Raw genomic sequence first — 144,179 nt, forward strand, 5'->3', positions numbered from 1 at the left:
TGCTTTAAGTACAAGCATGCCCAATCGAATTCCACACACTTTTGCGTCACCGTATGCACGCAGATTTCCTCCTGAAAACGCTTGTCGAAATGCGGAATAAAAAGTGAAGACACGATGCCACTTTTGCGTCTTCTGTTCAGACTGTCATCATATAAATATACCCTAAGGATCCTGGCTTGATGCTATGATTCAGACCGTTAATTCTGTTGAATATTAAGAAGTAAGAATTAAACATATTTATTATCTGTTTTTCATAGTTAACTGAGAAAAAGGCAAGCACTTTCAGATAAGAACAACACAATACCAATAGGGTGCTTTAATTGTACCCTGAAAAGTCTGTTTGGGTGTAAACAAAACAAAAACTGAATTAGCTGCAGGCTAGTGCGGCCGGTCACAGCTGGACAGTCTGGACCTTATGATGTCTAACAATTATAGTGTAATTAAACATATGGCATAATGGACCAGTGGTAAATAATAGATTAAAGTGTGTGGCAGGGGCGTGGCATATTGTGCCAGGCCCTTGTTGACTTTGGCCCCAGTCCATGAATTATGCAGGCCACATTATAACAAAGGTATCTGTTGTTCATTGAATAGGCCTTTATGATATATTTCACTCAGAAACCACAACAAAAGTCATGATGGGAATGAGGCTTGTGAGATTTATAACAATCAAATGGAAATCACAATTTGAATGGTTGCAATTAGCAGATCACAAACACTGCAGTTGTTTATGTGACATAATTTCCTCTACAAACAAATACATATTGTGTTTTGTTCTGCATAAATCTGCTAATTTTGTAGTTTAGTTTTCTATGTTCTGAAATGGATTGGATTCTTGTATTAGTTGAGTACTTCCTGTATCTTCTCTCGATTCCTAATGTGAACTGAATCTTAAATATAACAAAAATCACCGAAGAGCTGCAATTTGATACTAGAATTGTCCAGACCTAGGTAAAGGTAAAACACCGTAGCTAAACAGAAGACCTAATATATCCTAACCTCATAAGACCAAATATTGTATTATTGTCCACTTCACAATCGCATTTATTTTACTTTTCACAGTAGTTACTGTTTTTTGCTAAGTTTCTGTTTTCAGTTTATTCAGGATTAATACTATACTTTTACTTATGACCACTTCTACATTTAAATATATCTCAGGATTTTCACTTCCACATTTCAGTCCAGCAGAATTTTAAGATTTCATTTCTCCTCTAACTTCCCAACCCTGACTAGTTCTTTGCTTCTTAGCTTTCCTGTTTCTTTACAAGCTAAAGCTAATGCTCACTCATTAGACAGACAACATTTCTGTGGTTGCCTCTAAGATATTACTAACTGTTTACTATATGTCAGAGTCGCTTATGCCAAGGTCAACAAAACAATGTGACTCTTATCTGAAACACTGCCTGTTTTTAATGTGTATGGTTAAAGCAGTGACCCCTCTACTGTTAAATGAATTAGGTCAGCATGCACTAACCACATCTCACAGTGTGATTTTGTGGGTCAATAATCACGCTAATGCACAGCCAGCGAGTTGTTTCTGCACAGTTTTGTACTAAAGAATATTTGCTTGCTTTTGTCATATTTTTCCATCTTGCAAAGAAAACTGGGTTATATAGAGTTTTTTTATTATTATTATTTAACACCCACTGCTCCTTTATCTTTCTCTATAAAATTTGGAATATTTTTTTATCATAGCTAAACCTGCATGTGTCTTTTCAAATAATATCTACTGGCACATAAGTTGTCAAATTCTCCTTGTGTGTCAAGATACTGACAGTGAAGTCTGCTAGCGGACGCATTAATGATATCATGGCTAACTTAATGAAGTAGTGATTTTGAAGACTGAATGTTATGACGCTGAAAGAAACTACATAGGAGGCAATCATCATTAACTCCATTATTCCAAAGGTTAAAATTACACTATCATGAGTGATGGCTACAAAGTGTCTCAGTCTCATCCCATCGCTGTAATTTAAAGCAGACGTATTATGTAATATAGACTTTTCAGAGTTTTTAACCTCTGGCATACACCGGTTATACTTAAAAGAGGACTATTGTGATATTTACATGTTTGAATTGTGTCAAATTTAAAACAAGACCAGGACAAGTGAATGGTGCAATAATAAAGAATGTATTAATAAAAGTGATTAGTGATGATCATGATGATGATGATCAGTGATGATGATGCACACAGCTGCAATCTTCCAGAAGACTCTGGGAATCCTCTAGAAACAGAGTACAGCACTTCTCGAGTGTTGTGCAGGTCCTCTACACGGACGGTGACTGCTTTTTCTGCCACCCTGACAAGGGTCAAGAGTTCAGAGCTGCTCGGATAATAAACTGGCTCAAGCTCATTCCAGCTGCTAGGGGGCGCTGTAGGCTCAATCCAACAAGTGGAACATGAAGGCCCTGAAAGGGACAAGCATGTACAACATGAAGGTCCTGAAAGAGAGGAGGGTGTACAGTCTGAAGGCCCTGAAAGGGATGAGCATGTAGAACTTGAAGGTCCTGAAAAGGACCAGATGCCAGAACCTTGATCATCAGATGATTCTGGAGTGTTTTCTGGGGGACATGAAAATGAGTCCACCCCAGGACAGGTCAGCATCAACTCCTCTGAGGTGGTAAAACTGAAAAAACACACACACAGTAGCCACACATTATTTGAGTTTTTACATTATTATATGATTGAGAGGTGTAGACTTACATTACTATGCTGGAGAGCCTGGCTGGGAGTCACTCTCTGCTTCTTAGTCATGGACAGCATTCCTTTAAGAAGATCGATGAAGTCCTTCATGTTCTCATCCTCGGTCGAGTTATTAGTGGCTGGTCCTGCAGGTTGGTGAACATCACATTATCAGGTCTGATGTTGCTATGCAGGATGCTGAGCCTTTCAGTGCATCTAAAGCCACCAACAACTGCAGAGACAGAAGAGGGAAGTTAGCATCATTTGGGTCTTTAAAAACTGAAATTTTGTGAAAATTGGTTAAACTTGAAAGTTGCGAAGGACTGGGATTTAAGGAATGTGTTAAGACGTGAGAAAGTAAGACTTACTGGATCTGTTTGAAAACGATATTCATTTGGTACATTTGCACTGTTGGGATATCTGTAGTAAATCCTTCAAAACCTGGTGGGCAATAGGACAGATCTCCATCAGTTCAAATGGGGTGCTGCCCCTGTTTACTATAAACCTAAACAGGTCTATGCAGAGGATTTCTGGCCAGACAATCAGGCCCATGAACAGGAAGTGCTTCATAAAGTGCACTATGCTAGTGTGGATGGGGTCCAGGACACTGAGCTCCTCCAACATAGACACCTAAGGACACATAGCTGAGAGTTAAAACTGTGAACTTAAAGATGATATTAAATGCATAAAGTAATACAGGACAGAAATCACCACTGGGATTTAACTAACTAAGCAAATAAGTTACTTATTACTGGTCAGGTCTAGGTTCAGCAGAGGTGAGGTATACTTTTACACTTACTTGAATAGTAATTCATAGTGTAACAGTAATAGTCATCTATGCTTTGAAACTCTTTTTGGCCAGCCATCTTAACATGACAGACATGACTTACCTCATGGGCCAGGTCTTCTGCTTCAGGATATTCACAGCCACAGTCTGTGTACTGTCCAGGGCCTGGCACTTGGCTACATGGCCGAAGCTTCCCTCATCAAGACAGATCTGGATTAAGTTAGTATGGGTCAGTCCCTGCAGGGTGTTACTGATGGTGACCTCTGAACTATGCATTGGTGCCAAGACTTCATCAATGTCAAATCATGACATCATATGCCCTGGACTGTTAACAATCAAGTAAAAGCAGAAAAAAAAATACACATTTTAATGTGACAGTGCAATTTCTTCAGTATTTGGGGACAAGTATTGAGCTGCTTTCCACTCTGCACTCCTTCAGGAAACAAGAACATTTTGTTTCTCATAGTGATTTTCATATCAAATTTCCTCTCATTTTGGGTTCAGTTTACTTGTACAGAAGTGGGTGGCTGTTTCTTACATTAACACATTTTTGACAAAACCTGGTGGTTTAAAGTCACTAGTAACTGTTGTTCTTGGTATCTTTCTTCAGTGAGTACTGTGTATGTACCTGTTGCACTAGAGGGCTTATAGATGTCATAGGTTGACATAGTTGCCACTAGAGTAAGTAAAGGTCAAAGCCAGATTTGTACCAAAAAGTGCTTTGAGCTCTTCAAATGTGTGCGTCTCAAACCAGTGTCTCAGTGAGAATGAGCAGAGAAGAGCCCTGTCTACTGCCACTGTTTCCATCAGGCCTCAGAACTCTGCAGAAATCACAATGGCAACTATGAGGGTGAGTCATGAATTGGAATTGGTATACGCCCTAATATGTACATTTATGTTAATAGGTAGAATCTTTGGATACATAATATGTATCCAAACACACAAACACAACACAAAACATGCTACATAGGTCTCCAGAACAGTTGATAGTCAAGGTCAGTTAAATACAATCAATCAATAAACCTGCTCAGGGACTACAGGTGGAAATTAGCACTGATGCTACAACCTGATGTACAATGCATCTCTCCTGTTAAGGGTAATGGTAAAATTGTGCGCTGTCCCTGTCTCAAATGAATATAAAAAAATAAAAGAAAAAATAAAAGAAAATTTAATCACAATACCCACGAGAGAAAGTATTTTGATATCCCAATAGTAACAGTAAGCTTTTGCACCTTTTTACATCCAAATTGTATATTTGGAGAAGTTTTGAGGTTTTGAGATATTTTTTTTAAAGATATACTTATTGTGATATTTAAATTGCAAGTTTCTAGTATTTAAGGTTATTAAAACACAAATTGTCTTATCTTTCATTCATTTTAGACAGTTCATCCATTTCCAGCTTCTCTCTATAACTTGAAGTGCCCATATTATTCTATTTTCTGATACTGTTGTTTCCTTATCAAAAACATACCTGGAGTTGTGCTTTGTTTGAGAAGGTAACAACATTCTAACATGGTCTGGAGCTCACAAGTGTCAATTTTGTGTAATATAGAACCTTTAGAGAACATTCAAACCATTACATTTTAGAGAAATTGCTCAAATAGCTCAAAACAAACTTTCTTTTTTGCCTCTAACTTGTGCTTGTTTCTAACAGAAGAGGTAATTAAGTTTGCATTTCAACAGAAAGCAGTCAACCTGAATAAACCACAGTTAGCATGTTCTGTTATATCTCAAACTTCATTATATACCTGTAAAGTAGAAGGTTGCACAGTATCTAAGTGAAACTTGAGAAATCTATTAACCTGCCTGAGAAGTTGATAAGTCTCTCAAACAAATGTACTTTTCACAAGTGGCTTAGTCAGTGTAATGGATGTGCCAGTCTGCATAAATAAATACTATTACATAATTGTTTAAAACTCTTCAGCATAGGTTGGGTCATGGTGTCTCCTTTATGAGCTCTGCTTCACTGACATTCAACATTTGTATTCAAGCTCATGGAAGTGTTTACTGCAGGTTGCCACAAACTGACAGTTGTCATGGCAAATAAATCAAAGTTTGGTGATGACAAAATTTGGAGAAGTCCCAGATGACGCTCACGCCCTGTGTCACTCAGATTTATGACCCGGAGCTAATGAGGTTGTTTTTAAGTCTGAGGGATGTGTCTCCTCTCTTTTATGGCCGTGGATTATGTCCAAGTCATGATAAAGAAATGGATGTGGATACAATGTTAGATTATCTAGATTCCAGTGCATTCAAAAGGCTAAAAGGTAAACGGGTGTGTAACATGAAGTACTATGTAATTTTCCAAATAATCTGATATGTCTGTGATTTGGTTATGTTCACAATCCATTTCTGATTTTTTGTTGGGAATATTTCTACTTCAACCAAGGGCATTTACAGGCATGTTTTCGCAGTTCTGATAGATATAAAAATAATAACTGAGATAATAATTGTCGCTAGTCGTATATACATCAGTGGTTTTAGTGGGATTTGCAAAGTAAATCCAGGTCCCAACAAAACAAATGTAACAGAACTAAGCTATGTTCAGCCAAAACATAAGGTCCAGGGTATAGTGCAGTTTTGTTGTCAGTATATAAGAGAATACGTAATATAAAAAAAAAAAAATTCAATCAGACTAAACCAAAACCGAGCATGCAGTGTTCTCACTTAGTCAAGGTATGTGGGTGCTTCCCAAATCACGTGTTCCTTCCCTGACTGGACCCTTGAGGGCCATCACAGAAAGCTGCAGTAAAACGTGTTTTCTTTCACTTGTGATGCTCTACACAATTATGCAACAATAGAAATTTCCCCCATAACAACAACAGAATATCATTTGTGGAAGTTTCTTTGCTGGTATGAGACTTTTTGCAGTAAAGCACTCCTCCAATTGAACACAACTTTATACATCGTATCTCTCACTAACTTCCCAGTACGTCAGATTGGATGCGACAGTTCCAAATCTCCACAGTGAACCAGGCCTTGACTCAATCTGTACCACGAGATGTACTTCAAAATGAGTGTATCAAATTTCATCATCTCTTGTGTAAATCAATCACGGGCAGCCTGTTCAGCATTTTTCACTCATTATTTGTTACTCAAACTTTGACCAAGTGCAATAGATTCAATCAGTTATACAAATGATAATGTAAAGAGGACTCCTTTAAAGTCAGGGAGTTAGTCTGTTATACATTTCTTGGAATATTTTACTAAAACTGTTACACTGTAAATGATTATTTCTAGCATCAACTATCAAGTGGAATCCCTGTGACATTAATTACCAGGATAAGTGGCTGTCTGCTTCTGCGTTTTAACACTACATTTGCCTTATTTATTAAATGCATCATGTAAGTATAGCATGGCTGTGCACTTCCCTGCTTACAGCCTGATTGATACTACTTTGCTTGGAGAAACTGCTCACCCTAAATACCAATTGGCCCACTGCTCCTCGTGATGGCAGGTGCTTCTTCATGCAGTTCAGCATACACTGTTTTACTCGTGGTTATACATCATGACCAAAGACAAGGTTTTGACCCCAAGAAGCAAACCTCTACCCTCCCTACACCCCATTTGCCTGCTAATGTGAATGACTGCCATTAAGCATAACATTATGACCACTGAAAAAGAGGAGTGGAACACACCTATTCATCATAATACCTGCTAGTGAAGTGATATATTAGGCAGCAAGAGATGTTTATCACAGAAATGTAAAGCAGGAAAATGCCCTTAAGCCTGGCAAAAGCTACTGGATAAACAGACAAGTCAGAGCATCTCAGAATCCATGGGGTGAATAGACTAGGTAACAAGTAGTAGTGCACAGCTTGTTGTCAACTCTGATAATATAAATTAATTAGGTTTATTTGGGTTACCATGGAGATGTTATTTCTTCACCTGAAATGTTCAAATATGGCATCAATGTCTATCTCATCGGAGACAAGTGACATCTCATTGGAAATGCCACCAAACCAAGTTACAAGACATACAGTAAGAATACATATGTTTTTATTGTTTTATTTATATGCAAAGTTAATATCATACTGTTGAACATTCCAGGCATAGCAATAACCATGGAGAAAAAGAAGGTGGCAGAGCCTTCCTCAGATAAGATACATAGTTCATTTTATAAGAACTGATATTATACAAAACGACTCTTTCGAGCTTTAAGCCATGTTACAATGTTGCTACCTCTTCAAAACATACCTGTTTGAGTAATACTGTATTATTAGTCTGTCTATATCTCCAAAGCTCAAAATGATGTGCTCCACCTTGTGATTGATTACCACATGACATCACACAGTGGAACAGCATATTTCCTGTTTGAGAGAGGAACTTAGTCTAAATGTGCAGGGTTTGTGTGTTAAACATGTGTGAATGAAACACAATACAACTCCTGATTTGTTTATGATGAGGAAACAACATTATAACGGATCAGAAAATAGTGTAATATAGGCTGTTTAAAAACAGTGAATTTCACATCCCAGTGTATGAGGTTTGATTTAAGGGTTACTATGGTTGCCACCAAACATTTGAGAGGTGGTCATAAAGATATGCCTGATCTGGCCAGTGTATATAGCAGGTAAACCTCTTTCCAATTACCCAAATAGCCACTGAAGTAGCGTCCACAAGAGGGAAGTGTTTTCACATTGATCCTAACACTCATTTACCTCCGAGTCCACAGGCCGGATCTGAGGGCTTGTTTGTAAGAAGAAAAAAGGATGAGGCAAGGACTTACAAGTGAGAAACAAGGAAGAGGGGCTGTCAGGAAGGAAAGCCAAAGGAAATGAGCTGAGCTGTGTTAGTTAGCTGTCACAGCAGTGGAGGAGGTAAAAGCACAACCCTTCAGGCGTACACAGACCAACACACACACACAATGAGAAGTGTTCTGCACAAAGGTTTAGAAACTTTTACTGTGTCTTTATACAAAACACTGTCTGTACTGTCACTTCAAGTTGGAATAGTTATTTATGAGTGTCCATTTGTTCATTTAGTAATTTTGTGCTGTGGTCTTGAACTGTCACGAGGGCACTCGCGTGTGAGTGGTGCCAAATGACAGAGGAATAATAGGCATTATTTTTCTTGTAGTAGCTTATTTTTAATTATAGCTGTTATTACCTCATATTAACATTTTAATCGACGGTAAAGCAAATGTCCATTACAAAACACGTGCTTTTGGGCGTTTTGCCGCCCTTGCTGTGGGTCATCACGTTGTTTTAAGCTGTAATGACTCAAAACCATGTTCTAATGCTTCTTTATTACTCACGCCGCTACAATACGCCTGACAAACCGTTACGTATCCAAAAATGTCTGAAACCTAAAAGAACGCCTAGCTGTCACACACACACAAAATGCATGCTGAAAAGCATTCAGAAGTTTCTGAGTCAGTTCTATGGTCAGGCGTGGGGCTACCGGGCTGCCATAGCGTTCCTCTCCTTTTTGCAGGACAATCCAGGCTCCTCCCCTGCACAACGTCACTCGATCCGATCTCTCCCAAAGCGTCAGCGATAGTCTGCAACACACAGTGGTGGCAGATCTGCGGGGCGGTGCGCGTAGCCGGAGAACGCTGCTCTCCATTTGATCCGAAAACAAGGAGCTATCGGGGCACATCTGTGATCCCCACTCTTCATACAACTTTACTGCTCTTCTGGCCCAGGGGCTGTTTACGGGACGTTTGGACGTGCGTAAAGGTGCAAACCATCTTTTAGCTGCTGTGCGAAGGAGAGAAACGGCGACATTCTCTCGGAGGAACTCTGCAAGTATTGGAAACTTCCCAACCAGCATCGATCGAAGACCTCCCGCCCACTTTACCTCCACAGCAGTGGAAGGAGGCTGGAGACCGGAGTAACAAAGGCTGCATGGTTCAATAGAACTCGTCTTTGCCCCCGTCATTTTGACACACGGACTCTCAAGCTGCTTGGATTTGAATAGAGGGACTCTGAGGCTATAGTAACAGTGCAAACTCTGCACGAGGAATAGCCGCAGATCTCGAATTGATGCTTAATCACAGAAAAGCGCACCGGAGAGCACCCACTTTGGCAAAAGTCTGCTACTTCTGCTCAGCGAGTGAGCTGCACTAGTTATTTGTATTTGTGGGATTTGCACAAGTTGCATGCGCGCTTTCTGTCGCCTGTGAGCCGCTTCCATTCGCTGTCAGGTTATCAGAGACGTTCCGGATAGTTGAGGAGCCATGGCGATGTGTTTTGGCATATGGATACTGGCGTTGGCGCTGCGCCTTCAAGGTATGTTTATTATGCATTTATTTCCGAAATGTTCTTTACTATAAATAAACAAATGAGGAGCAAATGACCGGGGGACATAATGCCCACCAACGGAAGCTAAAATACTTATTTGTTGGCTGGATTGAAGTTTCTCCTGTAGCAGGCAGATGGCGATATGTGCGAACTGTGTGGAGCTGCATTCTCCAAGTTTTCCAATATCTCATTGTAATGGCAACTGTAGCTGCACAGTCGTCTTGAGTAACAATAGGAAAGCGTGCCCTAATGCTTGACCCCTTACCACTTAAATTCACAATCTAAAACGTGAGTGTTTGTATTATGTTGCATTAGGCCTGTTTTACGAGATTCTGAGGTCCAAGCTCCAGCGTGTGATGGAAGTCAAATAGACTATTGTGGACTGTGCCAGTGTGATACTAGATTAGATTTGGGTGGAGATTGATACTAACCACAGACAAACGGATAATTTGACATAGATCACACTGACACTGAGGACTGTCAATGCAGACCTGTTTATTCAGGCCATGTTTTGAAAGAAAGTGTTGGACTTAATTTCTATTGACAGCTCCCTAATTGGGAAAGGAAAAGAGCTACAAGCCATCAGTTTGTCCAGTGTATTCACTTTATCAATGTCTGCGATGTATTATGCAATAGACTTTATTCAGCTACTTTAATTTTTTTGTTTATAATTTCCCACTGGTATTTTATTTTAAGAAAGGAATGGATGAGGGTCAATAGTGGTCAAAACCTCAGCATACTTGGATTCATAAATAGCTAGTTCATTTGTAATAACACTACAGATCGTCTTATGTTGACAAATATTCCACACATGTATAGCATGTGTTTAAGACTGGTAGAATACTTTGATCAAAGGCCTCACTGATTTACACTGAGATCATCCCTCTTCTGGTGGAGAAGATAAGGATTAGTTGAGACCCTTGGGATTTCAATTGGAAAATGTTTGAAGCTGTTCACTGAAGGGAGAAGAAAATAACTTAACTATGCACCTAAAAGTCCCATCTACAATGTAAACTTTTATAAAAAAAACAAAAAAAACAAAAACAAAACAGATTCCAGTATTTAAATATCTAAACCCTAACTTACACCAATATAATGTGTAAGAATGTATCATATCATATTTGTATTTAGTTGATAGCAACACATTTCAAAGATGATAGTGTAGGAAGTAGGGTCATTCACCCTTCACTCTAAAACTGCATTCAGACCCCTATGCTGCCTATGCCTGCTACATGCCTATAATTTATACCTGTGGCACATACAAGGCACCATTGAAAAACATTGGATTTCAGATGGTGTTTGTCTCTACCCTTTTTCAAATGCAAATAAAGAATTTGGTCTTTCACCCTGAGGTCAAAGGGCGTTGCCATAAATGCCCAGGGTCTTTGAAGGCCTAATTGATATACAGCATGCTCCAGACACTATCATTACTGCAGCAACACAAACAAAAAGACCCTCCCTCACAAATGCAAGAAGCTGTAAAAACTCCACCAGCTATCCATCAGGGAAAGCCATTTGTACTTGTTGCAGTAATAAACCATTTGGAGGGCACACAAAGGGTCCACATTTACAGAAATATTGTCGGCGTTCTGCCAAATTGGTGATCAAATAAAGCAGACATTGAGAATAGTGGTTGTGTGGATGATAATAGCAGCTTTGTTTCCTATTCCATCAGAGTGGGTCTCTCCTGTATTCCAGATTGAAACCTAATTGTCTGTGAATTGAGTTAGCAACCAGGTGCCCATTTGTGGCTTGGCTCTTTGCTCGTGTCCTGTTGCTGCAGGAGTCCAAAATGACACTCTGGGAAAATCTGATTTTATAGTTTTAATTTTTCATGTTAGTTGGATTAAATATTTGAGTAAAAATGCAGACTGTTTTGTTGTAAAGGGTATGCAATGGTGTTGTCAAGACGTCAAGATGTCAACATAAACCCTTGCATTTGTGTTAGATTTGTGTGATTTAAGAGCATAAACATGGGCCCTTTATCGCTTATGTATAATGGTGTTTCTTCATCAAAAACATACCTGAAGTTGTGTTTTGTTTCACACATATTTAGGCTGAGTTTTTCTTCTAAACCTGAAAACACTGTGTTCCACCTTAAGATGCCATGTGTTAATACAAGATGTCTTCGGTGACGTACCCTCCACCAGAAAAGTTACACAATGCACCTTTCATGTCTTCAGATTGTATCTCAAAAAGAGCACAGGTGATATTCTTCGGCAAATACCGACCATTATTTTGTTATAAATAAGACAAAAAGTATGAATCTATGCATTATCAAAGCAGTATTAGTCACATCTTACATGAACTTCTCCTTAGTTTCTCTATAATAACTTTGCAGAAGTCAAAGTTGTATCAGATTTGCTGGGAGCCCCCTGCTGTTCCTCTCCGTCAGTCATCTGGTTCAATCTTTCATATGAGTTTGCTTGATTGTGTTTGTTAGTCTTTTATTTCCGATCACAGCATAATCTTAAGTTAGCCTGCTCTGCTCCTGTTTTGATCATCACCTCCCTCGAGACCTTGCTGTCTTTTGAATGACAGTTTGAACTCTTTTATGATTAATTATGAGACACAAATTTGAGGCATGAACTTGTGCCATAAAATACAATTGTCTGTGTGAGAAACGCTAACATGTGGTGCTGCTGCTGACAATGTTGTTCAGCCTTATTAGAAACATGCTGAAGTCTCTGTATGAAATGTCACCACGATTGATTGATGTATTTCTCTTAGAGGAGGTGACAAGACAAACAGTGGCTACATCCTTTTGTACATGCACTGGAATTAATAGCGATTTCATGTTGAGCTATCAAACAGGTTACAATTCCCAGATGGGTCATTGAGCAAAGGCTTCTGTCTGCTGGAAACATGTTAATTAGCATTTCAGCTAATTTTTATCTTTGCTAGAAAATGGTAATTGCTACTGCTTGGCATTTTAACTTGTCTGACACTTTAGATACGGCAAAAATGGAGAATGTCACCATGGGATTGTTGGACCTTGATGGCTTTAAATGCAAATTGCTGTGATCCTCTATTCCTTTGGGAGTGTCTCTTTTGGTCCCTGCTGAGGTGATGGATGGGGAGAGCCATCTTGCGTCCCGGGAGAGGATAGCTTGAGGCGAACTGACAGGAGATTAAGCTTTTAACTTAGCCATAGGAACTAATAGAGGCTGTTGGCCATTCAAACGTCGACTCTTTAAGTATTTGGCTAATTGTGGTCGGTGCTGGCAGCTCTTAACAAAATCCTACTGAGGCAACTGTCTCGATTTTGTGTCTCGAAATGGAGTGGCCCTTTGATTAACTTTCTGAGAAGCGTACTTAAGGATGACATTTCAAAATGATCTTGAGAAAAATATTGGAGTTTAAAGAAGTTAGTTGGCACATTTTGCAGCGTATGCACTAGTCTCTGCTCCCAGAAAAGGGCTGCATGCATATTATAGATGAATAAAACATGATGATAAGCACCAAGGCTAAATAATGAAAAGGTTGAGCTGAGATGGAGTATTATGCAAGGAGAAAGTGGCACGAATGTGTCAAAGGGGTCTCCTATTAAAGTACAGTAAATAATCAGCCATTTGCATCATGATTTGGTACACCAGACACAATACATGCCTTGCATTTCTATAAAAAAGATTTCCAACCCCACTGTACATCTCCTTGATGATGACACAGTTTTCATATATTCCCGCATGTTGATGCTATTTTGAGCAGCAGTTCAGACAGTGGAAATCTCAGGTAATGTTGGTCCTAGACTCTGGCTTCTTCAGTTACCGGATGGTAGCATTTGTCAGAACATGGTGTTCAGTGAAATATGCACCAATATTATTCTGATTGTGCACTTTTGAGGTGATTTTAATCTATAGTTACTCTCGTGTCATCACTTTCACCTCTGGCTTTCTCACAACAGTCACAGCCATAACCAATCAGGATGTAAAAGGCGTTTATCAGCACACTGCAGCTGCAATGTTATGCTTTGAAAATCCCTGAAAATTTCTCTGTTTCAACTCAAATGGCAGCATCAGCAAAGAAAGAAAATCAATGCAGGGGATCAAATCTCGCCCTTAGCATTTTTGAATTGCTTTTCTAAGTCTAGTCTTTCTGCCTCTTTAGCCCCCAGTTGTTCTGAGACTAAATGGTTAACTTTCCACTCGGATCTGCAGAATGACATTGATTGAACAAAGTCTTCCATATTTCGCTTCCCGTTTGTATAAAACCTGTATCAGCCTGGGAGATGGTCTCCTAGCAGTTCGTTCCTGAGTTTGGAGAAAAGTAAACTATTGCACATGGGGGAGGGATTTGGACAGTCTGCTCTGTATTTATGTGACAAAATCTTGCCTTGTTGGGAGCTTGTAAAATGTTTCTTCTTGTATCACCGCCAGTTCCAGCTATAGATATTACTTGCCCAATACAACTGCACTACTCAAATCATCAAACATATAATTATTGCGTATTTCTGGATATTGTTTACAAAGTAAAGAGGCTTTAAAGCAATGTGCTTACTGAATAGACACATGAAATTGTCATATTTTAGCTAGAGCAAATCAATAACAATCATGATGTTATAACAAATAATTATTCATTCCAACACATTCTAAAGTTATCATCACTTTTAATGGAGTCGACAAGTATTTTCTGGAGAAACCATAGGGGAATGCGTTTAATTATTCATTGTGTCTGGGGTTTTCAGCTGGGGCCTAACTCAGGAGCTTATTCGGGATTGAGCGAGTGGATAATTCCTGGTCTTTTCACTAAGACCGTATGCCTTTAAAAGCAGATCTGATCAGCGCCACTCCCGCCCCCATACACGAGCTGAACAAGTCAATTTACACCAGGCAGCTGCTGATGTGCCTTCCATTAAAGAGCTCGAGAGCGCTGATAACCAGTCAGTCTACAACCTGCTGACTCCACCAATAAAATGGATGGATGAGGTGTGAATGCACTGGTTTAACACACGAAAACAGAAGACTTCTTATTAGGCCTGTGCTATAAGAAACTGCCCTGACGTTGATCAATCACAATTTTTCGATTTTATTATCTTAATAGGATCAAATACAAATGGCTTTCAATATTGCTATTCAACATAAACTTTATAGACTTTTATTATTGCCATTTAACACAAAAAATAGTTACATTTATTCCTCTAAAATCTGTTCTCTGCTCAAATCACATACTTTTACTGACAAAAGATTAGACAAGAACATACATTCTTGATCAGTTCCACATCCATTCTGATCGTATCAGACTTGTTCACATATAGATTCTGTCTCAGCATTTGACCGTTTCTTCTGAAAAATTGTCTCCCAAACGGTGAGGGACCATTCCAGAGCATCCAAAAGGTAAACCCACTTCGAGCACTCTCCCCACTCAAGGAATTCAGCCTTGTATGTTTTGGCTGTAAGGAGAGGCAGACCTAAATATTTAATCTTTATGCGGATTGCGTTGTTTCTGTTAAGATCCACATCACAATAGACTTTTAAACAGTTTGATTATTCATTCACAGAAGCTCCCTCCTGCCAGGATTGAATAAAATCTTGCTGCTCTCACAGGTCAAAGGCTTAGCAGTCTTGACTTGGGTCTGGAACTGATAAACCTTGGCCTAAGCAGTCGTTGGGTTCGTCTCACCACAACATCCACCCCATGTGTAAGGTCTTTTGTTTGATAGCCTGACCACCACTGAGGTTAAGTATTTTGCCATAAGCTATTTGTCATTGCTTTTACATTTCACATAGCAGGGGTTGTCAAGCATTCATTCTTAGTATAAACTGGTCTGTGAGTTGTGTCCTTAAAATAACAACTTGTTATGTCCCCTGAAACTAACCCAGAGCACATGACACCCCTGGAAGGCCTCTTCAGGTAAACACATGTAATCAAGAACGCTTCTGCGACTCACCATAAGCTGGGTACATGTTTTTCTTTCTGTATAAACCTGTGCATGACCCGCTGGTATCTCCTCCTCTCTCTGCAGTCTCTCCCTTCCCTGTGCCTTTGAGGCCATCGTGCGCCGTGAGTCGACTTGCTCTCTGCTTTGCACAAAAGGGGGTTTGTTTCATGAAATGTTTCCCTTTTTAATGAGTGATGGTGTTCACTCATTTAATATTCCGCCGTGATATCTCTCCGGGAGCTGACTGTGCTTCAAAGCAACAGCCGTGCTTCTTGTAAAATGGAAGGCGTGCGTGTCGGAAAGGGGGGCATCCACAACATGAGTTTATTTATTCTCTCTGACATATAGTTAAGCTCCCGTGCGCTGCAGAATACCACAATAGATACTTGATGGCGTGGTCCTGTAGACTGTATCATAAGTGATAACCAGCGAGCTCTGTCTCATTCGCACCACCCTGCCATCACTTTTAAAGGTAATTGCCTGTTCCCTAGGATTTTCTCCTGCTTATATCTGAACATTTGAGCTATTTTTCCGCTCCACTTGTAACTGTAGTCGACATGATCGCTTCCCAGCATGTGCCATTACCAAGAGATTGAGGTCAACTTACACAAGGTAGAAAAATACTTACAATTTACCTGTTTCTACAGAGCTGGTGGTTAAACCTCACTACACCAAAAGATTGAAGATAAACACAGAGATGGCCTGCAGTTTTGCATTGATTTTTCTATTTTGTTAGCAGGGGCTATGCCAAACCAAGCTAATGTAGTCGGCTATCGATTCTCTCTATTCAAGCCTGGCTGATTCCCACCGTGATGCTTTGCTGTTTGCAAAAAGTCAGGTGTGACACATGCATTGTTTTATTCTATTTGCATTCGGTCTTTATAAACCAAATATAGCTAAGAATAGGACCCAAAATGGTGTGCCAAAAAGGTACTCATTGTGGAGTGAGTAATCTGTAGCATCAGGGAAAGGTGTTGTGTTTATCCCTTTATCTCGAGCTGTAGCACGCTGAGCCTGCGTCAGCACAGCACCTACTTAAACTATTGACTTGTTTGTATAAAATACTCATAGTGACCACTGTGCACTGGCTAAACTAAAGTTATCTCTGTGAGTAAATCTGCTATTGTCTGTGAAAGGTATCAGAACGAATAACACAAGAAACTGAAACTGAGTTACTCTTCAACAGTATAACACATACCAAGGTCTTCCTGTACATAAGTATCTTGAAGATATCATCATGGTAAATGAGTATTTGTTTTGTATGGTGTTTGCATCATAATTTGCAAAGTAAAACTATGTTTGGTTGTTGTTATGTTGTCATGTGACTGAGCCAACACATTACTCTGACAATAATGTTATGCCTTCATGGTTTTTGTATGTGCTACATACAGGGTGGTTATTCATTTGCAAATCTTGGTTTGTAAGTAAAGTACCTAGCTTTTATTGTGGACTTCAAAGGGTTGTTTTGAAAGCACAAACAGTGTTTAGCTTTGGGTAGGGAAAACAAAAGCATCTTTGTAAAGGTTAAGGAAAGATCGAGGTCAATGTCGACCTAAATCCCACTGCTCCGGGGGGTTGACATTTTGTCTGGGTTACATTTACAATAGTATACCCCCAGAAGGTAATGATTTCATAAATAAACTTGAGTGAGAATATGCCCACGGTGCCCACAATTTCTTCAGTGTGCTATTTGACAAGTCTTCCAACTTGACAACTGTACCAGGCATTTCCACATGGGAGCTCTCATTTTGGCAGCATGCATTTGCTTGGCTTTAGCTGCACCAATAGAATTACCCATCAGGTATCAGTGGAAGTCTTGGACGCTAGCAAAGGGCCCATGTGGGTCCATTTTGTCTTTCCCAGTAAGTGTCAATTGAGCCATAAAAAAGCCAAATGTCAGGCCAATGTAGAGGAGCAGGAGGCTTAGGTCAAGGCTTTATCCTCCTCTCTCACCACTGACATAGATATTTACATGAGGGTTAGTTATGCAGAAATAATCGCCCCCACAATGACCCTGCTCCCACTAACCACAGCCCTTCACACAGCCAGCCAACCCTGTGGCTTTATCATTGTAAACCAGTTTGTTCTCACATTTCAGCTGGTCACTTAATTCAGCTTTTGAACCCAGTCAATATGTAGAGCAGTTGTCTTTATGACTGGATATGTTCTGTGTAAATGTAGATCATTTGGAAACACATAGATACCATATTGTGTGAGGATGTCTATGGGTGGGCTATGTGACGTAAAGGTCATATATTTTTGAGAGCCGAAGGTGACTAAAGATATTTGCTGCTTCTGAGTGTTCATACATCACTACGATTGGTTAGATCCACCTGTCACTCTTCAGAACATGATGGCGGTTGATCAATAACAGGAACGTGTGGGGAAAAGTGTATGTGTTTGAGCCAATTTGATCATGTCATTAAAATGGATTGAAAAGTGCATTTAAAGAGAGTGTATGTGGAGGTGTGAGAAAAACATGTTCAAATCACATACTGCTTTTATTGATAGCAATTTTAATGTGAATTAATTTATTTTTTAATAAAAAAAAAAAAAAAACAAAAAATGTTGGACATGATCACCAGGTTATTGATGTTGTTATTTGGTGTTTTGGTTTTCAAGACGATAATCCAATCATAAATTAGATTCGTGTGTAAATTCTTGAGGTTCTGAACATTCATGTGAGACAAGGCCTATTCATATACTTGTGTCCTCAATATGGAGGTCAAGACTTTGGCAATGCAGACTTAGTTGTAATTGTAACACCATTTTAAACCAGTAATAGCACAGCCTGCATACACTCTTTTTAATACGGTACTTTGTTAGTAATATTGCAACGTGATCTATACTGTCCTTGAAAATGTCTGTGCAGAATGGCATTTTCTTTGGCACAAAACGCATTGCCTGTTGAATGGATATTTACATGGACAAGAATCCACAGGCGCTGGCTTTTGCACTGAGCCATGTTTCTGAATGGACTGCATGTTTCAACAGTGAATTGGCTTAAGTCCATGCTCTGGTGTTCTTGGCTGTGGTGCTTTTTAAGGCCACACTGGATGCTGGTGGTATAAAAAAGCAGTGCAAATAGTGTAGTTCATTCATGATTTTCCAGCTCATTAGTTGTTTTCTCTCAGTGTGGGAGGCCATTCATTCCGCCCCTAAAGATAATTCATTACTTAAACAATGGCTTAATTATATTAAAAAAATATCTATATGAGAGAATTAAAATATACTTTAAAGCTTGTGTTCTAAATCAGGTCATTAGTGAGTAATTCAATCATCTCATTCCTTTTCAAACAGATCCTCTTCCCTAAAGAGTCCAGATGAAATGAAGTGCATTTCAAAGTGCTGTCTAATAATGTAATAGAAGTCGCAAATAGATGAAACTGATTGGATTTGGCCCACATTACTGAGGACGAATTTGGTTCCTGCTGTTTAGACATTTCTGTTCTATGAAATTCCTGCCAGAGCGAGTGGCTTCCCAGTGGCCTGAGCCTGAGTCATTCAAACAACAGGGGGCTGATTCAATATGCCCTTCTATGGGATTTGAAGGGTTAATCCCGATGATTGGAATGGCGGGTTTCTGCTGGAGATTTTTAAATCTTATCTTATCTTGATGTACGTCTTTGTTATAGTCAGTTTGTTAAAGGGACGCTGCACAGTTTATTGCGTTATTATAAGGGTAAAATACTGCATTGCTGTATACCTTTATAGCCCTCCTACTGACATAAATGAGTCATAAAAGTAACTGCATAACCTATTCCATAAACCTATTCCAACAAAATCTAATTCTGTCTTCTTCAGGACTCATTTCAAGTCTAATTTTACTCCCTGTTGATTTTTTTCAGAAAGTTGATAACTTTTCTCATACTTTTAAGATTTTTATTTTTATTTTAATTAGTACAGCTGAAACTTTTAACCTGAATAGTCGCGACTTATCAACTACTAATGTTAATGGTGAGCACTTTATTAATTGTTTCATGTTTGTTTTATTTTTGACATCTGCATTAATAAATCAAACTGAAAAAATAGTAGTAGTAATAATGATAATGATACAATTTTTATCTTTTTAAAAATAACTACATAATCCCCCAGTTGTCTAGTTAGGTTCAATAGCAAAAGAAAATTCTGTTCTGTCAAATGGACCAAACTTTTAGAGTAAACATGTTTTGTCTTCACTCTTTTCCTGTAGTTGCCAAAACATGAAAAATTATTCCCAAACTCTCCTTTTATCAACCACAGTATTGCATATAACATGTTGTCCTTTAGTTGTGCAGCCATAGTTTCTCCATAGTGCCATTTCCCCTTTTGCGTCTCCAGTTTCAGTGCTTCCTTACTGGCGTGGACTGGGCTATTTGTTTTTGTATGGAGAGAGACCCGAGTGAAGTGAGGCGTGAATGAGTGTTGGATGTGCACATGCAGATGTACATGCGCAGGCCGGGGGCAGCTCCGCGTTCCCGGGACTCTGCTCCGACCCCTCCCTGTCCTGATCCTGACCCACTTTCTTTCCCCCCGCTCACTCTTTAATTGCCGCACGGCGCACTGAGGCCATCTGCTCGACCGAGGCCCGTCGCCATGGAGACGCTGGGAGGCTTTTCGGATTTGCCGCGGACTGACCAACAGGGAAAAATGGAGGTCGGGGGGATGGGGGTGAGGTTGGACACCAGGGGGGCACACACAAGTCCAACATGGGACAGTTTGGCTGAGATCCTACACCTGGATGACTCAACAGAATGTTACATTCAGGCAACACTAAAAATAGAGATTTATCCCCAGAAAAGATTACTAAACTTGCCAAGCTTGCCTTTATTGTATGGAAATAGGGAATACAATTTTGCTCAAGAGTGCATTTCTGTTCCAACTCATTTAAAAGTTAAGTTTTTTACATCTTATATACTACTACTTTTCATACAAGTGCGTAAAAAGGCAGAGGAAAATTCTCTAAAAAGTTTTTTATTGGGGCCTCAGGGGCTTTTACTGAGAAACGTAAAGTAGAATGTAATGTGTAAAGACTCAAATGTAGCTAAGAAATAGACCTTAAAAATGTCTGAAATAATGCAGAATAGAGACATTGTAGTTTTGAGTCCTTCAAAACATGGCAAGGCTATTCAAATGTACACAAATATTAAAGTTGCATCATAGCATAGTTTTTTGTTTATGAGCAAAGTGTTCAATCCTTCATCCTCGTTTTTCAAGTTTAAGTTATACGTGTAATCCTTCATAGGGTTCATAGCACAAGATAAAATATAATTCTGTCAACTGGATAAGTTTTTTGTAGCTCATCCAAGCGGCTTCTTCAGTTCCGGACAGATTGCCGGTGGACACAACCTTATATGTGCCTGAAGGGATAGTCGGTGTAGTCAGCTCCTCCCGTCACTCAAAAAGAACTTTTGTCCAGTTGATAGAATTGACATTTTTTCTTTTGCTATTTAAGTTATATTTTTTTGGAGTACTCTTACAGTGTCCAAAAGATGTGACATGTTTTGTGCCTGTAACTAGCCACCCCACCACCGTCTGTAGTTGCTGGGAACTTACTGACAATGATAAATAAATGTTTCAGTGCTATCTTATAACATTTCAGCTATGTCCTTGTACATAGCCTCCACCCTATCAAGGCAAAGTTATCATTCTTTGAAACTGACAGAAAAAGCTAGACATCTATCAGTGAAATGTAGTTACCCCGAACCTGAAATGACCCATACTTGTTACAGGGCTTTAGTAGACAATGGAGCGGTTGTGGATGTTGCCGTTGAGATGTGTCTCATGTTACAGTGTATTTAGTGTCAGTTACATCTGCCTCCTGCCATCACTCCGGCTCTAGTTCGTTAGCCTCTCAGTGTCTTTATATATCTTGATGTCTGTGCTTATTTCCTTTCCCAATAACATGGTTCATGGACGAAGCATTTGCCCCGAATTTCCAATTAACACACAGGCGGATTTCAGAGTACTGGTCTGCACCGCTACGTTTAAGCTTTTACTTTCCATTTTGCTGGATGCACTCAATGTCAAGCCCATTTGTGTGGTTTTTAAATATTTCCATTTTGCAATATGCCTTTAGCACCCATATTACACACCAAAGCTCCTAGATGCATATATCTTACCAGTAAGAATTCATATTACATTTAGCGCTTACACAAGATTCAAACAGAGTGTCAGACTGGCTAAGAAATTACCTTTTTTTATGCTTCCACGATATAAAAGAACTTATTTTCATACTGTGGGAGTACAGTTTATTTTGGGTAAATGCCAAGTGGAAGTTACAAGGAGAATGCCCACACTTGTTTAAGTAACTCTAAAGAAATGGTTGTTTCTATAGTGACCAGTAACTCTTGATGGTTGAACAAATTAAGGTAATTTATTCCAGGGCTTTGTTTTAGTTAAACAGGTTTAATGGACTCTTCCTATTGACCCCTGGCTTGTTCTGCAGTGCATGTGGACACATTTTAGATTAGCTTCTCCTGCAAAGGTCAATATTGGTCTATGTCATTTCTGAAGTGGCATTTATAGGTCAATAGCTCATTAGTAATCTGCTAAAGTTGGGGATACAATGCAGCTGCCGATGTGTAAGTGTCAGTGAGCTGGCAATATCAAGCTCCACTCTTGATTCAATATTCTTTCAGACATTTCTGCTTCTGATCACAATCATAATGTTATATTACAAGGCATTGCACAAGTTACACCCCCACTGTGTCCCTAACTAATAACACTGCAATGACACATCTGTCTTGTTTGTCTGTGTTTGAACTGAACTGGACTGTTGACAGCAGAACACGCTTCAGCATGACTGTCACTCAAACATAAGCCTTCAGACTGTTTAAGCTAAATCTAATGTAACTTAATGTTTCATTCTAGCTCCAGCCAGTGCATAATGCTATTGTTTCCAATCATGCTTATACATAAATGTTATATGTGAGTGGGCCAGTGCTGGCGGTCAGAGGTGCTGATGACGCAGCTTATAATATTAAAGTATTGGACAACTAAGAAACCTGTGTATATGTTTAGAGTAAATTGACATGCAGTGAAATATATGTTTTACTTTATTGAGTTATATATGTCACTATGAAGAATACTTCATTGGCTCTTAAAATAATACACTGCACCCAAAACTCTTCTGATTTAATTAAATTTGTCTTACCACTGTTGCTATTCAAACTTTTTTTTTGTTTCCATTGTGCTGTATTTCATTATTTCTCAAAATGCTATTGCCACACGCCGTTGGCATCTGCAGTAAATCTTTTATTAGCTCGATAATACACTGGTACTAACATTATGCACCATTATGCATGTGCTTCTACTGACGTGTGCCTGTAGTGACGCTCCTGGCAACTTGAGCCTACCTTGTATCTTTGCGACAGGCTAACAATGATGACGGAAGGCGGACGCCACTCTTATTTGCTGAAATCTTTCGACAATGTGGCGTTGTGAGTTACTTGATGGCTCTGCGCCGCTTACTTAACAAGACTGGACCTCCTACGATGGCTGTCACCATGTGCCAACAGTGATGGCGTCAGCATCTGCATAGACAGGCTCTGACAGCTTATTTTGCTCCCCCATCACACAGTAACACGGCAGCCAGTGACAGTGGGAAAGGTAGCCGTGTCAATTTAAACTCCATCGAGCACTTGATCTCTGGGCTGCCTCAAAATGTACAGTCACAGCCAAAGTTAACAAGACAATGTAGCCAGACCTGTAATTGGACTCAGCCTCTTTTCAGCTTGAGAAAGAGTGTCAGTCAGGGAAAAAGCTCTCTTGTCAAGGTCATGGTGCGGAGCTAGACGCGCCCTTGTCCGATGGTGGCTTACCCAGCTGCTGCTGCTGTGAAGTGGGCCCTGAGCCACTGCACACTGTGGGATTCACACTAGATTATGCTCTAAGATTAATCTGGCCACACAATGTGACATTGATGAAAGACTGATCTAGTCAAGTACAATCCGACTACGGCCGTTAAATACTACAGCATTATATAGTTCTGTATACATTAGTTTTGGAAGGTGTTAAAAGGTCACATGTTCACAGGACTAGTCTCAAGTCTCTATAAATATAGAGGGGGAGAATAAGAGAATATAACATTAAAATGAATTCGACCCCGTGAGTAGGTAAAGTATACCCTGGAATGGTATTGGGCTACAATCTATAGCTACAGACAAACATTAACTGTAGGTAATGCACAAAGAATATCATATATCACTAATTATTCAACTCCCAGGAACTTACATAGCCGCAATGCAGAGAATCATGTGAGATTAAGTGTGCAACATTGTGCAATAAAGGAGGTTTGCATAGACCTAGTTAGCTCAAGTGATTTTCAAAGTCCTTGTTGTGCCAAGCTTGTGATCCAATAGAGGCCACGCTGAAGAAGGATGCTAATTATCCCTCTCTCAAGTGCCCTATAGTCGCTCCAAAGTGAATTCTGATTTGTTTAACAAGAGATGCAGCCTTTTCTTTTTCTTTTCTTTGCAACTTTTATCACGCTAATCCTTTCTTGTTGGCGATCTATCTGAAGCCCACTTTCAGTTCTTTTTATGGACAAACAACAGTGGACCAAGAGAAGAGTTTTTCACTATTCAAGAGAAAGCAATCTCTCAGCACTATATATATATCCTGCTGATGCCATTTGGTCCCTAGAGAGGAAAATGCATTAAGCCACTCACTGTATTTACTTGTTGGACGGATGTGGATGCGTCAAGGCTGCCCTGAGGATGGTGATGATGGCAAATTGATCATTGGTGAATGGGTGTCATGGGAATTTTGACTTTGCCTTTCACACATTGAGCTTGGAGAATCCATCAAGCAGAAAGTCAGGGCCATTGGAGAATACAGGCACTTACAACGCATATTAAGACAAGATGTTTGTTCAGGCATCCATACTTCAGCGGTGAGCCTTGTTTGATTTGGAGGGGTAATTGACTGTTTGTTCACTCACAGGGTTGTTGTTATGATTTGCTCCCAGGCCAGGGTAAGTGGGATTATGAAGCTAAGGACTTGTCTCAATATGTATAAAGATAAATAAACCATCATGCTTTTCCTTTTTTATCACAATCAAACCCGTAATGTAAAGCACTGGTTGGAAGACAAATTATATTTAATGTGGACAGACCTGAAAAGTGGCCTTCAACATACTTGCTTATACTCACATTTATTTGCTTTTATCAATGTGTCAATTACGACAGCTGCTAATAATTTGTGAATGTATTTTGTACAGCTGACTGGGAATATGGCCAGCCCCTCTCTGTTTAAGGCAAAATGGACGCTTAGAGGACTTAAAGGAAAAAAAAAAAAGTGGATTATCCGTTTATACATGCAGGCACTTGTGCTATGTGGAAATACAACCATTTGTTTGATAGAGTAAAGGTACACGCCTATTGTGGTAGATCTTACTATGGTAATACATGTAAGGTAATCCCTTGAGCAAAGGTCTAGTTTATTTAACATTTCCACAAAGAGTGTTTTCTGAACTAAGCACAGCTAAGAGTGCACATTCTGCAAATACAGTGTGAATAATGAATGAAACCTTTTTAAAATTCTGTCTGCGATAAACAAAAAGCAGAGAGCGAGCGGCTTATGCGATGTGTGCCTTTGAGGTTTGCATTCCCACACACCTTCACAACACACACTTTTCATCTGACAAATCTGCTGTTTGAAAGGCCCATAGTCATTTATAATGGGAACTGATGGAAGCTACCTCCATGGGCTCTATCTTATAATTTGTTTTTACAAAAGTTCGTAGAAGGGCTGCAGAATCTTCCAGGCATAAAGAGAGCCTTTGTGTTGGTTTGGTTGTGTGAATCTAGACAGTTAGATTATTTTATGCTGTGGATTTGAACAGCATTTATGATAACAAGAGGATTAGAGGCTTTTCTGTTTCATGATAACACAAGATGACTTGATTCTACATAATTGCCTTTTATTCAAACCAAGAATCTAACTTGCCCCTACAGGTTTTGACTCATGAATAGAGCAAATGCCAAGTCATAGCTGAAAGGACTTTTGTAGCGGCACTGATTTGTTGTCATTCAGTAACATAGCATCCAAATCAGATATTTAAATAAATCAAATGAAATTACTGCCATCAAGACTAGAGACTTCTCTAAGTCCAACAATCCAACCATTGTCTTAAACACAAATGTTTACTATTCCATTAATTACCTTGCCTTGCCTTTGTCACCTGTGCTGTGCCAAACACAACAGAAAGTTCTGGAAAAACAACTTTAAGTTTGCAAGTGTTAAACTGTAAAGTTAAGACAACAACAACAGCTGCCTCTTAAATTGCCCCGTATACTTCAGTTTGGGAAAGCAAAGCACCTGTCGTGTACTACGTAGATGATTAATTAAGTTTAGATAATTAATTTTCCCAGCCGCCTTTGTTTTACCACCATAAAGTCCCCTTTAGGGGCATTATTAATATTTATTAGGAACTGTCAGATGGTGTCATGAATCAAGAAGGATTCAGAATTCAAGAGCCCGTTCTTGATGTCCTATAAATCCTACATGAAAGATGACTAAAAAGATCCAATTAGAAAAGTGTAACCATTTTGCGGGGCGACTTATGCTGTGATTTATTAGCACTGTTACTCCTCCTATTTCTATTCTGTGTTTTAATCTTTAGAGGAAATGAACATGTCTGAATGGGCACTAGCTATGTGACCACTGCTATGCAATACAATGGAGAGTGCATGCGCCAGCTCCCCTTTCATGCTTTGCACACAGAGCAGGAAGGTACTATGCTACTATTATCCAATCCAATTCTCCAGAGAGTGCTTGCTTGCATGTGCATAAGTATTTTTAGCCTGAGCTTCACATTGGCCTCTGCTCAGATGTGTCGGAGCAGCATCATGTTAAGGGCTCAGTCAGATGGTCCTTAACGCATTTGCCCACAGTGCTGCAGAAGGGATGTTTGTGTGAGAGAGCTGCAGGCAGAGGGGGGTAGGGTCACGTGCCGACCTCATTGTGAGCACGAGAAAGTGAACTGTGTAGAACTAGTGAGTCTGCTGCTTCTAGTCTAAGAGGAAAACGGGATTGGTTTACTATAGGCACAAACATATTGGGTTTTAGCACTGTTTGATCCAGTGACAGCGTTAAGGGCATTATTACCAATTTTACAGTTCTCAAATATTTATTAAACAGTTGTTACTTATGCAAGTGACATAACCTGAATAAACAAGAGCAAGACTAAAGAATAAATATTTATTCCTTTGACAATTTCTTTGACTCTTTCTGACCTGACTAACTGTTCAAAATGTGAAATATTTTGAATGGTTTTCACAGATCAAAATATGTTTTGTTTCTTGATGTCAAACAAAATCATTATCGAAATTAAACCCACATAATTGCCTTTGCCACAAATTTAAAAATACCATGTTATGATTTTATCTTGGTGTACAGATGCAATCGTACTCCTCTTGTTGATACCTAGGGCTATGAAAATTAATCAGAAAACTAGACTAGTTGAATACTAAAATAATTGTTATCTGTAGCCCTTATGCTACCCTGGCCATTTATCTAGGCTTTGGACTGGCACAAAGCAAGGCAGGCTTTTCAGCTCTTTTCGCATTGTATACTAACAATCCAGCCAACGGTGTGTAAAACGTTAATGGTACATGGAAATGGATCATCATGTCCTGTTTTCTGGGATAATAGTGCGTAATAGACCATAACCAACTGCTGCAGTTATAACAATAGTGCAGAGAATTGTATCTGCCCCAGAGTCCTGTTCAGATTAATTTAACATGTTAGCAACGTGCCAGCCTTAAAGACCCATTCTTTTTGCAGAGATCTGGGAATGCTCTTCAAAATGGGAAAACCACATGGTGTCTCTGTAAACGTATGGGTGAAGGTTTATTTTACAGGCGCATAACCTCCACATTTTAGTTCCTCCATATGTCTGACTTGTCTTTCAGAAGCTGTGATCCAAGAAGACAGATCCATCTTGTACTGTCCTCCTGTGTGTCTCTTCCCCCATTGTTAAGCTTTTAAAGGGTGCAATTGGACCACTTTCTTCCCTGGTACATTAACTCTTGCAGCTTCCTTGCTTCAGTGGAGCAGATACAGGTGAAGAAAACAAACCCAAGTCCACAGGGTTAATCGCAGCCACCTCCAGGTCTGCACGAGATGTATCCAGGTGTGCTATAGACAAAATACACTTGACTTCCTCCTCTCTGTGACCTTTGACCTGTTTGCCTTTCACACTAAGAGCACGGGCATTCAGGAGCAATGGCTTGATGGATCGGTTTCCGGCTAGTAGCGGCAGCAACATAAAGCAGGAAGTTAGCTGAGAATAGTTCTTTTGTCGAAGTAAAAAATTACAGTTGGCTATCCTAACACACTTCTTAGGTACGCTGTTTTGACATGTCTGGGGGGGAAACTGTAACCTTGAATTCATTGCAGGAGATGTTATTATTTTGTGTCCGAAGTTGTTGTTAGTCCTGGTGATTATATTTTCTGTACAGCAACTTTGTGACATTCTATTTCACAGACTGCTCCAGCCGTGGTGTTCTTTCTATCTCCCATAAATTGTTACACGATACACGCAGGAGGCCTACATACATTTGGTACGAAAGAAAAAATAGTTATTTCTTCTCCTTCACTGATCTGTGACGTTCCCATTGTAACTCTTGATAGTATTGCTTGTGACAGATTGTATATTTGAGTAAGGCCAGAGTTGTGCATCAATGTGCCAGTGAGATTTTCTTTGTAATGTACTGCATCTTGGGAGCGTGTTGTTTGCATTTGTTACCGATGTGGAGAATAACTTCTTTTAAGGGAATCCATAACTGTTTTTTGCTATCTTTCCCACAGAATGAGATGGCACCTCCTAGGGAACATCAAGGTTGTTTTGAGTCCTTGTGCTGTAACTAAACACTGAAAGGAATTTTTCAGCTTGTGTTGCCTCCGTCAAAATCTTGTTAAGTCTGTTATATGCCTATCCATTCTTTCCTTTCCCATAATGCATTTCTGTGGTAGAATGCCAGTTTCCTCTTTTGAATCCCTCTCCTAAGACACAGCTGCTTACTAGGATAGCTAATGGCGGCATTTTGTGGCGCAGTTCTGGAGTATGGCGTGATGTTGTGTGTGCCCAGGGCTTGGCTTGTCATTGTGTATGAGGCCAGCCAGTGGGCCTGACTCACACATGACGCCCGTGGGTGCTCCGACTCGCAGACAAGACACTGTAGTTTTGCATCCTACACCCACAAATACATATGTCCGGGAGAGAAAGGAGAAAGCGAGGGAGACACTGAGGTGGTGTTACTGATTCTGTTCACAGTGCAACAGCTGTGACTGAAGCATCGCACATACAGAACAGATCGTTTGGAGATTTTTTTTTTGTCAAGCTGTCACATTTTCCACACTTACAGTTTCTGCTAATCAAGAAACAGTGATGTGTCCATAATTATAACCTGGTTCTTCTGTCTGTATACCGTATGTTTGAATATGTCTGACCATTCTTCTGTGCTGTTTTGGGACCTGTGGGTGACCCATAAGCTTAAAGGTGTATTGTGTAATGTTATTGCTTTGTCTGTAATGTTTTTTCTCTATGGTATTAAACCTTTCTATTATCATCAAGACCAAACCAGGCCACGTTACAGGTCAGATCTGCCAAAAGACAACCCCATTTACAGTTAGAATGCCAGTTTTTCTTAGTAATTTTAAGATAAAAACATCTGTAATTAAATGAATATAAATAAAGAGCTGTGGAACATTCCAGGCAGAGTAGTGACAAATCCATAGAAACTAGAAGATGATGGACACCAAATCAAAAAGTTACATAGTGCACGCACTTTATTGATCCATAAGAAAAAAAAAATTGGACCCAGTAGCTCACACTTTACAATATAAAAAAATAATAATAATAACAAGAAATATGCGATAAAGTTCAAAACAATAAAAGTAGCAAAAATACCCTGTATAAAGATTCTTCTCCTGATCGTGAACCAAGACCTTGGTCACAATTTCATAGTCCAAAATGTACATATGTTTTTGGTTGATTAAAATCGGAGCATCCTAAGGAAATCCACCCAGACACAGAGAACTGTGCACCTCATTGTTACGAGTCAAGAATGCTAACCACTATGCAACAAATTTAGCTTACCCCAATACTTTGCTGTGATGTTCACCTTTAATGGATTCTGTTTAGCATTTCCGAGCTTTGTGGTTATAAATTAATAATCAGACACAACAAAACAAAGATTTACATAACCGAAAATGTCACCCATAATTATTTTGATCAAGGTTACTTAGTTTTAATCATGATTTGTTTTTCTTTTTTTTTGCAGTTTGTAGTCTTTCACACGTTCGACTCCTTCTCATCACTCTATGTTGGAGGCAGCCCCACATCCTCCTCCTGTGCAGTGACAAAGCGGCTGCCTGTTATATCACATATCTATCAGCGCAGACCGTGTGTTGAGAGCCCTGTCCGGGAGAGAGGCGTGCAGTCAGTGTGAGGGGGCTGTAGCCGATGGCCCAGTACAGAGGCTAAATGACAGTGACACATGAGAGGCCTAGCACACAGGTCTGGACAAGCCTGTTTTACTATTTAGAATAAGGCCTGAATTTACATGCCTGGTTTGAAATAGGGTTGGACAGGCGTATTAATTTTATCATGATTCACCTACAGTATTTTTTATTGCCTTTGATCTCCTTGTTCTGAGAGTTCACACTCTGTGATTGGTTAAATCCAGCTGTCACTCACGCAGAGCCATACAGAGATTAATCAATAAGATAAATGGACTGGAATTGACCTCATGTATATAGCTGAGATATGTTTGTATTACTATATTTCTATATTTTATTTTTACTTGTACATATACATTTTTATAATTCTGCTTTATTTGACACCGTCTCTTGCTATTTTTGCTACTTAATTTTAATTTATTATTACCATTCTTATGTTTGCTCTTTGTTATTCTATTATATTGTGATGTGTGAGCTACTTTGTCCAAATAATTTCCCTTGTGGATCAATAAAGTTGGTCTGAGTCTATATAAGTCTAATAAGTGCCCACTGCAATAGAGATTGTATGCCACGATATGACAGAATTACAGAGATGAGATAACAATTTGATTTGTATCAATATATTGCCCAGCCCTAACTGAAAAGGACTCCTCTACAGCAATTCCAGGAAATACTTACAGTAACTATTGTAATTTCAGAGTAATTTGATACTATGAAAGGTTTGTTTTACAGGACTGTAATCAAATTCAAAATGCAGACGAGCCATTATGGGCACAATCAGGTGAAGTGAATAACATCGATTTTCTAGCGCCAGTGGTTATACTTATTACAATATTTACATTTTTTTTTTTGTCCTCGTAGTCAATTTGTTCAAATTTGGTCCATAGAGGTCAAAATAGAAGCAACTATAGATAATTTTATTTTGCTTTTGATAAAGTTGTCAGAATACAGGACATCCAGTTTGTTGGATAACAGCTGCTGTGTATGTTGTCATAATGTTATGGCTGGCTGGTCTTTTACGTGACTGCCATTCGTCTAAACTTTCATGTTGTTTCCCAGTTTGAAGTGTGACCTTTAACTTGATTTCACTGTAGCCTCGGGAACACACAGTATCTGTTGTAATACTTTCTGAAATATCCTTAGAGCCAGAAACTCAACTACTATCTCATTGTATGTCCTTGTGCATCAGAAGTATTTCAAAACTGCCCTCAAGTACAAGTGCAATAATAATATTCATCATGGCGCCTGCGTTTACCTTGTATCCAATCTCGGTGGCGCCCCAGAGCAAAATGCTGGCATGATCCTTTTGTTAAAATGCTGAACATATAGTATAGTGATATCCACAGTCACATGGAGGTACAGGCTCTTGTCAGATTACATGGGTTTTTGCAAAGTTGTCTGTCTTGCTTAGGTGTGTCTAGCCTGGTTTTGAATTTACATCAGGTGCATTAACCGCCACTGTAACTTTTGTAGGCTGTAATCTTGCAGGATTATTGTTATTGTGTATAAGTTGTGTTTAACGTGGGTTCGTGCAACACTTATTCCAGTTGTGTATTGCTAAATTTATCACTATAATGTTTTCGTAGCAACCACGTTCCTGGGAGTTGCAAAGCATAACAAGGTAAATACAGTTTTATTCATGGGTTTCATCTTCCTGGTAGTAGTACGCAACACTTTGAGGACTTGTTCCCATCAAAAAGATAAAATATTTTGTTTTAAATTGTTATTCTCTATGACAACGGTCCTAGATTTAATCATTCTGAAATCCATGGATATAACAAGCAGCCATTATGTCTGCAATGTATTACTTTACTTACAAACAGTTTAACCTATGAAACAAAGGAGATACTCATGTTCCAACTTCTGAGGTGGCACTATTTGCAGGCAAGTGTTCCTAGTTGAACAGATGATAAACATGATAAGAGTGAAATATGCAGAGGGCCTCTGCTAACCTGCCCGCACATGCACACGGCTCACTTAGTTTGTGTTTCTTGTCAAAATGAGAAACCACCGAAGTGAAGGGGCTTGTTTCCATGTGGAGTTTCCATCGAAAGAAAGTCAGAACATTTTTTTCCGAGCTTTTGTGAACTTATTATTTGTTGACAACTCAGTATTTGTGGACCTCTCTTGATTTGTTTCAAAAATGGAAAAGTAAGCAATTGGAAAAATGCATTGATTAAAAAATGCACTAAAGATATAACATGTAATTAAATTAAAAACCATTAGATTAAATAGATTAAGATGACGTAACAGTGAGTTGTAGATGGAATGTATTGCTAATTTATGAATACCACTACTTCTATTACTGTTGTGGCTACTGCTGCTACTAGGGATGCACTAATCTGATACTGGTATTGGATATCACCACTAGGGATGTAACAATAACTGAAACATTGTGATATTGTATCGTCAAAGTTATCACATTAATATCGTGGATCATCACAATATATTGAATTACAAGTATCTTTGCTTAAAATATGAGTTATGATGCAACAATAGCTAAAAAAAAGACAGACGGAACTACATAGACCATGATCCTTTGTTCTGTTTCAGTGCAGACTACAAGAAGAAATAACAGTTTTAGGCACTTTTAAGTCTTAGTTCTTTGGATTAAGTCTTGTCAAGGCATTTTAAGAGGAAAAAGTAGCATATTAAAAGTTTTGTTAGCCTCCACAAAATATCACAATAAATATAATACTGTGAAAATATCGTACCGAGAGATTTGGATATTGTTACATCCATAATCGTGAGCCTCCCCACCGTATCATGAGCTTTCCCACAATATCGCAATACATATCGTACCGTGAGGTTCATACCATGACGATATTATATCGTGACACTTGGATATAGTTACACCCCTAATCGGCACCAATACCGAAAATTTTCCTGGATCAGACATCGGCATCCAAATATCAGTTCATATCCTGGTTGGACATATCGGTGTAATAAGACTATTTACTGGCTGTACTTCAGGTCCATAAAGCCTCATAATGTTTGAACTTTATGTATCAAAAAACTAAATCAGTGCATCTCTAGCTGCTACTTATACTACTACATTTCCAAATGCTACTAATATGATCACAACTATCGCCAACTTCAATATTTTCAACATCTATCGTTTCACACTGCTGTTATCTTAAGGGTTAACCACACACCAAAACAGGAGGAAGGAAAACAATGTCTATCTGCATATCTTGTCAGCGTAGAAGGACCTCTTTGTTACTCTGTGCTTATTATACTGTTGAAAAGTGCATTTCCCGTGGCATTGTGGAAGATTGCAAAACTATTTTATTGTGAAATGAGAATCGCTGACCTCCATGACACCGATCCATATCTGCTCAAAAGTCACACTTATATTTATGGATTTCCTCTGGTGAAGTGAATAGCCTTTTTCATTGTGTCAGCAGTAGTTTTAGAAAATCTTTTGACATTTGCTTCACTTGAGCTTCTTACAAACAGAGCTTTACAGGAATTCACCAGAGGACTACGCTACAGGTCGAAAAATGTGCACAAACTCCGCTCGTGGCCTTTTATTTCCTGCTCACCACGGGGAAGGCTGAGTCATCAAAACGTTGGCTCAACTTTCTCCTTGGGGTACAACTTAACAATTTGGCCCTCTCTTCCATCTTTTATTTATAGTAATAACCTGGGGATACATAGTTGTCCAGTGATTTTGTCAGACAGTCACTCGATCCTCACGGTGAAACAGCATTTTTCTATAGCCTTTACTGCTGCAAGCTAACTTTTTTGTTTTCTCCTGCACTTCTAAAAAACTTAGTTTATTGTATTGGTCACATTTACACAAAAATCTAGGTCTACAGGAATATTTCAAGGGCTAAGAATGTAAATGACAACTTAAAGCTATATTTTTTTTTCTATAAACATTTACGACATGAATAACAAAATCCAATAAATTAACAGAAATTACAATATGGAATATAAAAAAAGTTCTTAATAATTACTTAAAGGGATTATATTGCATAAAATTTGAGTTTTAAGCCATGTTATAATGTTGTTTTCAAGTTAACAGATCCTTTTACCTTTTGTTCAGCAGAGATTGGCAATTCCAAGTCTGAAATCATTCAGTTGATTTTAGTGAAGTTGTATGGATTTTAAAAACACAATGGAGCACGTCCTGTATTACCACATGACATCGCAAGGTGGAAAAGAGTTTTCTGTTTGAGAAAAAATCTAAATATACAGGGTTTTGTGTGTTAAACATGTATGAATGATGTTTGTGATGAGGAAACAGATCAGAAAATTGTGTAATGTGAACCTTTTAATCCTTAAACTTTGAGTGCATGATTTTGAACCACTGTCTTACTAAGGGATTGTTAAGTGTGACATAATTACAGCTTGTTTGGGACCAAATGATTGGGTTCCATTAATGGTCCCTTTGTGGCCTTTACTGCAGAGGTGTGCTTTCCAAGTATATCTGGTGTTCTTTTATTTGAGTAATTAGCATATTACTGTACTGGTATGCCTTTCTTTGTTCATAGCCTTTTGATAAAACCTGCACAAGCCTTCTGTACTTTACCTTATCTATCTCAATTTCCCCTAAAATGTCACTTAGCCCTTTAAATTCTTCTCCTTTCTTTCCTTCCTCCTTTGTGTCATCCGCAACAATAGTGTTTTGTTGAGTCTAATGGCCGGCAGGTGAGTTGCATCTGAAAAGCCATGCTGTCTCTGGCTCTACGCGCCTCCAGTTTCCTATGACAGCTTCATCTGCGAAACCCATATTCTCCCAGGACTCCAAGGCTGCCCCGGGATCACGACAGCGCTTAAGATTACATGTCTACTGGCAGGGAGCAGCAGATAGGTGAAAATAATTGGCTTCGTCACTGTGGTTTTCCCCCTCCCCTTTACACTGAATGACACATGGGCTAAAAGAAGCGCCCACACCTACCTTATTTGCCTTCCTAATCTGCAACAAGATGGCTACCCTAGACTTAGTAGCTTATAATCAAGAGAGGGGGACCCGTGTGCCCCCTACTGATTGGGTGTAAAAGAGGTTGCAGACCTAGTTTCATGCAATTAGTGGAGGAACGCCAGACACTAATGGATCACAGTTGTGTTGGCAAAGCGCTTGATGGAAGTTAGAAAGAGGACATATGCCCAGAGGAGAAACACATTGGTCCATATGAAACAATAAACTGTAGTAAGGGGAAATAATGCGCACGCAGCATGCTAGGGGGTTATACAGAGGGGGATTGTGGGAAACGGCTCCTCAGTGCAACAGGATAAATAATATTGAAGTAATGCAGATGGTTTAGGCTCCAGGGAGCACTCTGGAGGGAAACAATAGTGAATGGGGTTTTCTGTAGTAATTAAGATCTAATTCGAGTTGACGGCAGATACAGTGTAGAATTTTTTTCACTAGACTCTCTGACAAATCTGATTGGTTGCTTGCAAGAGTCCCTCTGTTTTGACTCAATACAGCACAGTGAATGAAAAGCTGGCAAAAAAATAAATAAAAGTTGGAGACTAAAATGCAAATTATGAAACTATAAACTAATCCTGCATGCCAAAACTCACCCACTGCTTTGGTGGTTTACTAATATGTGATGACGTCATACACCCAGATTACATGCAAAAACCAGATTTCCTCAGAGATTACCCACAAATTGAACCAGGTCCTTTCTTTTATGACTTGGCTATGCTTGAACTTGCTGTACTTTGTCAAAAAATGTGTATATGATTTAATATGACTTCTAAATTATGGGTCTGTTGAATGTTACAGTGTCTGCTGAAACCAATGCTGCCATGTCTATGCCCAGATAAATGTAGAGGGTTGCATGAGGAAGGGCATCCAGTGTAACATAAGCAAATTCACATGCAAATCTATACGAATTTGGACACTGCGATTTCCTGTTGTGACACCAGTAGCAAAGTGTATGACTGGCAGTATGTGGGATATGTTGAACATCACAGGGTACATGGCGCTGTGTGATGCAGACAGTGTGTGTAATTTGGGGCTGTCTGACTTCAGGTGGTGTAAAATTAGTGCACAAATCCTCATCTGAAAGTCATTGGGCCTGTTTATGTACTTTAGCTTTAACAAGGCACCCCACTGAGTCTCCTGGGAAGTGATTGTTTTTATGAGGGAGGCCGACTTCAAAGTTGAACTTGAAGGAATAAACAGTAGGCTGCAACTGGCTTTCATCGCCGCCTTGTTGACAACTGCTCCAGTATATGATTAAAACATCCAATATGGTGCTTTAGACATGTAAATAACTATTTACAAAAGGTCTATTTATTTACCCAATGTGGAGTCCATACAGTACTTCAAACTACCTACTATTGTTAGTATAGTATAATTTATAGTCGCATTATTCATTTTGTTGTTAAAGGTGGGCAGTGATCAAGCGGTTAACCCTTATAAAGTATGGGATCCAAATACATGCATGTGATATAGGCCTGTGCAATTAAATTCACAATTGTTTTTTCCTTGTATTGGTCCATCATGGTTTTCTATTCAAGTTAAATTTTCTTACTAAAACACCAAGAAACTTTTAATATATGAACACAGAGAATTGGCTGTTGGGTCTTTTTAATGGAAAAGTCAAATTTCACATTGTTTGATTACAAATGGCTAAATCTTGATCAGGATTTAAACTGAATTAATTGCACAGCCCTAATGTGATGAATGAGATATGAATCAAAATGGCTTCCAATTACTAGATGTAAATGTTTTTTTTCTATGTTGCCTTGTAAGATCTTTTAATTTGTGTGCATCCTCCCATAGTCCCAAATTGCTGGAAAAGGTTCATGATCCTTAATGGCATCTTATTTTCCACAGATAAACCATATGCATTCTGTAGTTTCTGCAGAGCACAACTGTTTCAGAATAACACATCTGACCATGTTATTTGCTTGCATTACCACAGGAAGAGCCTAATGATATCACCCCTATTCCTGCAGCTCTATTATTCAAATAGGATTTTAATGCATGCATCGACTTAAAGCATCTTTGCGTTTGCCCGCACAGCATTTACATGACATTAGATATTGCATGTCGTCCTACTACACGCCTTATCTGCCATGTTTTATTCATGCCGAGGTCTACCAACAAGGAGCCGTTCCGATGAGCAAATGCTGCAGAATAAAAAACCATCATTGTGAACACAAGTGGGGCAGTGCAGGTTCAGCAGGAGCTCCTGTAGGTCACTGGAAAAACAAAAAAAAAACTGTGGCATCCATGATAGCCAGCCAATTAGGCGACACATGCCATCGCCGATCCCATGAAAGAAAATGAATTGGAGCCCAAAGTGCAGCAGATGTTTGGTGCTAAGGGAGAATGCAATATCACAAGATTGTGTTGTATTTTCAGCATGGCCCGGATTCAAGACAAGAGAGAGTGTGTGAGAATAAACTGCATGTGACTAGACGGAGTGATGCTAGGCCAAAATAAGTCCTCCAGCTGAATTTATCTGATCTACAACGTTTTTTTTTTTTTTCTATAAGCAAGTGACTACAGGCATGGAACTTGTTGAACCCCCACTGTAATGGAGACTGAAATTCTGTAATGATATCCCATCTCTGTAAAATCATTAATGCGGAAAGGTTGTTTTCATCAACCTGATTCATCAGCCGGTTTCACTTCATGGAAACCGTCTGACCTTGCAGCATTAGGATTTGTTCGCTCAGCGGTAGGCGGGTACTTTTTTATTTAACCAATTGCTGCTGTTTGGTCGTGACATATGTAATGTGCCAAATCCTGTAGAAAAAAGGGCAATAATGTCTTCTTTTTGTTCCGGTTTTAAATCCTCGATCTCAGGAATCGTTATAAATAAATAAATAAATAAATAAATAAACACAAATAAATCTAATTAAATAGTACCATCTAAAAAGAAGACATAATATATTAAAGGTTCACAATGTACATCTTTTGGTGGGAGAGTGCCATCTGTTAAACATATTGTTTTGCCTAAACTTTTCCACGGAATAGCATAAAACATACAGTATCTATATTGTGTTTGCTCAGTTACAAATGTCCCTTTTACCGCTGTAATTTGGCCTGGTGGTGTCATTTGCTTGTCTCCATGGAGATAAGTTTAATGCTATACTGCTGATCATTGTAGGCATAGCTATTAGCCCACTTGTCCATGGAGACAAGCTGAAAAGTTAGATACACTTTTGAATATAGTCAACATGTCATTTTTTGAGTGTATTATGCCCTAAACAACACGACCTGTCTCCTCTACAGGCCTGTGACATCATGAACACAAGCTATCCTTTACAGTCACTCACTATCCTGTTTTTCCCTGCTTCTCTTTGCCCTTCCCCCTCAAGAATGGTCCCCTGCCAAAGTGTCACTGGAGCTTTTAAATAAATAATAACCATATGCACTTATCAGATGACAGCTCCCTCCCCCCTACCCCACGGATCCTACCAGAAGTTCAGGTTTGTGCTCGCTGACAGGAAGGACAAGTCCCTGCATGCACGGTACATTGCCAAACCAACTGTCTCTATAGCGAAACAATTACTCACAACACCGAGGGGGTCAGGCCACTCAATAGGGCCCTTGTTTGTCTGCTGTCGTGTGAATAAGTGTAGCATGAATCACACTCGTTATTGCTAAACTTGGACATATTCTTTATTAGACCTTGACATTGCACTAGTAGGTGTCAGTTTAGAGATAGTGAGGGTGGGAAGTAAAAATAGCAGCTATAAAGGTGAAAATAATGGAAAAAATACTTCAAATAGTTAAGATAAGGGGTTTCCTCATAATAAACCTGGACTTGTGCGGTACATGTAAGAATGTCCTTGTAGGCTGTCATTGTTATATGTTCAGAGCTGATCCACTTTTGGTCCATATAGAAAGGTTTCTGTGTACAAGTAAGAAATACAATTATTACATATTTCTTTTCTGAAATTTATAATATTTCACCCCTCCCTTGTATAGTAAATTTTTAGGCACAGTTTATATGAGTACCACGACTAATACAACTAATAATAATAATACTAATACGAATACTTTTAGAGCTATAGGTATTATTACCTACGTCAGCAACCTCTAGAATTACTCACTTTATAATGACCACCCTTGTAGGAGCCTTAATAAAACATGCGCAAAGACATTGTAAACCAATTGTTCATTATGGATTAAGAATGTTGCAGGCTTAGTAACTACTTAATCAATACCCTAACTCCTAGCCTATAATTAGGTATTTACTAAGCCTGAATTCTTCTTAATCAACTTCGTTTGTTCACTCTGAGTTAAGTCTTCGGACACACTTCATTAAGACTTATTACGGTATAGTTATTATAAGGTGGTACAGAATAACTTGACTCAATCAAAAATGTAATTAGTAACTTCAACATGCGCTATTTTAAACCATCTTTGACAAAGGTGAAATCTAAAAGCTGTAGGTAACACTGAGTATACTTGGGTCCCCATCTTCTAAAACCCTCTGACCTTGATCAAATCTTTATTCCCTGTGGTAGATGTTGTTGAGTGGCTGCAAACCTAAAAACTAGTTTGCACTTTGCCCAGCCTCTATAAGCATGCTTCTAACCGTGCTCCCAGTCCTGCCTGTGGTCCTTCAAGCCTCTCATATTGGCCATGTTGTGGTTAGTGAAATGTGTAGAAATTATACTGTGCCTTTAGCCTGAGAGTAAGCTGCGGCAGTGAGGGAGGCCACACCCGCTCGCCCACATGCCTGCTCCCAAACCAGGACCAAAAGACCAGGGAACCATGCACCATCAGCTGTGGACAGAGCTGTTAAACCGGTCCTGTAAATGCCGCGTGGAGTGTAATCCAGAAAAGCCGTTAGAGTCAGCCCCGCCACAGAGCTGAGCCTGCTGTGTTTGCCGAAGAGGGAGTGTCCGTGTGCTCTTCCTCCTCCTCATGTTTGACTATGGACCTTTGTATTCACTCTGGGCAATTTGCATGGATGAGTTTAAGGTTTAAGGACTGAATAGGAGCAAAGTGGCTGGGCTTTGAAGGGCATATGGAGGTTGAAAGAGGGAATTAATACGACTGACCAAACCCATTCTTCTGATGTACATGTGTTTCGATATTATATTGACTGTAAAATTTGAAATGCAATTTGAATGCTCACAGTTCGCAAGTCTCAATCACCGGTGTCCTCTGCAGAGAACTACTGTCTTCCTTGTCTTATTCTTTCTCTTTAAAGGGCCTATATTAGGCTATTTTCTGATCTATGTGATAATGTTGTTTTCTCATCAAAATCATACCTCATTCACACATGTTTAACACACAAACCCTGCATATTGTAGGTAATATAGTGGTAATACAGAAAGTGCTCTGTGTTTTTAAACTCTGTACTAGGGTTGGGCGGTATCCCAATTTTGATACTGTTAAACCCTCTCTGGATTTTATCGGGGTATATGATATCGGTACGGTACCAAAATGTTTTAGTACAACTTTGGTAAGATACGAAGCCACACCACTATATGGTCTATGCGTATGACCTGCAGACTTATAATCTCTGAAAAGTTTCACATGAACCATCTCCTACGCAATTCACAGAACAGACTCACCGTCAGCCGCACATCCTCTGTCGCAGAAAGAACACATATAATCCACTGAGTCGTGTCCTTTAGTCCAACAGGATCTGGCCAAAACAGCGCACAAGGAAACTGTCTTGCCATTTTCTCTTGGTCTCCCTTATGAGCTGTCACGTGACAACGGAACGGAACTAATCGAACGTCATCTCACCACGCAGTTAAAAGAAACATTATAGACTATTATCAGTTTTAAATCATGATAGCATTAAATTGAAAATACAACCACACATTCATTTGTGCTGATTATATTAGGTCCTTATGTGCTTCAGATTTTTAAAATGACGGTAATTAAACTGATACCGCTGCTACTTTTTGATACCACGGGATACTGTAATACCGTATTACTGCCCAATCCTACTCTATACACCTTTACTATTCATGTATCATATTTAATTTGAATAATTTCAGCCCTGGAATTGTCAATCTCTACTGAACTAAAGGTAAAAGGTAGCTTTTTACTTGAAAACCACCGCTTCATGACATCACACAGTGGAATAGAGTATTTTGAACTTTTGAATGGAGATGGAGACAGACTAATAATAAATGGTTACTTGATCATGTGTGAATGAAACAAAACACTCCAGGTATGTTTTTATTACATGGCTCAAAGCTCATAAAAGTCAATTCTGTGTAATATAGGACCTTTAAACCCTGCTCTCAGTTTAAGCATGTGTAAATCTCCTAACATGTTCTGAAATGCATGTGATTCTGATTAGTTTAGCAGTTTGTATTTTCAGTTTTGAGTGCTCAATCTTTCTTTTAAAAAATAAGTGGCAAATCTAGTGAAACTGCTTTGTTAGTAAGAGAAATTGAAATCTGATAATTGTTCAATGTTTCTCAGCCGTATTATTGCCCCAAAATCAAATGTTTAATAATGAATGGCTGATTAAAATTCTAACCACTCAAGAGTCGGTCTACCATTCAATACCACAAGCATGTCTCAGATGCTGATTGATCTAAATTATAAAAAAAATGAGAGAGTAAATTTGTATCTAACTAACGAGGAAAGCTCCATGTAAGAATTCCCCTAACCAGTGTTTTCTTTCTTTTTGGACAAAACTGTGAAAAAATTTGCTCATGTTTTGACAATGAATATTTATGCTAGCAAATTGAAAACAATAACTTGGCCATTTCAAAAGCATCAAACTGTCATCTTTGTTCATCTGACAATTTAATGTTTACAAAATGTTTTATCCTTCATCCTCACAGATCACAGATTTGTTTTGATTCTTCTTGTTAAATATTTGGACAATACTTTATCTTTGGTGAGGTTCATCCTGAATCAACCATCAACAGTATGCAAAGACAGACAATAATATAGGTTTCATTTATTTACTATGTGTAATATGCATAGACTGTGTATATAAATGGACATAAATAACCTGCTAGCCCCCACATTCCACATAGGAAGTGTTCATGGGGGCACTGCTGGCTCCATCGTCCAATTGATTTTAAACTGAAAAATGTTCACCCCTCTCTCTTTAACTGTTGCTTTCTTTAACATTTTGGTCTTAAAATGTTTGTATTAACTAGGGATATAACAATATTCAGGTCTCACTGTATGATATTTATTGCAATATTTTGTGGAGGATATTATTGATGTTATATTGACTGTAAAATTTGAATGCTCACAATTTGCAAGTCTCAATCGCCGGTGTCCTCTGCAGAGAACTACTGTCTTCCTTGGGTCTTATACTTTCACTTTAAAGGGCCCATATTAGGCTATTTTCTGATCTATGTTATAATGTTGTTTTCTCATTAAAACAATACCTCATTCACACATGTTTAACACACAAACCCTGCATATTTAGTTATTTTCTCAAACAGAACACACTCTGTTCAGTTGGTAATACCGAAAGTGCTCCACTGCGTTTGTAAACTCCATACTAGGGTTATGAGGTATCCAGATTTTGATATCGTTAAACCCTCTCTGGATTTTACAGGGGTATACGGCATCAGTACGGTACCAACATGTTTTAGTACAACTGCGTAGAACTGCTATTTCTTCATGTAGTTTGCACCAAAGCAGAGCAAAGGATCATGGCCGATGTAGTTCCCCCCATTTTTTTAGCTATTGCTGCACCATAACAATGAATTTCAGCAAATAAACTTGTGATTTGATATATTGTCAAGGCCCACGATATTATAGAGAGACTTTTGATGATATATCATACTTTGGTTATTGTTACTCCCCTAGTATTAACCCGTTTGTAATTCATTCCTATTCCTAATGTGGAACTCGACTCCAAATTCATCATGAGCGTCATTTGACTGGAGCTGAACACTATGGATGACGTCATACTCCTTTAGTCTACTCCTTTATAAACTCTGTGGGCTATATGGGGTAGATTCGTACCCTCAACCTCATTGCTGAGAGTCAGAAATGTCTGCCGTTAAGCGCCCCTTTATTGTATCATGACTGACACAACATTGTTAAGGTGCAAAAGCTCACAATTTCTTCCACTCCAGAGCCTGCATTTGTAAAGCTTCATGTCACTTTGAATGTAGGTGAAATGAACCCGAGCTGTCTGAAAATCTTTTAACCCAAGCCAGCCTATTTTTACCACACAAGTCAGATGTCTCGCTGTCTTTTGACCTGCCAATCACTTCAAAATCGCCTTGTATATTTTAGGCTTTTCTAGGTTATCTCCCTCTCCCCATTCAGATCTGTCATATTACAAGCCTGACTTATGCGGCTTTAATTATACAACAAGAATCACTACACATTTTACAAAACCAGTGACATAAAATTATAATTGTAGTCAGTCTTACAAGCCGTGAGACACCAATAACAGTGAGTGGAGATTGCTTTTTAGACTGAAGCCATGTCGATGAGAAGATACCTGCTGTGAACAAGCATGTCTTAATACTAGAGCTCATTATTTGAGAATGAATGAGTGTATTTTAATGAATTTTTGTATTAGCGCCAGAGGAAACATGGGCTCTTAATTAGGTCCAGTCACTTCACTGATGTTTACCTGCAGCGGAAATTTGGATAATGTGCCAACAACTACAAAGTGCTTAAATCTACTTTTTATTATTGCTTAAACTTGAGTATCGATACGCCATTTTCCCTTTGGTGTTTTTTAATGGCAAATTCAGAATTCATTTGTTGAGAAGGGCATGTCTTTTTGAAGCAAGATTGGTTGTGACACCATTACCTTCCTATTCGGAAATATCGCAATTTCACAGTACAGACCATGAAAACGCCTTATCACACCATGCAGCCCACTCTGTCTGCTGCCGGTAGCTTCTCTTACTCTTACAAGCCTTATTCACAGCTAATGTTGGCTTTTTTAGGTTCATATTTGTGACCTTAGTCCAATTCATTTACATTTTTTGATTTGATATTGCGTTGCTCAGTCCCTGACCAGAAGCTCTATTGCTTTATTGACCCATGTTATCGAGTAAGGAAGAAATGAACATTCAAAGCGTTGTACTTTACTCACATTTATTGATATTAACATGATGAACTATTCTAAACACAGAGTCTAACCTTTCACTTTTACTATCCAAACCTAACAAGAACTCCCTAAAAATATAATTGTATCATATTAATGTTAGGGATGCAACGGTCCAGCTTTTTCATTTCCAATACTGATTCTGATACTATGGCTTTAAGAATCTGCCAATACCTGATATCATCTGATACCAGTGCAGAGATTGAAAAAAAATATATTTCCTTTAAACTAAAGTAAAAGACAAAACTGATCCAAATGTGTTATGGAGCTCTTATTTATCTTGTAACTACAGTTATCTGAGTAACTACAGAACAACTTTGTGTAAATAAAGACGATGACACTTTCAGAGTCAACTATGACCAGTAAATAGTCTTATTACATCATTTTATATGTCCGACCAAGATATCGACTGAACTGATATTTGGAAGCCGGTATTCAAGCCAACAAATTTTTCACTATTGGTGCTGAATCCCTAGCCATTCTGTGTTGGCAACAATTCCTGAGATTTAAAGCTGGAACAAAGAGAATTTCTGGTGAATTTTATCAAGGGGAAAGATGTTATGGCCCTTCTTCCTATGGGATTTGGGAAAAGCTTACTAATACCATTTAGCCCCATTAGCAGCGAATTACAGACATCACGACCAAATTGCAGCCTACCATCGGCGAACGAATCCTAATGCTGCGAGGTCAGACAGTTTCTACAAAGTGAAACTGGCTGATGAATTAGGCCACTGAAACCCAATACCAGTTTTGGATCAGTGCCTCCCTAATTAATGTTGTTTATTGTAATCTAATGTATAGTATGGTTGCCTTAAAGTTGAATGCATACTGAATAGCATTAATATGCGTCTGTATTTAGTATGGTAAGTCCACGTACACTCATATCAGTGGTGATGAGGAATAATAACTGGACATGCCTCCCTTGTTTCCCTCTGATTGGAAAGCCCTAAACCCATAGCTTCCATTTTAATAAGACAGCTTTATGCCCATGAATATTGTGATCCAGTGGGCTGTTTACTCATCTCGCTTTTACACCCACATTACAGGGAGCCATTGGGTTTCAGTGCCACATCTGCCACTTGCATCTGTGCCGTCCGTGCCAAGGCTGAGAATCCAGGTGTGTCTCGGAACATGACCTAACTATTTATTACACCGGGAGCCCTCATCTGTCCGCCACAGCCCACAAACTCCCCCATTGATGAGTACCGCTCGTGGTGCCATCAAAAACACTCGGCTGGTCCTTGTTTTCAAAGCTCACTTGACTGAATATAGTGATTTCATTTAACTGTCGTTGTCAAAGTGCCCATATAACCTAATATTAGTTTAACCTTCTGTTTGTGAACGGGTTTCAGTGCAAGATTGTACAATTACAAGTAGTGCAAGTATTGGCAGTTGAAACTATAGTTTACGTTCACTAAAATGCAGTAGTAATAGTTATGGGGTTGAAAGTAAAAGTTGTAGAGATGGTTGTAGCAGTAATTGTAGAAGTAATAGGAGTTGAAGTTTTAACTGCAGGCTCCTATATGAGGGTTTATGATTGTATTTACCAAACAATTATTTATTATCTTTAAAACATCTTTTAAATCCTCCAATTACTTCCTTTGGGCAAGGTTAAGCGTAAACAAAGAACAGAGGAATTTCCCTTTACCACTGTAACACAAATTGACAAAATGGCTGAGAGCTATTGAATTAAAAAAAAAAAGCTTCACCATGGCTGACATTGTGTTGTGTGCATCATATATTACTTAATACAGTTTTTTTCTTCTATTAGCCGCCGCGCTAATACTGACTAATTTGTTCCTGAACTGAAATCTGTGTGACTCTTGAGTGCTGGGGTGCTGTATGTTCTCGGCTGCTTGTTGACATTGACAACACTTCCAGTTTTGACATGTTGCTCTGTGAGAACATGCACTGAGGCAGGGGCATTCCACTGTGTTATCCCTAAACACTGTGTTTAAACAACAAGACCACTGTGTCTTTAAATAAATTTAAGCAAGTTTTATTTTGAGTTTAGTGTTTAGCAGAGTTTGTATGTTTAACCATTACAGCCATTTCCAAGAAAAAGAAAATCTTGGTCTGAATTGAGGTGAGGAATATGTATTGAAAAGCGGCAATTGCTGTTTTTTGTTGTATATAAAACAAACTGGGTAATCTTTCAAATAAGAGGGTCAAATCTAGGCCTGTCACGATAATTATTATATCGACTTCAATACAAGACAAATGGAATGTCATTATGGGTGGTCAATATTTATCGTGGGTTCTTTTATTTTGTTTGTTTGGTTTTTTTTGTAGATTTGTCAAACTTAGTACTTTTTTGCATTCTACTTTTATTGCAGCTAGGGATGTAACAATAACTGAAATATTTTGATATTGTATCGTCAGAGTTCTCACAATAATATCATGGACCATCACAATATATTGAATTACAAGTGTCTTTGCTTAAATTAAGAGTTATGGTGCAGCAACAGCTAAAAAAGACAGAGGGAACTACATAGACCATGATCCTTTGCTCCATTTCAGTGCAGATTACAAGAAGAAATAACAGTTCTAAGCACTTTGAAGTCTTAGTTCTTTGGGTTAAGTCTTCTCAAGGCATTTCAAGAGGAAAAAGTAGCATATTAACAGTGTTGTTTGCCTCAACAAAATATTACAATAAATATCGTACCGTGAGATTCATACCGTGACGATATCTTATCATGAGACTTGGATATCGTTACACCCCTAATTGCAGCTCATGTTTTTTTTTTTAAATATTGTACATTTAGAAGGAGAATTCTGCTTTATATTTTGATTTCCTATAGATAGAGCTATAGGTCAGACCTATAGATCTGACCTACTAATTCTGAGTTACTGTTGCCAGTGTTTTGCTTTAAATTAAATATAACATCTTTGCTTGTGTGTGTGAATACATTTGAGTCATTGGCGCACTGCTGTCCTTTAATAAGCCTAATGAAATTATTCAGCTCCGTTCTCATCATGCTCTATAAATACTCCACACTGGGAATCTGCTCTTCCTCCAGGATATTTTCTGCTGCTTTGCTTCCATAATGCACTTCTAAGCTCTGCTCTGGTGCTTGGATGAAAATTTGATGCAGTATTCCACGTTGGGCTCTCCCTCATCGCCGTGCTCAGGCAAAACAAGCCCTCTGCCTTCTCCTCGCGCTCCCTATTTGATCTGGCACCCCAGCTGTTCCACTGCACTCTCCCCAAGCCTCCTGCTGGAGCTCTCATCTGCACCTCTCTGCTTCTGTCCTCTTCAAATAAATGTACATGTATAACCCTTATGTGGGCTTATATTACCGGGCTGCAGAGGTGGTACATCTTCATCCACCAAAAAGCCGTCACAAACTCATGAAAAATGCACCCCCGGATGACCCCTTACGTGTCGGGGAAGGGAGAAAGTGCGAAAAATAGAGGTTTTTGGATGCTTTTAAGAAAGTACCAGGGGGAAAGTGGTGCACTAGCTGGAAATGATCCGTGACTTCTTGTGTGTGCTCCCCTGTGAGGCAACAACATATTTGTTTATACGAATCTAGAAAAATAAATGTTCCTCCATAAATATGCATGATTCAGACCAGTGGAATACATACATTATTGTAAATTTGATTTTACCATTAGTGAACACTTGACTTGTTTTGACAATCATTTGAAATGAACAATTATGTCTACTGAGTATGATAATAAATGAATCTGCTTTCTTTTGAATTCTTCCTTTCAGTTCAAGGCAACGCCAAGCAATGCATGAATACAAGCAGCTGTTACCGTGCTTTTAATAGTTTTTTTGCTGTTACTTCTTCACATAGGCTCAGAAACTCATATATTTTCTATCATGCAGTGACTTGCTAATATTATGGCTTTGAATCCTATAAAAGAAGTTATGTTCCTTTACATTTAAATTTCAAACTGTGCAAGGTGCCAATCACATTATTTAAATCAGTACATGTTAGCACGTGCACACTATACAGTTGTTAAAAGTTGTTGAAAGATTTCCAGCAATATTCCTTCAGGCTTCTCAAGTCTGTTTACTAAGTGCAAAATTTACAATACATAGAATGAAAAGATGCCAGACACACCCTTTGTGCTGGTCTATATTGTCCTTTCCCACACAAAACAGCTGCGAGTAAGTCATAATCTTGTTAATTTAAGCTGGTGAATAAATGCAGCCAGCAGTTTCACTGTGCCCATTGTGTGTCTATGATCCCATGAGAATACTGCAGGAGTTGGTAAACCACACATGCTCTCATTGCAAACAACTTGAGTAGTTGGCCCTGCAAGGTTACTCAAGGATGAATCTTACTTAAACACATATACACAGCCATAGATATGTACACTACTAAACAGTCTTTGACAGTGCAGGTGACACAAAGTAATTAGCAAAGATTTGTAACGGCATTTTATAATTATAACACAGTCTAGAATCTGTCACTGCAGGTCAAATGATCGGGCCTTGAATCATATACGGCATGCTAAATATTTGTCTAATTGGCTGACTTAAAAGCAGCGATGTTAAGTGCATTTCAGAGCAGCTCTGCTTCAGGTTGGATTTATACGCTGCTGTTCCAGTTAGAGCCGACTTCAAGGACATCGGTGTTCAATCTATAAAGACAAATTGCAATCGTTTGAAGAAAGAAATAGGCTTGATAATCTATATACCTGCTGTCCACGAGAGGATGAGATGAACTATGGCACAGAGCTAAAGAGTGGTCAAACAATGAACAGAGCAAGAGTCTGAACAGTTTAAAGGTCCTATATTGTGCAGAATTTACTCTTGTGAGCTTTAAGCCATAGTATAATGTTGTTACCTCCTCTAAAACATACCTGGAGTTTTGTTTTGTTTCATTCACATGTTTCAGTAACCTTCTATCTCCAAAGCTCAAAATGCTCTGTTCCACCTTGTGATCTAATTAAGTGGTACTTACCAAGTAAATACCTGCCTTTTACCTTTTAGTTCAAGAGAGATTGACACTTCCTGGTCTGAAGTCATCCAAATAATTCAAGTGAAGGTTTATGGAGTTTAAAAACACAGTGGAGCACTTCTTGTATTACCACATGACATCACAAAGTGGAACAGAATGTTTTCTGTTTGAGAAAAGAATCAGCATAAATATGCAACTCCAGGTATGTTTGTGATGAGGAAACAACATTATAACAGATCAGAAAATCATGTGATAGGGGCCCTTTAAATATTACTTGTCTTGGATATTTAAGTGTGCTATTCTGCCGTTTTTTGGTCATCACAGTAAACGTCTCACTCCTGATCACTCCTGTTCTCATCAAATGCCACACAAATTAATATGTTCTGATTTAAAGGTTCAATATGAAGGCTACCAGTTGGGGGCCTGCTACCATGGAGATGTTATTGTTCAGCTCTTAATGTTCCACAATATGTAAATTGGCCTGGTGATGACAATGTCCATTATGTGTGGTGGCTCCTCTACCAGGAAAGTTACACAGAGTGCGTTTAATAAAATTATCCTAAATTATTATATGCCATGATCAAAAGGGTGGTTAAATCTCCCATAATTATTTATTATAGTATTATTTTCAACCAGTTTTGGCTTCAAACCATTTGAAACTGACAAAGAAAACATTAACTTACTGCTAATGTGCAACATTGATGATTATCTTCACATTTTGAGGATGATATGAGTCATTTGCATATTTGGCTAAACATTTGCTGAGTCAGCTCCATTGGCTGATGTGCTTCCAGCTCAAAAGCAAATAAGTTTCAGCTTTTCAAGTTGGATTAGAGGGGCTGTGTAGACCTGTTATTTGGATTATTTGAACAGGGGTTAAGGCTAACTGAGTCGGATCATGCGCTTAGCTGCTAAAACAGTAATGCTAGATAATTGCACACCTTTCTTTCCCAATTCCCCTGGTTAATTTTAACAAACAGTTCCAATGAGATGGTTTATGGAAAATACAAATTCTTTGTCTTCTAAAATGAATGCTTGTCCCAGGAGTAGGTAGTTTTCAGAGTCGACTTGCCCTAAGCACAAAATGGCAACAGTAAACATGGAGGAGGCACAGGGATGTTTCTGAGACAGCCTGAGTTAACAAAGCAGGGCGTGAACAAGCTCCAGGATATAACTGCTAGGTGTGTTAAAAGTACTTGTATTTGTGAGTGTATGTGTGCCTGTTTGTATGTGTGTGTGTGTGTGTATATATAATATATATATTTACATATATAATGTATGTATTGTATGTGTTCTAATTTAATATAATAACAGTTCAACATTATCATCACTGCAATCAAAACTGTATTCAGCTTAACACAGGATGCTTTGTTGCACTTGAACTAAATTATGAATACACTATATGTGTATGTTTTGTTGTATAGAAAAAGTATGCTGAAACAGTACTGACTGCCAACACTGGGGTGCTTCTAAGTCTTTTATTTCACTTAGAAGCCCCTTGACCTCTTTATGTTTTACATTTGATTTCAGTAAATGTTGCTTAAGAGCTATAACACTTATCACTGCAATTTCAGACATGTTTTGGTACAAAAAGACTTGGAAGAGAATAGATGACGGAAAGGGTTCAGTGTGAATTAAGGTCCATAATAGGCGGAAAATGGTTCTTGAGTGAGTTCAAATAGTTACTCAGCTCAGAAATAACCCTGGGCAGTGGAGGCATAATCATGGTATAATGGCACGAAGAGAATAAAGTTTACATTGAGCCGTGTTTTTCATGCAAGCTTTCTCAAATTATGGTTGATATAACAATGGAAGTACACACAGAACTCGGGAGTAATTTGCAGTCCAGGTTGTGATTTTGTTTAATTTGAGGTTTGGACGAATCATGTTTATATCCTGCTCTGACCTAGAAAAATCCCAGTTAACTTTTCATAATGAATCATGTGTTTTTGCTGTTTGTTTTTGATGGTTCTATGGCAAGTCGATAAACAGGCTTTTTTTAAAAATCAGTCGAAAGTGTTGAAATGTACTCGGAAAGCTAAATATTTTCCGAGGTGTGAACGCTTTCCGAATCACAGTTTTATTAGCAAAACATGAGCTTTGGTTGTGCAGTTGTACTTTGGCAGTCGGGATCCTTCACATGTGCACTAGAGGGTGTCGTGGCTGTCGCAGAGCCGTCTGATACCAAGGTTAAAGTCATCACCAGAGTCTGAACAATCTTTCACACTATTACACCGAAAGACTTGGCCTATACAAAATCCTGCACAAACAACCTTGGAGTTGTGTTCTCTTGTCACAGTTCAGCAGCCAAGCAAAGTCAGGCCAGCTGAGCAGTGGGAAAGAGGGGAGCGTCAGTCACCTCGGCCTGCCCAGGCCTGTGCACCCTGCAGGGGAGTGGCAGCGCATTAAGAACGCTAATGCATGGAGCAGCTACAGGAGCTCTGTCCTTCAGCAAGCCAGTGTCAGGGCAACGCTCAAGTCTGTTTTACTTATTGATTGACTCGAATGATTACATGAATATACACTGTATTTTATTGACATGTACATCGTTTATGATACCAACCTATCCATAGAATTAGCGATTTAGCAGCACAAACATTACCTTTTTGTGTAGGTCAATGTTTTGATGGTTCTGATGTCCCTGATAAATCAACAAATAAACCAAACTAGAAAGACATTGTAAATATAAGGCCATTCTATGTAGAAGTCAGAGCTATATTGACAAAACTGGATAATACCGCACCAAAAAAGAAGAACTTATAATGTAATTTTCCCAAACAATCCTACGAGAGGAATCCCTAAATAAACTCAACCTGGACATTTTCAGACATATTTCTGCATAACTAAGAGGTACTCCCATAATATTGTCTGACTACTGGCAACGTGATAAGAGAAAAAATACATGTCTATGTGCTCAATATCACTCACCTTTATTTATATGCATTTACAAGCTAAGCACAATGAGAGCCATATATGAATGAAGTTTTGTGTAAAGGATTAAACCAGGACTAAACCGGGAATTAGCTGGGTCTAGACCAGGGCTCAACAAGGTCTAAACAATGAAACTACGAAGTGGTCTACACCTCTGCTTTAATCCACAACAGGAGTAAGTCTAAAGCTGGAATAATCCTGTGTAACGCCAGTAGAGATTGACCAAAATTCATTTTTCATGGCTGGTGCCAATACCAACTATTAAGAATCCATAGCAACCGATGACCGATAAACTCACCTTATATGTTTGGGCCTATTTTTGATTATTTCTACCCAGATTATATGATATGATTGAAATGGCAGCAAACCTATCCACAACCTTATTTAACATTTAAAGTTTAATTGTTCAAATAAAAGTAAATGTCTCGTCTTTAGTCAGACGGTCAACCAGAAAACATAGGCATAGGTCTATTTCTAGTACCAGGGTTTGAGAACTACACCATTACAGGCAACTAGTCTCTATTCTTAGCTCTATATGCTTTGAGTGCCACAGAAGGATGCATTTCAACACAATACAATATAACAATGTATATGAATGCACATGAGTAAACACAAATCACAAATGTGCCTGGTTTCTCTTAAGAATGATGCCAGAGCCTCACCTTGTCTTGTTCTTTTAACTAGGCCACCAGTTTCACTTAAGTGCAGCCTAGCATGAGAGCAAGAAAATGGGTATATAAATATTTAAAGGTCTTTTACTCTTTTCCCCCCACAACAACGGGGTAAAAATGGACCAGTCATTTGCATTCGTGAAATAAATTACATTGCGAAACTATGGCAAATTGATGGCAGGCATAATAATTGCTAAATATGTTACTGGTTGGGGAATAGGCGCGCACAATACAAATTTAATTGCTGCACAGTATCAAGACTTGCACCTCCCAGGAAATGAATGCCTTTGATCATTGCTGAAAGAGAAATATATGCAGTTAAAGCGTATATTATTGCTATTTTGTCGGATAATTTACTTACATTAGGAACAATAACTGGGTGAATTAATATGCTAGTCGTATTATTGAGAACTCCGCTGTGGCTCGGGCGATGCAGTAAAGATGTCTTCTTTTATATCTTCTTTTTAGAAAATGATCACAATGGAAATTCGACTAGTTGTCAAATGAGTGTGCGCAAAAGAAATGTATTGTGAATGTCGATCTAATTTATATTAATATATAACTTGAGTTGGCCCCAGGCTCTAACATGGCACTTTGCAGGTGTAGTGTTTATGCCATTTGAAATCAACATAGAACACGGGTTTGATTGTATTATTTCCCCTTACATTCAGCCTGTGCTGTCCTGCGCTCCTATGCTCTCCATCACATCTATTATGTATGAAGACCTGTCTATGTCAGGATCCAGCACGTGCGCATGCTAGAGCAGAGCTGTCTTTGAAAGCAACCTCAGAGTACTCCCCGCTACTGGCTTTGTTGAGGGAAAATTTAATTTAATATCCATTACTCTGCAGCTAATAGATCTTCATTATTTGTTTATGTTAAGGTATTGAGTGCCATTTTGTGAGATGGCACTAATTTAACACACTGAGAAAATAAAAAATATCGCTTGAAATTGTAAGATCTTGTTTGTTGTTGCTCAGTTGAGAAAGCTTTCATCCCTGAATTTCAAATTTCTAAAACTTCAAACTCAATTTTGATACCTAGGAAAAGGCTGAATGCTGACAATAAAATGCCATTTTCAACATAAAATAGTAGTATTTTATATTATCACGTAGTGTTGTTCAGCACATATCTCTACATTATAGCTCAAGGCCATTCAAAACTAGTCAGGAAATGTAATTTTGTGTCCTATTTATTTGAATTTTTCGTCAGTATTAATATTAGTTTGACTTTTTCTTCTTTCTTTTTTTTTTTTTTACAACTCATCCCATGAACTTGGAGCCAGCTTGGCTAAGGTGAAGATTTGTTTTCCTCTGGCCTCTTTACAAGTACCTGCCATGTTTTTATGTAGTATTTTCCCACACATATCCATCAGTGGTAATTTAGTAGCAGTGGTAATTACTTGGCTTGTACGCTTGATGAACATGCATTAACACTGCCTGGAATTATAAATAAGTAGAAACCAGATTAAAGCTCAGATTGTGCCCATGAGGGATGCACCTGTCACAGCTCACTGGACTTTACTCGTCTCTGGCCTGTATCCGCCTCTGTACTGCCACAGCGCTAACATCCCCCAGAAGTCTTCTACACTCTTTTATCTTAGACCTCAGAAATTCTCCTTTTTCGATCTATTATCAAAGCTGCGTGTTTGCAGACACATTTGGTGGCTGTGTGTGTGTGTGTGTGTGTGTGTGTGTGTGTGTGCGTGTGTGTGTGTGTGTGTGTGTGTGTGTGTGTGTGTGTGTGTGTGCGTGCGTGCGTGTGTGTGCGTGTGTGTATGTGGTAATGATAGAGGACACAGGAGCAATCTGTGAAGGGCACAGAAGAAGGCAGAATTTGTTTTTCACCAGATCCTCCGACATTTGTAAGCTAGAAGCAGTGCCAGCTGAAATAGTATCACTGAATGAACCATTGCCTGTATGAATATAATCTTGAGAATAGTGTCAATAAATTACAGTAGTAATACTCTGTTTGCACAAAGAGTTACTATCTCACTTCATTGCAAACGCAGCATACTTACATTGTTGAAATTTCTCTCTATGAGACAAATTATCCTTGTTTAAGGCTTCACATATGTTGTTGCTACCACTTTTTTTGTTTTTGTTTTTTGTCAGGAAGGCTTCTGTTTGAGTAAATACTACAAGCTCATAGACCTAGATAAGATTTAAAAATCAGCATTTATTTAAATTGACTGCTAAATTAAGCAGTAATTTAAGTTGACAACATTGATTTTCTTATTTGTTTACTTGCACTGGTTATCTTAGTATAGATCTGTGAACATTTGAGAGTTAAAAGCAGTGAATTCATTTTCTAAACATGAGCACGTTCTGTCTTCACATGAAGAGCACATTTTCAGATCTTCAGAGAACCATGTGACCCAGAGAATTTCCTCGTCCCTTGTGGTGCAGGCCTGACTTCACACCTACTCGACTGCTCCGTGGAGAGGTGTTAAGGCGCTCCTCGCATCCCTCTGTTGTGCTTCTGGTGCATCAAATAAACTCAAAGTCGAAACACATTACAGCACTGCTGCCTCTTCAGATTAGCGATGAGTTGTAGCTGTTATTATGTGTAAGATTTAATTTACCAGTTCATTAAATAGTGTAAACATGTAGTCTTGTTTGCCTTCATTATTTAAATCAGTTATTGCTTTATTCAGTGTGTTGCGTGCCCAGTAGTCCAGGAAGGGGTGGAATATATGACGATGGCGCAATCACCCTTAGCAAATGTGAATGACTTAAGACATTTATTCTTCATTATGTTGTCTTATTATTCGTCACACAAGCAATTTAATCTTATTGTGTTTTGTTAATTGACTAGGGAATTCTGTGTTCATTTTTAAACAAAATGTCTGGTGCTATAGTGGAAAATATTTTCATTGGCTACAGATAGTCTTGACAAATAGTCCCCTGATGATAAATTTATGATATTAGATTTCATTGTATAGATAGCTGCTGCAAAGACTCGAGTAGTGCTGAATTCAAATGTGTAAGCTATCAGAGCTGGTGGTACACTATATCTTAATTTGTTATCACTGAACTGAAGTAAATGGAATTGTCTCTTGTAGGATTGTGACTCCTGACTGCATGATTAGTTCATGTGAACAATACAAGGGCAGAGTTTGTGGCTTTGAGAAGACTATTGGAGAAATGAACGGCAAGCATTTCTTTAATTAAAGTCATTCTTTGGTGATCCTCTGTGTGTAGCTAACCTTAAAAATGAAGTTACGTATTAAGAAATATCTAACAAGAACTAAAAAAATGTGTGCTTCTAAAAATGTTACTGCAATGAGTATCTAAAACAGAATTCTTAAGCTTTTTGGTCACGTATTTCTGTCAATACTATACCATACATTTCTTAGATACAGCAATGGTATTTATATATGGTTACAGTGTAGTGTGCAGTCCACTACAATAACTTAAGCATATGCAAAAACTATTGAAGCTGTTATCATCTCCCCGTCTCATTTCTACTACTAAATTGCTTGTATAGCAGTTGAAAACCATTTTCAGTTCAGTGCATTTTGGAACTCACTTTGTTCTCTTACGCACATAGAAAGTAATATGACTGGAACAAGCTACAGAGAGAGTTAGTTTGCAAGCCAAAGCAGCAGAGTGGCGGAGTGCACTGTAGCTTTTAATGGTGCCATTGATCAGGCCCTGTGGAGGACACGCCCAGCAGGGGGCAGACTCTCGGTGAGCAGACAGGTGTTCGCTCGATATCTGTCCCACTTCCCTGACCTTAAAGCTTTTAATCAGCTCTGTGAGGGAGCTTGTCAATCCTGTCAAACAATGCATAGGCCTGGCTACAGACACAGTAAGAGGAGGCCAACATGGGGGTAAGAGCTGAAATAATGCCAGCGCAGCCCTGGAGGAGAAAGTGCGTATGCGGGATATTGCTATTTGGTCAGGACTCCCACTGGACAGGCCTTTGTGAGCTGGGACGCACCGCAGAGGCAGCCTTGGCCCTGTTAGCACATTTTCAAAGGCTATTAATGCCAAGGCGGAGGTGTACACGTGAATGATTACATCTGGGGAGAAAGGTACAAAAAGATGTGGGTTCAATACAGTCACTAGAGCTCTTTTCCAACTGGTTTTGTGATTTTCTCAGTTCATATTGCACACAGAAACCTAAGGCGGTAGTGTTGATTTTTTGGAGTTCAAATAAGAATATTGTATCAGGTGGTGGGCTTGTGCAACACTTGCTGTATGTATATTGCAAACGACTATTCCATATGTCAGGTTGCAAAGGTGTTTTCTTTTTCCATCTGAATAATGATTGAGAGACAGTATACACTTAAGGTGAATGAATAAAAATGTGTTTTGGCACAATACAAGAAAAAGACATGGGAAAAAAAAGGTTATATTTCATTTCTGAGTGCAGTTTTACATTTTTGAGTGCAGCTGGGAACAATACTGCTAACCAAGTATTTGTTTCTTACAACTATCTCCTTGGAGCAGGACTGTCACAATAACACATTTTGAACACATTTTGAAGCATGATATAGTGCTACAAAGAAATACTGCTAATTCTAACGATAATATTGAAACTACTTTATGCCACAGATAAACCATTTTTTAAAAATACGCAGTATCATTTAAACAAAAATCCTGAAAATCTCCCCATTTTTGCAAAGAAAATGTACACACGTTAAATTTTAAACCCCAAAGTGTATTATTCCAGCTTTCATGTATTGAACTATAACTCAGAATAGTAGGGATGTAACAATAATTGAAATATTGTGATATCATATCGTCAGAGTTCTCACAATAATATCATGGACCATCACAATATATTGAATTACAAGTCTCTTTACTTATATTAAGAGTTATGGTGCAGCAATAGCTTAAAAAAAGACAGAGGGAACTACATAGACCATGATCCTTTGCTCCATTTCAGTGCAGACTACAAGAAGAAATAACAGTTCTAAAGACTTTAAAGTCTTAGTTCTTTGGATTAAGTCTTGTCAAGGCTATTATTATTGTTTTTGTTGTATGATAACCCTGAGCCTCCCCACCATATCATGAGCTTTCCTATGATATCACAATAAATATCGTACCACGAAGTTCATACTGTGACAATATCGTATTGAGACTTGGATATCGTTACATCCCTACAGTATAGAAATCATTGTGACAGGCCTACCTTGGAGATGTTTCAAAGTATGGTTTTTACTTTTCTTTTATGACATACCACTTCCAAAAAGTTATGCATTGTTGCTTTAACTAAATTCTCATTACCCCAACTGCTATTGTGAAGTCTGGACATAGTTCTGGTGGATCCCATGCCTTCTCTTAAGCCCATCATGTGAATCATCCTCCCCTCAAACGCATTGGCCACAGTTGCGTTTGACTGACAGAGACTTCAATACGAGCTAATTGAGTCGTAGAATGCCTCCACGACTGCCTGCTTCACTTTCTGTGCTTCTGATCAATAGTAATACACTATCAGGATTTGTCAGCTATACTTTTCCTCTTTGTTTCATCTGAGGTGCAGCAGCCAAAACTCATTTCATTCTCACGGGCTCATTTCTCAGAGAATCTTTTTGCATTTCAACTGTTGAATTGGGCGCACTGTGAAGTTTAACTACAGCATATCTCTTAACACAGAGGGTAATTATGGCGCAGACGTGATTGCAGCTAATAGCCCGAGTCTTCTCTGAATAAGTCACAGCAGTCGCACAGTTACTATTTGGCCACATTCAAATGACAGTCAACCACACCACTATCTGGAGTCCTTATGTCAGCAAAGCTCTTCACATCTTTTCTTTGGATTGCTCGTCACATCCTAGAACTGCAATTACTTTGTATTGCTCTTATACTACTGCTACTTGTATTAGTACTGCCAGTGCTGGTAGTACTAACCAGTGGTGGAATGTAACAAAGTAAAAGTAGTAATGTACAGGTATCTGGGTACTTTTATATTTGAGAGCACGTAGCTGTCCTTTCTACTCCACTACATTTTTTAACTGAACTGAAAAGTAAAAGTATTTTTTTATTATTGTTTGAGACCTGCTGACAAAGATATACAAAAAAAACAACAACAAAAACAAAAAATTGATTCATTTGTTTCCACTGAACAAAATTCAGCACAAATCTTTATCAAAATCACTACTTTTCAAGCATTACTGGATCTCAAAATCTGCATGAAATACTTTTTACTCTTTACTTTAGATGGGCACTTTTCCTTAAGTAGATTTTTTTTTTTTCATATGATTTTTTTGTTTGTTTTATTTCTCTGTTATCTGTAACAAAATTGAGTACGTCTTCTACCACTGGTACTAACATTGAAGTTCTTCAAACCCCTCTACATGTTAAAGTATCTGCTTGTAACTGCTAGCTTAAGGGCAAACCATGAGATAATTTCCCACAATCCCACAGCCCACAGCCCACCTACGTGACTGACTTCATAGGTTACAAAATCCTCATTGTATAGCATCTTTTAATTCCAAGTTTGGTTACATTATACCTTCTATCCATTTTCTTTACCATGTGCTGTTTGATAAGATTTTTCACTTCTTTGGTTTTGTGTCAATAGAAATGTGAGGACCCGAGGAGACTGGCTTTACTCAGAACACAGAATCATCTTTCAGAGCGTTTCTTTCCCCTTACTGTGGCTTGTGGTCACTGCTGATGTCTCCACGCCAGCTGAGTTTCTTCTGAAAGGAATTAAAGTGTTGTTTTTCCATGTGCTCTTTTAAAGTCTGCCACTGAAAACAAAGAGGAGGAGAAAATGCCTCGACATCCTTGGAAATGATGATGAAAGATGCGTTTGTTGTGTTTTACTGTTGACAAACTGGACACGTCTACAGACACTGCTCTCGAGAAATATAAACTTCTAACTTCTGTCTAGTTAAGCAGCGCTTTGAGCATTCATAGAGAATCTAGCCGTATGTGAAATGTTCCAGGTATGCCTAATGTATGCTTGTTATACTTGGACAACAGTAAACCTTGAGAAAGCCCTCGGCGGCCGCTGGGAAAGACAATCCTGCTCCCAGCTGGAGAGCACATGCACAGGCTCTGAACATGTCTGCGATGTGGTGAGCATTCCAATAGATGTATGTATGTGGAACACGGAGCCACTGTGGAAAAGAGGCTGTGGTCGTGGTTTAGGAAATGGTTCAGCTCTGGCCTCAGCTCTGCACAGCTCCAGTCACTTTCAAAGAGGCCTATGGACAAAACAGTCTGCACTTAAAGACAAATTTATTGTATATAAGCTACACACGTCAGTTATTAATGCCCCGTACAATCTGAATCATATAAAATGTCTAAACTTTGCATTTCATGTGCTCTCATTACTGTCTTGACTTATCCAGAGGATCTTCTCAGAGAATACTGTGCTGTGTTTGCTTTATAAATATCACAGTCATTTAAATTACAAGATAAGATAACAATTTTAAGGATGAAGATGAAATTAGTGTTGCAAAAACGGGTTTATGAGCTCAGCGACAGTGCACATCCCTTTTGGTGGAGACTAATCCATGCCAACTATTATGGCTGCAGGGCAAAATGTATAATCATGTTTATTCGTACTTCATATCTTCTGACATGCTCTGAGGTTCATTACAGTGTGGGTTTGATTCTGAGCTGATTTGAATAAATGAGGTTGGCTTAGTACATATAAAATGTGTTATTGTTATAAGGGTTGTTCGGAGCAAAGCTAGTGCATTTGTCCCTGTCCCTCGTGCCCCTGACTCAGACACATACTAAGTGTGCTTGTTAATTGATAGCAGGCTGAGGCGGCAGCCCACTGCCCACTCCAGCTGGAGTGTGAATTCCCTCTCCTATATGTTAATGGATGCGCTGCATAAATGGCTTGCGCCAGCATTGCTGAGGTAGAATAGCTCTCTATGCTTGTGGAGATGTGTGCTCTTCCTGCTGTCCCAGGCACAATTAGCCATGCACTTTGATGACAGACATGCTGCTATTTTCTTACACCTCTTTAAAAATTCATGATTAGCACAGAATTAAGTTATTTCAAAACCTCTCTGGAGGGTTTTCAAGACATTAATTGAACACAGGATATTTTCATAGCGGGTTTTGCTGAGCTCATGTCCATCCAGCTCTCCCCTCCTCACAAACTCTCATAACCTCAGCTGCAAAGGTCAGCACAGGTCACAGCTCTGGAAAACACTGTTAGTGGAGTATTTCTAAAGGTCACTCTATGGTCCATAATGGTCTGTATAGAATTCACTTCAGGGATGTTTTCAATGAATGCACAAAGGCAGTAATGGGCAGTGCATGCGTGGCCTATATGACCACCGCCAACTTTGATTGAAAAAAAAAAAGTTTGAGCTTAAATTTAGAAAATTTATTTTGAATCTTAATGTTTAATTTGTATCAAAGTTCTGCGCACAAACATGGAGTGTCCTCAGTGCTAGTCTTATCTTTACTTGTGGACAATGAAGCAGATGGTGTGAGAGAAGGATTTTCCACGCATGGGCGTCCACGGCCAGACTCTTCCTCAGCACTTTTTGGCAGAAATGTAGATGCATTTCATGGTGTGTTTAGCTGCAAGTATAAAGGAGGGGAGGGGTGCTCTTGTGCTGAGTTGCTCCACATAAGTTCTGACAATCCATTCTCACAGTCACAGCTAATCCAGCCACACTTTGGCCTGGCCATTTTATGGGCATGATGAAACTATGGGGAAATATAAGGAAGCAAAATGTTATTGTGGACAATGTACAACTACCGGTATATTTAATCATATGATGAAGCTAAGCCTTAGTTTAGATCTTGAAACCACATGCATTTTAGGTTCTTTTTATTGAATTATAATTTCCGCCTTTCATTAAATCTTTATTGGATGTGTTACTATCATGTTAATAGTGTATTTATTGATAGCAATTTGTGCCAAAAGCAGTCTAATAAATCTAGACAAAATGACACTGATACCACAGATCTGAAATGAACCATTAAAAAGTAAGCAACACGAGCAATGCAGAAACCAATATCTAAAATGTATTTTGGCCCATGTCCCTCCTTTCTGGTACTAGGATTCCCCCATGAGGCGTGTGTAGCAGCATGCAGCAGCTTTAATATCCTGAGTGCTCTAATCTGCTCACCGCGTCTGACCCTTCTGTATGTCACTCTCTTTCTCTGCTGTATGCCTTTCACTCCCCCAAATCCTCTGCATCAGTCTTCCTCACCTCCTCTCACCTCCTCTCAACTGCTCCCACCCCCTCTCACCCCTTATCACCCCCCTCAGCTCTTCCTCTCACCCCTGTTCTCCCTCTGAGTCTGTCTGAGCTCACTGGAGTCACCCCAAGGCCATAAAGCACCACTCCGAAGCGCCCCGTGGATTCATTTTTTATTTATTGATCACCTCAGCACCAAGTAAGACGTCTGACAGCTGCTCTTCTTTGGAAGCCCAGACGAACTTATAAATAATTGAAAAATATTACTAACACCCGTCACTGTGTTCGTAAAGATAAGAGGTTTCGTGATTAAGTGACTGCTTTGTTCAAACGCTCACCAGCTCAAACGCTCACCAGTGTGTGCTTTTAGAAGTCTGTACAATTCTGACCATAAGTATGTCAACAGGGTGTATCCAGACTTCACTAGACATGTTAGAACTAACACTGTATCCTTGTGCATTGTCTCGACTGTGTTGTATATTTTCCTGTCACAGTAACAAATTCTGTTGCATATTATATTGCTATAGAGAAATATTACGATAAATGTTAATATTGCAACTACTTTATGCCACTTACTCAATTAAAATAAAGCAAGAGAATCCCAATTAACCATTTCGGTAGACAATATCATTTAAGGACATGTGCTGCGACAATTAAAGCAAGCAATAATTACCCAGAGAAGTCACTTTTTCAACCCTCTACAGCTCATCTAGTATCGTACAACAAAAATCTCTCCAATATTGCAAAATAAATAAATAAACACCAACGCTTAATACTGAGCCACAAAATATATTGTTCCAGCTTTCATATATTGAATGATAAGCCGTTATAGTAATTATCGTGACGGGCCTAGTTGTACAAAACTAATTTAGTATTTTGTTCCATGCATTTAAAGCCTATGAGAAATAAAAATCTTACATTCTTCAACTCTGTCATTTACTTTTTATAGTCTGTGCACGGTTTCATCTTTGATACCACCCTGACTCATGTTATCCGAGCATGTTCCTGTTTTAGTTTCAGTCAAACAGCGGGCTCTGTGGTTCATTCACCTCTGTGGGCTGCCCTTGTGTCTCCTGCTGACAGTGGCTGTATCGGTCTCGCTGCGATGATGTCATGCCACCATTCGGTCAGGTAACGTCAGCCCTGTTTGTTTAATGTGTAGGGACCGAAACCGTGGCGGGACTGTTTGACTAAGCCGCGGGGGGGAGGGGGGGGAGGGGGGCAGGGGGGCAGAGTCCGCTCACATTCTGTTTACACTGGGTGCACCCGCCCGCCTCTCTCACTTTCAGACGACAAAAGCAGATGACTTTCCCCGGTTTAATTGTGGTGACAGAGGGCAAATAGAAGCCTGTTTACTTTTTTAACAGCTACATACTTAACATTATTTAACAGTAATTAATCGAAATGCAATGTTATGACAGGAATTGGGCTGGATGATATTGAAAAAGAATCTTGATATTTTAAGTACTTCAGTGATGACAGAGATATTACTGCTTTGAAACAAACTTGGTAATCACAATGGAGAGCAAGAATGGAGAGCAAGCCTGCACATGCTAAGAATGAGCTATAAAACACCTGCAAGTGAATAAATACAAAACAGATATGTTTAATGGAAATATCGGCTCGAGTGTCCCCCTGGCTTGAAAGTTCCAGCTTGAGCGTCCCATCCTCTCAGGGGAACGTCCCCTTCCAATCTCCAGGCGCCCCCTTCTCTTGGTCGGTACATGGATGACTGCTGTGCCCGGGAGAGGGGGGACATTCTTTTCGGCCTTTAGTATGTGATGTAATGAGTTAGAAAATCAGCATTCTATATCATAATAAAGTGAAATATAAAAATGTAGCTAGACCAAATTTTGGGCCTTGTTTATGTCATTTTACCGATCTTCCCGAAGTGACACACATTTTTTCAGTATGTAATATCAATATAATCCTCATTTGCTTGCAGAAGTTTACTATGAAATTGCATTTTAAATATTTTTTTCTTGTTCCCCATGTCCTATAGCATCTGTAACTGTTGATTTAGGAAGAAATATTAATTATTTACTTACCTGCTGCCATGAACACAATATAAAAAGCTAAAGAATTTGTTCAAAAATCATTCAGAATAACTTTTTTGGAAGGTTGTAACTATGTATTTCATTGAAATACGTAAGATACAATCTTGAAATTGTTGTGGCACATTTATTGAGAGCACAAGAGTTTCCACTGGTGGACTATAATTCCTGAGGAGTTTTGACACGTGTTTACTCTGTTTGTGTGTGTTTGAGACCACATCATTTTTGCATGTTTTGTTTGTATATATGAACAAATGTGTTGAGATATAGTGTAACACGCATGCGTATGTAATATATATAATGATTTATTTTTTTTGCAATATGTATATAGGTTAACGAACTTTCATAAAAAACACAATTTGGGGGGATTTTTTATCTTGGGGACCTTCCAGCCAGGGGGACTTTCCAGCTGATTCTCTTTAATGCCCTCGCGTGGAACATTCCAGGCAAATAAATAATATCTCCATGAAGACAAGCAAGTAGTGGACCCTCTACCTTAGACATTACATAGTGCACCTTTAAGTAATGATTAGTTAATTTTATTTCATAATTTAATATTTTACAGCTCAAATTTGACCAGTATCCATGATGAATATTGATCCTCACAAATAATTGTCTGATCAGTCATGTATTGAACAATAAGTCAATATAGTATTTGTTGTCACAAGCCTAGTCTAAATAGCAATGCGTGGTCTGATTAGTTTCTTTGAACAAAATGGTGTCGTGGTGTTTTTCCGTTCTTTGGTATGAATCATTAGCGAGCCTGAACTCACATGTGAAGCTCCATTGCTGAGGAGCTGATGCATCCCCTTGACATTTGAAATGCCCGTACGCCGCTTGGGGCCTTGTATATGTATGCGTGTGTGTGTGTGTGTATCGACGCATGCTGCAGAGGTATTAGATGAGTATCGGTGCATGAGGTTGTCCAATAGTATGCCCTACCAAGCCGAAAGTTGTAATTTTCAACCTCCCTTTGGATAACATACGACTGCTGTGCCACTGCGTCCGGTCATTACGCTCTTCGCGCCTCCCCAAACAAACAGCCATTGGGAATAGTTAGAATTAAATGCAGTGAGCTACTTTCAGGGACCGATTCCAGATTTGCTAACACAATAAATATTCTCGATAATCATTAACATTTACAGCGCAGCAGATGTTACGCTTTGCTCAATGAGGGGAGAGGGTTGTACAATGGAGTAGTTCAAATTTGAATCAGATAGTGAGGACCGGTTGCCATCTGCTCCCATAAGGATTTGAGCTTGCCTCTGCAGTTCACTGTTTGCTCCGGGAGACAAAAGGTAAATGCGAATCTGGCAGGTACACTGTTGTTTACCCACGAGACCAGACCAAAGCACCATCAAACAGAGTCCGAGTGTGTCGCAAAAACACATCTACTGACACATAAAATACTTCTCCATTTTGAAAACGCTTGGTGGGCACAGTAGCCAGAAAAGCATCACTATTATACAATATGGCTGCTAATTGAAGGCTTGGTGGTTAACGTGCAAGGGTTGTTAACTCGGTGAGACATTTGACTAACAGGACAAATTGGACAATTAGCTCTGACTGTGTAGCTTTCCATTATATCCTGCTATGGATTATAGAGTAGGTACAATATTGTCACATGCATTACGTTGCATGTGGTGTGCTGTTGTTTTGGTTTGATTCTTGAGCTGTGAAATTACAATGGCAAATTGAAATGTAGAAATAAATAATAAACATGATTATAATAAATATTCAAAACTACTGAAACACAAAAATGGTCATTACTGCCACATTGGTTGACAAATCAGTTTACTCCTTGCAAGTGATGAGAAAAATACATTTAAAAGGGAAAAAATATGAATATGTATATTTAAAAAAATATATATATAAAATGTATAACATATAACTGTTCATTGGCACAGAAAGTCTCATAAAGTTTGAAGTTGTATTTATACAGATGTTTTGTGATTTCTTAAGAGATAAAGAACAACTCCATAACACATTTGGGTCAGTTTTGTCTATTTTATTTTTGTTTAAAGAAAATAAATGCAGTTTTCAGTCTGTATTGATATTGGTTAATATCAGGAGATCCTTAAAGCTGTAGTGTGGAATCAGTATCGGAACGAGGAAGCTGGATTGGTGCAACCCTAATTAGCACTATATTTAGTATTGACTACTGAATGCTTGAACTCATTATATTGTATACATTTTTATTCTAATATGGAGACTGGAGTTCATTTACCACTGAATAATATCACATTTTTGCCTGTAGTATCAAGATTTGCTATTAGTATTGAAATCAAATGTGACTTTTTACCATTCTGGCAACACTGCACTGGAGAAGACATTTCATAATACATTTGAAGGACGAGTTACCATTGTCAAAAAAGCAGCACTTACAAACTGACCTGAATGACCCACGCTTTAACCACGCTAATAAAAAGGCATATTTGCAATAGCACATTAGATGTTAACTGAACATATTTACTTCAGATCCTTATTTGAAGGGAATTTCTTTAACAAATAGGCCTACATCATTTTCCTATTTCCTCTTGGCTTGACTGTGACAGCTCCTGCAGACAGATGCGCCCATACATCTTTTCCCACAGAGGAATAAGCAGAGGAAGCATTATTATGTATTACAATGTGTGTGCGAGACAGATAGGAGATTTGTCATAAACATGTGGCACTGTGGAGGGGAGTGCGGAGAGCCCTGTCCCATCGCCGTGGGAACTGGGACTACATTAAATAGTCATTATCCCGCGAGGCTCAGGCCATGTTTTATCTATCAGCATCCCACTTAAGCAACAATAGCATGAGCAAAGCCTATCAGCACAGTGGCAGATAATATGTCTTCATGTGATAAGGTTTCGAGGCACTCCTGGAAAGAAGTTTATCCGAAAATGCTAAAGATTTATCTGTGCTGCCAGTTTAAGCTGAGGCGGTGCTCTCTGCAGGCTAAGTGGGATGTTTCAAAGTTTGACCTATTTGCTAAGATTAAGATGTGTTTTCCGACAGGATAACCATATTCAATAAATTATATCAAATAAAACTTTAATTTATGTAACTTGGTAATACATTTTAAAGGTTGAATATTACAGAAAATGGATTCTTGTGATGCTGTTTTCTTCTCCAAAACATACCTGGAGTTGTGTTTTGTTTCATTCACACATTTAAGTAAGTCTTAATTATTAGTCTAAAGCTGCTAATACTCTATTCCACCTTGTGATGTCATGTAGTAGTAGTGATTCTAGTGAAGGTGTATGGAGTCTAAAAACACAGTAGAGCACTTCCTGTATTTCCACATGACATCACCAGGTAGAACAGTTTTTTTTGTGTGTGTGTTTGAGAAAAGAACTCACCATAAATATACAGGATTTGTGTGTTAAACATGTGTGAATGAAACAAAACACAACTCCAGGTATGTTTCTGATGAGGGAACAACATAATAACAGATCAAAAAATATTTTAACATAGGTTCTTTAAGATATGTTTTCTGACTGCATAAACATATTCAATAAATCATATAAAATTAAAACTTAAATTTATAGAATTTTGTAAAACATTTTAACCAGACATTTTTCAGACTTTGATATTAATCGCTGTGATCAGCAAGCTCAACTCCATTCATAATTTGTATCTGTTTTAATGTTTGATGATTTGGTAAATATCATAGCAGCAGAGGAATGTCGGTGCTTGTTGTGAATCTTTGAAATGTTAGATAAAGAATTTCCCCACTCCAGATGGCAATTGAAACGAGATACTAATTTGGACTATTGTTTAATTATCTTCAATGTGCACTTTAAAATGATTCTTGCAGCATTTTCCATCTTATTATAAAATGATGAATCCCAAAGCTTTTGTGAACTCCATCTGACTCTGGCACAAACGGTTTCTCTTGGCTGAGGGCCTTCCTAATGTTGAACAAGCCAGTCGTTGTTTCTTAAATGGTTTTGAGTTTTCGCCAGATGAGCAATGAATACAGAAACAATAGCTTACACATTTGTTGCGCAATGAGCTGCAAAGTAGAGTTTGATTAATGGAATCCTTTGTATTCGTCAGCTTATATATATTTGTGTTGTTGGCTTAAAGGTCTTATGTTACGCCATATGGACTCTTGTGAGCTTTAATAATGCTGTTACCTCATCAATAACATACCTGGAGTTGTGTTTTGTTTCATTCACACATGTTTGAGTAAGTCTTTATTATTAGTCTGTCTACGTCTCCAAAGCTCTCAAGTCAGCAGCTCATTTTACCTTAAGTTTCAGTAGAGATTGGCAATTCCAGGGCTGAAAAGTTCCAAATGGCTCTAGTGAATGTGTTTTACCACATGAAATCACAAGGTGGAACAGCGTGTTTTCTGTTTGAAGGAAAAACTCTGCCTAAATATACAGGGTTTGCGTGTTGAATATGTGTGAGTGAAACAAAACACAACTTTTGTTGATGATGTTTGTCATGAGGGAACACCATTATAACATAGATCAGAAAATAGCCTATACTGGCTCTTTAATATACTTAGCAAAGTCTTTGGCTTTTATAGTCTGTGGCTTTTATATCTAAACAAATTGTAAATCGTAGTACCGGTAGTTACTTTATTTACTGTTGAAAAATCAGTCCGTATTTAAATGCCTTTTTTATCGCCGCGCCTTGGTTGTAAAATTAATTGGATGTTTGTTTAGCTGAATCGTCTTTGCCAACAATTAAAAGATTGTTTTGAGTGAAAGCTGTTGCCGTCAGTTGTCCAGAAGCACCATATGCAAACTGGTCACATGTTTCTTGCCTCTCTTCAGAAGACAGATCCTATTTCAGCCCCATGTTTTGTTCATGTCTTTGAAGAGGAGGACTGCCATTGTCAACGCACAAACTCAGCATCTGTTTTAATCTCCGCCTTTATGTCGTACTATAATGTGTGTGCACTCACCTGGTGTGCTCAAATGGCTTGTTTTATTGCTTTTTGGACATACACTTTGCCTTTGTTTATGGGGCTGTTATTACTTGGTTTCTTGTAACTGGCAGCTCTCAAGGCAGTGTCAGGTGTATTGGACCGTGACAGTCCCATGTCCTCCCCTTGTCAGTGGAAGGGCAAAGCTACCCAATAGAAAGTGTCTCGCTACAATGGCTTCCACAATATATTGCAAGGGTATAGTTATATTCTGTTAAGATGCTCAATTTCTGCTGCTAAATGAAGTAGTAGTGGAGTAGTAGTAGTAGTAGTAGTTGTAGTCTTATCCGTCTGAAGTTTACTTGCTTAAAGTGGACAATATGACGTCAAATTGACTTTTATTTTAGAATGTTGCTAGTTGCATGTAGGGCTGAAATCTCAATCGAATCAAAATTGCAATTTCAATGGACAGTTAGCATATCACAATTTTTGTACTATAATTTCCTCCACAGACAACAAAATATTTTACTCTGCATTAAAAGAACAGTACACATGTTTAAAATGCAAACTTTGTGAAATGCAAATCTATCACAATCTCACTGCTTGTCTGAAAAAAACTGCAATTTGATATTTTTCCCAAATTGTTGAGCCTTAGTTGCATGGTAGCCATCTGTTAAATCCTTTTATTTATTCCTACGCACTGACTACACTGGAAAACAAAATGTCAAATGTACACAAATACCTGAAGCTGCGGTTGTCACGTTTGAACTTGTTTGACATGTTGCTGTATAGTTAGTGCAAATTGCATGTGTTTCCAATATTACAAAGCTACCCTAAATGTCCCCTAAAGCTCCTCCCTCTTCCCCTCACTACTTCTTTGTCTTCTCCTTCTCTGACTCACACATCGCTCTCCCTGCTCTCCTAATGTATCTGGCATGTTTGTGGTTGCAGAGCTCCGTGGCTGTGCAGCTCTGTGGTGGAGTCTGTAATTACGGCCCTGCATTGAGCTGAGCCAAGGCCTGCTCGTGTAGTCCTTGAGTGAAAGGGTCCCAGTGGAAGCCCCCAGCCCCTCTCTGGCGGGGACCAAGGCTTTGCGGCTATGTAATTATGCCTATTGCTCTGGTTTCCATTTGCCCAATAGTGTTTACGTGGTGCGGTATGAGTAAGAGTATGGTGAGGATGGGGGCGGACATTTTCTCACAGACACACCATGCCACTATGGAGCCTTTTAGGCAATTTGGAGAATAACACGCTTGAGCCTTTCGATTTAGAGTCAGCCTATATGAACATTTTAGATATGTATGCATAGTTCCAGTTATGTATGCTCTGTAATGAATTGTGGTTTTGTAATTTGAAGTAATAACAAGAACTGTTTATTTATCTTATTCCATTTGAAAAACAATTCTTAATGACGACTTTGATGCTATTCAAGGCTCTGAACTTTATCAAATTTTAATTAAGATTGAGATTCTAATTGTCAGCTCTTCAGCTATTTAATTGTGAGGTCTAAAACTAAGCATGTGTTTTGGAGCAGAGTTCAGTTTTTGGAGGAAGAAATGTGTCTATTTTATGTGTTAAACGACAATTAGTAAAAGTTAATATTGAAAACCTTTTTATGTTTTTATAATAAGATGTAAAAATCAAAGTCATTAAGTACGAGAGAAGAAAAACACGATTCATTTTTGTATGTATCTCAGCCCTACATGCATGTAAGTGAGTTTTGTCGATTTATTTTGCTATACTCGGCCGCTAATGCTAATTCTTCCACACAAAAATGTAGTGAGAATAAGCTCTTGGCAGCAAATCTTGAAACGCAATTATTCTGGCTGCACTGACTGTAAAGAGTCAATTGTTTTAACATGTACACACAAGAAACATTTCAATGAGAACTTTGGCTGACATAAGCACGGGCGCCTCTACCCCCCACGCCCTCCCCCACATAGCACCCACAATACAAGCATCATCCAACTCCAGATTAAAGTTTAACTGATGTTGTCAGTCTGTAAATTGTGTTGCTCTTTCAAAAATATCAGGCTATATCTGCCACAAGTGGTAATCTAAGCTGTGATCAGATGGAGCAGAGCTTTGGCTGGAGGTGCACACGGACACAGGTGTTTCTCAAGGTACAGATGACAAGGTTGCCAGTCGCTGCTGTCAAACTGCATTAGTAAATCAATCTGTCATTCCCCAGTCCCTCAAGTTTAAATGTCCACAGAGGGGGTCTCGCCGAGGCCCTCTGGAGGAAATGGAAGATGCCGCGCGGACAGTAACTTCAAAAGCTTGTCGTGTTGTTTTATTTATTTATATATTTGTGCGTGTGTGTGTGTGTCAGTTTGATGGGGAGTTGGTTGGCAAACGTCAAAGATGCAGCCGTGAAAAAGATGGAAAAGTGTTGGTCGCGCATAGAGGAGGAGACATATTTTTATCAACTGAAAGTTTTTTATATATTATACAGAAGGAAAAAAAAGTATCTAACTTTATTTTAATACTAAGGAACATGCTTGCTATGAATTTTAACACCAACTTTTCATATAGTGTCTTTAAAGAGCCCATATTATGCTATTTTCTATTGGATCTATGTTATGTTTCCTCACAAACATACCTGGAGTTGTGTTTTGTTTCATTCACAAATGTTTAACAGGCAAACCTTGTATATTTAGGCTGAGTTCTTTCAAACAGAAAACACTCTGTTCCACCTCATGATGTCATGTGGTAATGCAGAAAGTGGTCCAGTGTGTTTTTAAATTCCGTACACCTTCACTAAAATTATTTGGATCATTTCAGCTGTGAAATTGCCAATCTTTACTGATCAAAATATAAAAGGTAGCTCTTAAATTGAAAACTACTTCATACGGAGATGGAGATGTAGACTATTAATAAAGGCTCACTTAAATGTCATTATAAGATGGCTTAAAGCTCACAAGATATTACCATTTAAAACTATTCACATAAACAGGACAGCATTTCTAATCTTTAATAATATTAACTGATGAATACTTATACTGGTTTCAGTATCTATTATACTATATGGATGACATTTCTTTGTCTTCCTATATTGACAACAGGAACACTCCATAAAAGCTACACTTTTAAAAATGCAATGATTAATTTAGCATTCACAATTTGCTGATTCGATTATCTTGTTTTTCCCGCTTGAAGACACAATCCTTCAGTGATCATACTGTAATGCCTGATCTGTGTTCACCATTGTTCCGCTCGTGCTGTCTCCCTCCCTCTTACTTTATCTCGAGTCAAAGCTTTCGAATAGCTGCCACACTTTGAAAAGATTGACGGGCTTCACACACACCACCCTCTTTTCACTCCTTTGCAAAGGCGGAGATAGACACGATCAGATATTGTATTCGGTGGGTGTACTCATAAATGCAGTTCACCGGCGTACATTTTACAGCCCCCCGTGGTAACTTTATCTCCCAAACACGGCTATTATCTATCATCTTGATGCACTCACTCCATTTTTAAGAGGTGCTTTGTGTTTTTTTGCTAGGCTGGTTCTCCACTTGAGGTTGCGGCATATTTCTGTAGTGTTTATGACTGGGGTTTATGAGTCCGGTGTGATTAACAGAGAAACTTGCTGGCCAGTGTTCGTGTAGACCCTGCCCTATCCATAGGAGATAATTACAGCTTTGGCTCTGCTGTAAATACAAGGCTACAGCTAGTTTGTCGCACCAGGAAATGAGGCATCATCCGAGTTCACCTGGAACAGAACATAAATCAGAGCCTAGAGGAACAAAGGAAGGTGAAGACAACAGGATGCAGGTGCCCTCGAGCAATGCACTCACACATATTTTAAGAAGTGTTGTTAGAAAATACTGGACTTAAATATAGTGCAACTGCTACTAGGTTGTGAATCAATGACTCTGTTCTTCCTCACGTAGAAGATTTGAAGAACTATCTAACATAGAAAATACAGAAGCTCCTTCATTAAAAGTACTATATTATAAATAAACTGACTCTTATGAGCTTTAAGCCATATTAGAGTGCTGTTACTTCATCAAATACCTTCCTTGAGTTGTGTTTTGTTTCATTCACATGTTTGAGTAATCCTTTATTATTAGTCTGGCTACATCTCCAAAGCTCAAGATGCTCTGTTCCAAGTTGTGATGCCATGAAGCGGTAGTTTTTGAGTTAATAGCTACCCTGCATAATTAGAACTTTAATACGGTTTATGTGTTAAACGTGTGAATGAAGCAAAACACAACTCCAGGTATGTTTGAGATGAAGAAACAACATTATAACATAGATCAGAAAATAGCGCAATTTAAACCCCTTAAAAGAGATCAGTAGATTTAGTATATGAGAACTATTACTCAGTTTGATTTAATACTTAGAGGGGCTCTTACCTATCTACTGTCCTAGGATATTTAAGGTACAATCTGACCATAACTGAACTGGGGCCATAAATGGTGTGGACACAATTCCACCTTACAAATGGGATCCTTTGAAGAATCACTCTCAGTGTCGGGACTCAAATCTAAATTTAACTGCGACTTTATCATTTTCATTCTAATATACTTGCCTAGAGGGCTGCTGTCAGAGAGGGATGGAGACTTGCCCTAATCATAACATTTAAGATGGAGAAAAAAAAAAAAAAAAAATCAAGATTATGATTAAAAAAAAAAAATCCTGTGAGGGCATCAGGCTTAAAACATATGCCAAGAAAAAAAGGGGAAAAAAGTGAATATTTGTACTAAAAGCAGCAATCATTTGCTACAGAGACCCCACAAAGCTTCAATTGTGCTTGTGAAATACTGTATATCTCTAAGTGCAGAAGTCTAATTAGCATAATGATAGGCTTTTAGACCAGTATGAATATATGCAGTACAGCCCTGAACTAAAAACAGGAAGTGTGCCTTTGTGAAATCAACATCTAACCCAAGATTTGTCCAAGTGTAGTGCATTAACTAATAGACCTCATGAAAAGCAGGAAAGGTCTGCCCTCGCTAATTAACCTTTTACCCTCCTCACCGCCTCAGATAGTAGAAAGGCTTAATTGCTGTAGCACTAATGTGTGTCCTCAGTGTTTATGAATGCTTGCATGAGGCTTCACATTGTTTCTTTAATAGAAGCTCCAGGCAGTCATTGAGGTATTTGAAAGTGAAAAGTAATTAAAATGACTATGGGGTGGTCAGCCTGTTGCCTGGTAGGATATGGCGGCCTTGTACATTGGTTCATTAGTGATGCATTGGATTTGTAGCCTGTCCCTCCAATCTTATTAGAGATAGAGCCAGGTGGACAAAAGAGAGGTTGTAGATGTGGCTTTGGTGTTAATAACCACTGCCCTGTATCTCCCATACACTGTTTACTGCTGAGTATTGTAGTGCACGAAATTATTGATTCACTGGGATGTAAGAGTTGGCCTGTCACCATAACTAATTGTGAAGTACGATATATCGCTACAGGGAAATATCTCGATAAATGTTAATATTGAAACTACTTAATACTACTGACACAGTAACCCCAAAGCTGTGTGTTTTCTCTAAGTGAACATTATTGTAAAAATGTGTCCAACAATAAATTTATTCTAAATTCTAGTATCTATAAAGTGCCATATAGAAAATACAGGTCTTTCTATCATATATTGAACACTAAGTTGATATAGTAATTATCGTGACAGGCCCATGTAGCTGTAGCTGTTGCAGTATTTAAGTATTTCAGAAATCTTTAACCTATTTTTCTTGATGCATATTTTATAGACATGTTCTTGCCATTTCATAGCCTTTCAAATTGCTACCTAATCCATAAGACTGACTGCCTATTCATTGTACTCGGGGGCCAAATTGACTTTCAGTACACTCTTTTCAAATAGCTCTTTGAAACTTTTTGAACACATTGCGCTCCAATTCCTTGTAATTTATTCCTACCTTTTCTGTGTTTTTCTTCTAGCGGGCTACGGACAGATGGTACAGATGGACCCCAGTAAATCGGGCTTCGTGGGCTCCCAGGTGGAACTGCGCTGCACTTTCAGTAACAGCAACCCGCCGGTCAAGATCTCCCAAGTCACCTGGCAGAAGGTTGTTAATGGTACCAAGCACAACGTGGCCATAGCTAACCCAGCCCTGGGAGTGTCTGTACTGCCCCCGTACAAGGAGCGCGTGAGTTTCAAACAAGCTGCAGTGCGCCACCGGACCCCCTCACTGGAAGACACCACCATCGTCTTCTCCAGCCTGCAGCTGTCGGACGAGGCAGGCTACATCTGCGAGTACACAACCTTTCCTGCAGGGAACCGGGAGAGCATGGTCAACCTCACCGTATTTGGTAAGGAGCATATCATTTACAGTTTAATTACCCTGCTTATACAATGCTAGGATTTGTGTTAGTTGTTGTTATAAATATTTATGTAATCCCTTATTCATACAGGAGTGATGCATAGTAACAGAGGTTTTAAAGGTATAAATCTGGAGAAGAGTTTAAACTTATATGCTTTATCTGTTTCATGCAAAATAGAGAGGCTCTTGGGCGGTAATCAAAATATCTTGGGCTTAAAACCTTGTCCAGATTACTACCTTTGTTGTTGTTAAATGTAGACCAGTTTCTCACAAAGCCAAGTCCAGTGATAATCAGAATTCACTGCCTGTGATATATAGACATATACTGTGCCTTCTAAATGTTATTTTCAATTTAAAAATTGAAAATTCATGACAGGACTACTACCTAATGCAGGCATTACTCCAGTAAATATCTGCTGTAGCTGCATCGTGCATACATGATGACATTTTTACTTTTCTTTTTTTTTTATATATATATTAAGAGTCTCTCTTAATATTGGCAACTCTAACACTCAAAATTGAAGGTCATTCTCAGACATGTTGCTGTAATCCATGGGGCAGAGCCTGTGCACACGAAGATTCAATTATTTTTAACTTTTTTCTTCACATGCATCGTTTACAGCTGCCCTCAAGGACTCCACTATAAGCCATGTGATCAGCAAACTTATTTCCCCAGACAAGAGGCCTTGGCCTTTGCCTCTTTCATTTGTGACTGCTTTTTTTTTGTATTTTTGTGTTTTTTTCTTTTTTTTTTTTTCTTTCAATTAATCTGTATTGTAAAGTCTTAGTTCTGCTTTCATGGATTACTTTTTTTGATTACTCAGTTAAAGTTCTTTTCAAGTGAATACTTTGCACAGCAGAGGAGTAAAACTCTACTTGACAGGTTTATGCCCTGGTCACTGAGGTGATGTGACATTCAACACCAATCTCTCATTAGTGCATATAGCTTTTTATAAAAATGAGGAAGTTGAGGCAGCAAGGAGTCAATAAAAATGGCAGGTGAGACAGAAATCAATGAGGCCACTTCAGAGTGTGCAATTTGTCTTGAATAATCTTATCCAGTGCAGAAAAGCACAAGTGCCTGAGATGCAGTTTCTCTTGAAAAGATGCAGCTTTGAAAATGTTACACCCGATCGTTTATTAGAGAGCTAATTAGGAATCAATTGCTTTTTCTATTAGGCTACACCAAAAGACATAGCCTCTAGTTTCAGTCCTTAATGTTATTGTGACTCAGAGGCTGCCGTGTCAGACTGCATCTCAGCTAGAGCACATCTCAAAAGCCCCCTTCATAGCCTGTCTCTTTCACTTGCTTAAGCTCAAGCCTATTCGTTTGAAGTATTAAAAAGTAGATTGTTAATTGGCATGTCACAAAAGGATTCAAATTGGATGAGTGTGCATTTGCTTAGGCAAGTGCGTGCTACATTTTAGAGAGCTTTGACAACTGCCTTTGCTTTGAGGATGAAGGCAGAGGCAAAATCTGATTTGAGTATCTTTTTATCCGAGGCCTCTTTTGTTTCATTTAGTGTTTTGATCAAACCACAAACAGCCTGCAGGTGTCGAGAAATAGAAATGTAAAGAAATAGACTCACTTACAGTTTATCACCACCTGTTTTTTTTTTGGTTTTTTTTAATACAGCTCGACCTTTGACCCGCATGACCCTCACATCGCCCACCATTGTAGCCAGGCAACAAAAGCGTAAGACAACAGTAGCCACCTGTGTATCAGCCAATGGGAAGCCTCCGAGCATCATCAGGTGGGACACGCGGTTGAAGGGCGAAGCCACGTTCCAAGAGACCAGAAACCAGAACGGGACGGTGACAGTGAGGAGCAACTACATGGTGATCCCGAGCCGAGAGACGCACAAACAGAAACTCACCTGCATTGTGACGTACCGCAGTGAGAAGATCACAGACAGTGTGGTGCTCAATGTGCAATGTAAGTCCAGTGGAGGGTTTAGTTTAGTTGTTAGCACGTGTCCTAACATACTAAAAAAAATACAGCCTAAAGGCTAGACATGTTAGAGTAAAGGATAATGCTTTGTTAAAAGAAATTCAAAATGTAAAACAAATTATTTATGCATTAATTTGTTTAAAAGTCTAACTACATAGAGCAGAATTATAGTCATGAAGGTAATTAAAACTTGCATTTGCTGAATTCTGTTGTTGTATCCTTAGAAGACACTTAACCCATCTTACCCCCAGTATCTGTGTATATTTTACCATTACTTGAGTTCTTCTTCAGGCTTGCAAAGAAACCTATTTTCTCTTATATCAAACCATGGTGTATAATACTTATTGTAGTATAGATAGTATAGTTACTTTAGTTAGCCAATGTTGTATTTAAAGCCCAACAATTCCTTTTACATAACATTCCAATAGGCTGGGTGACATGAGAAAAAATAATTTTAATTTACATTAAAAAAAGTAAAAAAAAATTATAAATTTAAATGTAAATTTCCTCGAACATAAACAAAACAGACATTTCATCAGTGGCCATTTAGCACAAAAAAATTTGTGCAGACCTAATTCCAAAATACTTGCATACATGCTGTACTATTGTCTTAGTCATAAAGTGCAAATACTCGTATGTAACCATATATACTACCTCAACTACCATATAAATGCCTCAGTAGTGTATATGTTTACATTCCACTATTTTCTCTTTATGAATTGCACATACACTGTTTTGCACTAGCCACACTACTGTTTAACTCTCTAAATGTCATTGCTATTGTGACAATAACAATAAATCCTTGAATCTTGATTGTCTTAGTACCACCCTGTATAGTAAATGCACTAGTTTGCTTGTCTGACTTGAGCCTGTCTTGTTGGCAGATGAGCCTGAGGTGAAGATCGAGGGCTTTGATGGAAACTGGTACCTGAACCGCCAGAACGTACAGCTGACCTGCAGAGCCGACGCCAACCCTCCTGTCACCATTTACCAGTGGAAGCTGTAAGTCGCATTAAGTCCCACAAACCCTTAGGCTTTCAGTGCCTCACTCACATTAGAGCACATGGGGAGATTTTTATGTGCAGTCAAGGTAAACCCAAGTCTTATTTTGTGCCACACAGTTTGTATTCTGTATCCAAGATCTTGTTTTTTGCCCACTCTAGAGTCTGTCTCCATTTACTACCATTTGTTTGTGTATAAAACACATAATGGAGATAAGCTAAGGTCCAGGGGTTTGGCACAATAGTCCCCTTGCAGCAACAGCACACACCACTATCTCGCCAGATACTGTGTGATAAATGCAAACAGAAATCCTTTGCTTTAGGCTGTTGCTTTGAAGTCTGAGTTCAGGTATGCAGGTATAGTTGGCTATAAAAGCGTCATTGTTAGCGAGGCTGTGTTTTCCGGAGGGCAGTGAAGACAGCGGTTTTGTCCCTGACATATCAGAGGAGTGGAGTAGCGTATTTGTGAAGGTTGGAGCAGCATACCTGTGCCCTGACATCATTGTGTTACTCAGTAGGATATACAAATGTGTTTTCAATGACCAAGCAATCACTAAATAACCTCAGATATGTTTGGTTGGTGTTTTTGTTTAACAGGAAAACAAACTGGCCATGCACGAATGAGGTATTGCAAAGAGTACTAGCAAGCAAGGGCATTATATAAAGAGGGCTTCAAGTGGCATTTGGTGATATTGACTGTGATTTTTTTTTTTTTTTTAAGAAATGCTGTTAACTAAGACTACTTTAATAAATATGGCATTATATGAGAAATACTGGAAAGGTCAGTTTTGTTTTTGTAGGTTCTTTAACTTTGAGGGATAAAGGGATTTTATGTCATGATCATTACTATATCGACATATTGTCCAGTATGTGAAATCTGGGACGATATTTTTGGGACTCAATATTTCTTGATCTTATAATTATATTGTGTGTATAATAATTATACACATGATGTAATTATAAGATTTGAGCTGTTGAAGGTTGAATAACTGACTTCTATGGCGTCATTATTGGTTCATTCTGCTATTTATTTGTTGCAACTTATAGCTTTTAATGGTACTGTCTATTTAAAAATGATTTCCTGGGATTATCTTTCATTACTGTTATTGTATCAGTGGCTTAAAGGAGTTTCAGTATTATCGCTCATCGCAGTATTTCTCTGTAGCAATATATCGTGCTTCAAAATTTGTTATCATAACAGGCCTAAGAGCACCACTTAACTTAAAGATCTCAAGACTGAAACAGGTTTAGGGTTTTAGTGACAGGAGCAGTATGATAGCAGGATGATGTCCCTTACATTCTTGTGCTCTACATAACAAATATTAGAACTTTTTGATCTTCACCTCAATACCACATTAGAGACAAGGCATAAGATTATTATAAGGGTTCGTGTCATTGGTATAAGCTAAGCCACAAAGTTAAAGACAGTAAAGTACTGAATATAGCCCATGATTGCCAAGCACAGATTGGAAAAATTGTCAGTGGTCAGCGAACTGAGCCAGATTAATAGACCATTGTGCCCTGGTTGTATCCATTCTACAGACCAATGTTGAGTTTTAATGAGGCATTAGATTCCTTTTTCTTTTTTATAGCTTCCAGGACAAAAAGTATTGATTTACAAGGAACCAAAAGGGAAAAGATAGTAAATATTTGTGTGCACTTTTGTAGATTTAGGCAGATTAGCGATAAGAAAAGGGGAGGAGGGGCGCTACGGGAGATGTGATATAGAAAGACTAGAGCGCCGCGCTGACAGATCGGAGGGGACGGCCATTGCTGCACTGAAAATGAGAAGCCAAATGTGTTGTGAAGGTTCCCCTGGGCTGCACTGTGGAGGTCAGCACAAGGCTGTGACGGAGCCATCCAGACCGGGCCAGCCACATTACGTCACGCCAGAACTCACACACACACGCACACACACATGCACACACACACACACACACACTCGGAACGCGAGCCAAAAACTAAAAGGACAATGGTTAGACAAATACTACAGATAGGTCTATAGGGAGAGTGCACTGCCCCAGTTCAAACACAGAGAAAACACACTCATTTGAACTGTAATGTTTGTTCAGGGACCTACAAATCACATTGTAGGGAATTCAAAACCACTAGATATTTCACAACGTGTGCATACTGATTAGCTGTGGACCTATTTTTGTGTGTTGCACTACGATACAGTGTTAAATGACAAAAAGAAATGCTTGTCAGTGTCCAATGTTTATCTAGAGTTTTATAGACTTACCTCATCCAGAAAAAAAGTTAAAACAATAGCTGAATGTTTTCTTGCTAATGGTTTCTTTTTAGTCTTGATGTTTTACTTTATTTTATAGTAAATAATTTATGTATTAATGTTATCATCTTAATGTGCTTGGAATCACTTTTATATTTCCAAATACTGAAAGGGGTCTATGTTTTTGCTAATGTAGGTTAGATTGACTTAGATCTGGGGTCAAAGCTCTGAGGCGTGTCCCAGATGTGAACAGGACAATTAGAACTAAAGATCAATTTTAATGCACGCTCTTAACAGGGCCCAAAGGAGGAGCTGTCAATAAGATTCAATTTACAGTCTGCATATATTGCCTTGCAATGTTCATTTTAAAACAATTTTGCTCTGTTAATTTGAGATTTTTACAGATATTTCTACTCTGACATCAAAATACTATTGGAGACTAGAGTAGGCTAAATGAAGATGCACTTTTAATTAACAGAGGTCACTTTGCTGGCATCAGTATCAGTTGTTATTTAGAAATGCATCGGTTAATGATGATGTCTTATCTGTGACTTTTTTTTGGTGCTGATATGAAAATTAGATTATTTTTCTTGTTAAATCATCAAGTGAAAAGTACAATGTGCCCCTTAGAAAGGTCAGGGAGGTTAATCATTTATTTCTAATCAGTTAGTGTCTGTGCCTTTGTTACACTGGCTCGCATTCTTCTCTCGCACTGACATTTTGACTTTGCAATTTGTTTGCGAAATTGTTTCATCGCATCATCACGGCTAGTCCCTGAACAACGTCATCTATATACAGTATTTGCATGTCCATGAATAGATATTAGCATTTCCTCATCAGAGTGTGCTGTTTTTTTGTGTCTCTGTACAAATGGGGACATCACAGGCGCCATATGAAGGGTGTGAAAACGCTCTGCCAGCCTTTCATTTCTGTAGGAATCAATTGGGCTTTACGGAGCGCAGCGTTTGATATAGGCCAGGGAACGGATTACTGAAGTGTGACTTACAACAGTGAGGCTTGTTTTCAGCTCCACTGCTATAAACAATAAACACTGAAACTGCGGGCTCTAACTCTTATCTTTGAACTATCACTAGTATATGCTATTTTAGAACAACAGTACTATGAAAAAACGTAACAAATTCTTCAGCGTTACGTTTTTAAAATTTGCCCTCCTATGAGATCTATACTATACTTGTGTTAAATAAGAGCCTATTTTGAACACTGTCATTAAAGTTTAGCTTTGTAACGCAATGTCATAACAAAGCTGTGTTTAATCTTAATAGCTTTGTTATTGTACAATTTAGCGTGCAATTTTCTCTCATCAACCAAATTGTTATTCGTTTTCACAAATTGCTATGCTAAGACAAAAAGAGAGGGAAGAGAGGTTCACACAAATATGTCTGATAATGGCTTTCAGGGTCAAGCACTTAACCTCTAAATAAAGTATTGCCTATAATTATTATCTAAGTGTTATTGTGTTATTATGTAAAAATACCATCTTGAACAAATGATCCCTTGAACATAAACAAAAAAATATAATAATAATACATTACTTTTTATTATTCTATTTAAATCATATATATTAATTAGAATTGGTGGAGCATAAAAATAAAATTAGCAAAGCACTGTACTACTAAGTATCAGTTAGGTGTCTGTACTTCACTTCTGTATATTTTACAGTGGGTACTTTTACTTTTACTTCACGACATTTGAGAGCAAGTATCTATAATTTCTACTCTGCTACATTTTTGAACAGGACCTAAAAGTAAATGTATTTTTCATTATTGTCTGAGACCTGCTGAAAAACCTGAGGGGTTTATTTTTCACATGTTTGTAGTTTGAGCAAACTAAAATATACAAATAAATACAGCTAGGTAAAATGATTGATTCAGTTTCTACTGAGCAAAATTCAGCACAAATCTTTATCAAACTCAATATAGTTGAAGCTTTATAAGATCTCATAATATGCATAAAATACTTTTTACTCTTTAAGTACATTTTTAATAGGTACTTAAATATGTTTACTTAAGTAGAGTAAAGTAAAAGAATCACATGACAAAAAATTCTTGTGATACTTACTTTTTTGCTCCGGTATCTTTGACTTATGTAACAAAATTGATTAGTAAGTCATTTCTCCTATCTTTATAATTGATCAACATTCCAACCAATTGTAGACACACCAAAATCGGCATTGAATCTCACTGAAGGGGTGAAAAAGCCAGAGGAAACCACTAATTGACGTGAAATTTGACGCCTCCCTTAGCCCGCAGGCACCATAAAAGGTGTCCAGATAATAGAACGGAGGTTTTGTGTGCACTTGATCCGTGACCTCTGAGTTTGCTGACCGGATCAAAGGGCAGAAGGCAGTTTGAATACAGCAGGAGATAGTCCAACCATGAAGACAAACACCTCAGGCTGAGAAACACGCTACTCTTCTCCTCGCTACATCCGCGCTTGATCAGCTGCCTTTTTTGACATCTCCCCAGAGTTCTGAGTTCAGTCATGTGCATTGTGGGTAGGTAGCGGCAGTAGCAACTCCACCCTTTGCTCGCTCCAGAACTGTTTCATATTCTGAAAAGGGAGCTTGGGCTTTGGTTATGTCCTTACCTGTTAGGACCTGCTGGGATTCCCTGTCCTCGTAATTTTGTTTGGACTTGATGGATGGTGGCTGAAATATAGTGCTGTCAGATATTTCAGGTATTTATCTTGTCACTCCCCCACACACACACACATATGCACAGGTTTGTTTGGCTCCTGAGACTGAGATTTTTCCCCTTGACTATCGTTTTTTATGGCGTCTGAAGCAATGCCTCTCCTCTTCAACAGTCATGCATTAATTAACTATTGGCCCCCTCGAGTACCGTAAAAAATAAACTGTATTTTGCCCTAAATATTTTAGCATTCAGCATTTTTTAAAGCACGCAAGTCCTTATATGCTAATTTAATGTGCACTTTGTATCTTTTTCTGATACCCAATTATCTCCATGGAGACAAGAGACATCAGTGCACCTTTAACATCAAACACACTGGAACTAATCAGGGATATAGCATTGTGTTACACCAAAACAATCCATCTTAAAATGGTCTGAAAAAAAGAAATACACCTTTGACTCTGGCTTTGTTATGGTTGCCTTATCTATTTCCTCTCCTCTTCTTTACAGTTTAAATGGATCCATTCCCAGCAACGTGGAAATCAAAAACAACACACTGTTCTTCAAGGGGCCCGTGACCTATGACCTCGCAGGAACATATGTATGCGACGCCACCAATGGCATCGGGACTCGCACCGGCACTGTGGATGTCAACATCACAGGTAAACTGATGTGCTTATTTTGCTCTATTCTCCAGCTGAATCGAACTAATAACTGATAACAATACAGTAGCCCTCTGCCAATCTGATATTGGACTTAAACTGCAAATCTAACTCTGAGTAATGAGTAATTACTATGAGTAATAAAAAGAAAAATAATTGTACGGGATTGCATTGATAAAAAGCTTTGTATTAGAAAGTATGGTTGGTTTCTGGGTTTGGATTCTGTATTCGGGCTCTGTAGACCTGCCAGCGCTACAGGGTAAAGCATCTAGAAGTGTAAGAGTACAGAACATGTTTATGATGAGCTCCTCATAATAACATGAATGAAAATGTGGCTTTGACGCAAGGGCACTGTGTTGATTATCGTTTGCTTGCATCACACTCTTATTTCGAAACAGCCTTTTGCTTTGCCCTTCCTCTAACTTCTTGGGAGAACAAAATGCTGAACAAAACTGATCAAGTTCCCTCGTCTTCCACAGAATAGCTGGCACACACACATGCTGTGGTCAATCTGGGTCTCTAGTCAAAGAAACACCATATTTAAATTTCCATGGCCCTGTACAGCAGATCTCACATATTTACTGGATTTTGTGGAGATCAGAGTACAGTGAGCAGCTGTGTGGAGTTGGGACACTGTCAGTTTTGCTTGGTCTTTCTTTCTGGTGCTTCTGGTTTCTGGGAAGCGGGGGTGTTCTAACTTGCTTTGCTTTTGCATGTTGACTCATGTTGTGTCTCTGAGAACGCTCTGCTGTGTGAACCAAACAGCTGTGCCTTTACACTATCATGCATAGCCCAAGCTTCCAGCTTTTTGTTTTTTCCTCTTTCTGCCTTGTAACTCTATAGGACAAAGAGCCTTTGTGAGATATGATGTCATTATTAACACTTGTGAAAGGTAGTGGGTCCTGACTCGAGTAGGGTTAAGTATGTGTTGAGAGAAATATTAGAGGACTTACAAAGCAAGGAAGTCAAACTGTTGTGTGTTCACGTTCTGTTAGGAAACTGTGGTACCTGACCAGAGAGGTGTTACAAAAATCCATAAGTAACTATATCTGCCACTTGAGTGAGTACTTAAATTAACAAACCATAGTGCTATTGTTCCTATAGACCATGAGATGCTAAGCATGAAAAGGCAAGCAATAAATTTGGCTATGGATCACATAATGGCTGTTACAGTAGCTTGTGCAATGTGCTGATCTATAGAATATATGCAGTACATGGAAGTGGATATGGCTGTGGTTTTCGTATCAGTTTGTTTGACACAAACATAATATGATTGTGGTTGAAGTGAACTTGATGGTGGACAGGAGATTTCTGTACATTCTTTGAGGCCATCCGTTGCGCTGACCCTGGCTGTGTATAATGCCCTTTGCTGGAGATGGAGATTGCTGATGCTTCATTAACTTCAAAGAGCCTCTTTGTGCATCCCCAGCCTGAATCAGGCCGGCTGCACAAGTGTCAGGTGAGAGAGCCCACTGCTGGCAGAGGCTCAAGGCTGCAGCAGTGGCCTCCCTGCTCCTGATAAGTGTTCTCCGCAGAGGGGCAGGAAGCAGCAGCTGCACCACTACATTTGTTCAACAGCTCACAGAGCTAAGAGTGCTCATTTGTGCTCTGAACAGTGCTGCTCGGGCTAAAGCACAGCCCAGGTGAGCAGCGCCAGTTAAACATGTGTCCAGTTTGTAAAATAGTGCAAATGCTCCTGAACCTGCTCATAATGTCATAATGAAGCAAGGCCAGTGGTGGTCATGGTGACCATGTTACCTGTCTTTGCAGGGCCTAATGCAGTGAAATATGTGAATAAAGAATCTACATGCACTTTGGCTTCTATATTTGCCTTAGAAACCATGCAAAATTGTATCGTAGCATTAACCTTATAGACTTCTTATAGAACGAGAGAGAGAAATGTCACTGTACTTTAATGGACACATTTGTAGAAGCTGCAAAAGTGTCAACTCAGCAGACAGAGGGGCCATGGAGCACCTTGTTTCAATTAGTTTGTGGATGTGCTCGCCGCTGAGACGGCACAGACTGTGGGCTGCTCACATGGGCTCTGGCTCCTCTGAGGACATGTGTTCTCAGCTATACTGTCACAATCTAATGAACCTCTCCTGTTTTAATCAATGCTCTCACAACCAGAGGAGGAGCTGGTTAAATCTATAGTGACAGACATGAGCCACATATAATAGGTTCTTCTCATTCACATTCACTTCAGAAATCTCCTGAGAGCACGTCGACAAGTTGTCAGATCTTATTAATCAGCTAATTAGGAAGATGCACTAAAAACTTTCTTTCATTTGACACTTTAGCCTGTGGTGGTTATCTAAAAGGAAGACTATTGAAGTTTATGGAAATATTGAAACACAGAAAACCACAGGAAGAGCCCTAAATGATGTGGTCAGCCCTCAAGAGCCTCCCTCACTCCAGAGAACTGAAGGGCCCTTTCATTTTGATAATCAGTATTTTCCCATCACTCTTGTAAGCAAATCAATGTCACCACCTCACTCTTCTTCCCACAGCATTAAAAGACTTGGTGAATGACCTTTTGTGTTGAGATAACCTTATAATTATAGCATTATCACCACAGACATGAAATGTAATGGGGAGGATTCTCTTGCGGAAATTCCTTTTGTTTACTCTTTTGAATAATCGGATAAACAGGCATTGGAGTTTTTAACCTTGACTCACACAGCAGCACAACTGTAATCTTTGGTAGACTAACTGTGCGCATAATTCCAGACTTGATAATATAAATCGTATTAGGTTTTGGCAAGGTTAGGATTATGAGAGCTGTTGTTTTGATCCTGGGCGCTAGCTTTAACACTTAAGGAGAGCTCGATGGAGTGATTACAGCAATAAAAACTGTTTGGTAAGCAGGGACGACCTGTGTTGACATTTCTTCGTGCTTGCCAGAGCCAATTGTGGATGTTAGAAAATGCCAAATAAATTAATAAAACAGTCTAGTCAAATAGAAATCAAAGCAAGGTGACTACAAAAAATAGCTCAGAGTGTCTCAGTTTGTGGTTGTCTGGTAGGATAATCATTCTAAATGTTTACTGTGGGAATTTCTTGGCAGATTAAAACTCATAGTTGCGTAGTTTGTTGATTATATAAATATACACCCATAATAGGCCTTGTCATAATAATCAACTTATCATTCAATATATTATAGATGGAACAATACATTTTGGAGGTCAGTATTTATTGTGGATGCTTTTTCTTATTCAAGTAAGAAACTTTTTGGTATTTTTCTTTTCTACCATAAGATTTGAGATGTAGAGGGGCCCATAAATAACTTTTATGACTCATATCGATATAAATTAATAAAGCGCTTCATTCTACTATTCATTTATTGCAGCTCATGTTTTTAGAATAGTTTTTCCAGTGTAAACCTTCTCTAGCGTTACTGCGTCAGTATCATTAATTCTTTTCAATATTATCGTGTATCGTCTGTATTATCTTCACCAATGTATCTCACTTCAAAATTTCATATCATGAGAGGCCTAACCCATACTTCATAATGCTACATAACAATTTTATCATTTACTCTAATTATTAATTGATTTATGTTGCACCACATCCCTGAAGCAATGTTCTAGTTTGTGATTTATGTTTATGGAAATCTTATTCTTATTCTAACAGCAAGTCTTGTAATGACCTCTTAAATTAAATAATGACCACTGTGTACAGTCTGCTTTAAAACAACAATAAAATTCAGCAGCAGAGACAGAAGCAGTGGTCATACCAAGATGGATGTATTCTCCAATGTAGAGGACAAAATCATTAATAACTATCACAACACTTTGTATCGTCATAGTACTGTCCCTGGCTCACCTGTGTTGTTTTACAGCTCCACACAAAGTAATGAGAGGATTTGATGGGGCTTGAGATTTAGTGGCAGAACCCCTAGTGGACACACCTGCTATTGTCAGCAGTTTGCAGTGGTGCCGGTGGAGTGTGGACTGCAGCTGAAAGAGGCCTACACCTGTTTGCCTCTTTTCTGTGATTGTATTACCACTATTAACAATTTTAAAGTAATTATAGTATGCAATCTTGACTTGTGAGCTCTTAGTCATGCTATAATGTTCGTACTTTCTTAAAAACATATCTGGAGTTGTGTTTTGTTTCAAGCACACATGTTTGAGTAATCCTGCACTATTAGTTTGTCTACATCTCAAAAGCTCAAAATGCTCTGTATGCTCAACCTTGGGATGTCATGAAGTGGTAGTTTTCAAGTTAACAGATACCTTTTACCTTTAGTTCAGTGGAGATTGGCAGTTCCAGGGCTGAAATCATCCAAATGATTCTAGTGAAGGTGTGTGGAGTTTAAAAACACAGTGGAATACTTCCTATATTACCACATGACATCACAAAGTGCAGTATTTTTTGTATGTTAAGCATGTGTGAATGAAACACAACTCCAGGTATGTTTTGATGAAGAAACATTATAAAATAGATCAAAAAGTAGTGTAATATAGACCTTTTAAATGAGAATAGAAATGCGTTAAAAGTACCAAGACAAAATCAAAAGATATCTTGTTTTTGTTTCATTCAGTTTTGTTCTTGTCATGAGTTGGGTTAGGGTTAGGTGACAACAGTTTATGCCAATGACATTGTGCCTTAGGCAGGGTACACCCAGGGTTGTGGCAGGCTGGTCACAGCGATGACATGTTTATGATGCCAGATATATTACTACATTAGCCAAAAGATTATATCTGACTCTCACATTCATTCACAAGGAACAATCTAACCCAAATATTCAAATCAACCATGTTAATCTTCGGATTGTGTGAACTGATTTCCCTATTTGCTGTGACATTTCCAGTTTAACATCAACTATAATGCATTCATGTTTTTTACGACGTATGGCCACAGGCAATCAAATTTGAATAAATGTGTTACCACTGAACGCCCTGAAACAAAGTATAGAATTTTTGTTTGAAAATGGCAAAAAGCCTCACTCTGCCGACACAAGAAACCCCACAATATACCATCATCATTTTGAAAAACACTGTCATTGCCAGTCGATGCGACTGGCCCAGGCCTAGACAGCACATCGTCACTCAGAGTATAAGAAAGAGCTTCACAGACCTTTAGTGATGGCCCCGCTGAATAAAACAACCATCAGCCCGTGTTACTGACATCTGTATACCGCCATCTGTATATTTTTCTTTTCTGACGGAGACAAGTAACGTGATGATGTCAGTGCTGTGAAGGCTCCTCTAGCAATGTGAAATTTATTTGTCTGTGCTTGTCATTGCTGCGTCGCTCTCAATCCCTCTGCTATAACACATACATTATTCATAGACGTAAAGGCCACACGTGTATATGGCGTACACCATTACACTGGTATACATGCTGTCACCCAGGTTGAGCGGTGCAGCTATGTCTTCAGTGTTTTCTCTCTAAACTCCGTGAGCCCGGTTACAATGATTGGTAGAAAATTCGAGAGGGACTAAGCAGCACTAAGATCCTGCCAAGATCACAGCTCATTATCCAAATGAGAAGTTAGCATGAAGTGCTCCCCCTTTGCCTGCGCGCCACAGGGCAGGCCCATAAAGCCACTGCTGTCTGCTCTGTGCCAAGGGGGCAGACATGGTTGCATGCGGATCACTTTGCATAAAATGGTGGATGGGGGTTCTCTTATTTATTTATTTTTCGGAAGAAGAAAGATACATTGGCTAGAGGAGTCACCATGAGCAACATAGCCTACTTTTTTTTGATACAGAATACATTTTATATGAATTATCCATGGTTGACTTGATTTATTTTGTATGTATGTATGTATGTATTTATTTTTATTTCTACTGAACCCTAACACAAATCTGAATAAATGAGCTCCATAGGCTGATCTGACTGTATACTAGCCAGTACCGAAGGACACAGAGATGGTAACATGCAGATCACTTTATATATAATGGTGGAAGGAAAGCTGCTGGGATGTTTTTTGGGAGCAAGAGAAAGAAGGATGCACTGGCTGCAGGAGTGAAATGGAAATGTCACCGGGGGAGTGCATGTGAGAGCAGCTCATACAGTGATTTATCTTAACATTTGTTTCTGCATGGCTTGCTGTTCTGGCCTCTCCCGAGAATATGCAAGTAGACGAGAAGGAGGAGGAGAAAGAGGGAGGGTGGGACGTGTGCAGACAGATGGAGCTGGGGGATTGGTCGTTGGTGGGAGAGGACCCCGGTTTAGGCCCCGCCCCCTTTGTTGTCGCTGAATCGGTCACGTCGTTGCTGATGAAGTAGGTCAGAGTCTGTCCCAAGGTCTGACCACTGGCTCCATAGATGCTACTGCTTATGCTGCTGTTGTTGCTGGCTCTGCATTGGTGGGGGTGATTCATTCATTACCCATGGAGCTTCAAAATAATAACAAGCCCATGACAAAAACGAAGAGAGGGAGGGGCCGGGGCTGGTTGGGGTCATGTGGTAAACAAACATGTCCCATCAGGGCTTAACGCGCAGTAACATGAGAGATTTGCTATAGCTGCAGATCTGCTGACCCAATAACTATTTACAGTGTGGGGGTATGTGACTATTGAGTACCACAGAGATTTCTGAAGACGTATTACCAGTTAACTGCGGTGGGTAGATTGTACAATTATGGCGAACCACAATATATCATTAGTTAGGCATGATATGTTTGTGTATTTCTTTAAAATCTGTAGAAAAAATACAGATAATTCTGACTAGGCCTGCCACTGTAAGAAATTTTGAAGCACGATATATTGCTACACAGAACTATTGTGATAAACGATCATAATGAAACCAGTTTAAGATTAAGATTAAAATAAAGCAGTTATGTCTCTGTAACCCATTTTAAATAAACTGTTATCATAATTAAAATCATTATAATGCCTGAGCTGCAACAAATAAATAATAGAATGAACCTATAATTAGAAGTGACTTATTCTACTCTGTACAGATCTGATCATGTTACATCACAAATAACACAAATCTCTCCCTATTGCAAAGAAAATGAAAAACACTGAGCCCTAAATATACTGTTCCAGTTTTTATATATTGAATGATAAATTGATATGGTCATTATTGTGAGAGGCTTAATCCTGACTATAAAAATATCTAATGTGGCCTGTTTTTTTTCTGTTTTTTTTGTTTTTTGTTTTTTTATGTGTAAATTGTTAAAATATATATATAAGTAAATTGAAAGTAAAATTCAATTTACAGCTATTTTTGATCATAGTTTAAATATACCCATAGAACTACTGCCATATGTAGTACTATCTGAGGCTTGACCGATAATATTGCTGTCACCTCTGTCCTCCCTTGCACTCACATTCAAACCATAGCTGGTGTTGTACCACATGTCCATATGCCGAACCATCTTTGTTGATAGCCCACAGCAGTATATGGGTCACTACATTACCCCAGCAGTGATGTCAGCGGTGACTTTCTGCCAGTGTAATTCCCACAAGCACATCTTATCCATTTATAGTGAAGGGAATATGATTTAGCGTCAGACTGCAGAATAGCTTAAAATATCCAGCCAAAAGTAATAGAATCTGGGACAAATTATATGACATCCAGGAAATGGCGCAAATACAATGATCAGGCAATAAAATTTGACCTCTGCCGGAGAAGCTAATAAAACCTGTTATGTTTGAAGTACGAAATACGGGTAAATGTGAGAATCTGAACAAACTGTATGGATTGCTGACTTGAACACACCTCAACCATTACATATGTGTGTAAGGAAAAGTTAAAAGGCTTATTGGTTTTATTCAATGTGTAACCTCATCCAAAACATATCTGAAGCTGGTCCATGTTTATAAGCCCACTTTGACTTAACTGTGGCAACTCTCTTACTTTTTAGCATCATGCCGTATTTTTCGGACTATAAGTCGCTCCAGAGTATAAGTCGCACCAGCCAAAAAGTGAGTAAATAGACATAAGTTGCACTGGACTATTAAGTCACACTTTTGGGGGGAAATTATTATATTTATATTTTAACATAAATGTATATAAAATCAGAGACCAGGAACTGACATTTCATCTTGAAAGGAAATTTCTAATAACAACAACAGAATAGAGAACAACAGGCTGTTCACGTAACATAGCAAGTTATTCAGATAACTATAGCATAAACAACAGAACAAACTTTCGATCTTGCTCCAGATCACTAACTCCATTGAATTCTTCATCCTTGGCGTCACTTCTGAGCAATTCTGCAACTTCTGGAGGTAAACAGAGCTCCGCTTCCTCTTCTGCATAGCTATTGTCAGACTCAGCATCAGTTTCAGTTATAATTATTTCTGCCTTTCTGAATCCCGACAGGATGGGTTCGGTTGTTACTGAAGTCACTTAAATTTTCAGTGGTACAGAAATAATATTGTGATCGACTGACATGACAGACAGGACAGCAGCTCTTTCTGCAGGAGACATGCGTAGTAGAGCGAAGTGACAGTGATACAGAAATAACAGGAGTAAGAGATACTGACACACAAGCCTAGAGCACCCTCTCGCCTCTGTCAGTGTGAAAATTTTAATATATAAGTTGCTCCGGAGTATAAGTCGCAGGACCACCATGAAACCATGAAAAAAAGTGCGACTTATAGTCCGAAAAATACGGTACTTGACTTTTTAGGCTTCAAAGGCTTTGAGGTATGTCCATGTCCATGACTATAGCCAAGGGAGTTTTAAAATGGACCTTTAAGGACCCATATTACTCTCTTTTCTCTCTTCCCAATCTATGTTATTATAATGTTGTTTCCTCATCAAAAACATACCTGGAGTTTTGTTTCGTTCACACAAGTTTAACACACAAATCCTGGATGTTTAGGCCAAGTCCTTCTCTCAAACAGGAAACACACTTCACACACTTTCACTGGAATAATTTGGATTATTTCTGCCCTGGAATTGCCCATTTCTACTGAATAAAATGTAACAGGTAGCTTTTATTTTGACACATATACATATACATGACCACTACAAGATATTACAAGGTGGAACGGAGCAATTTGAGCTTTGGAGATATAGACAGACTAATAATAAAGTGGTACTTAAACATGTGTGAATGAAACAAAACACAACTCCAGGTATGTTTTTCATAATTGAACAACATTATAATAACATAGATCGGAAAGAGAGAAAAGAGAGTAATATGGGTCAATTTACCGTTATCTCTGGTTTTGATAAAATTATCCCAGAACATACTCTACACCAGTTTGTTGTAATAGCACTTAAAACATCTAATATTTTACTGGTTATAATGTTAGCTGGCTCATGCTTCTTAAATGACTTTTAGTGCTTGTTGGCTTATTAACTCTTGAATAGAAGGAAATCATATCAAAATGTCTCCTCCATTTCCCAACCTGCACGACTGTGACTGTGTTAGCTTCAGACAGGGTGCTAAATGAAGATCTTTGGTATCACTGAATGAGCCTGTCTCCACCAATTGTCCCTGTACGCTCTCACTCATTACTCTACTCTTTATTTGCTCGTGTCAGTCCCCACCTCCCTAAAAGCGCCCTCTTCATCTCCCTTTTATTCCCTCCGCCACCCGTGCGTGTACTAGACCCAACCTTTTAATTTGCTTTCATATTGTCTTGTCAGCTCCTCATTTAGTCAAATTAACACCACTCCCTGCTTTCCACTCTTTCTCAAATCCCCTCCTATGTTCCTAACCTGTCATAACATCTTGTCCGATCTATTGCGCTAAGACTCAGGAATGCTAGTATCTGTTTTCCTTTCATGTACGGACATGATCGGAGCACACCCACAACTCTTACCTGCAGGATGTGCTTGTGAAACAGTTGCTGGTGCTCACGTAGGGCCCTCTCCGGCTTCAAACACTCCTTTTTGATCCCCTTTTCCTGTTGGCTGTCTCCCTCTGTAGTAGAAAGACAAACCGCTCTTCAGATTTGAGCTGTATGTTGTGTTCCAAAGCCTGCAATCTGGCTCTGACAAGACGCCATTTATGCAACAAGATGTCAGGGTTTTCTGAGTGATGTTGTTTATTATTTGTTTCTCCTCACGTCTAGTTTTTTGAACGGATGACTCAGTGGTGCGGGCTCGAGAAAGGAAACAGATTTCAAATAGAAGAGGTTTAAGGAAGCACAAATGGCAGTGATTCAATATGTCATTCAAGTGGTGCAGGAATTAATTCAGTATTATTTAGCTGTTATCAACTAAAGGATTTCTTGGATGCTAAACTCTCCATGAACGTACCATGAATATGCACAGACAAGACAAGAAACATTGTGTCAAAGGCTAAATCATTTTACAATTCATTCCCAAAATTCCATCTTACTCCACGCCCTCTCCTGTCTGCTGTTTTTCATACCAGTCTGTTATTATCTTAAATCAGGAGATGAATAAAATACATTTTGGCCGGCATCATAGACTCATTAGTCAATTAAAGAACTAAACGTACAAGACATTAGTTTTGTCTTGTGTAGGTTTTCAAAGGTCCTACATTTAGAGATAGACCAGTGTATCGGGCTGATATTTGCTCTTTTTAGCTTATCGGCTATCTGCCTTAAATCCCCAGCACAGGCCAATTTGTTGTTTTGGCCAACTTCCTGCCTACAGAGTACGCGTAAGCTTTATTTGAATACTTTAGTGTGAAGAGATAACTGCACAAAATGCGACTTCACAGCTCTTTTATAGGTTTAGGGTAAAGAAAGGGGGGCTGTGGGTGAGTTTGAATTAAGTTTAAATTACAGAATTTGTGAAAAATAATCTATATTGGCCCTATATACTGGCATAAAAATGTCAGCAGAGTTTATCAGCCAAAAAAAAAAACTCGTATTGGTCGATCTCTACTTTACTCTGTTACACAAAATTGACTCTTGTGAGCTGTAAGCCATGTTATAATTGTTATTTCCTCAAAAACATACCCAGAGTTGTGCTGTGCAAAATGCTCTGTTCCACTATCAACTACTTTTTACCTTTAATTCAGTAGAGAATTCATCCAAATTATTGTAGTGAAATTGTAAGGCAGCTGGAGTTTAAAAACACAGTGGGGCACTTCTTGTATTACCAAGTGACATCACAAGGTGGAACAGTGTGTTTTCTGTTTGAGAGAAGAACTCAACCTAAATATGCAGGATTTGTGTTAAACATGTGTGAATGAAACAACACAACACAACTCCAGTTGTTGTGATGAGGAAAAAACATAATGTAGATCAGAAACTTGCATAATATGGTCCCTTTAAATATTATTATAAACAGTTACTATTCATGTAGTACAAATATTTAAATCTTTTATTTCTAAGCTGGTGGTGAACATTCTGTGATTTGTTCAGGTAAACATCCAAATTTATTATCAAAATACCAAAATAGTAAATTGTTTTCGCAAGCCTAGAATTAAAAGTTAATGCATTACCTTAAGTTGTTTGTGATTAATTTCCGTTTCATATCTTCTATTTTAATAAACGACTTGCAAAAGGAAGCAGATTTTTAAAATGCTTTGGCTGTGATAAATCATACACACCAGATCAAATCAGGCGTTCCGTGTTCAAAATGGTATGATTAATGCAACCGCTGGTGGCAGCATTTAAAAGACCCACAGTATTTCATGTTTTTCATTACCTGTATAAATCTGTCATGCCCTTTGGATTGAATTATAGCCAAGTCAAGGTACATTTTGGTGACTATTAATCTCAATGGTTACGTGGAGATTGGAGAAACTCAAGGTTAGCTCCATATCTGCGTATTTCCAGTTAATAGACAGTGGCTTTGTAGCTGGAACACTGAGAGGAGGCTGTTGTGAGTTGCTTTGAGGTCTTCTTTATCTGTGCCTTGGCAGGTGTTGCCGGTAGCAGTAGTGTGCCCCGGGTTCAACGCCTCCTCTCTCCCACACACTGTCAAACACACTGGCAATAATTCAATGCCGTTTATTAATATTCCATAACATGATTAAAGCAAACCGTAACTTTTGTATGCTAATATACTTATGGTGTACACACTGGCTCTATAAGCTGGGTGTCACTCAACATGTTTTGAAGTAATTAATCAAAGAAAAGGATTAGTTCAAAGTTTCAAAATGAAATCTGTGAATTAATGTTTCAAATATTAGAATTTCAGTGTTGATTTTGATAAGAAGGAAAAGGCTCAGTACGCAAAGGCTTGTTACTCAATATCAGTTCACACACAATAATAACAAAAATAACATTGTAAAGTAGAAAACAATAGAATGTTATTTACCATGTAGAATGTTCTCAATGTATAATACTTAATATTTTTATGTGGCCTTATAGTTTTTATATTTATCTAGACTAATCTTTACAGGAAAGGTCCAGATGTGTCCCCCTTTTTTTTTTTTGCTATCAACTTATACTCAATCATTCATCTAGTTTATGACATTCAATGGTATTTGGATGCTGATTTTTTTGGACAGCCAAAGTTTCAAAAGAATTTTGATTAGTGCATGTACAATATAAGGTTCAGATGTATTCGTTTTTCAGTTTGTTATCTTTATAATAATAGTTATTATAGTAAGTTTTGATAATATTGTACTTTTCAAGATTTCAAGACAGATAATCACTTCTCCAGTCATAAAAAGTGTGCCTATTCAGTTTTTTTTTTTTTTTTTTTTTTTTTTTTATCATTTTCTCTTGGATTTAAAGACAACATTGTCCAGATGATTGCCTTCAAAACCTTTTCTACTACCTTCCTCTCCTGGCTTTTCATTGCACCTTATCAGAATGCCTTGATGAAAACCAGTCAATTTCCTCATGTGTTGTCTTTTTCAAAAATTGAACTGCAGCCCTGCAACTAAAAACAACTATTTTCTGAGTCTCACAGCATTTTGTTCTGTAGCGATCACAAGGCCGACTCTTGAGTGTAAGGTGCTGTTGTGACCTTGCAGAGGGATAAGCTCAAACAGAAGAGGATAACATGGCCGCCAACACATCTCTATCTGTTCCCAAATAAAATGCTTATTGCCCTGTAGCACTGATGAGAAATTATCATGTTTTGAACCAGCGGTTTCAGTTTTTTTCCATCAGGGCTGGGAATAACAGGGTCCCTCACGATTCAATACAATACACGATACATGACTCACGATACAATATTATTTATCATGATAATATACGTGATACTCTGTGATGTAATGCTGTTTTTTAAGAACCAAATAGCAACAATGCAACAATATTTATTTATTCAACTACCAGCTGTGCAAGGTTTAATATGAAATGCATCTATTTTCTTCATCAAAACAGTGAATCTGCCAAGTGTATTGCATTTCTTCCACTAAATAAGAAACTAAATCATAGTGGGCACAAAAAATATAAAAAAAATACTCAATATCGATACAGCAGCCCATGATTACAATAGTGTATCACGATATATTGATATTTTGATATTGTTGCATACCTCTGTTCCCCAAACTAACTTACAAAGAGTCTCAATGCTTCTGTTCATTGGCTCTCACTAATTAAACACCTAATTATACGTCACCCTTTAAAACCCCCAGAAAGCTTGTTTATGTTGAGTGGCTGCCACACCGAAACCCCACAAAAATACCTGTGTGTTTATTACAGCTTTCATGTCTGCAGTTTGTAGACAGTTGCCAGTTTCCCATTCATTAGAACCGACATTCTTTGAATATGACTTTACAAAGGGCAGTGCCACCTGATCCTTTTATTAAAATGAGGGTGATGGAGATCAGCTTTGAAGGTAAACTCTGTCACCTTTTACAGCCTCACATCAGAGCTTTTAGCAGCTTAAGCTAATGTTTTTACTAGAGAGGTCAAGACCACCTGAAAGCAGAACAGCTCCATCACAAAGACAGAGCTCAATCCTTAAATCCACTTTAGCACGCTTTTACTTTTAACATCATCTACTCTTTGTGTTTGCGGTGTATTAGTTAAGAATTATTCATTTTGAAATATTTTGATATATTAACGTTGACTTACTGATTAAGATGTAAAAAATAAAACTTTAGTAAACAGTTAAAGGTCTTGTTTTATATCTGGAGTTGTGTTTTATTTCATTCACACGTGTTGATCCTGCATTATTAGACTGTCTACTAAACTGTAAAATCAAAATGCTCTGTTCAACCTTGTGATGCCATGAAGTGGTAGTTTTAGTTAACGGCTACCTTTTAGTTTTTGTTTAGCAGAGATTCATTTTAGGGCTGAAATCATCCAAATAATTCTATTGGAGGTGTATGGAGTTTAGCGTCTTGTATTACCACATGACATCACAAGGTTGAACAAAGTGTTTTCTGTTTGAGAGAAGAACCTAAATATGCAGGACTTGTGTGTAAAATGTGTGAATGAAACAAAACACAGCGAGGTATGTTTGTGATGAGGAAACAACATTATAACATAGATCGGCCCTTTAACTATCAAATTAGTACCGTAAATAGACATTCATTTGTATACAAGATAAACCCTCATTTGAATATGTATCAATGAGAAATAACATAAATAGGATATTTTACTTTTCCCAATTAAATAATTATCATGTTAAAATTGGTAACAAATATCAGGCCTTTTCCTCAATATGGAATTTGAATTTCTATTTTGCCTATTTGATTATCGTTCAGCATTGTGGCCCTGTGTTGCATTGACGTTCAGTGGGATGTAAATGGATAGCCTGATTCATCAGCTGGTTTCACTTTGTGGAAACCGAAAACTGACCTCGCAGCATTACGATTTGTTCACTCGATGGTAGGCGGGTACTTTTTTTATTTAACCAATCGCTGCTATTTGGACGTGACGTATGTAATGTGGCAAATCTCGTAGGAAGAAGGAGAATAATGTCTTTCCCCTTGATAAAATTCACCAAATATTCTCTTTGTTCTGCCATTAAATCCTCGATCTCTGGAATTGTTGCCAACACAGAATGTATGGCTTCTTCTACATCCATCTCGACTAGAGCCCGACCGATATATCGGTTGGCCGATATTATCGGCTGATATGGGCAACTTTATGCATATCGGCTATCGATCGATATGCTTGCTGATAGGGGCCGATATTTCACGTGGGCATGTTATACCTCGTTATAAAGCTTAGACTCTCTACATTCTGTTCATTTAATCCAATTTACAGACAGATAAATGTCCTAATATGTGGCTCCACATCAGTATTTATCTACGGAGTCATTTGTCTGTGTGTGTCTGTACTGTCCCTGAACACACCACAGAGTCGCGTCACTCACATGTGTTTGTTTAGACCTGCAGACACAGATCCAAACACTGAGATTATATTCTTTTTACGGACAATCGGTTTGAGTCTGGATTAAAAGGACATTTATTAGTGCAGATTTGTGATGTGAGGAGGAGCCTGTATGAGCGGTGAGTGTTGGAAATATGTCGACTCTGAAGCTAGTTTTTTTGTCATTTGTTATGGGTTAGCTGCTGTAGCTCCCGCACATAAACAGACTGTTTTCTATTGGTCTGTTCTAAAGTGACTATATTGGCCGTATATTTGCTACTGGACCTGCACTGATATGTAAATGAGCTGTGAACAGACGTGTGAATTATGACATTTGCGCATATAATTAATTACCGCGGCGCGCACGTATTTACGGCTAAAGGCTAATAGCGCTACTTTCTTTACTAGTTATGGGTCCGTCGCGAACGAAATGACTCTTAGAACCGGCTCTTTGAAGGGAACGACGGGAGCCTGATCCTTATTGGGAGCCGTGTTTTCTCTTTCTCTCACTTTTTTTTCTCTTCACGCCGCGTGATTCGTGGTTTGACAGCGGCAGCGGCTAAAAACGAAACTTTGAGAAATTTGCGTGTACGTAGGATTAAAAAAAATAAAAATAAAAAAAAACGAGCATATTTGACTGTAGTTTAGCATAAAATAAATAAGTCCCGGTTTAGTCCTTTTTCAGTCCTGGTTTAGACCTGGTTCAGTCCTGATTCAGTCCTGCTTGCAACAAAACAATCTGAAGAGCCACTTGGGAGCCAAAAGAACCAGCAGCTTTTAGTGAGCCGAGCCAAAAGAGCCGGTTCTCTAAAAAGAACTGGAATACCCATCACTAGTGTCTAGAATGTGATGCAAAAATGCCATTAAGTCAACCTACTGTCTGTAAATATGATGTAAAGAGGCAGAATAACAATAAATGTTGCCTAAATAAACCCAATTTAAAATCCACCAGAGCCAAACCTAAGTTTTTTAAACAATTCAACATTTACAGTGAATTTTTACATCACTAAATATATCGGTGATTATATCGGCTATCGGCAGCTCCAACTTTCATTATATTGGTTTCATATCGGCCACAGCAAAATCCATATCGGTCGGGCTCTAATCTCGACCACTTTGTTTACTGTTGTGCTGTACTGCAAAAGGGACCCAGAAAGACACCTGAGTTTGACGTCATGGCTTCACAGGTCTTCGCTGATTGACCGGTACCAATATTCTGATTCCTGAACTAATCGCAGGAGAGAAATGAAATTGAGCGGGGGCACTTGGTGGCACCAGCCTGGCTAGTATATGGATAGGGAGCAGGTAGAATCCATTTTGCGGTTTTGAGCTGCAGGTCAATAGAAAATGCTTTTATCCTCAAGTAATTTTTGATCAATCGATTGATATTGTATTTTATTATATTGCTTGTGGTTTAGGTTAGCCACAATAGAGCTCCCAGTACTTCTTGCCTCGCCAGTGCTGCATGGTGACTTATAAAGATGAAATAGTGCTTCGCTGGCAGCAAGTCTTGGTTATTAGCAAGACAGTATAAAATTAATTTGGATCTTTCCCTTTGATAAGCTGTAATAAAGAGGATTCAATAGAGGGCCATAAAAAGAATAATGCGTTTTTAGACTTTTTGGGGCATTTTGTCTTTTATTAGATAGAGACAGAACAGGAAATATGGAGAAGGGATGAGACAATGACATTTCCCATTAAACCAATTCAACCTGGACCACTCTGAAATATTCCGCCAGACTGTATCCACAATTGAAAGTATATTACTAAAATGCATAGCCAGAATTACCACATAGTCATTGTATTGGTAGTAAAAGCATAAGGACTACAACGTTTCTCTTACTGATGGGCTGGGGTGTGTGACCTGGCTCTGCTCTCCTATCCATGTGTGTAATAAAGGCCTGTGTCTGAATAATTCCATTAGGAGGTCCGATTAAAACCCGAGCTGAAATTTGAGTGCATGCCCAGAGAGATGAGGGGTACAGGGGGGAGCAGTGGGCCGGGAGGAGGCTCTCATTTGGCCTGATGATCCGACATTATCATTACAGTGGGAGGAGGATGACTTCTTTCTCTTCTTCTACTCCATGGCTTTACATCTGCACCAGATCTCTGTTCGGAGACTTATCTTAGCTCCTAAATACCTGCTCTAATTGAGTGTAATGTATTGGATCTAACAGCTTATCGCCCTCCAAAAGCACTTCTGCCTATGTGAGAAATTAGCCCTTTTGTTGCTGTGTGTGTCGAGACTGGCAGCGCTATCAGTTTCTATTCTTGCATTTCTTGTATCACACCTGCCAGAAAGGCCTAAATGTGTTTTATATGGAGAAATTAGCATAGGCACAGAATATCGCGGATAAATCATGGTGACTAAATGTATTAAAGAGATAAATATCAGTAGTCAGAGCTTTTAGAGAAAGGAAATAAAGAAATAGCTAACAAGCCAAGCAGTTTTGCAAATGCCTTAATAATGACTGTCTTTATGAGTTTCAGCTTAGATTTAGACTTAGACAAACTTTATTGATCCACAAGGGAAATTATTTGGACACAGTAGCTCACAATATATTATAATAACAAAGCGCTACAATATAAATGGTAGTAATACATTTAAAATAAGTAACAAAAAGACAAGCAAGAGGCTGGCATCAAATAAGGCATAATTATTTAAAAGTATGTATAAGTCGAAATAAAATATAGAACTATAGTAATACAACGACATCTCCACTATATACAAGCTTTTGTAAGGAGAAACAGAGATAATGATTGACAGGACATGGGGTTTTCCAGCTTCCTGTTCAACATTTTGAGGACTGTTAAATTGCTATGTTGACGTATTTACATTTTCATCATTCTGAAACCCACGGTAGTTCTTTTCAGAATAATGCAAGCTGCTTTACAATACTGAGTAGTATTTAGTCAGAATGGGAAGCTACCTTTCTTGCCACAGCTGCCCTGGGGTAGACGGATGGAAGCCAGACTGCCAAACTGCGCTACTGGTCCCTCCGTCCGCCCCTCTGACCACCACCAGTTACTCAAACCCTGCTTTAATAAGTTCACTTTTCCGACTGCGAGAGATGATCTGATCTAGTTGCAACCGTTTATTTGTGCCACCGAAACCCTTTTTGCTTCTTTATATTTTTAGCTCACTCTGTCAGGAGAATTGTTCGGGGGGGGAAATCGCGTTGAAGACTCTATTGTCTTTGTTCCCTAAAGTGGCAGTGTGTGCGTCTCTGCAGAATCAGACCCTCTCCATTCACAGAGGATGTTTTCTCTGCTCCGTCTTTTGGTAACAACTCAGGGCTTGCTATGCTAGTTAGGTGTACCTGTACTGTGCCAGTTTGAACAAGCACTACCTGAGTGCCTCCAGGCTTTGATTGTGTCTCAAACAAGAGTCCCTTCTGTCTGACTGTGCACACTGGAGCCTCCAACACTTCTTTATTTTAAGTGTGGAGAGACATGTTTTTTTTTTTTTTTTTTTTTTTTTTCTGTGCTTTGTTTAGCTGTAACCAACCAGGGGAGTGTAGACGAGATCATTTGTTTTTCCTCCAATTTGTAGTATTTGCGGTGTTGAAGATGGCAGGTTCTGGTTTATTTAAAAGACAATAGAGCATGCAATGTTTTCTACAGATGCAATGTTTTATAGTTACTTTTCGGTGGTTGTTCATTGGTGGCTTTATGCTCGGTTACAGATATTTTCAGACTTTTTATTGTGTGTAAGACTTTTTGATGGCCTTTTTTTCTGTCTGCTTTCTTTGCTGTTTTGACTGCTTGGCTGCAAACATTGTGCTAACATTCCATATACCGATAATGCCCACGCTTGTATGTCATGTTGCAACTATATACCATTCAATGCAATGTATTATTTATTGTGGATGTTCTGTCATATGTGTATTTTCTTTCTATATACTGAATACTGAATTGAAAACTTGATCTCTTGCATGCTTGACAATCTTTGTAACCTACACTCTGTGCTGCCTGTAAAATACTTTCTTTGTGTGAAATTGCATGCAGTGAACCCTCCCACACACTAGTGGGAGGTTCTCATGGGTTGTGGGTGGGCGGGTGGTCTGTCGCTGGGCCTGGGTCCGTCCTTCTCCCTTCTTCTTTCCTTCCTTGTGTCCCTTACTTCATATCTCCCTAAAAATGTCTGCACCTGTCTGCACAATGCACTTCCTCCTCCCAACCAGAGCACTGACACACTCCCTCCCATCTTGTCTTTTCCTACCCAGAATACCCTAACAACCCGCCATTCGAGGACGCAGACGTCAGGTCCGACCCGCACAACCCCGGGGCGGCCATTGGGGGCGCTGTGGGGGGAGTTGTCCTGCTGGGCCTGGCTGCTATTCTGCTCTTCGTGTTCCTGCGCCGCCGCCAGAGGACCTTCAAGGGTGACTACAGCACCAAAAAGCACGTCTTTGGGAACGGTTACGCCAAGGCAGGTGGGTTACCGGCTCACCCCCCCATGCCCCAGAACCTGCAGTATCCCGACGATTCGGACGACGAGAAAAAGTCGGCACAGATCGGCGTCACCAGTAGCGACTTCGATGCGGATGGCGAGGACTTGAAGAGGCCCTATTTCACGGTGGACGAGGGCGAATCGCGGGATTACGATGAGCGGACTCTTGCTTTCCAGTACGAACCCGAGCTAGCCGACGATATGATTTCCCAAACCGACGGCTCGGTTATCTCTAAGAAAGAGTGGTACGTGTAGGGGCATGCCACATTCAAAACCAAACAGTCACCCTCCTTGTCACCCACCGCACCCACCCACATCCCACCGTGCACCCCCCCATCACCTGACCCCCCCACCCACCTACCCCCAAACTCCCATGCACCATTGGACTCCAGTAGAAATGTGTCTCTTAGATGCTATAATCACATCATCGGTATCAGATCCATCAGAGGAATGGTTCACTGTGAGAGCAATAGGAGCCGGACTTTACAGAGGGGATTTATGATTTGGTCAAAACTGGTGTTATTTTTGTGCATTTTTTCATGTTTTAAATGTATTAAATGTATCAAAAGAAAGAGACTGCAGGTTGAACATTTTCTCTGAGCACATTGTGAAAGTCCTACACTGGATATAAAGTACAGTACAATTGTTTGATTTTGTATTTCCATTGTTTATTGATTTATATTGTTATTTTTTATGTCTTTTTGTATCATTTTTATCTTGGGAACTGAAAGTTAGATGTCCGAAACAAAAGTGGGTTTTTAGTGTTTGTAATATTGTGGTCAAATGTTTCAGAAAAGAGAAAAAACATGTTCCTGTATGACACCTGTATGACTTCCTCCAACTCATGGTGTTACAGACTTTTATATTACAATTGCAAGCACTGCTATTTTTTTCCCATTGTATTTCATGACAACATTGTTAATTTGTAATGTTAAGGGTCAATCTACTGATGTTGGCAGTACATGGATCACAATTGCCTTTATTTCAGCCTCTCTTAAAATGGCTGATAAAATAGACTGTACACTCTGCAGTGCACCGGGACTCAAATTATAAAGGTAAAACATTTTCCTGTGGATTACCATTCTGTTCAAATGTCTTAACACTTTCACATTTTGTTGAGTGCCCTTTTATGAAAATGTTTGTCGAAGCAAAGCTCAGTACTGTCTTAAGTAAACTGCAGTGTTTCATGAGGAGACGCCATGGACTCAAACGATGAGAAAAATGCTACTATTGTTTAATATGTAAAGGGAAAATCAATGTTGGTGACTTTGCTGGATTTTAATGTCACCTGCTGCTTTTGTTTTGTTTTTATTATTATTTGTAATTAATTTTAGATTTATTGGTGGATTGTTGTCTTTCAAATATGAATCCGTCTGCAGTAACATCCAAAGGCATTACTCATCTGGCTATTTCAGTCACTCAAACCAGTGGAGGCTTAAGGCGAGCTGATAATGTCTTGTTTCCTTCCCATTACACGATCGAAAATCCATTTAAAATAGACACAAGAGGCTCAGTGCGAGAAGTAAAACAATGCAAAAGCCTGTAGATGTACTTGAGTACCTATCTGGCTCTGAAAAATATAAATACTGTATTAAGCCTTATTTTATGCATGATTTTGTGTGGGAGTGGAAGTGCATATGTTGCTATTTTTTTTCTGTTTGGATTCAGTGCATTCAAAAGCGGCAACAATGTCCCTGTTGTCAGTATTAACAGACTGTGGGTGCACAATCCCCAGTAACAATATGCCACTTTTAATACAGACCTCCATATACAGTAAACAAATGCATTCATACGGATAGAAATATATAGCAGAAGCTGGACACATCCCGCTCCAAGTTTTCTAGAACATGCTTGTCTACTCTGTGTAAATAGGTGAGCATGTTAATTATCATGAGCCTCAAACCCAAATAGGGAAACTCATGGCACTATCATGGTACAATCTGTTCATTCTAGTGTACAGTTACTTTTCTGTTGTACAGAAAGGACAATGAAAGTTGTATCTAAGCATTTCATGAAAAGGGGAATGTTTTTTGTTGTTTTTTTCAGCCTGCTAGCTTTTATTTACCAGTGTCCTTGAATATTTTTTAATTCCAAAAATCAGTGTAGCATTCAGTAATGGCACCAATTATGTAGTTACTTAATTTGTATGGGTGCTACATTTTCTACTGTGGCTAAAACAATAGCATACCATTTAATTTCAGGTCAGGCTCAGTTTTTGTTTTACACACAAGCGTTCGTTTTAATCTACAGTTATAATTGTTCTTTCAAAACCACAAAATGGCTGCAGCCCAGTTTACATTTAATCATATTTGAGTTTGTTTATTCCTGCATTCAGTGCCTATAACACCAAAAGACAAACGTGATTGGCTGCTGCTTTCACTCAAAGAAAAGGGCCAAACTGTGACATAAAGTATGTTTTTTTCTCTCTAAATGCAGTAACGCTGTATAGTCTTACTATAACTTCTGTCTTAGTCGACCATGTCTGACATATTGAAGCACAAACAATCAAATCGTATAAAAAGAGATTTCAATTGGGCCAATTTTGAAAGCACAAGTAGGTTTTATTTAGTCACTGCCACATTCTCAGACAAGGTGGATTTTTTGTTTTAATATCCGTTTTGAGTTGTCTTTTGTCATCATCTTTCTGTTTAATCATGAGTTTCACTGTAACTTCATTCCATCTTCTACGTTTTGTATTTGTTGGACATTCCACTGTAAATATTGTACATATGGTTGAAAACATAGTTGGGATTTATTTAGAGATGTAGAGCCCAGTTCATGTAAAATATACCTATTTTGACTGCAAAAATAGAGACTCAAACATGGCTATAGACGGGAGATGATTCATAGCTTCTTTCCAAAGTTGTACCCCAAAATACCGTTTCAAAATGCCACTAGCGACTTCACTGTCATGCAGAGGGTTTTGCATACAGTTCGTCCATGTAACGTCAATGACCGAAAAAGAAAAAGAGAGAATTGTGTATGCAGCCATGTGAATGTATATTTCTGAGGGTGTTACAAAAAATCTCTTGTTCAATTGTGATGATACAGTGAAGTAACTTGTATTTGTTTTCAACATTAAATGAGTTCAATAGTCAAATGTGTTGTCACAGTCTTTGGATACTTACACTGTACAACATTCATAAATTCCTGTTTCAGAACTGCCATTTTATGCATTATAATAAATATAATTTGTTAAAGGTGAACTATGTAACTTTTTGGTTGGGGGTCCGTCACCTGCATGTTTCTGTGCATATGTCATTTCTCTGCCTGAAATGTTCCACAGTATGACATTAAACAGCTTTACCTTACTTTTATTCAATTACAGGTGGTTTTATGGATCAAAAATACCTTGGAAAACTGACATTTTGACTCTGAGTGGGTTTGCCTCTCCACAGATCTGGCTTGTAACTTGGTCTGGTTTGGTCTCCATGATAGAAAGGTTTAATACTACACTGTGAAACGTTCCAGACAAAGCAATAACATCCCCATGGAGAAAAGCATTTGATGGACCCTCCACGAGAAAAGGTACATGATACATCTTTAATAATACTATGTTAGAAAAGTATAAGTACTGCATTGTCCTCAAATTCACATGCAGATATTATTGTTTCTGAAATTTTAAAACCACATCTCACATTAACCACTCCACTGTGATAGTTTTCACAGCATCCCAACTGTTATAAATTGTCAGTGTGTTTCTTCTTTCTGTGAGCAGCACAATATTCCCTGGTATTGATTCAGGCAATTGCTGTTTTGTTTTCAAATCCTTAATACATTGGTTCAGCGTCTTGTGGACTTTTTTCAGGGGAACAAAAGAAGTAATCTGGGAGTGTTTTGTTGCTCCCATAATTCATTGCCTTTTGGTCAAACAGTCAGCACAGCGCGTGTTTAAGATCCGGTCTGCAGACAAAGCCACAGTCCAGCAGACAAGCTCGTGTTTCATTTGGAATCCAGCAATTACCATTTTTCAGTGTAAAAGGAGCAATTCAAAAGCTTTTGTTTACAGAACAGTTTGGTTAAATGAGCAAATTCTAACCTACAGAGCAATGACTAGGTGCTTTGTTGTGGTGGTATTATTTCTAAATAAGCCAAGTCAAAGTGGGAAAATTAGTGAATGAAAACATTCTGTAGTTGATTATTATTAATAATAATTAAACAATAGTAGTTAGTTAATAATAATAAATCAACTGACTGAAACCATGAAAGTTACACTGAATGATGTTCCAGGAGCCCCATTTTATAAAAGTATGAAAACAACCATGTCAAGGAAATTGTATTTGATTTTAAATGATGAAATGTTCAGATAAAAGACTTAGACAAACCAACTTTATTGATCCACAAAGGAAATTATTTGGACACAGTAGCTCTCACATCACATTGTATTATGATAACAAAGAGCAAACATATAATTGTAATAGTATATTCAAAAGAAGAAGCAAAAAACAGCAAGAGATGATGTCAAATAAGGCATTTTTTATATAATGTATATGTACAAGTAAAAATAAGATATAGAAGTATAATAATACAAATTATATCTCAGCTATATACAAGAGGTGGGTCAGGAGAAATAGTGCAAAGATGAAGTTAAATATAAAAAAACATTGTAAACATACGGTGTCATTAACTGGTTAATTCTAGATATTCCAAAATATCTTAAAACTGTATAAACCAGATAACCTCCTTTATCCTTTAGAAGTAAACTCAAATTATATGATTTAAAAGTACTGCAAACATTATCACTAAAAATAAACCAATGGTGTGTCACTGAAAAACACAATTATATTCAGAATAATGAATTTTTATCAAGTGATTGGACATGTATTGTGTAATTGTGTACAGGAGCAGTGCATACTTGTGTTGGCCTAATGACTCTCAGTTCGGGTCTCACAGCTCTGTGTCAGGACTGGAGAGCCCACATCTGCACCGCGCGCATTAACAACAGCCTCCATCTGCAGCTGTTGCCATCCATTTGCTAAAAGAGCTCTTTGTGTCCTGAGGGCCTTTGATGCACATAGGTTTTTAACATGCACAGCCAGCCCGTTTTCTCCACAGCGCAGAATAAGAGGAGAACCACAACCTTTCCTCTATCAAAGGCTCACCCCGGATGAGAAATAACTGGGGTTTATAGCTGAAATGTGCTCCTTCAGCTCCTGGTAGAACCTGCAAACAGCTGAAGTTTTAGTAAGACTGAAGGAGTTCAGTTTCACTGTGGATGAAACGGCTCCAATAAAACCCAGGGTTTAGACCTGTTGTGTTTTCAATGCTCATGTGCAGTTTTCAAACACACGGATCCACTTTGTGTAGCTCACTTTGTGTCTGTGTCCAAACGCACTTACATATACATTTTAAATCTATACAGCTACACAATAGATTTATTATAAATCATGAATAAATAAATCTGACTATGTTTAAGAGACATAAGAAAGTTTATATGTTTCTTAAGGTTTCTTGAAACTCTTCACTAAGCACTATGTAACTTTTCTGGTGGCAGGTTCACCACATGCTTGTCTCCGTGGAGCTGTTTGAGTTTTGCCCGAAAAATTCCACAATACAGTATATAAAATGTCTCTCTCTTGAAAGTGTAGGTTGTGTGCAAATGACTGACTTCCAAAGAAATGTAATACTGTTTTTACCCATTCTTCAAACACTGGACAATGGAATGCAGCTTTCTTTAGCGTGACACTAGGAGGACTTGAAAATACAAAATTATTTGTGTACCAAACAGCGAACACTGGCAGTTTGAGCTTAATTAAAACTTCAGGAGACAAAAACCTAATTTGAAAATATGTGAAAGAGTTCTACACCATTATCATTATTCTTTTTAGCACTAATAATCCAGATGATTTATTCAAGCCACCAAATGATTTCAGCTCTGCCTTGTTGCCTAGAAACTCACTGTTTCACTGCTCAAATAAAAAAGTGTAAACTCAAATAAATGATGCCCCTTATTTACTGAAGTCCAATGATGCTATGAATTATTCACAACTTTTAGGTTTCTGAGAAAGGAGGGTGTTGGTTTTATTCTCAGGTGGACTCTGTCTCTTGCTACAAAAAAGTGGTAAATAAACTAAATAGTGACAAACATAAAAGTGAGAGTGAGTCATTGGTCTGCTCCTCTCTGTTAGCCAAGAGAGTTTAACCCACTACAACATGGATTCCAGCCATGTCTGCAGATGACACTATTAAGGACAATTAGCTTGGACTTCAAAATGAGCTGAGATAAACCAGGTACTCTTATTAAGAGAGGTAATTAGGTCAAATAAAGCAAAAGGCTGCAAAACCACATGGGAGGCACCTATTAGTTGATGTGAAGTTTAATATAATTTAATGAACAGGCTGATATTAACCCATAACATACCAGTCTAAATGAAGTCAAATCCTCCAGCTAAGGTAGTCCTGATCAAGCCTCAGTCAAGATCTGGAGATGGGTGCCACAGCGGGCCTCAGCTGCACTGAAGCCTGGGTCAAATGCGGAGGACACTTTTCCCCATGAATGAACTCAATTTATCCAGATATGCTTTATTTTATGTTAGAGTTAATCATTCAAATTGACCCAACTGTCTTTTTGTAAAATTTAGTTCCACTTGAAAAACCTGATATTTGTTTTAGAGGTGGTTTATCTTGTTTTTCAACAGCCCTGTCCTTTCCTCACCTCTCTCCTGAACACTGTTAGCTCCACGTACTTATTTTTATCAGACAGCGGAGAGGATAATTAATGTGGACGCTTACGCCAAACAATTTCTCTGTGCACCACAAGGACATAATTCCTCTCCACCTCCCCTCCTCCTCCTCCTCTTTCCCCTGTGAAGGAGTCAGTGGTGCCCAGTTGTGACCCAGGTATCAGGGGCGGACTTAGGACTCTGTGGGGCAACTGCACTAACCCTCTGCAGACTGGATCAAAGGGCGCTAAGACAAAGATCATTAGCATTTAGAAACACCGCTACGCCGCCTACACCTCTGTTCGCACTTATGTGTGTCAAGGTAACTTTCAGCATTTATTTTTGGGATTTGAAATTCTACTAAGAAATACTTTATGATCTTGGGTAGTACTTAGTATGTCCAGAATGTAACTGTTCCAAATTTGTACTGTACAAAATACTAGTGCTGTGATCTATTGATTTTTCTTATTGATTGTTCATTACGACTAGTAGAAAAGTCATAACAGTCAAAATGCCAATACTACCACTGGTGAAAGGTAACAAATTAAAAGAAGTAATACTTAAATAAAAATTTTAGGAAATCTGTGCTTTACTTAAGTGAATTTTAGTGGATACGGTTTACTTTTACTTCACTACATTTGAGAGCAGGTATTTGTACTTTCTACTCCACTACATTTTTGAACAGGACTGAACAGTAAAAGTTTTTTTTTTTTTTTTTTTTAATTGTTTGAGACCTTCTGAAAAGGCTGAGGGGTTCATTTTGATCAAATTCACTATTTGAGCAAACTAACAAAAACAGCTAGGAAAAAAAATACTGATTCAGTTGTCTCTTTTTAATCTTTTAGTACATATTTATTATTTATTATATCTGTACTTTTACTTAAGTAACAAAATGGAATACTTCTTCCACCAATGAATACTACTACAATCTATAATGCTACCAAAAATTTGTTCTACCACAACAATAACCTCAGCTGAAGTGAGTCCTTTGTCTCTCTATTGCTGCTACTTCTACTTTATGACTGGTGCTACTGCTTCACCATTACTGCCTCCATTCCTTACTGATGAGATATTTTTCAAGGAGGCCTTCCTAGGTTAAATAAATGCCTCCTACCTCCTAGTTCTGCTCCTCTGGCGATGTTTCAAATACTTTTAGTCAAAGCAAATTCTAAAACGAGACCCAAGCAAGATTTACTGCGTAGTGTACTTCCACATTTGAATACACTTGAGATTTATATAGTTACTGTGTAAATGACTCTCTTCCCCAATACAGCAGTGCGATAAAACCATTTGTCTTCTATAAACCACTGTATAACTTTAAACAGGCCAGATAAAGTATATTTATTGGGCTTTGATATTTATTCTTGCACCATCATAAAGCGTACCATAAAAGACTTCGTTGAAAGCATATTTTTCAGTTAAACAGGCAGACCCAAATGTTTTCCAGATATTTTTGTGTCTTTTATCAATAACTCTTTAGTGATATTCAAACCATTTTATTTCCTGGGGACCCAAGTCTGCAGTATTTCACGAGCACCACTCTCTCCCTCCTGCCTTGGTCTGAAAACATGTTTCATATTCAGCTCAATCAATTGGCCATGCGGTTTACACCCCACTGATAGACAGAACAAGGCAATTCTATTTCCACTAAATGTATAATTATAATGAATTGGCAATTATTTGGATTAACCTTGGATCAATCTGCTCAAATTATTATAGCCTATTATTTTGTAAATGAGACTGCTCATAAACAAGCCGTGTGATCTGTGAATAAATGTGTTGCTGTCTGGAAAATAGCTGCAGCAGACAGACAAAAGTATTATTCAAAATATGTGAGAATATTGGAAAGCTACTTGTCTCACAATTCCAAAAAAAAATATATAATAAAAATACCAAAACTTTCACTAAAATATAATGAGCATTTATTTCAAGAGCAAATGCTTGCAAAATCATGAGGAGATTATGTCAAAATGAATTTGTCTATTATTGTAAGCACTGCCCAAATGAAATGTAACTACTAATCTGTGCCTGCTACCTGTTTCTCACTCACATGCCAAATTCATACCTATAGGCAAGCTGTGTAAACTGTCTTGCCCAAAAACACAACAACAGTATGCATGAGAACAAGCGCCTTATAAGACAGGGGTGTCAAACTCAAATTCACAGGGGGCCAAAATTAAAAACTGGGACTAAATTTTGAGTCACTAAAAATGTATTGAAAAATGTAATAAAAATCTCCATGTTTTCTCTTCTTTTGAGATATGTAATGTTTAATCCTTTCTTATTAAAATAAATGTTCAATAACAGTTTTGCTTAAATATTGAATCCAGAATAAGCAAAATATAAAATAATAACAAAGTTTTAAATAAATAATGTCTCTATACCCTATCTGTAACCGGCAGGCCAGCTCTAATACATATTTGATATGATCTTGTGGGCCGAATATAATTATATTGTGGGCCAAATTTGGTCCTGGGCCTGAGTTTGACATGTTTGTTATAAGACAACCACAATTTTAAACATTATTTTAAAGGTCCTATATTACATAAAATGGATTATTGTGAGCTTTAAGGCATGTTTTAATGTTGTTACCTCCCAAAAAAACCTACCTGAAGTTGTGTTTTTACTCATTCACACATGCTTGAGTAATCCTCCATTAATAGTCTACATCTCCAAATCTCAAAATTCTCTGTTCCACCTTGTGAGGTCATGAAGTTGGAAGTTAACAGCTACAGTTTACCTTTTGTTCATTGGAGAGGGCTGAAATTATCCAAATTATTCTTGAGAAGATGGAGTTTAGAAACACAGTGGAGCGCTTCCTGTATTACCACATGACATCACAAGGTGGAACAAAGTGTTTTGAGTTTGAAAGGAGAATGTGAATTAAGCAAAACACAACTCCTGGCATGTTTTTAATGAAGACACAACATTATAACAAATCTAAAATAGTGTAATATGGGGCCTTTAAACTAAAGCCTCATTATTGCTGCTTAAGACAAACACAGGACAGTTCAAATGAATGATAAGATAAAAACAAACAATCATTAAAACCGGCTATACTTGAGTCATTATTCACACCAATGTAAGTTTTGCACAGTTCTCGAAGACTCACTTGAGCCTGCTTCACCACCCTTCTATTTCAGAGCCCCTCTCCAGCTGTGCATTAGACTTTCTCCAATTAGAGGCAGGCAGGCATCCCGGAGAGGCTCCAAAGAGGCACCAAAAAGCCTAAAGCCCCCGGTGGAAAACGAACTGCTGACAACCTCCTCTCCAAAGACCAGAGGGGAATGCTCTGTCCCCGTGTCCATTTACTCTGGGACTGGGTTTAACTAGAATGAAAGAGGGATGGGGGAGAGTGCGAGAGAGAGATCTGTGTGCATATCCTTCATGTGCTTGTTGACTGTTTGTTTGGATAAACTGAGCTGGAATTACCTCAAATCGGCTCCACTAAAAGTTTCAATTTTTCTGACTGAACTTGTTTTGTACTATGACTAAAATACAGATGAAGCAGAGCATTATAAACATGGATAAATATACAACATGTCCAAATATTTTGCTTTTTTTTTTCTATTCATGGGTTTCACGCTATGGCAACCATCCCCCGTTGTCATAGCAGTTAAGCAATTCAAAATCTAATATCCTTTGAATGGGGAAAGGTCCTCACCAGGTCCTCACAAAGTGCTTCAAATCAGGAAGGAATTGTTTGTCTGAAACCCATGAATAGCCAAACAGCAGCTCTTGTGGGGTGGTTCCTGGTCTGCAATGGTTGTTATCAAAAGTGGCCAAAGATAAGAACTATGGTTCAACAAAGACAGGAAAAAACATTATAAACAACGCATCAAACTAAATAAACGTATCTGTCTTGTATGTATTTTTGGAGATAGGTAAGCGTAATGTCATACTGTGGAACATTGTGGGCAAAACAATAACATCTCCACAGACACAAGCCTTCCATCAAAAAGAACTACCGTATTGAGCAGACTGTGAGTGGCACATACTGTGGGCGTGGCCTCAGGAGAAGACCATTTCCAAGGACACTGTTTTGACGGCAGAATACAGTACTGTACGGTGCACAATTTGATACAGCGTCCACATTCTAAATTACAAAAATTATTTCATATTTTATCTGATTTATAACCATTTTCCATTACTAGAAAGAGTCTGACCTTAACAGCAAAATACATTCCTCTGACATTCAATCACTATTTCAATTAGTCGTATAAAAGACGTCCTTTAAGAGAAGGTTCTGCAGTAAAATCACATCCACATAACCCTGGCTGGCATCTACCAAAAATGCGACACTATACACACTCCTTCTGTCTGGTGCTACTACAAATACTACTCATTTCGCAAAAACACCACTTACCAGAAATATTGAATAGAGTAGCCCGTGTATCTGCTTATGTCCTTGATCATAATGTGAATCAATTGCAGTACATGTCCATGAGGGAGACACACATGGACTGCCAAATATCTGTCTCTCTCCATCCCTCTTTCTCTTTCTCTCTCTCTCTCTGCATCATAATGTCAGCTGAGATTCAAATTAAAATGTCTTCCTCTTTTCGCACACGCAGACTCCTCTTCCACATTCATCCATCAGCCTTGGACCACCACCACAGCCTCCTGCCGCTGACAAATGGGACAAATAGGGGTGAATTAAGAAGCCCCTGTCTCGCTGGCCCTCTCTCTCTGCTCTAAGTGTTGACACTCAGAGCTTGATCAGTGTACATTAGTGTCAGTGCCACTACACATTCACACACACTACAAATGTTAGGCACACAGGGGACGGGGGAGAAGGGGGGGGGGGGGTCTGTTATCATGTGATCTGCAGTGTCAATGTCTATTCCACAGAGCTACGCAAGGACAATGGCAATTTCCAACCATAACTTGTCTTAAGATCACTATGATTTCCAGCTATTATATGTTCCAGGTTAGAAAAACTATATAATTATATCTAGTACAAAGTAATATTTCAGATTATAGTAAATCTAATTTGAACGAAACAATGAAAAAAAAGGCTCTCCAAAAGACCTGATGCTCAATACCGATTCTGATAACACCATTATATTAATAAAAATAAAAAAAAACCTCTTTCTATATATATATATATAAAATTTGATTTTCAGCATTAAATAATAATTGTGGTATTATATGTAATCTCTCAGTCGTCCAGGTATGTTCCATAGTGGTCTACCGGTGTATGCTAGTGCGGTGTTGTTCTGAATCCTGACACAGCTCAAGATCATTCTAAAGCTATTCAGGAAAGGGTCATTTCTGTCCTCTAAATGTGGCTTTTTTAGTATTAATACCAGTATCTAGTTTCTATACCAGTTTTAATATTTACTTTTCAATACTTTTGACAATCCAACACCAGCATTTGCTAGCCTGATTCATCAGCTGGTTTCACTTCATGGAAACCATCTGACCTCACAGCATTAGGATTGGTTCGCTCGATGGTAGGCGGGTACTTTTTTATTTAAACAATCACTGATATTTGGTCGTGACGTATGTAATGCGCCGCTAATGGAGGTAACAGGTATATTAAGCTTTTCCCAAATCCCGTAGGAAGAAGGGCAATAACGTCATTCCCCTTGATAAAATTCACCAAACATTTTCTTTGTTTCGGCTTTTAATCCTCGATCTTGGGAATTGTTGCCAACACAGAATGTATGTCTTCGTCTACATCCATCTGGACCACTTTGTTTACTGCTGTGCTGTGCCACAAAAAGGAACCCAGTCATGGCTTCACAGCTCTTCACTGATTGGCCTGTGTGTGATCTACATCTTCCAGGGTTCTTGCAAACCGTCTAGTGCAGGGGTGTCAAATTCATTTTGGTCAGGGGGCCGTATGCAACCTACTTTGATCCCAAAGGGGCCGGATCAGAAAACTCATGGCATATATACCCCAAAAATAGCAATAAGTTCAAATATTTGTGCAGAGAAACACAAATCTATTTCAGAAATCTTTTTTAATTGATGAACTCTTCCTTTTACAAAATATTAATATTATGAACAACCTGAAACTTTAAGAAAATGCGATTTCAACACAATGTTTAAACATTAACTTGTATGCAAATAGGAATAAGTACATTTTTCTTGGAAAATCCTTCACTCAGCTCCACTTTTCTCATTTTTGACATTTTGTTGATGAGGGTGTCATGGTCAACAGTCAAAACGATCGTCCTTTAAGAGCGTTTGGAAAGAGACAAGTCTTCATTTGTGCTGCTCTGGTAAGAGGGGCCACGTACAGAGGCACTGGAGACGCTGCTATGCTAAGCGGCGCAGAAAATTACCAATATTTTAATAGAAAATATAATAAAAATATTTTTGTAGAATATCAGTCGAGGGCCAGATTAAAGGTCTTGGAGGGCCGGATCCGACCCCGGGCCGTATGTTTGACACCCCTGGTCTAGTGTAGTCTGATTCCTGACCTAATCACTGGAGAGAAATGAAATTGAGCAAAGTCACTAGGTGGCGCCAGCCTGGCTAAACACTTGCACCCAGAGATCAAATTTTCAGCTACACTTTTGTAAATGAATGCAATAAAGCTACATTGTTGAATATTTTGCTTCATTTACCCCATACCTATTACTTATTAATTTTAACTTTTTCATTCTAACTGCTTGCATATTTATCAAGCCAAAAGTTGAAACTTCCTGTCTCTCACTGCCTATCCAGGTTCAAGATTAAATTATCTCAATACCACACGTCACAGTCACAGTCACAAACAACACTGTATAAGGTAAATAATGCATTTTTCATCCCCAAAACTCTCTTCTCTTATAATCTCTTCAGTTCATTTAAATCACATTCCTGACTTGTCGCATCATGAAATTCTAAAATATCTCCAAACTTTAAATAATTACCTGTAGCTGTAAAAGTTGAGCGTGCCCATTAAAATCTGAGCATGATAAGGCTTGAAAAGAGTAGCAGGAATGAGTAAGAAGTGAGTAAGTCTTTTTCTGATTTTCTTAGTCGTTCTTATTCTTATCTTTCATTATATATATTATCTATATAATTGGTTCTAATGTAACAATTCCTGCAGACTAGTACATGAGCAGACGAGACATGAGCACTTTGTAAGGTATTATGAATGAATGATCTAGTGACAAATTGAAAAGCCTTGCGTCTCTCGTTTATGAGGAACTTCAAACATGCGAACAATAAGCGATACTCTCAATAATAGATTCTATATCTTACGAAACTACTCAATATTCTACGGAACCTCAGGACTGCCAAGAAAGTCACCCTCCCATTGCGACCGAATACAATAATAATAATTTAATATGGTAGAAGACGAGTCGCCAAATGAGCCCACACTTTCGCCACACGTTATAGCAGCAGGATGCTAAATTACGAGCAGAATTCACACTCATCTCCGAACATGTGAACTCAGTATTAAATCGAGCAATCGTGTAATGGCTGACTAAAGGGATTCAACCTACCAGCTCCGAGCGCAACTCCTCCAAATTTAACACCCATGCATAACTCCAAAATTGCAAAGTCTAGTCGAAATATAATGAAAGAAATCAGCTGAGAAGAACAAATAGAGGGCCATGAAGACGTTAGTCAACCATTCACCATCGCACGCCAAATGGTGGAGAGCGCACGACGTGTACTCATTGGTGAATTACGGAGCTTGCCGTTTACCCAAGACTGCTCACCAAAAAGACAAGCTTAGGCCACTTGTAGATAAGACACGATTTAATTTGCAAACGAGTCTGCAAGTACGCATGGAACACTAAGTGATAAACATGCAAAAACAAAACATAAATTGCTTCAGATTCTTACTTGTTTATTAGTGCTATGGCAACCACAGTGTCAACAATCAATCGAGATACGACTTATATATGTTCTTCTAGAACACACTTTGTGAGTCATGCTTCAAGCTCACCCAGCATGTTTTTCCATGAAGAAAACGTACACAAATCCTCCGAAACTCACCTCCTCCCTAGCATTAGCCATGACTATTACCATACCACTAATGTGGCAGATATACTGAGCCATATGGTGTATACCAGTGAAACCCGGCATACAGTCAGAGAGTGTCGGTTGCGCATACCTTACCTCTGCCCTATATCTTTGCGTTACTTCCACATCTTGTGATCATGCTATGAAACAGTCAGAGCACACTTCACAATTAGTACAAAAGAACAAAAATCAATACTGACCAGCTACTACGGTAGAGACATAAAGTTCTCTGTGTTTGGTTATTCCATTATCCTATTACAATATAACTATCGACTGTAATAACTTGATCTATATATTCCAGACTGAAGTATATGAGATATCTTAGCGGAGGCAAACACTGAGATAAGTATGTTAGTCATTCTAATAACTGAGACCTTTCCACCAATAATAATGAGAGGAACTAATAAATTTACATTAAAGGAGCTTCGCTTGCGTGAGAGAGCATGTCATTTTCATCTCAAATCATATCTAAAAAGAAGACCAATCATAAAAAGCAAGAATACACATTAAGATTCTTACAAATGTCGTCTTATGAGCATACAAGTATCTAAATAAGCAACGATGAAGTATTGTGAGATGATTCGTGCGCTAAAAGATAGCATGGTTTTCCACATAGACAGAAAAGCTTGGCCATGACTTTGACTCATGGTGTAATTGTAGCAGCTAATGTGAACCGCTGTGAATTATCCAACTCGATCTAGTGAGCGAAGTCAATATAAGAGTACCATAACATTCGACCTATTAATTAGGCGAAACAGTGTTTCTTTATGAGCCAAACTTAGTCAATACAGGTCATGATCGCGAGTATATTTAGCCCACATTTCCACCGTTGAAATACATGGAAAAAATCAACACGACTAAATGTATATCCTTATTACTTTCATGGATCACATTGCGAGAGAAATTCATGTAATTTGGCTTCCATTCGCTATTAGTCCCGTACATCGCAACCTCTCTCGCGTGAAATATAGCCCAGAGCACACTAGAGTCATCCTCATAATAGTATTGCGTTGTCTATAACTTTCATTAACCTCTGCGTTCGTATATTGTGTATCTTACATGTTCTTTTAATTAATCTGAATATAGATCAATCGTATAAATATCTCCTATAGTTCCTTATCATTATTTCTACACTATAGCGAGCATCTCAAGCAGTTCGAGCACCTATATTCAAAATTTACTGTGATGCTCTTGTGAACTTTACTCAACTACGTAGAATAGCAAGTCATGCCACTCTGGACCTAACTCGCGTGACTTTCTTTATTCCCTCACTCTCAGCTCCACCGCGTTGTTTCCAATACAGTCCTATGGTACAGGGCTTTCTAAGCTCTTACAAAATTTCTCTCTCGACATTAGCATTTCTCTATAGCGTACTGAGACAGTATAACAACTTTCAATGTGTCACAGTCAAAGATAATGCGTCTCGTACGCGACAATTGTGTGGAAACCTATCTGCGACGCTTAGCTACTACACGACAGCAACACGTTTAACGTGCTCGACTCGCGAGTAAATCCTCACGATCTTGGAGAAACACTCTACTCTCTAAATCACTGCTCCCATCTCACCTCCATGTCTCTAAATACAGACGTCGAGGCAAGACAATAGACATGCGATCCTCTTTGGACCTGCTTTAAATTATTTATCCCAGAAGTAAACGGCCCTGGCTCAGTGGACGCAGTCCCACCTGGAAGAATTGCCGTTCAGATATACTGAAGCATGTGACTGATGAGATTACTGAGCATTAGGATAAATCGACAAAATGTATTAACGCAAGTATATGAGAAAGAAAGATACACGCTACCTAAAATCCATTAATAGGCAGAAGCTATGGTACAAACAAAATCTCATAATTTCAAGAATCATCTTCAACCATCCAAGAAGTCCAGCACTTACTAATAAATCATTCTGGGACCAAGGTATAGATGATTTTGGTATTTGGGTGGAGGAGGACACATATTTGATCCACAAAGAATTCATAATGAAAGACATGGGCGAAAAAGACCCACTGGTCCATTGAGAAGAAACTATTATCTCAACTTGTTAATGTTATGAGGCTTGTAGCACATCTTTCTTACATAACTACGAGACACTGGTCAGCTATTTCACAAACACAGTTAACATAACTATTCATTTAGCTCTTCTCGGCTCTAGGTGGCCTACCCTCGTTTCTTCTCGATCCCATACTTGTGTTACCTACAACCATATGTTAATACCCATTATAAGGGAGGGAACGAAAAGACTCATTTATTATCACAACCACCTAGCAAATGGGTTGCAGAAACATCAAATTAGCTGCCACTACGAATGAAAAGAAAGTGAACATCAGAGGCTTATAGTCTAGTAAAATCAATATCTTATCAAAGCAGGTAATTTAATCCAAAGTATCAGTGAAAGCAAACACCTGCTGTCACTGACTTGTGGCACTCTTTCCGCATCAGACCCTACCAAAAACAACAACAAGGGAGTCCATATTGTAGATGTGTGCCTCACTGTCAGACTAGAATTGCCGTGACAATCTTTTTGTGACTTTAATGGGGCTGTAGGTGGGTGGGCGTCCGAGTATGTGATAGGAAGACTTTCCTGCAGGCTGCTAACACGATGATGGGATGCCCAGGGGTAGAGACCATAAGAGCTGACGTTGTCATATATTTTTGTCGATACAGCCTGCCCTTTTTAATAATACCTTCTAAGAGTTCAAAAACAGAGAAATTAACGTAGTAAATGGCTTAGTAATTACCGAAACCACTGGGACAAACAAACCAAAGTCATGATTAGACTGAATGTTGTAAGAATGAGCGAGAACGATAGAAAGACATATCATATGGAGTAATATTTTTTTCGTGTGAGCTTTTGAAACAGGTGGGAGAATATGCAGTATCTCTGTCATGTCTTCTCTCATCGCTTATTGATGGTTCATTGTTGGTCTGGTATACAGATGTACTTAGCACCAAATATTAATAGGTAATAATTGTACTTAAATCCTCTCTATAAGTTGAGCCTTTAAAACATGTTATAGATTGTAATATTACTTATTCCTATAAAAGAAGAGTAAGCCATCACACATCAAAATATATTAGAGTATTGAAAAATCTATAAAACACCGACTGGCGAGATTTGCTGCCTATTCTGCGATGAGTTATTAAAAATTTCACTGATAGTTATCGAAGTAAAAACAACCCTGTAAATTTAAAATAGCCTCAGATAGACAACTTTAATGCCATATTGTGGAACATTTCAGACCAAGGCCATATAGTTTCATTCAGTGTATAAAGGACTTCTAAACCAAGACACACTAGTTACATATATGTTTGAGCTATATAACAGAACCCCTGGAGCTACTATTTACAGAGCTTATGTTCCAAAGTGCCCACAACTATCTATAGAGCCTCTTGTTCACACCTATATATATTGTCAATAGACTGTCAATGCAAAGCAGGTTAACAGTCAGTTAACAGCTCCTTATCATATTACCTTTGATATGAGATAATGTAGTAAGATATAATTAATAGAAATAAATATCAAAGAGGCGCTGAAATAGAATTATTTACAATAATTGCATCACTAGTTGAAAAGTGTGTTATAAGCATTGGTATTTCATGACACAAAACACATACAGCGCTTAGATGTGCTATTAACCAACAGTTACACACATAATACGCAACGACAAAGGACATCAAAAGCAACAGAGAGAAAATTGTATTAAGAAAAACATGATATATCGAGAGGAGGAAGAAACGAGTTGACATTTGTTTTTGGCTTGTTATATTATCGATATTGTTATTCACTAAGCGTTGAAAGTATGTACCAGACATTAGTTTTAATATATTGTCATAATTAAACAAAAGCCCCCCAGTCACTATTTGTTGTCCCAACGCGATCTGTTAGGAGGTCAGCTTCTAATAATTAGTGCTTAGTAACTCTCAGCGCATTCTAGAGCAAAATACTGTGCGACAATATGGATTACAAAAGTCTCTTACATACAGTTGGTACCTAAATTCATGTTAACTTTATGTTCCTGTATATATATCAAAACCCATTTGAGGCTAAAAATAGGTTATTGACAAACTAATAAGTACAAACTGGGACTAAGTAAGTCCATCATATGTTATATGACTACAGAAACTGGAAGTAAAATCAATTAAACAGTTATACCAAGCAAATCAATACACGTCCTACTTAAACACAGTTGAAGATGTAACCCTATCTCTTGTTGCCTATTGTGGAGATGTGAAAAACCACAAGTATCAATCCCCAAGGTTTGAGATGCCCCTACTCTTTTCAAGTATCATTGTTAAGAGAGCACTGCCCAGAGAGGAGATTAGCAGATACACAGGATGTATAGCGGACCAAACAACTCCCCCACAGCCGACGATTCATTGATGAGCATTCTATATTCAACAGCTGCGTGTACTCCTAAGTCTATACAGTTTGTCACTCTAAAAAAAAAATTCACATCCACAGTGCCTCACACGCACACACCTACTCACAGCTTCTCTGGATCCTAGGTACAGCCATTTCAACAAAGATTTAAACGCTTATGCGCATTCTATGGAAAACACGACATTGGAATTTTCTCACTGGAAATTATGTAACGTAACACGAGTGTAGAAAGGATATAATACGGCATGGAAATTTTGGGGTGAGTCTGAGCTAATCGAATGCGTGGCGTGATAGCACACTAATGTTCAGATATTAGTTTATTTTGTGTGTCATCTTCGACATTTCCACACGCATTATGTAACAGATGAAATTACACACTGACACCTGGTATAATATACGACTATTTTGCAATTTTTCGACTGGCACCCATGTATGGTTTAATATCCAGCTAGCTTTAGTTTGCGATCTTATAGAATCTTAACGTCCATAAACAATCACACCATGGTCACAGTGATTTCATGTGTCATTTAAGAGGAGCCCGATATGGAGATTCAATAAGGTCCGCTCTATTCTACATATATTTGGATTAGCTGAATACCCTATTTATGTTACACAAATTCTTTTCAAGATAGTATATCTCAGACATGTTGCAGTTATGTTTCTATTGTTATTTTGTCATTGAGATCGACATTCAATAATGAGCCATTTGAACTAAAGTATAGTAGCTATTTTAACCTACTAGATAGGCGAGAGATAAATAATGATTAGTTATGGATGCCTTCACGTTTGAAAACTATTAACACCAGCCTGTAAGAAGGCATGATGGTACACTTCGAAAGGGACGATACACATGGGAGAGGGTAGATATACACACAATACCAAGCTTTGAGTAGTCTATACGTAAGAGTGTAATCAGAAAGGAACATCTCAATGGCCAATAGAGAATTAAAAACATACTATATGTTTTCAACTAGATTATTCCGCATCTTTTGAAATGACGGTATTTAATATGAATTGGTCATGTCTGAGTATTTTAAAAAAGGCTAGTAAATAGAAAGGACATGTTAACTTTTGGTTGGGTGACGTGTCACCTGCTGGTGGTTTTATGGCTCAAAAATCACTAGAGAACCCTGTTCAATGATAGTATTCTGGACGCTGAGCAAAAAAGGTGTGTGTCTAGCTTACATTAGGGCGTGTCGCTCCTCATCACTGAGATCTGAATCTTGCATTCTTGTCGTAATATCTGGTATTTGTTTCTTCACCAGTAATGAGAACCAAGAAGTAAATACGATTATTTAACCTAATCGAGAATAACCAGTAGGGTGAAAAATTGCCAAAGAACAACACAAATAATAACTTGTGGAGAAGAGCATCTATCGATCTTGGGATTGCTCAAGCCTCTTATCACAGACAAAAGTTCAACTAACCTGCGAGTTCATAATATGTACTTGATAGATGTAGAGTAGTGATATTACTCTCGCGCGCAACAATCAATATTGAGAACTGTATATTATATACTTAACTTTTTGTCATCCAAGTGGCTCACAACGAAACGCTTTTTAGGGTGCTTTGCCGCCATGAACACTGCTCTCCACACAGTTGTATATCACTTAATGTATTCGTGTATTGTGTTCTCTGATAATATAAAACTCACAGAATGCACATGCAATAATGAAATCATACAACAGTCTGAAATTCAAACCAAGTGAAAACAGTTTTCGAGAACCAGATTACTTCGAGTCGAATAAGCCAGTGTGACCTAACTTACAAATACACACGCTGTCCATCACTGCGAAATTTCAACATCCACCAGCCGAGAACGTTCTGCACTGAAGTATTGAGAGGAAAAACACAGTATTGATTGTATACAATGAGATTTTTAATTGTACTGTCACAGGCTTAGAGACTAACAATCTCGTTAAGTCTTAAGAGTTCGACACTACCTACTTACTCCGAAATCAAATCTAGAGCGCTAATAAAACCATCGAACTCATGACTGTGGCATCAGCGTGTGCGAAAAATGTGGAGGAACACAGACTCAATTCTCACTACAGGCCCGTACAAGCTCATATCGTAGAAAAAGCTAAATCGATACGTCTCAACTCTTGAGATGCGCCTATGAAATGATAAATCAGCTAGCACACACCACACACACACACACACTTAGCGAAACATGGAGTGAGAGTCGAAATGCAACAAAACACAACTTCCCTGTCGGGATTTTTTTTGCAAACGTTAAGTTTCATACGCAACGATCCTCTCTATCAGCAAAAAAATAAAAAAAAAAAAAAAAGAGAGCTGAATAAGCAAACAGAACATGAAGAGCACGAATTTTTTGAGAGTTGTGTACTAAGTATATTATAAGATACTTATAGTGTTATGACAATGTGCGCCATTATAATTTCGTAAATGAAAGCTAGCTTTTATGTAACATTTGTGGCACAATGACAAAAAGACAAAAATCACTACAAACAGACCATAATTGATCCGAATTGAAGATTCCAATAAGAAGTAAACTAGCCTGCATCCTGTACCACTATGCCTCTTCGAAATGTAACGAGAATAGATCCAGCGAAATTAGTTCAAAATGTGTTGATGTAATATTATGGAGGTGAATTTCGAATGACAGATGAGGCTGTGAGATAGCAAGAAGTTGGTTAAATTACAAACCTGATGAGAAAAAAATGTACTTTGTGTTGAAACTACTATAGAATAATATTCTCGTATGACAACTAAAAGCACATGAAAAACGTGAAATTTAACTATGGAGTACAGTAAATAGTCTAACCCGCTTGCCACATATTCTCGTCTTGTGGACAGCGCAAGTCATAAAGCCCTAGGAGTCACACAAGCACATTGCCACCTCATCACAGCAACACTAGTGTAAGTGGTAGACAAACATCTCTAATATCCAATGGCATTAAAGTCTGCCTAACAGCAAAGAGCAAAAGGCGACTTGAGAGCACTACGTAAAAACGAAAAGATCAAGATATGTGCGAAAAAAAGTATGCGCTGAAATAAACTAAGAAAGACTAAAAATGATGTACAAAGGAACTATTCAAATACACAATTATACGCAGAGAAGACTGACAATTTTGTTATTGAAAGTTGCTATTGAAAATCTAGATGTTAAGCTATGAATTTATATCCATTTTTGTTTCAATTTATCAAGTACAAAGAACCGATCATGGTTCCTTATTCGTATTTCAGAGTTTGTTTTTGAGTAAAGAGCCATGAGGTTGAACAAAGACCCATGAGACCTAATAAAGCGCAGTGTAGGTGGTTCTTTGATGGCTGCCTGGCTTATCCGTATCACCTTACAGTGTACATGTAATCCAACATACAACCTACACGTGCTATTCATGTGAAGGCATGGGCTGTACCATAGCCATCGCTATTTTCGTCAACAATATTACGTTTATGCCATACATTGCTCTTATTTGTGACACATGAAGCCTTACCAACTGCACATAAGTTGAGTGTTTTCCATTTTCTTAATCCAATGACCAGGCTGCACATGAAACTTGCATATATAGAGGCATGGTAGTGTAAGCTGCACTCACCTGTCTCAGATGTGGTCCCCAGGCATTTAGTAGGCATTTCGCACAAACTTAATAGTTCCATGATTATTTGTTTTCAAAAATGAAATAAACTCATTGTACATTCTCTTGGCTTACTACGATGCGAGCGTAACACTTCATTATTGATAGGTATTTATCATTGCAACCAGCAAAAGAGCGTCAGTAAACCTAGAGTAGCCTTTTTATAACTAATACAAATGTCTTCAGAACATTATCCAGGAAACAATGAAACGAGGAACAATGTTACTTGTTGTTACTCCTCATTACATTGAATCTAAAATTACACAGAACAAAGTCTCTGTTGTCCCAAAAGGGCCATGCAATATGTCTTCGCGTCATATGGTCAGTCTCTCAGAATAGCCACTCATGTGTTGAGCACTACCTGTATCTCAGAGAGGTCTCTGTTTATGCGTCTTTACAGTCACCTAACAAAGTCGATCGCTCATGTTGTTTAGCTAACACTATAGTCTGTTGATGATGTGTTACTTCTGCTCAATTTATAATTAATGCAACTCGAGTTACCTTTTATAAAATGTTAAATATTTCTGCGAGAAGCTAAGCACACATTGATTCAAGATCCATGCTAGTTTTCAATACACTATTTAGTCGACCTACTTCTAATTATACTCACATCTCTGAAAAGCACCCACCCCGGTGTGATTGGGTTCTCTAGTAGAGCTATTATACTTGCTTAGCACTGGTGTCAGGTAATATTGCCGAGAGAATCACACTATGAGTTAACTATATTACTACATCTTGCATAAGCGCCATAATAAATAACCAAGTCTACATGACCACATCTCCCGAATGAGTGACGTGATTAAGAGTAACTCGAGCCGTGATGCTTTATGATGAATCGCGAATTACCTTAATTCTGCTATGATGGCAGGCACACTATCACAGCACAGCAACTTTTACGTGAAAATAGTCTATGTCTTCATCACTCTGAACATATTATGAGCAACTATATTGTTGGTCAGATTTCAGCTATGAACATCTACAATCCACGGCGGTCTATACAAAGAGGCTATTTTTAATAGTCTATTAAAACATAATGAAGCAGGAACTAAACTAATCTATGTGTGACTCATGAAGCGAGTCCACTTGAACTTGGCTGATAATATGTAACTGGAGCCTGTGTGGTGTTGGCCCCCCCCTGGAGCATCTGCTTCATCCCAAAAATGTTTCAAACATTTGAGCACAATTATAATAGATCCACCAATAAATTACCTTGTCTGAAACAAGAAGCGTGCATAAACACTGATATGTGCACAATGCACACAGGTTTTACCCCAGAGTGCGTTGAATTGCACAAGTAGCTTTGCCTACTCATTGTGCATGACATTGTGCATATCGAATGGCTCAATAAGTTGAATAATAGTGTGTTATTATAATAATGTGGTGTTTTAGTGATGGTGATGGACAGAGAAGCCAATAGAACAGACAGTTTTTCTTCTTTCCATTTGCCCCAGGACAGTTGTGGCTACAACAGTATCTTACCATCACCAAGTGAAGAGTGAATGCACTGTAAGGCTTCTTTGAGTGTCCAAAACACTATTGAACTGAAAGCATCATTAAATGTGTCTTTGAGGTTGGAACTTTTTTTTAAAAGCAGAGAGAACGTATTTCATGTGGTTTGGACTCATTCACCTACTCTGTCACTAATTCAGTCTTTCTCAACACTACTCAACCAAGAGCTGGTAAAGTTATTGTTAGCTTCACAGTCATGTTTTAATTAAAATCCTAAAATCCTGCCAGTGTGTTATGTTTCTAAAGAAGCACTCTTGAACAAAGCTGTAGGGCTCTCTCCAAGTACCTGCAGGGCTCCAATAAAAATGCTCCTCCTGGGATGAGCTTAAAAGCAAAAGGAAAAGACACAGCAATAAAATATTGACATTTCTCATAAAATGTAATGCAGCTCTCCGTGTAATGTATTATGTGATTATGGTCTAGTATGGCCTAAAATTAGAATGATTATAATCAGGAAGTGTTAACAAGGCACATACAAATAACCAAGAGATTCTGACAAAACAAATAAGAACAAACAGCTAACAAATTGCACACTTCTGCAAACCTAATTTAGGTTTAACCACTGTGCAGTACTTTACATTTTCGATATATTTTTATTTTATAAAGTAGACCAGACTATGTGGACCTGGAGCTGGATATGTTAGGTGATTCATTGCTAATAAGATGGGTGCCAAAGTAGCTACAATGGTGAATATAGCCTCCTCCAACAAAATAGAACTGCCATACAAAATACTATTGATGTGTTGAACTTGGACTCCATCTTGGAAAGGTCGTATGAGAGGTTCCATTGCATAGCACCTCCTAGGACCTCTAGTGAATAACATGTCTGAATGGGCTTGACAACAGGCAACAAGCACAGGGTCACTTATATAACCCATATTACACACTATATTTTATTCCCTGTTAGATATAAAGAACACATCAGGTGGTGAAAACAAGACATTTTATCATGTTATCAAATCATGTCCAGGTTTCTATTTTTGAACAGAAAAAAAAAAAATCCCAGTGAGAAATGGTAGAGCAAGAAAAGCTAAAGGGTTAGTAAGCTGAAGGACTACATATAAAAATATATTTACTAATACTTTTTGTAGCCACAGCTGCCCTGGGCTAGTTTGACAAAAGTGAGATTGTCTATCTGCGCTATCAGCCCCTCCAACCATCACCACTAAATCATGCAAACACCACATTCATAGGAAAGGTGGGTGAAGTGTTTTGCTTAAGGACACAACAATAGAACTTGGTCCGAGGGTGAACTGATTATCCGAGATTCTGGTTGCTGCATTCAGCTATATTTGAGCACAAAAAATCATAACCCTAAGTAATATTACTCTACTATTTTTTTCAATTCATAATTTTATTTTGATCCAAAGTGAATAATGATGTTAAGATGTTCCATTTACAATATCTTAATTTAAAGGTGCACTGCGTAACCTTTCTAGTGGAATCTGCCACCTGCTTGTCTCCATGGAAATGTTATTGCTTTGTCTAGAATGTTCCACAATATACTGTCTATCACAAGAAAGATAAGCAGATTACAGCTTTACACTACATTACAATTCAGATCTGTTTAATGTCATACCATGGAACATTCCAGGGAAAGCAATAATATCTCCATGGAGACAAGCAGGTAGCAAACCCTCCATCGGAAAAGTTGTGCAGTGCACCTTTAAAATAAACTAAAAAAAAGTAAAGTAAATGGAAAAAGTGTCTTGGTTTATTTAGTTAGAGTTATTATTATTATTTTTTTTTTTTTGAGTGAATTTGTAAAATGAAGAATTGCTTGTGATATTTGATTACTATTTTGGTTTGGTTTGTTTGTCATTACTCAGACGTGTTGTTGGCGGTTGACGTCTCCTTCTTGCATGCCCACTTTTAACTGGATGTAGTTTTCCTCTAAAGTGAAACAAAGCACTATTTGAGCCCAGACAGCTCATGCAATCACACTGATCAAGTTCACTGTTCAGAATACGATTGTGATTAAGTGCAACTCATCTATGGTGTGGATTTTTCAGTGCTAGCACTTATGTGTTTTAGCTTCTGTCATCTGTTTTCAGGCTAAAATGAATCAGCCTCCCTTCTCCTTTCGCTTCATTTTGACACCCGACAAAACTCATTGCCTCTAAGGGAATTGGAGTGGACGCTCTTGTTTTGTTCTGGCACTTCTTTCAGAAATGGCCATCAATCAGGTGATCTATTGTGTTAGAGGGGGGCCTTTCTCTATTGAATTCACAGCAGCGTCTGCGAGGAGGCAGATGCTACAAAGGTATTGAAAGTTTGCCTGGTGCATTATGAAACACTATGGAGGAGGTAGAGCCGTAATGGTTCCACTGATAATTTAAATGTCAAGAGAGATGTCACCTTTGCAGCAATTCACTAGGTACTTTCTATTTATTTCGACGTTTCTTCGACTTCCTTTTTTAGCAGAAGTGGGACAAGTAGTGCTATTACAATAAAGTAGTCTACTTTGAAATAATAATAGACTACAATTACTTTCATTCTCAACCTTGCTTGTGGTAGGAAAACTTATTCCCCTTAGAATCTTCCTAGAATTTTACATCAATTTGTCTCCTATAGTTCACCACAGATTCAGCTCTTGTTTTTAAAAGTCCTACATTATGCAATATTGATTGATTGTGAGCTAGAATGTTGATACCTCCTCAAAAACATACATGCATTTGTGTTTTGTTTCATTCACACATTTGATTAATCCTTCATTAAAGTCTGTCAACATCACCAAAACTCGAAATGCTCTGTTCCACCTTGTGATGTCATGAAGTAGTAGTTTTCAAGTTCATTGGCACTTTTAAATCTGCCAGGACTGTAAAGATTTAAATTATTCTAGTGTAGCTGTGTGGAATGGAGCACTTCCTCTATTACCACATGACACCACAAGGTAGAAGGTGGAGTGTTTTCTGTTTGAGAGAAGAACTCGGCCTAAATATGCAGGGTTTGTGCATTAAACATGAACGAAACAAAACACATCTCCAGGTCTCTTTTTGATGAGGAAACAACATTATGACATAGATCAGAAAATATCGTAATAAGGGCCCTTTAAGCCTGATGTGGATCTTGTTGCATCAATTTCGTTATGGGACTAGCTCAAAAATGGTAAAGAGAGTCATCAGTTGGAGCTCAAATAGCAACAACTTGTAGGCCTGGGGGTTTGAACACTCTATGGCAAAAGCAAACATTCAAAATCCCATTGAATAAAAGTACTATTTCTTCATAAAAATCTAATGTTGGTACAGTCTGTTTAGTGCTGAAAATAGTTTTTGATTCAGTTTGTCCTAACTTGCCTTACTTGATCGATCGGATGAGCACTTTTACAGCCTGTGTGAAGTGAGTGAGTAAACAGGAGGTGCTTTGTTAGCCTTCATTTCCTTTTATTGTCTGTCAGTGTCTATGCTCTTTAGCCTTGCATTGGACAGATCGCAATAAACAGGGAGAGAACCGGCAGCCGTGTGTAGACCACAGAGGGAGCAGACTTGTTAGACTTGATTTCTGCTTCTCTTGTACCGATGAGGAAAATGGTTTGTTATGAAAAGTGACCCTATGGCCATTATGATTTCCAGCACTTGCAACATACAGGCCAATCAGAGTCGAACACTGGCAAACTTAAATGTAGACACTGCAAACTTTCAACGCCTAAAGCCTCAAGAAAGTTCTATGTATTATTGAATCATTTTGTAAGCAGTTGTGTAATATGCAGAATATGCACATCCGTAGAGACTGCAATACGAGTCATAGGGCGCACTCACACTAGGACGTCAGAATCGTGCTGTGCTCAAGCATGGTTGCTGTGGGTTCTATGGCCGCACTCACACCTACACAACCGAACCAGGCCACGGCCCGATCATGTCATCATATGTATACACGTCGGACAGAGGAGCTAACACTTCAGTGGAGAAATAAGTTCAATGGCATGAAATATCTATTAACTAGTGAGGCAGGTATATGTCCTCTTAAGATACGCACTCCTCTGTGAGTTTATGGATATAATAACAGTACGGAGGAGTGAGGACAGCCACAGATGAGGCTGCAAAACTTCTGTTACAGTCCTTACTGAAGGTAAGCATGGATTTGCCCTGTGAGTTTATTCACTGTATGAGTGGCATCAGCGCACACACGGGTCTTCTATACTAAAGTCGTGCGTGTGCGTGTACATGAGCACCGTGCTGTGCTTTGGCCCATCTCCTGCAACCGGGCCAAAGTCCAACCATGCCATGACTGAGCACGGTCTTAATGGGCTAGTGTGAGTGCACCCTAAAAAAGCAACAAAAACAAGAAAAAAGCCATGTGTAAGCAACAATGAATAAAGCATATGCATTAAAAACAAGTAGTTAAACTCTGAAATTAGAAAATGTTGTGAGTGAAAAAATATCACAAACTAGGGGTGTGCTTTGGCAATATAGTGTCACTTATTCAGGTAAAGCATGATATTGTTTACTGATATAGGAACTACATGAAATCTACATATGTTTGATAATTTTGCACAATAAAAAAATACAAATTATGTTTTTTCTATCAATTGTTACCTATAAGCAAACACTGGTACAGCATAAAACATGTTTATTACATCTGTAACACTTTAAATATACAAAGACTTGATTTATAATTAACAAATCATTTATTAAGAGTGATTCAGGCTCGGTAACTACTTGATTAAGGGGCTAGGGTACTAATTAGCTAGTTGACCTGAATAATTCTTATTAGTCTTACCTCATGCTTTATTAAGACCAATTAAGGTGTCCTTATTTTAAAGCATTGACCTAGTGCAGTAAAAATCAAGGCAAAATTAATATTTTAATATTTATATTAATATTTGACTGTACCAAGCACCTATTCCTTGTCCCACCAATCCATTTTTCAGTCAATAGTCTTGTGATTTTCAGTGTGCACCTATAGCTTCCCAATTACACCTTTTTTTTTAATCTCTTGGAATATTGAGAAAATTCCCACCAACACAGCTCCAGTACACCACCTTGCACATATAAGTGGCATATATTTTCACATTATTCATATTCTGCTCCTTGTTTTTAGTCATTTACATTCAGTGTGAGTGTGCCTTACTCTTTCTGTGCTCCTGTGTAATTATCCAGTCCCTCTTAATGACTGCGGTCTGAGCAGTGTGTGGCTGCTAGTTAGAATGACATTTCAATATGATCCAAGCATTACTCCAGCTCAGGTATAGGTTAGTGCAACTGCTGGAGCTTAAGTGAAAGTGAAAAACAATGTCTTGTGTGTGGAAATGTGGTGTCAGCTGTTTGGAGAGGGGGCGTGGGTAATGACATGCTTACAACAGGGCCCTATGAGTCACAGCAGCAGAACAGTGACATCAAGGCGGACGCTTTTCATTGTACAGGACAAGTCTGATTTAAATGTTATAGGCCGGATGACAGGAAGAAGACAGAATAATAGCAGAAAGACATTGTGGTCACAACTCCTGGGTGGCGCCTGGACAGTGTTTCTGTAGGAGACCATTTGTATATGTTTCACCTCTGACACAACCACAGTGACGCGGGTGTGGACTGGTATTTAAGGCAGTACGTTTGAACAGTAGCGGAGATTGGGACATGGTTCACTCTCTGGAATGTTCTTGCTGTAAAAAATTGGAGATGGGGGACACAAGTAAGAAATTAATGCTAAAATTTAAATGCGGCACTTGACAGTTGAATGAGAGGAGCAATATTCAGACAGAGTACACTTAAGGACACTGACTCATGTGGATTACTTGAATCCAGCATAGACTGAGTTGACTAATCTTAGGTGCACTATATGACTTTTTCTGGTGGACAGTCTGCCATCTGCTTGTACAGCATTGTCAATCTTGCATTTTTTGTCGCTTTATGTACTTGAAAAAAATCTAAATTCTTATGGTGTGCTGAGTCACCTCTCCACGGATCTGAGCTGTAACTTGACCTCCTTGTCTCCATAGGGATAAAGTGCTCCGGTGTCATATTGTGGAACATTCCCAGCAAAACAGCAACATTTGTCTTTCTGTGTATGTTTTGTCTGTCTGTTTTGTTGACATGAGAGAGTAAGCTTTTTTCCAAAACTGTACTGAAAGCAAAATGTGTGGTCATTAAAGGATCTATATTACAAATGGATTCTTGTGTTGTGGTTTGTGTGAATGAAACAAAACACAGCTGCATGTTTTTGCGGAGGAAACAATGCGATAACATAGATCAGAAAATGGCGTAACATGGCCATCAATCAAGATTCTGGTTGTGATCTCCATGGAGACAAGTATGTGGCGGATCCTCCTCTAGAAAAATGACCTTGTGCACTTTCAAAGAATAGTGCAGCTCGTGACCACACTGCAGACTCATTGCTTTGGTGGCTCAGATTTTTGTGCCTTGGGCTTGTGAATGAGCCTTTGCAATTCTGTTCAAAGTTGTGCATTATAGAAAGATGACCACTGGCAATAGGTCCATCAATATTTCTGACAATTGCAACATGTCATACAGCACATTCAAGACTATTTGGATTTACTTAGATTAAGACTTTACTGATCTACAAGGGAAATTACTTGGACACAGTAGCTCAAACATCACATTTAACTGATTTAATTGTGCCTAAAGAGCTGTAAAAATGTAGACTGATTCATCAGCTGGTTTCTCTTTGTAGACAATCCGCATTAGGATTTGTTTGCTCGACGGTAGGCAGTTACTTTTTTCATTTAACCAATCGCTGCTATTTGGTTGTGATGTATGTAATGCGCCGCTAATGGGGCTAACTGGTATATTAAGCTTTTCCCAAATACTGTAGGAAGGAGGGCAATAATGTCTTTCCCCTTGATAAAATTTACCAAACAGTCTCTTTGTTACAGCTTCAAATCCTCAATCTCGGGAATTGTTGCCAACTCATAATGTATGGCTCTTCGCTGATTGGCCTGTGCCCGAACTCCCACTCCTGGGGTTTTTGCGAACAGTCTAGTGTATCCCGATTCCTGACCTAGTCGCTGGAGAGAATTGAAATTGAGCGGAGGCACTACATGGCACCAGTCTGGCTACTAAAAATGTGCAGGATAGGAAAACAGTTAGTAGTTTGAATAGCATTGTAGAGCTGTATCTTATTATTCCTGTTAACATTTTACCATATAAACTGTTTATATAAGCCTGCGTTTCAAAGTGACTCAGACTCGCTTTGTTTTCTCAAGAAGACTCGACGTAGATGAAGTGCTGTCGACTCTGACTTGAACTTAGAACTTAGACTCCCACTTCAGAGACACAATGACTCAGGTGTGATTAGACTTGTCTTTTGGGCTCTAACAATGAAGACTTAAAATGACTCAGCCACAACAGTGAGTAATGACTTGAACTATGATTAATTGTAATAAGCAGCAAAAATGACATGCATAATGATGTTTGTATTTTACGTGAAGGTGAAGAAAGTTTTGGAGTGTGTGGTTGATTAGGAGAGAGGGCTGTGCTGTTTTCGCTCGATTGATTGCTGACCGAAGTAATTAAAGTGACTTGCTTAAGCTGGTACTTTGATTGTACTCTCCTTTAAAAAAGACGTGGAGGTGTTGGGGAGCTTTTGTTGCTGAAATCAGATTGCCCGGCGACATTGAAGTTCCTGTAGAAGAAACACTTATATGGGGATGAAAAGTGTAGGATCTGCGCGCATGCCTTCACTTTGAGACAGAGTGAGATTAAGAGAAGCGCTCTCCTTTGAGGTTGGAGCAGATAAAGAGTTCGCCGCTCCTGATGCCCTCCAGAGACTTCGCAAAAATGATTAGGTTCATGTGCCACTCAATTATGTGGTGCCCTTAAAGCACTCCCTTTGAGTACGCAATTACACAGGATGGATGTGAATGTGAATGTGGGCTGCTGTGATGCACGGGGCCTATTCAATTTAAAGACGCCCTCCACTATGAAGCTGGATTACAGGGTTACCGTGGTGACTGCGGGCTTAACCCTGGGCTTTCGATGTGACAATGCTGGTTTAAGTTCAATGGCAAAGTGAGTGCCTGTAGTCTGGATTAAAGGTTGTATGGAGGATTTTTTTTTGTTTCAAGTTGTCAATGATAGCATTATAGAGGTGCAGTAGCCTTGTAATTATGATGACCAAAAAAAAGAAAATAAAAATTCATCAACTCTGGACGTGGTGGGGCTAAACATTTGCCAATAGATAACGACACTGCCTCGTTATCTGTTAGCTGACAGGCTGTCAATCAATCTCCCTACATTTCTAGCGTAACTGACTTGCCTGCGCGCCGCCGGTACGTGGTTTACGTACGCCTGTCACGCAGTCCACAGACGCAAGCCGCACAGACGCTGTTTACTCCACCAACGCAACAGTTCTTAGCGGCTTTTTTTTACCTATATCTTCCTCGCAGTTAGCACAAAGTTTGTTGCAATGGCAGACAAGAATCCAGGAGCAGTTAGCCGCAAAAGAAAGTCCGTTTTTGAGGTCGCTGAAAGAAGAAGACAAGGGGAAAAGCAGCGAAGCCAAACTAAGGTGATTCTTGAAGATTCATTCCAGCGATGGCGCGACTGAAGCAGACGCAGGGTCTAAAGACTGACGCACTGGTCGCCAAATTACTCCTGGACAGGTCACTTCTGCTTATTATGAAAACGTACTTTATTTCCAAGAGCTAGTCAAACGTTTTTCAGGACACGAAAGCGATATCCTATGTCTGAAAACGTAATTTTCAAGGCAAAGAAAGAGTCCGCTTGCTGCTGCGTGTTGTAGCTAGTTCATTCGCACGGAATCTCCGCGCAACCTTCTCTGCTCCCCTTTCCTGCTCCTGTCCCCGCTGCCCGTTCCGCTCTTCCCCCTGCTCCTCACTTCTCCGGGCACGGAATCTCCGCGCACCGCTCCCCTCTCTCTCTCCTCTCTCTCTCCCTGCTCCGCTCTTCTCCCTGCTCCTCACTTCTCGTCCGCGAACGAAATGTCCGCACACCCGCTCCCCCCGCTCCTCACTTCTCCGTCTTGCCTAACCAACACTGTAGTTAGTTGTTTACAAGTCATGTGCAGCTCACCGGCTGTAAACAAACCTGTTTCTGGCGTAAAGAGGAGGCGGGAGGAGGCGTTTCTACGTAGGAGCTGTAGGGGAGGGGTGGTGGTTTCACGCATTCGCAACATTTGAAAAAGAACAAACAGTCGCTGGATTTCTCGTTCCTTGGAAAATCCTCTATACAACCTTTAAGTGGAAATACACTGACTTAAAGGCGCATTGTGTAACTTTTCTGGTGGAGGGTCTGTCATCTGTTTTTTTTTTTTGTTTTTTTTTCTCCATGGAGATGTTATTGCTTTGCCTGAAATGTTCCACAATACCAATAAACATATCTATCTTGCATCTATTCAATTACAGGTGTTTTTATTGCTTAAAAATCAGGAGCAGGGTCACCTTTCCACACATAACTTGGCTTGGTGGTGCCACTTTTTGTCTCCATGGAGATAGATATGTTTATTGTAATACTGTGGAGTATTCTGGACAAAGCAGCAACATCTCCATGGTGACAAGCAACAGAGCCCCCACTAGAAAAGCTGCATAGTGCACCTTTAAAACTGTGATGATAAAACTCAAACTGTTTATTTATTGATTGATTTATTTACGTAATCATGTAATTAAAGGTGCACTGAGTAACTTTTTAGGTTGATGGTCCATCACCTGCTTGTATCCACGGAGAAGTTATTGCTTTGCCTAAAATGTTCCACAATACTGCATTAACCTTCTATTACCTACATTTATTCAATTACAGAAGATTAAAAACAGCATTCTTACTGAGAGTGGCAGGATCACTTATCCACAGATCTGACCTGTAACTTGCCAGAGTAGCATCACCTGTTTGACTCCATAGTGATAGATGTTTAATGCTACTATGGAACATTTCAGTAATAGTATTCCGATGGACACTAGCAAATAGTCTTCCATTCGAGAAGTTGCACCTTGTGAATACAAAATTTTCATCAGAATATTTGGAATGCTGTGAAAATGAAACAAGATTTTGAAAACCATCCCTTGCCATTTTGAAAGCATGGAAATACCTGCCTCATGGAACATAAAAATCAACTATAAATGTTCAAAAATGATTCAGTATTTATTTATTACCTTCTTAGCCACAAATCATGCTGTAAATCCATAATATCTTCATAGCACAGGACCTGCTTTTTGCATTATGCATGTTCTTACACTGCATATTTCCACGCTATACAGGACTGGTTGGCATATAGACCTAGAACAAGAACAGCAGTGACGTGTTTTCCCATCTGTTGTATTAATTCCCCGTGAAAATCACCGCAGCTCAACTTTTCCTGTGACTCTTTTTTTTTTTTTTTTTTTTTTTTTTTTTTTACCAAATCTAATCCAGCTGACCACAACAACTGCGCCCTCACCATGTTGGCGCAGCGCTCTCCTATGGTTGTTTAGTGTAGGTTTGTGCCGCCTGCTTCATCGGATCAGATTTCTACTGCTCTGCCTCTGAAGCTCCTCCGGCCCTCGCTGCCTGGCAAAGCAGTCCTGATTAAATGTGAGACACGAGCCGTCCTGCCAAGAGAAACCCGGGGAGGAGGAGGAGGGAGGGGGGGAGGGTAGGGGGTTAGTTGGAGGGAGGTTTGGGGGCAGGGGGCGGGGGGCTGGCTTACAGGACGACCACAGTTTGGAATTTCTTCTCTGTTTGTCATACATGCAGAAAAATGAAAGCAGATGTGGAGATTGGAGGGGTAAGAGAAGGCAGGGAGAGAGAGGCCATCTTAAAAGAGGCTTCACAGTGCATAGAGCTGCAGTCAAGTGAAAAGGAGAGTAATATGTTTAGTTTTATGTAGTTTAATGTTGTTTCAAAATAAAATGCAAACCTTTTCTGTTATGACACTTTCAGGAAAGTAATGGACCGTGATTCATTTTTGATGCAGATGAGTTTTGATTCTCAGTCAATTTGCATCTTTCTCTTTGGGTTTTTCTGTTACCACAAAAGCACAGCCGTATGGAATTTGGATGGATATCTACACTGCCTTGGAATGCCGATGTCATTTTTACTGAAATTCATGTTTGCTTTTATAACTTTGCCAATGTGCATCATATGGTTTTATGGCAAAAGCATTTACACCAGAACTAGATGGTGATTTGCAAATCTATACTTTTTAGGTAAAGATTAGCTAGAGTGTCACCCAGAGATGAGGAGAAACATGCAACACTGCACAGAAAGGTTTAGTGGAGTGTTATTCGAGTTCATTTCATCCACTTTTTTGTCTTCCCTTGGATCATTTTTTTGTCTAGAACTATAGTCCACTTTTAGTCAAATATTTTCATTGATGTGAAAAGTTTGAGAGCCACTTTTGCCTATTTTGATTTATATATATGGTGTACTTTTAACCTTTAAACCCATTGCTGTAAATTGTACACAAATGGACAACCAAAGCGTGGCTTTAATTAAACCCACAAATTACGTGCAGGTTTCTGATTGGTCAGGCCACGCTAATATAGGTGGAGCTAAAACCACCGTGCATTTCTTCTGGTTTACATTGCATTGCCACAAGTATTATAATTATATGGGAAAATGGGATCAAATTATGACATTAGCAATTAATTACCATAAGTGTGTGAAGTGAAAGGAGAGGCCCGCAGTGTAGCAGAGTGAGAACTCAGCGCTGTTTGTTGTTGCTCATTCTCACGGCTCTAATCAGCGTCTTTCAACAGGAACCAGCAGCTGCTTCCACAAAATACTCTGGTTTTCTTTTTAACTCAATATCAACCAAATGCATGGCACACCCTATAACAAGTGACACTAATGTGCAGCTCAATGCATTGAACCCCAAAGCAGCCACAAGGGGGCACAAGTCAATGTACTACAAATCAGTATCCCATATAAATGCAAAAAGGATAGAATCACAAAAATTTGCTTGAGGTAGTTTCATTTTTCATCTTTGCAGGTTGTCCTTTGGAACAATTTTCCCATGGGACAGTAAAACCCCCCATTACAAAAACATTATATTTAACAGATATGTAATATTTGGATAGAATTGTATTAGTACTAGTATAAATAAGAATTGACATGTAGCAGATAATATGTTCTTATATATAGCCATGCTGCATTCATAAAACCCTTGATGAGTGTGGATTATGTAGGACATATAAATTGTATGATAATTTTCCATGGATCTTGTCTTGAATTTGAACCGTCAGATGATCCCTTTTCCAGATAGCAAGGGCTTCCAGACATTTGCTTCTCATCTGCAGGACTTGAGTGAGGTTTACACTATCTTTGAGCTGAGATGACATCACTATCAAACAGTTATGGTTAGAGTTGGATCGTAAAAGCACTTTGTTATTGTAAAAGAGTGGTGCCGTACACTGAGAACAAAGTACACTGATTAATGACAACAAATATTACAAGTGATTTCAACTGATTGTGTTTTAAGTGGACTTGCACAGGCATCACAGCTTCCAGCACGTCATTCTTTTTACTGATAAAATGGGTAAACAGTAAAAAAAAAAAGTTTCAGTAAATACATTTGTATTATAGTGATAAACAAAGGATTTATTTGTGGGCAAACTCAATTAAATATGTGCAAGGAATAAAGGAACTGTTTAAAAGGGTCTTAAACAATAGCTGCCATGTTTCAATTAGGGATGCACCGATACCGATACCGATACTGGTATCATATATTTGTGCCGATACACATTTGATAGGGAATCAGTTCAGCTGTTATCAGTTCAGCTGATATCGGTTGAACTGATATCCTGGTTGGGATTTTATTGGATATAATAAAGGCCTAGAATGACTCATGATGTTTGAACTTTTATTCATACAAAGTTTTTATTTATTTATTTATTTGTTTATTTATTGTTTATCTATTTCATTCATAAAGTATAAAAGACATCAACAATGTCACATCATCAAACATACAAGAAATGAATGACAAGAAGCAGAAAGAAGAGTCATCTTATGTTATCTGCCCCTTTTCCCTTTTCAAGACAATACATCAACACCAATGGTTACTTTAAAACATTTCAAAACTGTTTTCAAAACATTTCAGTTCAGGCACAACTATTAATCAATTGCAAACAGAAATCTTCACTATTATGCACAACAACTTTGCCATCATTGTATTTGATTAGTTTATATCTTTGTCAAGACAATTCCATAAGTTAACTCCTTTCACAGAGTAAATTACATTTACATAACACGACTGGCCCTGTTGAGTAATACGTTAACTGTGTTTTAAGGAAAATGTGTCATTTTCCATCCCTACAATGGTATTGGATATCAGCAGATACTTCCAAGATAAGTCCAAGTATCAATATCAATAAGTTGGAGAGGTGCAGCTCTAGTTTCAAGTAGCTTAGTAAAATTTTGAAATGTAGCCTGTGTGTTTCCATCGTAGACTGGCTGAATCCAGTGAAATCCATGATGTATTCCACATTATTCTATTTTTCATGGCTGACATCCTGCAGAAGAGTTGTGTGTCTACATGTGTTAAGGTCGTAGTCACTCACTTTCTTTTGTCCCTATCTTTACTCTATTGTTTGGTTACACTTGGCTTCCTCTGCGCTGTACGTTAGAGGCACATTCATCTCATTCTTGGAGCTCTCCCGCTGAGCTCAGTCTGTGTAAAGCATCGCTCTCATGATGACAATGCTGCTTAACCTTTGCAGAGACACAAAAAGACATTACCTCCACTTCTGTCTTTTCTGTGCTCGGTTCCACTCGGAGTAATTACACACAGATGTACGTGCTCATTTACAGCATGTTTGAATATGAGCCAATGAAGTCATGCTCCATCCAGAGCTTTTGTTTTAAAGGACCCATATTATGCTTAGACTTTTTGAGCTTTTAATCAGAGTATAATGTTATTTCCCAATTGCAAAACAAAGCTGGGGTTGTGTCTTGCATGCATACTTGAGTAATGCTGCTCATTTTGGTTGGCTTACTTTGCAGTGCTCAAAATGCTTAGTCCCACTGCATGATGTCATTAGGTGGTAATTCAGGAAATGCTTTTCTGTGTTGGTCCATATCACCAAAGAGATTTCATGCCCTCAGAGGTAACTTCAGAGCCAGCTTGCAGCCATTTTAAGCTTGATTTTCCACTGTTTCACTTCTCACTGTGACATTTTGAATCAGAGACCAAGGAGGATTTTTTTGTTGTTGTTGTTTTTTTGTTTTAATATGTTTGCATTATTTCAGCAAAGTGAAATGCCAAGGTTAAAGACTTTAAAGGTAGTTTTACAAGCCTAGATAATGTATGATACAGGACCTTTTTGTACAGCACAACAGTTTAAATGTTGAGTAATTATGGAATTGAGAGTTGCATACTAGTCATTGAGGTTATAGGTGAAACTCTCAGTCTGGTACTAATTGGCCAATAGCTCAGATAAACACACTACACTGCAAGAAGTGTGTATTTCTTATTCCAAGCAACAGTAGATTGTGTTTCTTATTTTGAGTGCAGAGTAGTTTTTCTTATCTGTGTTTGGAAAGATGTATTTTTATATTTTAAGTACAAAAAGTATTGTTCCATTGGTAGATAAGTTTACTTGTCAAGTGAACTTTACTCACATCATGATAAAAGTTTCTTTAACTTCACTAAGTTGTAGTTTTTGTAGTGTAACCTAAGACCAAATCAAACATTATTTACATTATTATGCAGTTGGTCACATTTTAAAGGTCTTGTGAGTTATATGTCATTATAATGCTGTTACCTTAAAAAAATAAAAATAAATAAAAAAAATACTGGAAATCATCTAAATAATTCTAGTGAAGGTGTATGGAGTTTAAAAACGCAATGGAGCACTTCCTGTATGACATCACAAGGTGGAACAGAGTGTTTTCAGTTTTAGATGCATGTTGCATGTTAAGCATGTGTGAATGAAACAAAACACAACTCCTGGTATGTTTTTGATGAGGAAACAACATTGTAACATTATCAGTTAATAGCATAATATGGGCCCTTTAAGTTTGTCTTTTGAATCTGTTTTTTTTTCTTCTTTACAACAGCTGGAGAAGTGTTGATGACTTGAGAATCACAGAAGTGCATGTGACTGAGGTGTTTGAAGTATCATCCACCTGTGTGTTGTTCCTAGCGGCTTGCTTTATAAAAAAGTAAAGATAGGTTCTCTCTAGGACCTAATTCAATTGAGGAATAAATGAGTTCAGTTCGTAATTTGGAGATAACCTTTGCGGTGGCCGAGCTTAAAGGAGATAAGAGACGACACAGAAATGAAGACAAGAAAACGAGACCATTTTTCAGCCTGCCTTGCTCCAAATTAAACTTTTCCCAGTCCTCCTACAACTTTAATTAACACATACACTTGTATGCACATCGCACAGGCACTGGTCCACACAGGGCTACATCAGGGAGATAATCCAGAGGGGCCAGTCAGGCACGGAGAATCTGGAGGCTGTGGACATCTATGGCACCGAGGAACACCACTGTTCCATTCATCTATAAATCAATAATCAGAGAAGAGACAGGCAGATTAAAGGGGCTATTATATGCAATATTCTGATCTATGTTGTAATGTTGTTTCTGCATGAAAAACAAACCTGGAGATGAGTTTTCTTTCATTCACACATGTTTTAACACAAGAACTTTGAGTTGTTATCTGAAACACAAAACACTGTTCTACTTGTGATGTCATGTGGTAATACGGGAAGTGCTCCACTGTGTTTTTAAACACCACACACTTTGCCTGGAATCATTTGTATAATTTCAGGTGTGGAATCGCCTAACTCTACTGAAAGAAAGATGTTAACTTAAAAATGACAGCTAAATGACATCACAAGGAGGAACTGTGCAGGTTTACTCAAACATGTGTGAATGAAACGAAACACAACTGTAGGTATGTTTTGTAACAGCATTATAACATGGTTTAAAGCTCACAAGGGTCAATTTGTGTAATAGAAGACAAATGTGACTGCAGAAATGAGTTGTCAAGTCACTTTACACACAATAAAATCTAAAACATGTGTGAAATAAAAAGTTCATATAATTTACACAAAGGCCTGAGTCATGACAGTTAAAACTTTCAAAAAATATGAATTCATGCGTAACTTTGTCATAGACTATTCACAAGCAGTATTAAAAAGATATGACTTTAATTTAGATTCTAAAATATGTGTTTGTTTTTTTTACTGTAGACTAATTTTGACTAATTTGACTAATTTGACTAATAAAGTGGTTTTCAATAGTCTTTTGCAGTTTCAAAAATTATTTCTTTTAGAGTTCAGAACTACATTTGGCAGATTTTTATATTAGACTTTAGATCTTGGTTCAGTTCGATTTATAGTCTTGCTAAAATGTATGGGCAATGATCTGTGCTTCAGTGCGTCTTATGTGTTGGCGCCTGTTTTGTATGTTTAGATCTAGGTTCATGTATATTCATTTTAGCCCATAAGATACACAACACTGTCAAATCCTATGCATACGATTAAGAAAATAAAACTGGAGAATGAAGTAAGTACAGGGCAGTGGGCGGTGGAAATGGAATTGATCAATATGGTGTCTTGAAAATAAATGTTTAAACATGCCCAAATCACTCCAAACACAACTTTGAGAAAGTAAATGACGAGGGGAAACAACTGGTTAAAAGCTCTGAAAAGTGGATTTGCATAATAGGTCTGCTTTAAGACAAACAGTTTCCACAAAAAACAGAATGTTCATATTTTCTTTTCAGCAGACAGTTGATTGATCTCAGCTTGTTTTCGGGGTAGTCATGAATTTTAGAGGGCTTGTCATCTCTGATCATTGAATTTACAAGGTCAGTACAACACGACATTTGGTTTTGAACATGCCTGTTTTGTCCTTTTTGTGTTAAAATTGGCTCTGTTTTGAGCATCACATAAGCAGAATGCCCAGTAGAATTCTTCTGGCATTGTCTCTGGTGAAATCATAGTAAAAAGGTGTTAAGTGGCCCCATATGTTTCAGTTTATGGATTCAATTCTGAAAAATCTTTCTATGTTTTCGACACCAGTACTCGTGTTGCTGCAGTGTGTTTAGTGTTATTGTCATCACATTCAGTTTAGGATTAGACCTTTAAATTTGTCTTCTTAATGAGATCACATTTTAACATATGTGGTGGATGCTGATTCAGTCTTTTGGCTGAATGACAATACATGTTCAATTAACATTTTAAATCACATTATAAC

At 38.5% G+C, this 144,179-nt stretch overlaps 1 protein-coding gene across 1 annotated transcript; it reads left to right on the forward strand.

Annotated features, from left to right (window-relative positions):
- Nucleotides 1–8,997: 8,997 nt before the first annotated feature.
- Nucleotides 8,998–106,060, forward strand: nectin1b (nectin cell adhesion molecule 1b). The gene is made up of 6 exons (XM_020928568.2): nt 8,998–9,703; nt 74,512–74,883; nt 76,531–76,830; nt 77,730–77,847; nt 83,238–83,389; nt 102,734–106,060. The coding sequence occupies exons 1-6, from the start codon at nt 9,652–9,654 to the stop codon at nt 103,213–103,215; spliced, it is 1,476 nt and encodes a 491-aa protein (XP_020784227.1). The 5' UTR covers nt 8,998–9,651; the 3' UTR covers nt 103,216–106,060.
- The last annotated feature ends 38,119 nt before the right edge of the window (nt 106,061–144,179 follow it).

Source organism: Boleophthalmus pectinirostris, unplaced genomic scaffold, assembly GCF_026225935.1.
Source record: "Boleophthalmus pectinirostris isolate CB_2022bp ecotype Guang Dong unplaced genomic scaffold, ASM2622593v1 HiC_scaffold_9, whole genome shotgun sequence".
In the NCBI taxonomy this organism is placed as follows: domain Eukaryota; kingdom Metazoa; phylum Chordata; class Actinopteri; order Gobiiformes; family Gobiidae; genus Boleophthalmus; species Boleophthalmus pectinirostris.

Bases quoted from the DNA above. Each gene is read 5' to 3' on its own strand.
- nectin1b (XM_020928568.2), top strand. From the start codon at position 9,652: ATGGCGATGTGTTTTGGCATATGGATACTGGCGTTGGCGCTGCGCCTT. The intron at 9,704-74,511 runs GTATGTTTATTA...TTTTTCTTCTAG, and splicing joins GTTGGCGCTGCGCCTTCAAG to CGGGCTACGGACAGATGGTA. The intron at 77,848-83,237 runs GTAAGTCGCATT...TCTTCTTTACAG, and splicing joins ACCATTTACCAGTGGAAGCT to TTTAAATGGATCCATTCCCA.